Source organism: Solenopsis invicta, unplaced genomic scaffold, assembly GCF_016802725.1.
Source record: "Solenopsis invicta isolate M01_SB unplaced genomic scaffold, UNIL_Sinv_3.0 scaffold_88, whole genome shotgun sequence".
NCBI classification, from domain to species: domain Eukaryota; kingdom Metazoa; phylum Arthropoda; class Insecta; order Hymenoptera; family Formicidae; genus Solenopsis; species Solenopsis invicta.
Window position 1 is genome coordinate 88,983 of NW_024105386.1, and position 144,179 is coordinate 233,161.

The 144,179-nt window shown below is 30.4% G+C and overlaps 6 protein-coding genes and 1 long non-coding RNA gene across 10 annotated transcripts in view; 4 read left to right on the forward strand and 3 right to left on the reverse strand.

Moving 5' to 3' along the window:
- Positions 1-374: 374 nt before the first annotated feature.
- Positions 375-70,808, reverse strand: LOC120360039 (transcription factor IIIB 90 kDa subunit-like; the record flags this gene model as incomplete). The annotated part of the gene is given in 6 exon segments (XM_039459590.1): positions 375-524; positions 64,399-64,503; positions 65,118-65,254; positions 68,623-68,707; positions 68,785-68,998; positions 70,560-70,808. Coding segments are annotated over 5 exon segments (691 nt in total), but the record flags the coding sequence as incomplete, so codon positions are not given.
- Positions 25,247-46,208, forward strand: LOC105199859 (BTB/POZ domain-containing protein 6). Of its 2 annotated transcripts, none has more exons than XM_039459589.1 (7): positions 25,247-25,682; positions 36,168-36,452; positions 36,516-36,681; positions 39,760-39,976; positions 42,902-43,088; positions 43,178-43,356; positions 44,031-46,208. In XM_039459589.1, exons 1-7 carry the CDS (start codon positions 25,586-25,588, stop codon positions 44,493-44,495), a joined length of 1,596 nt encoding a protein of 531 aa, XP_039315523.1. In that variant the 5' UTR covers positions 25,247-25,585; the 3' UTR covers positions 44,496-46,208. The 2 variants fall into 2 exon arrangements, with proteins under 2 accessions (XP_039315523.1, XP_011165433.1); XM_011167131.3 differs by having other exon boundaries at positions 25,267-25,682; positions 36,534-36,681; positions 44,031-44,495.
- Positions 70,809-82,077: 11,269 nt separating the features above from the next.
- Positions 82,078-84,510, forward strand: LOC105203160. Its single transcript, XM_011171925.3, has 2 exons — positions 82,078-82,257; positions 82,864-84,510. The coding sequence occupies exons 1-2, from the start codon at positions 82,231-82,233 to the stop codon at positions 84,361-84,363; spliced, it is 1,527 nt and encodes a 508-aa protein (XP_011170227.3). The 5' UTR covers positions 82,078-82,230; the 3' UTR covers positions 84,364-84,510.
- An 8-nt stretch (positions 84,511-84,518) lies between these two features.
- On the reverse strand, positions 84,519-87,944 carry LOC120360042. Of its 2 annotated transcripts, XM_039459596.1 has the most exons (3): positions 87,690-87,944; positions 86,646-87,145; positions 84,519-86,550 (listed from the first exon to the last, which is right to left on the reverse strand). In XM_039459596.1, the coding sequence occupies exon 3, from the start codon at positions 86,072-86,074 to the stop codon at positions 84,971-84,973; it is 1,104 nt and encodes a 367-aa protein (XP_039315530.1). In that variant the 5' UTR covers positions 86,075-86,550; positions 86,646-87,145; positions 87,690-87,944; the 3' UTR covers positions 84,519-84,970. The 2 variants fall into 2 exon arrangements, with proteins under 2 accessions (XP_039315530.1, XP_039315529.1); XM_039459595.1 differs by having other exon boundaries at positions 84,519-87,145.
- Positions 87,945-88,083: 139 nt separating this feature from the next.
- On the forward strand, positions 88,084-136,713 carry LOC105194419 (tubulin gamma-2 chain). 2 transcript variants are annotated; one of them, XM_039459593.1, is made up of 8 exons: positions 88,084-88,314; positions 90,574-90,776; positions 105,465-105,611; positions 105,940-106,076; positions 122,712-123,018; positions 132,400-132,531; positions 135,535-135,717; positions 135,976-136,713. In XM_039459593.1, the coding sequence occupies exons 1-8, from the start codon at positions 88,266-88,268 to the stop codon at positions 136,177-136,179; spliced, it is 1,362 nt and encodes a 453-aa protein (XP_039315527.1). In that variant the 5' UTR covers positions 88,084-88,265; the 3' UTR covers positions 136,180-136,713. The 2 variants fall into 2 exon arrangements, with proteins under 2 accessions (XP_039315527.1, XP_039315528.1); XM_039459594.1 differs by lacking the exon at positions 88,084-88,314 and adding an exon at positions 90,327-90,425.
- LOC120360043 lies at positions 124,715-125,642 on the forward strand. The gene is made up of 2 exons (XR_005576695.1): positions 124,715-124,934; positions 125,081-125,642. It is a non-coding gene; the product is annotated as an uncharacterized LOC120360043 (long non-coding RNA).
- The window catches only part of LOC105200082 (tRNA (adenine(58)-N(1))-methyltransferase catalytic subunit TRMT61A), a 23,530-nt gene continuing 15,706 nt past the window's right edge, over positions 136,356-144,179 (reverse strand). Inside the window, exons 3-4 of the mRNA XM_026141163.2 lie at positions 142,171-142,340; positions 136,356-136,672 (exon numbers count right to left, since the gene is read on the reverse strand). Coding sequence (XP_025996948.1) covers positions 136,493-136,672; positions 142,171-142,340 — 350 coding nt within the window. The 3' untranslated portion in view covers positions 136,356-136,492. The remainder of the gene's footprint in view (positions 136,673-142,170; positions 142,341-144,179) is intronic.

Consider the following 144,179-nt stretch of genomic DNA (forward strand, 5'->3'; position numbering starts at 1 on the left):
GCTTCATGACTATGTTTCAAATCCGACGAATATGAAGCACACAGTTTGAATAAGTTGAAGATTATAAAAATTAAAAAGAATTATTCGGCATTAGAAACCGCTGTGACTGGCATAGACTTTCTAATCTTATGTATTAATTTCATGTAAAGAAAAAAATGTAGAAACTAAGACAGATTCGAAGCTGTAACTTCCTTTTTTAAAAAAAATTTCTTCAAAAATAAAATTTTAAATCTTTGAAAAACTTCTGTACGGTTTTATTTCATCGTTTTTTCAATTCGACTTTTCATGAAATGCGAGAAAAGCGTGAGGAAACTTAAATGGTCGTATACATATGCATATATAATAAAAATAGTATCAAAATAATTAATGTTTACCTGCACCACACAGACCGGATGGCCTACGACCGCTGTGAATACTATCCCTTTTCATTCGTTGAACCACTCTTAAAGCTGTCATAGATACAGCATGAGTTTTATCACCAAACTCAAGCTTATGCGCAAATCTCAAGATGTATAAGCAAGGATCTGAAAAAGACACATAAAGATAAATTAATTTATGTTATAGAGAATACAAATTCAGATAATTTATTTTATTTTAATAGTTTTTATTGAGCCGCTTCCAATTTGACTCATGTAAAGTTTTTTATTTAGTATTTATAATATAGAATGTAAGAATGAAATTATGTGCTGAATAAATTCAAAGTTATAGTGAATCGTTATATTTTAGTGAAAATCTGTAAATCCTTATCTAATAAAAAATCATAAATTGAGTAAACATCACCAAATTTGGTCTTTTTTCATCCTTCTTATCGTAATCTTAGAAAAAAATTGTATTTCTTATTAAAAATATAAAATATTCCATAGAAATTTTATACCAAATAATATAATCAATAATGCATGGACATACTGCGTGCTATAACACCATTTCTTAGATTTATTATGGCATTCTCTATAAGATAGCACAATATGGTTGTGTTAATAATTTTAATAAGAATCGAGACAAAAATAAACATGAAAATGATGACTTTGTAGTTTCCCAGTTTAACGATTCAAATAAATTTTGCTTCAATGCTTATTATCAATTGTAAATAACCATTGTGCACTTTGCACTTAAAAACTATGTTTTACATATAAGATGTGCGTAGTGTAACAAATATTTTTGTTTTAATCAATTTTATTTATTAAACATTTTTATATTTTTATTTTAATCATTTTTTCTTTGAAGAAAAAAATGGTTTTCACTTCTGAGAACAATATATTGATTAAATAGCCAAAAAATCAATTATATAAAATTTTTTCACCTAAAAAACAAAACTATTAGGTTTATAACTTGAAACCGACCCTCTAACGATAAATAGCTGTAGATTTCGTCAAGTTTAATGGTTGAACAAGGCATCATTTTTTAGGTTAGACATCTGTCAATATTATTCAGTATATAAAAGTTTATGACAATAATATAGTTTTTTACACAGAAAAAAATGTCTAAATTTCAACCAGATAAGCATCATTTGCTCAAAGCCTTGCTTTTCTCTTTCAATTTAAAAAAAGAACTGCTGCCGAATGCTTTTGATAGCTATGGGAAACTTGCTTTATCGGAAACAATTTGCAAGGAATGGTTTCGATAATTTAAACTTGGTGATTTGGGACATAAATAATAAAGAACTAGGTCAGCATAAAAAATTAGAAGATACAGAACTGCAAGCATTGGTGGCTGAAGATCCATGTCAAACACAAAATCAATTTACAGAAACGTTGAATGTTACTCAAGTAACCATTTCCAAGAGTTTAAAAGTTATGGGAAAGGTATACAAGAAAGATGGGTGGCATATGAACTGAAAGAAAGAGACATCGAAAAGCGAAAAACCATCTCCGAAATGTTGCTTGCCAGACAAAAAAGAAAGGAATTTTTGCATCGTATTGTGATTGACAATAAAAAGTGGGTTTATTTCAATAACCTCAAACGTCGAAAAATCATTTGCGACCCAGGCCAACCATCGACATCGACGCCAAGACGCAATATTCATGGGAAGCCATGCTCTGTATTTGGTGGAACCAGAAGGGTGTGGTATATTACGAGGTACTGAAACCTGGTCAAACAGTCAGGGGATCTGTACCAACAAATAATGCGTTTGAGCCGAGTATTGCGCGAAAAACGACTAGAATATAAAATAAGACAGCATAAAGTGATCTTGCTTTATGACAACGCTCAACCTCACGTCACTAAGGTTCGACCTCACGTCAAGAAAACATTAGAAGCACTTCGCTGGGATGTGTTACCCCATGCGGCTTATTCACCAGATTGTGCCCAGTCCAACTACCACTTGTTTCGGTCAATGACACACGCACTTGCTGAGGAACACTTCAACTGTTATAAAAGTGTCAAAAAATGGGTCTCTGACTGGATAACTTTGAAAATAAATCGTTCTTTCGCCGTGAAATCCACTTATTGCCAGAAAAATGGTAAAAAGTTATATTTAATGAAACTAATATAATATTTTGATTAATCAATTTTTTTTTAAATAAAGGCTAATTTTTGCAAAAAAGGCGGGTTTCAAGTTATAAACTTAATATATTAAATTACTAATAAATAATACTTATATAATTGATACACTACATGGGCTGAAAAGTCCCGGGATTTTTCAGTAGGTGGCGCCACTAGAAAAGAAACATGATTTATTTCGAGAGGTTGATTTATCATTAATTTATGTGTGAAATTTCATAACATTTCGTTCATTCGTTTACAAGCTACAATCGTTTAAGTGTCGCTACCTTCGCCTTCGTAAAAAAAATAGAAAAACAGGAAAAACATCGATCACACATTGTTTTTTTAATGGGTTTTTTTGATGTACTTTTTTGATAAGGAGGTTGGACATAAAAGTTCTAATAATGTTCTTCTTTTGCAGTTTTTACAATAATTAGACTTTCCTCAATCATATTGCATTTCTCATATTCCCTCAAAATTCATTTGTGGAAAGCAAAAAATTAAAATTTAGTTTAAAAATAAAACTTGTTGGAAAAAATAATAAAATATTATCAAGAGACGCAGTCACGTTTCGCATCAAGTGAACGCACCTCTTTTTACACAAGTCTGCGATTTCCACACACACGAAATTATCAGATTTCAGTAAATCTCAGTAATGGCTGAACCGATCAAGTTCTAGTAGTCTCAAACGATAAATTGGATAAAATGACATAATAAGTGTTTTTATTTTATTCTCTCCGTGCCCTACAAACGGAAATATCGCAACACAGAGTCCATCTCTCAGAAATTTTATGTAAAATACATCATCATCGTTAAACAAATCTTATCAAGTACATGTTTTCAACACAGAGTAGCGCTCGCATAGCCATATTCGCCGTACTCATGCAACCATGTGATGCATCATCGCAGTACCATGTTATAATTCTCGCCGATACAACAGGCTTCCTAACTTGAATAGTTGCCAATTAAAATTTCGATTCGCTGAGCAGAACGACATTTTTTTCTATCAAATTCGTTCGTTTTGTGCAAAAACACATTAACTGAGCCTAATAAATATATCGTAATGGTATTTGTGCCACAAAACCGTATACGTGTAGTTAACAATATACGAGGGCAGTCCAATAAGTACTTAGCCTACAAAAGAAAAACGAAAATTTTGGAAAAGTGGCGATTTATTTCTCAACACAGTCTCCTTTTAGCTCGATACACTTGACCCAGCAATGCTTCAACTTCTTTAACCCATCTGAAAAATACGTTTTCTCGAGGTCTGTAAAGTAGGCCTCTGTGGCGGCAATGACTTCCTCATTCGACTCAAATTTCTGACCGGCGAGTGACTTTTTCAAGTTTGGAAACAAAAAAAAGTTGCACGGGCCAAATCTGGAGAATACGGTGGATGGGGCAGCAGTTCGTAGTGCAATTCGACCAATTTGGCCGTGGCGACGGCGGAGGTGTGAGCCGGTGCGTTGCCATGGTAGAAGAGCACTTTTTTCTTCGCCAAATGGGGCCGTTTTTTCTGCAATTCGGCGTCGAATCGGCCCAATAATTCGGCATAGTAGAGCCCTGTGACCGTTTTGCCCTTCTCCAAGTAGTCGATGTAGATCACACCTTGTGAATCCCAGAAAACGGTGGCCATCACCTTTCCGGCCGATAGGACAGTCTTCGCCTTCTTCGGAGCACGTTCGCCGGATAAAGTCCACTGTTTCGACTGTTCCTTGGTCTCTGGTATGTACCAGTAGATCCATGTTTCGTCGACGGTCACGAAACGACGCAGAAACTCCTTCGGATTGCGCTTAAACAGCGTCAAACACTGCTCTGAAATGGTCTCACGGTTGCGCTTGTTGTCCGGAATGAGCAAACGCGGCACCTATCGCGTTGACAGCTTTCTCATGCCCAAAATTTAATACAGGATATGACCCACGCGGTCTTTCGAGATGCCTACTGTTTCAGTTATCTCGCGCACCTTCAATCGGCGGTCTGCCAATACGAGATCGTGGATTTTTGTCACGTTATCCTCCGTGGTAGCCATTTTCGGGGCACCTGGGCGTGGTTCATCAATAACCGACGTGCCACCACGTTGAAACTCGTTAAACCAAATTGTGACGGTCGCCATCCAAGGAGAAGAGTCACCGTACACAGCATCCAAGCGCTCTTTGATTTCGCTGCGCGATTTTACTTCCAAAAACAAGAATCGAATCACCGACCGATATTGCTCTTTTTCCATTTTTCTAAAATCCGCGGACACGCCCGCTTCCACACGCGGTCAAAACAAAACTACGAGTCCGATTCGGCTAAAATTTTGACAGTAGCCGTCTACGAGAATGTACTACACGATAGTAAATCTGTCTTGCGATACTGGCACCATCGGGCGGTGAGGCTAAGTACTTATCGGGCCGCCCTCGTACACCGTACTAACGCAAAAGTCAAAAGTCAAAGTTTAATAATTATATATTAGTTGTTTCAATAAATCTGTATGTATTTTAAATTCTGAAAATAAGATATCGTATATTACACTCTTATGAGTGCTATGCATCAAATTTTCTAAATGTCATAACATATAATTGACAAAATGCACATAAAAATGGTAACAAAACAAAGAGAATTAAACCGAATGCGCGTTATTAAATCTGTTTTTGTCTTCCTACCTTTCTCCAATGCATATCTTACTTTTCTCGGGGAAAATGTGCTTTGCTTTCTCTGCCCCCCCCCCCCCCATAATTGTCTTGACTTTAGCGTTAATGCAATGTATATTTCAAATAAATTGACATTTGAAACAAATATCAAATGATTGAACGAAAATATAAAAATGATTCCAATACCTGTAATACGTTTAATTTTACAAGTCCAATCTTCGAGGCCTTAACGCTGCGTGTACTCACTGATTTCAAAAACTTGTAACTGAATTAATTAATAAACAAGGTAAAAAAACATTTTAAATCCTGTTTATTATAATAAATTTAAGTGTAACTTTTGTAATGTGTAGTGTTCGCTGAATTAGTTAAAATAACACATAATGATATTAAATATGTTCGCTGTGTTAAAAAATGAATTATCTCTAATAAGAGAGAACATCTTTTATAATAGACTCAAAAACATTATTAAATATCAGGTAACACAGCAAGATTAACACACATTTTATTAAATTACAATTAACATTCATTGTGTAACACAGCGAGTATATTTAATATCATTATGCATCATTTTACTCGTGTAACTTACATTTTATATAAAATTACATTTGATTTGAAAAAATGAGAAAAAGTAAGAAAAAATTTGAAACATTTTACTCGTCGAGACTCAAATTATCGATAAATGTACTCTATTGTCGAACACACTGGTTTTTTGTCTTCGATGAAATGCTCCGCAAAATTCGTTCATATTGTGAGATTATTTTTAATTTCAAATTTCGCGAAAATACTTGATAGATTCGCTTTTTCCTTTTGCTTAATAATGGTTCATATTAAAGATTGTTTGCACAAATATTATCAAAATCTGTTACCACTATATCAGAAGATTCCTTAGTAAGATTTAATGTGATGAGATAAAAAAGAAAAATTTTTAATAATGAATATACAAATTTAATTTGTTAAAAAAATAATTCTAATTACATAAAGATTTTTAATTTTATGAAGATTAAAATTGTAATTACTTTTATATTGTCAAAAAAATTAAATAACATGAATAAAACATGTTAAAAACAATGTCAATATCTAACTCCAATCTAGCAAAAGCAATAATATAATAAGAAAAGGTAAATTAGCAAACAAACAAATGATGTTATTTATATATGATTAATAATTTAATGATTTACACTAGGATGTTTCTGTTATACTTACAAGGAGGTGCTTTCAATTGCAAAACACGAAATCAGATAAGCTTTAGTTCATTCGAAGAGGGGGGGGGGAGGATCGATGGTATGAAAAGTGTCAGAGCGGTTAAGTGCATGGGCCTTCGTTTCAGAGAAATTTGCATGTGAAGTTTGGCATTATCCGCGCGGTACGTTAAGTACTATTGCGTTCTAAGTGTGAAACGCGGTGGCTGAGGAGACTAAGGTACACCTAAGGACTTTGATTCTGTCCATGGGGAAATTTTCCAAACTGAGAAGTCACCACTTTCTACATACTCGCGTTTCATGATTAATGAAACAACTAGAGCTTATTGGTTGTTACGTTAATCATGAACTGTAAGTATGTAGAAAGATAGCGACTTTTCAGTTTGAAAAATTTCCCCATGGACAGAATCAAAGTCCTTGGTTGTACATGCCTTCTATTTTGCCCTCGGCGGCCGCGTGTGTTCAAAACCTCGCAGTGCCAATTTTTTTTTCAATAATAGCTACATTTATTAATTGTAATTAATTTATTATTTTTAGCAAGATATTAATAGTTATATATTATTTTTTATATGTAACAAAATGTAATAATCAAAAAGTTTGCATATTTATTCAAGTTTATTTATTTACAATATTTTTATTTATTATACAATTCTGACATTGCTGTACAATGTTGTAGGTGAAAATTTACGTAAAAGAATTGAAAACCCAAAGTGACTGTACACCATGAACATTGTATAAAAGAATAACATATTTTATCAGAACATATAACATTATGTAAGTTTACAGAAAAACATAATTAATTCACATTACTAAAAATTTCGCGTTTACGTGCTAATTTTGACACATACCAAGCAAATTGTAGCATATTTTTAAATTTCGGCGCAGATAATAGATAGTGTGTTAACGATTGAATTTTGATTGCATCATATCCGCGTATTCAATTCTGTTCTTTCTCCACCAACAATAATATCATGACAATGTACAGCAATGTCAGAATTGCAACAAATAAAAATAAATAAATAAACTTGAATAAATATGCAAATTTTCTGATTACTACATTTTGTTACATATAACAAATAATATATAACTATTAATATCTTGCTAAGAATAATAAAAATTAACACAGCATGTCAAATAAGAATTAGTAATATCACTATTTTTTTTAATTAATTAATTAAATATAATAATTGATGCTGATTTGCATCTATATACCCATTCCACCCTGAAAAAACTGTAAAAAATTTATTGCGAAAAATAACACCCCACCCAATATTCGTATATGCTCGTTCTATTAAGTGTTAAACTTAATTCCTGCCGTTTTTTCGTCTATAAAATCGAGTTGTTTCGAAGAGAATAAATGAATACCTTAATCAAAGTAATTTCCTTCATTTTCTACTACTTTTTCTCATCTTTCCGGCAACACGGCAATCCCACGATGGTAAAACGCGGTGTCTTTCGAGGCAAACTATTCATCCACCCATTTTTGGACTTCGTTGTAATTGGAGAAGTGTATGTCCGTAAGTGCGTGTTGCATCGATCGGAAGAGATGGTAATCCAAAGGTGCCAAATCTGGATAGTACGCTGAGTGCGACAGAACTTCCCATTCAAACTCGCAAAGTATCTGCTTCACGCTTTTCGCGACATGCAGTCGAGCATTATCATGCAACAAAATGAGTTTGCATCGATTGTTGACTACGGATAATCTTTTTTATATCAATACGGTTACTCAATCGGTATAATTGTTGTTGGTAGCAATCAGCTGTAACGGTTTCATTTGGACGCAAGAGTTCGTAATACAGCAAACCTTTCTGGTCCCACCAAAGCAAGGTTTTATGCCCGTGAATATTCCTCTTCGGCGTTGAAGCGGATGATTGGCCGGGGTCCACCCATAATTTTTACTTGGGATTATCAAAATAAATCCATTTTTCATCACCAGTCACAATGCGCCACAGAAAACTCTTCTTTCTTTGCCTGGCTAGCAAAGAAGTCGCAATAGTCAAACGATTCAAAATGGCATTTTCTGACAACTCATGTGGTAGTCATTTCCCTTCCTTATGAATCTTTCCCATGACAGGCAAGCGTTTTGAGACGGCCATTGGAGTAACATTTAACTGTTCCAACAACTTTAAAAGCGTTTGGGCTGGATTCTCATCGAGCAATTCTTGCAGCTCGACATTTTCAAATTTTTTCGACTATCCTGGACGTTCTTTGTCTCGCACATCAAAATCACCGTTTCGGAAGCGTTCAAACCAAACTCTACATGTTCTTTCTGATGGGGTTTTATCGCCATACACTTCGGATAATAAACAATGCGCTTCAGCTGCGGTTTTTTTCAGGTCAAAGTAGTAAAGAAGCACACGTCAAAAAAACAGCTTATCGCGATTCATTTTCAGTCAATTGAAAAATGTCTTTGGCGTCGAGAAATCTAATCTATGAGGATTAAATCACTTTCAGCGATGTATAAACTACAAAAGACATATGACTTCATCGTCGAAACTCGCCAGAGTTGGAGCCAGCACCCTCTAGTAGCAAGCGGCAAGGAATTAAGTTTAACACCTAATATTTTACAGAATAGAATGCAATTTAATGGTTATTATGGGTGTTCTTGATGCTATGACAAAAGAAAACATGAAGGAGGATGTATGCGATTCTTAATGAAGAAGAATGATAGAACTCGCGACAGGCATATGCAAGATATGAGAGAAACCATTAAAAAAACACAAAACGTGTACGGGAAAAAGAAAAAGTGTAAATATTAATACAGTCAAGAATCAGTTTGCCGTCTTAACAGAATTACGTACAATCGACATGATATGATCATTTGTTAGAGATTACATGCACGCCGATCTATTAGGCATCATGTCGCATTTATGGTCGATACGGAATGATCCGCGTAGTCCTATTCGCTTGACTAAAATTCATAAAAAAAAAATAAATAATAGATTGCTGAAAATGACTCCTCCATAAGAGATACATAAACTAATAAGACCTATCAAAAGCGAAAAATGCAAATAGAAAGCACCTAAGTGGCAATCTTTACTGTTGTTTTGTGCCATTTTTTGTTTCAAAGAAATATTACAAAATGACGCGCTTTTACATTTAGCGTTATTAACAAATAGTGTATACAGGGTGTCCCAGAAAGCTCGCATCCCATTTTAAGAGCGGATTCTTTGGAAAATTCTAAAAAAAAATCCTAATACAAAAATATCGAGGGTATAATAGTTTTCAAATTATTCGCGATTAAAATTTACGAATCACTGAGCTGACATTTCGCGCGCTCAGGCATGGTGACATGACAAAGGTACCACAAGGGTACCTCTTGATATTGAGATTGTCATATAAATACGCAGTGACATTTATATTAAGAAATTACTACTATAGGAAACATATTTGTACATTACATATGCACAATTAATGTTTTCAACAAAATATCAATTTAATAATAAGATGTTACGATAACCGTTGGGTCAGCTGTCAAAATAAATTTATTACCATGTTCATATGATAAGAACTTTTATGGTAACATATTGATAATATCGATAATTTATGCGATGATATGAAAAAGATTGAATATGTTGATAAAGTAGAATTCAGACATATCAAATTATGTCTATTTGACATTATCGCGTTTATATCAATTAAATTACCGATTTACATTTTTAATAGTTAAAAATGTAAATAAATTATTGATATTATCGATATGTTACCATAAAAGTTCTTATCATATAAACATGGCAATGAATTTATTTTGACAGCTAACCCAACGGCTATCGTAACATCTTGTTATTGAATTGATATGTTATTGAATTGAAAACATTAATTGTGCATATGTAATGTACAAATATGTTTCCTATAGTAGTAATTTCTTAATATAAATGTCACTGCGTATTTATATGACAATCTCAATATCAAGAGGTACCTTTGTGGTACCTTTGTCATGTGACCATGCCTGAGCGCGCGAAATGTCAGCTCAGTGATTCGTAAATTTTAATTGCGAATAATTTGAAAACCATTATACCCTCAACATTTTTGTATTAGGATTTTTTTCTTAGAATTTTCCAAAGAATCCGCTCTTAAAATAGAATGCAAGCTTTCTGGGACACCCTGTATATAGTACTTTACTTAAAACACGTATATACAGTAAAAAATTTTGTGTATTTGTGTTAAAATGAATCCTAGTTAAAACTTTTGTGTTAAATTTGTAACATATCCAAGTGTTCTTTTAACATAATATGATTGTTATTTGAAAATTTTGTGTTAAATTAATGTTCAACATTTCTTGGTGTTTAAATAACACAATTTATAGGTAAATGAATAAATAACATAAAAATAATGTAGTTTTAAAACAAATTCTTTTTAAATAAGTAAAGAACATGTACGTGTTATTTTAAGATATTATAAATGTTAATTTTACTGAAGAAATGTTCTGTGCCATTAGTTACACATTTTATATGTTAAACTATACAAATAGTTTGTGTTTTTTTTTCTGCAACAGTTGCCATCTGTTAAATAGACATACACTGTAAAAACAAACGTGTTATTAGGTGTATTATATTAAATCGAACGCATATAGTATGTGTATAATTAATGCAAAAATCGTAGAATAACACATTTAAAAAAAAAACAACACATCATTAAGATTACACATGAAGCTTCGCAACATTGAAAAAAATGAATAAGTAGTTGTTAATGGTAAAAGTATATTTTTATATTTATTCTCCTAGAAATTTCTTGTTCTTCCAATCGATTGGCGCAATCAGTTTTTCTCTACAGTCAATTTTTAACAATTTGTTTATAATAATTGCAAAATCGATTTTTGCAAAATGCTTTCTACGTCAATAATGTTTTTTATGCTCCGGTACTATTTCCAATTGTTATTCTTTGATTATCTTTATTGGTCTGGTCATGGGCAGCAACAGGTTTTAATTATTTATATAATTGATATTAAAAATATCTAACAAATAATCAAAAGGCTAGTAAGAATGTTCGCGCGGTATTCAAAACGCAAGTTTTTTCCTATTCAAATCAACTTTGCTTCAAATATAACTTTTTATTAACAGTATCACAAGCGTATGATTAGCTCGGTATTAGCGTATTAGGTAATTGTTCCAAAGATCTTAGGTTCAAATCCCGCCGTGCCGATGCGTTTTTAAAAATTGTAAAATAATGCGTAATTGTAATAAATAAAATAAAAGAATCTTATATGTGAAATAGTGAATACAGATATAAGCTATAAGAATAATGAGATCTGTAAAAAAAATTTTTTTATATTATTTTTGATGTACCTATACGTTTCTTGAAAATCTACACATTTTATGTGTGAAAATGTGCATTTACGCGCATGTGTAAAAAGTGACTACAAGGATTACACACGTAAAATGTGTTAAAGTAACACATTTTATTTTTACTGTGTATTTCATATGTTAAATCACTGACAATGAGATCTACAACATAATGTTTCAGTTAAATTTAACATTATAAATGTGTCTATGTGACATTAAATATATTTACAAAATTATGTGATAGTGTTACATTTTTGTGTTAATTTATTACATAATATTTACGCAAGTGATTAACATATTTGTCTTGTGTAAAATTAACTTAAAAATTTGGGTAAACCGTTTGAGACATGCAAAATGTGTTAAATTTAACACAAATTTTTTTACTGTGTAAGCGCAGAAGAGAAATAAATGCAAGATAGATCTCACTAACTTTGTAGATTGTTTCAAAATTTCATATGGATTAAAATATGTTACATTTAACGTTCACTCTTTAAGACATGTTGTAAAGTGTGTTAAATATCGCAGACCTTTATGGTGTACATCAATGTTTCCTTTCGAAAACGCAATTTTGTACCTGAAACAATGCGTCTATGGACCAAAAGCAGTTTACAAACAGATGGCAAAAAATATTTTATAAATCCAAAGTTATAAGACTATTGTAGAAGAAGTTTTAAAAACATATATCTATTCGTCATATTGCGATTTGTTATTTCAGTCAGATGAGGTAATATCGTTTAATCGAACCCCTGCGGGTGATGTCGTGTTTTTAGGAAAAGAGAAACGTAGTTTCAACAATAAAATAAATTCACAATTTCATAGTCAGGTTGTGATATATGAAAGATGTATATACAAAAAAATGATAATAAATTCTATATTGTATAAACGCGCTGCAAAATCTAACAATACAGTGTTTCTGTTAAACGATGGAGTTTTTGTAATGATATTGAATTTATTGTATTGCGATGGCACTGGTTATGCAGAAATTGTTAGAAATATTCCAAAGCTTAATTAAAAGGAAGCGGATCAAAGCCTTTGATAATTATCGTCACAAACACTCCGTTGTTGACTATCCTTACATTTATTAAGGAATACGGTAATGTCTTGCACCAAGTTTTATTATTACCTGTAATCGTCAGAAAAACAGCACACAAAGTGTATTTTCATATTGCCAAATAATAGCACTTTTTATTTTCAAAACTACAACTTATCTGATATATCAAAGGCTTCGATCCGTTTTTTTTTTCAATTAAGCTTTTGAATATTTCTGAGATTTCACCGATCAAAACTGAGGTTACATCGGCCAGCTGTCAAAACATAATTTACTAACACTACGATACACTCATGATTGCTGACGCAGCATCCGCTTATAATAGTCATGAACGTAAAAACAACTAAGAACAAAACGTGGACCCTGTAGAATCGGACCCCAGACATACCTGGCACGAACTGTACATCCACGGTAATTGATTCTGTGCCTTAGAAAAATTTCCAAACTGAGAAATTACCATCTTTCTACATACTCGCAGTTTATTATTAATGTAACGACTAGAGCTTCTTGGTCGTTACGTTCATCATGAACTGTATGTAGAAAGATAGTGACTTCTTGGAAACTTTTCCGAGGGACAATTGGTGTATAGTCGTGAGCTAAAAGGTAGCAACACATTTTTTTTTATGGTAGATGGTTTGATGCTTAATTGGTTGGATCCACAGGTAAGAACCAATGACGTTCGCCGTTTAATGAGCAAGTCTACATTTCAAAAACAATCGAAGAAAATGTGTTGCAACCTTTTAGCTCACGACTATACATACATATCATGTATAAATATAAGACGTAAAATAATTTATAAAACGTTAAAATATGGCACCTCGTAAACGAAGATGAGGAATAAATACATTTTTATTCAGAATAATTCTCTGACGTGGTGTTTAAATGCTTTAGAAAAGAGGGCATGACGGCTACTGTAGATATTATGGCTATCTCCAATATTTCCGTTATTAGGTAATAAATTCTAACTATTGTTTATGGAATTATTCAATTTTTAGTCCGTTGTTTTTTAGCTGCGCTAATGCACAATAGCTAACAATTGTTATAAGGCATTTTTACTTTTAAGCACTTCTAAACTTTTTCAAAGTATACTTTAGCATTTAATTCACATACTTCCTCATTGTTTTTAATCTTAAATTATCACACGAATGTATCACTCAAATGTTTCTTTATTATTTAACTTTTTATTTGGTTGTACACACTTCGAGTTGTGCAAACTCAAACAATAACTTAAACAATAACATAAGATTTTGTTAATATGTTCTTTAAACAATGGACAAATTCATATGGAAATATTTCTTCGATAAATCGATTGTTATTCTAAAGGGCATAAGTATTTAAAAACATCAGAGATGTTATTTTATGTTAGCAGTATTTAATGTTATTTAATGTTCAACAGGGATATTATTAGAAAATAATATTTCTAAAATCTTTAAACGTAGAAAACTTTGAAATCTGAAATAAATTCTGAACGATGGGAAATTAACAATATATACTTTTTCAACAAAATATTGTGTTTCTTAAAACTAAACCAATTTTTTTAAAATTATTTTTAAGCCAGCCATTTTTTTAAACCACCACTTATTTTTAACAATTATGCAATACATCACATTTCTATAAATCACGTCCTAAATAATAAATATTTCAATACTTTGAGTTTAAAATCTGTTACACAACATAACAAATAGAATCGTTCCAGTTTCAGTATAAAATATTTATTACAAACAAAGTTATTCATACAAGAAACATCATACAAGAAAAAGTGGAGGAGAGAAGAAATCCTGGTAGAAGAAGACGTACGTATATCCTGGTTGGCCAATCTGAGGAAATGGTTTGGGATGAGCTCAACGGAACTCTTCAGAACGGCGGTTAATAAAATCAGAATAGCTGTGATGATAGCCAACATCCGGAACGGATAGGCACGTAAAAAAAAAATTATTCAAGAAAATAAAACTGGGTGCATATTATCATCTTCTCTTCTATTACTTTTTAAAACTTAATAATTAAAAATAAATTCTATCCAACAACCTTTTTATGAATTTAAACGGATAAGTTTTTGTTTTAATCGGCCGTATAGAAATGGAAAAAAACAAGACACGAAATTTCAGATACGAGTACGGAATCATTCGAATTGGATCTTAATACAATGTTTAAATTAAAACGTACAAGGTTTGATTTTTCAATTAAATCGAATAAGTTTTTGTTCCGATCTGCCGTATAAAAATGTAAAAAAACAACACACAAAATTTCGGATACAAACGCAAAATCATTCGGATTAGATCTCAATACGGTGTTGGGATTAAAACATACAAGGTTTGATTTTTGGACTGAATCGGATAAGTTTTTGTTTCAGTCTGCCCCATAAAAATGAAAAAAAACGAGACACGAAATTTTGGATATGAGCTCAGAATCATTCGGATTGAATCTTAATACGGTGTTTGGATTAAAACGTACAAGGTTTGATTTTCGAATTGAATCGAATTGAATCGAATAAGTTTTTGTTCCGACCTGCTGTATAGAAAACGAAAAAAACGAGACACGAAATTTCGGATACAAGCGTGGAATCATTCAGATTAGACCTCAATACGATGTTCGAATTAAAATGTACAAGGTTCAATTTGCGGATTGAATCGGATAAGTTTTTGTTCCAATCTGCCTCATAGAAAGCGAAAGAAACAAGACACGAAATTTCGGATGCGAGCTTAGAATCCTTCGGGTTAAATCTGAAAATGTTTGGATTAAAACGTACCAGATTTGATTTTCAAATTGAATCTGATAAATTTTCGTTTCCATCTGCTGTATAGAAATGGAAAGAAACAAGACACGAAATTGCGAATACGAGCGCGGAATTAGATCTCATTCGTCAATATGGTGTTCAGCTTAAAATGTACAAGGTTCGATTTGCGAATTGAATCAGATAAGTTTTTATTCCGATCTACTGTATAAAAATGGAAAGTAACGAAACAGGAAATTTTGGATAAAAACGCAGAATCGTTCAAATAGGATCTTAATAAGATGTACGAAAACGTATAAAATTCGATTTTCGATGTAATTGGATAGGATTTGAATACATTTTTTTTTTTATGAAATCGTATAGAATTCAAATGTATTAATTACCTTAATACCTTAAATACGAATTTCGAACTAAATAATCGGATAAATTTAAAGAGAATTTTTCCTTCCAGTAGAAAGAAACAAATGTAATCCAATAAAAAATGTCTATATTTGAATACAAATTGTATCCATTTTCATCCGTTTTAATGCAAATTTATTTTTCTATTCACTTTCTTTTACATCCTTTATTAACTCCTTCCTTTCTTTCTTCTTTTGCTTTTTATTCCTTCCATTTATTTTTACTGTATTTTACATAAATCGTTTTATGGTATTTTAGTGTATTTGATTGTATTTTACATAAAATACACTCAACACCAAAATTAAAACATCACCTATTCTAAGCTTCAAAAATAAGCAAACTGTTTAAAGCCTATTCATTAAAATTTGTCTTTTAAATTTCCAGCAAAATTGTTTTTTTTTTCCACAAAGTTACGACAGTTGAAAAATCGACATTTGTCAGCAAAAACTTTATCAAGAGGTGCGGTCGCGTCTCGTGCTAAAGTGAACACGAAGCGAGAGAAACCGACGCTCTTTTACGCAAATCAGCGAGTTCCAAGTACACGAGATTATCAGATCTCAGTAACGGCTGAACCAATCAAGTTCTGAGTAGTCTCAAACGATAGCTTGAGAAAAATTGCATAATAAAAGTTTTTATTTTTTCTTTCCGTGCCCTACGAGCGGAGATATCGGAATGCAAAGTCTAAGTTTCAACTTTTTCATATTAAGAAACGTCGTCATCACCCTTTACAGGGATGTCCATTTCATATTTTTGACACAATGGCGCTGGCAATGCTGACATACATTAATGAACCGTATTGCAAGACGCGAGACCATGTGATTACATTCGTGTCATGTCATGGCCATAACCTATGACATTTGTGTTGTTGCATCTTGCCAATGTGAGAGGTTTCCGAAAAGTTGTCGATTTAACAATTAATATTTTAGTTCGTGGAATACTGGTAATATAAGTTCGCCTAATCCGTCGATACAGTTCACGCCGATACATTGTTATATAATAAAATTAAGGTGAGAGTGTGTGTCATCGTTGAGTTAAAAATGGATTCGTTTAATAGTTACGGCAGAAACGATCTGTCAGCGGTGAGTTTAACAAGAATATCCCAAAGTATTATCTAGCGTTGTATAGTTTTCCAAGCAAATCTTGACACGAACCATTCACATGGTCGCCGTTACTTCTTGTTGTTTTTCTCAAGTTCTTTTATCATTCATTTCCCTTTATCATTCAGTAATTTCATATTTTGTCCAATATTTATCTCGAATTTGAGAGGGTCATCTACAAGACAAGGCGTAAGATGACTTAATGATGCAGGAACAGGCGCAAAAGAATTGTTCCCGGTCGTAGTGGCGTAGCGCAGCGGCGCAAGAGAAATTAATTTTATTTCTAATGTCTGCGCCCACGTTACGCCGGCTATTTTTACTAATTTTCAAAAGTTTTCAAGAGTTTTAAAAAAAGTATAAACATTCATTGATTAATGTAAAATAAGATACGTAATTTTTTAATATTTATTTATTACAAAAAGCGTTTATAAACTTTTGAAAACTTGAAAATCTGTGAAAATAGTTGGCGTAACATAAGTGCAGACATAAGAAATAAAATTAGTTTATTTCCCTTGCGCCGCTGTGACACGCCACTACGACCGGGAACAGTTCTTTTGCGCCTGGTCCTGCGCCATTAAACCGTCTTACGTTTTGTCATGTAGATGAGCCTTAGGCGCACCGTAACTTATTGTTTCGCTTGACAAAACAATAGACAGAAAGAACCATTCAAGCAATATCAAGCAATTATAAGAAATTATAATTGCTTGATATTGCTTGAATAGTGATCACAATTTTAGCGTACCGCAATTAACTTTCTTGCTCAATCAAATTGCGGTATATACATAACTAAAAGTTCTTATATAATCTTTGTGCGTTTTTTCAAGATATTTTTAGCTAAAACTTGGAAAATTTTTCGAAAATAATAAAATAGATTTTTAGTATAATAAATTATTGTAACGTATAAATTATACTATAAATATTTAAATAATACAGCATTCGAATACTTAAAAAATTCTGATGTTCAAATACCCAAATAATTCGAAACTTAAGGTTGGAGTTAAATTCAAATACCTGTAGGATTAAGAATAATGATGTCACAAAGTTTGTTGTGTGAGAGTCCAATATTTATTGGATGAAACAAATGAGACAAGCTTCAGAGAACGATATCACGAGTAAATTGGATACAGCACATTAGGATGCTTCTAACACGCACGACGCCATGATGTCTTCTCCTTCTGAGTCCTTCTCCTCTCGCTAGACGACGGTCCCGCCGATATCGATCTCAACACGATCGATACGTCGAAGTCGCGCGCGTAGCGCTGGCTCAAAACCATACCTTATTTCTAAGATCACATCCTAAATACCTGAACTATGAAAACTTGAACAAAGAAACCAATTGAAATTATAAATAACTTTCATTATTTAAAGTTATAAAACAAGAGTTACAAAATTTTTTTATTAAAAATGTAACAATGCACCTTCGCATTTCTCCCTATAAGACCGATAAACCGCCCTCTATCCGGCTGAATATCTGGCGGACAGGCGGACAGACGAACAGACGCGCCAATAAACATATTTCACAGAGCGCATTCAAACGCAAGAACGCGCTGGTATCGCGTCAACTCCGCGCGCACGCGTCGTAAACTACGCTCGCCCAGCGTTGGAACGACCGAGAGCAAACGTGCGAGTGAGAACACGATACCGGCTACCGACTCGATCTCGGAAGCGGAAATGCTGTGGTCCGAGGAGATACGAACTCCACCCGAACATCCCCGACTCTCCGCGGCAAGATCGGGGTATATAAGGGGGCGATCTCGCAGAAAGATCGACTCTCTTCCCGATTCAGTTACTGAAACAAACCGAGAAAAAGCAGTGGAGTGAGCTCTGTCACTGCCAAGCTACATTTATTTCTCCACGTGTCAAATTAATTCTTGTATCCCTTTCATTAAAGAAACGATTTCTTTGATTCAAACACAACTTTTTTATAGGTGTAATATGTAATTTCTTATACAGATATTAGTACCGATATATTGTTGAAAATAATAATATAATATTACTAGAATAAAGTAAAAATTTGTAAATAAAGTATGAAAGAAAAGAATTAAAATGTAATTAAACATTGGTTTATTTTTAATAAACTTATCTTTTTTTTTATAAAGTTTTGAGTAAACTGTGTATGAAATTGTGTAATCTAATAAAAATGATATGCGTTTGTTAAAAAAAAAATCGAAGTGTACTATCTTTGCATTTCCATTAAAAAATCTTTCAGTTTTAATCCAAGTGATTGTATGTAATTTCAATAATTTCCCTTGAAAAAAAAGTTGATAAACTTGTTTCAATAAACTGATGACTGATCTAAAAAAAACAAATATATATATATAAAAATTGATATATATATATATATATATATATATATATATATCAATTTATATATATATATATATATATATATATATATAAAAAATTGATATATATATGTGATATAAATATTGATATATATATTGATATATATATGATATATATACATATATATATAAAAAATTGATATATATATATATTAATTTTTTGAAATAAGTATACTTTTTTATAAATAATGTATTATTAAATAAGGGCCACTTACATTTATTATTATAGCTATTGCCATTTGTTTATTATGTATGTGGCTTGCAACAGAGAATAATCAGTAACTGATGATGTTTTATCAGTTAACTGACAAAATATAATCAGTTACTGATCAGTAATCAGTTTATTGAAACAAGTTTATCAACTTTTTTTTCAAGGGTTTCAATGGAATATATAACATTTAATTTAAAAGAATTAAAGAAGAAAGAGTACTAAATGAGAAAACTTTATTAAAATAAAAAATTTTCAATGTACAAAAACATGGCGCTGCTAGATAGGAAAAATAATGAGAAAAATTAAATAATTTCTAAAGTACTTGAGCCGAATAAGGGCCAGTACTAAATAAGGCTCATTTTTAAATTTACCATTTAAAAATGCGCTTTATGTTTAAAATATATGCTTAAAAGATGTGTCATAGAAAGTAGGTAAAGAGGGACTAGAGAATTAATACCGGTAGCAACACGTTTATGTGCAACAAAAGCTTGTAACAAAGTAGGGAAATCCGCCGTTTTTATAAAAATTTGTTGTAAATTTAATAAGTATACATTATTTTATGATTTATAACAACACATTATAATATTATCTAACTTTTTAACTGTAAAAAAAAACAAATATATATATATATATATATATATATATATATATATATATATATATACATATGTATATGTGTATATGTGTGTGTGTGTGCGTGTGCGTGTGTATATATATCAATTTTTTGAAATAAGTATACTTTTTTATAATGTATTATTAAATAAGGCCCACTTATACATTTATTGTTATAGCCATTGCCATTTGTTTATTATGTATGTGGCTTGCAACAGGGAATAATGATTTTCAATGACGCTAACTTTCCATAAGCTAAAATTATACTAAAATAGCCAGAATTTCTTAAAGTTAAAATATTAATTATAGACAAAATTAAAAATAATTGTGATGTTTTACATTAAAATAAATCTTAAAGGATTTCGTATTTGTGATTAATAATCATTTTAACAGTGAGTTGGAAAATATGTTTAATTTCTTTGTTATTTTCAATTTATTTTTAATTCAGGCCTTATTAAAAACACAAGAATTTAATAAGGCCCAATATCAGAGTTAAAAAAAAATTCTTTTTTGTTTATTTAAAAATGTTTTATATAGATGATAATTTTATTTTGGCAACTGGTTGAAATAAACATTTTATTCTAATATAGTTCATTTCAATATCTTTATAAGAAATAAAATAAGTTAGGTGGACCTTATTCGGTTTGGGTACCTTATAAAACCTAATTGCTACTATCTCTCTATTGTCATTGAAAATCTTCCAACTCAAGTGGTATTTAATTGAAAATAAATAATATATTAAAATTTTGTAATCTAATTCAACCTAAATAATTTTAACAGAAATCAGAAAATTTTATTAAAATAAATAATTTTTAATAATCTTTATTTTTTTAATAAAATCCAAGTGGTGGTATCATAAGTTTAACTTACGATGTTACTTAAATGTTAAAGAAACTAAAGCTTATTTCGCAAAATTGCTTTTATAATGCATACTTTACAAGTATTATATTTACTGCATTTTTTTTATGTGTTTTCTGCTTTTCCTATCTAGCAGCGCCATCTTTTTGTACATTAAAAATTTTTTATTTCAATAAAGTTTACTCATTTTGTAATGTTTCCTCTTTAATTATTTTAAATTAAATGTTATATATTCCATTGAAACTTATTAAAATTAAATACAACCACTTGAGTTAAAACGGAAAGATTTTTCAATAGAAATACAAAGACAATATACTTTGATTTTTTTTAACAAACGCATTTCATTTTTATTAGATTACACAATTTCAAGATATTTATTTTAAGTAAATATCACTTAAATTGAAATAAGAGATTTTATAGAACATAAATACTATCACTTGGGTTTTGTAGACAAAGTATATTCTCTTTATAATAGGCGCACTTTAAAGATTTCACATTTTGTTTTTAACAAACGCATATCATTTTTATTAGATTACACAATTTCAAAATATTTTAAATAAATTTATTTTGAGTAAATTCCACTTAAATTTGAATAAGAGATTTTGTGAAAAATATTAATACATATCACTTTAATTAAAAAAATAAAGATTTTTAGGCGCGCGCACATACATAGGCGCTTTTTATTTTGTATACACTTGACTCAAACACATCGTACATATAAAAAGATTGTTTTGTGTATCTTATAATCGAGGTTTAAAAATTTTTTATTTCAATAAAATTTTATATTTGTTTCCTCTTTAATTCTTTGAGATTAAATGTTATATATGCCATTGAACCTTTTTAACTACATCCACTTGGGTGAAATCAGATTTTTCATTAGAAATACATAGATAGTACCACTTGAATTTTATTCAAAAAGAAATTAAAGATACCACTACTTGGATTTTATTAAAAATGTAAAAATACTATCACTTCCATATTATTTGTCAAAAATAGTACAGCAGTTATTTCAAAGAGCAATATATTTTCCTTATAATTGGTGCAATTTAAAGATTTCATACATTTTTTGCAAAAATACATTTAGATTGGATTAAATTGAAGATATTTATTTTTAAGCAAATACCATTTAGGTTACGGAACCCATACAGCACAAAGCTTGCAGCAACATTGCAGCAATGTTGCAGAAACATTGCAAAAATATTTTTTTTGCAATATTGCTCCAGCAATATTGCAGCATTATTTTAAAAATATTATGAAAAATATAATGATCTATTTTATTTATGAATGCATGGTCATTTAATAAAAATTACTTTTATAATTTTTAACCTTTAAGAATTCTTAAATGAAATACGTTATATTATTATACATACAAATTGGCATATTAGTCTTAATATATCAGTAATAACTAAAACTTCCTATAATAGATCGATGCGTTTTTTTAGAACAATTTTAATTACTTTGTGTGTTAAGAATATTAGATCAAGTTATATGTAAGCCATGAGTAAGATCTTACGTACAATGGAGGAATAGAAATGATTATTAAATATTAGAAACAAAAAAATTAGAATTACAAATTAACGAGAGAAAATCAGGAAAAAGTAGAAAAAAGTTAATTTTTATAAATCTTTTTGCGGCATAAGAATTTCAATGAACTGTCCATAACTTTTCTCACATATTTCTTATAATTCGTAGATGTAGAATTATAAGAAATATGTGAAAAAAGTTATAGATAGTTTATTAAAAATCTTGTGATGTAAAAAAATTTGTGAAAATCAGCTTTTTTCCGCCGATTACATGACCTTCCCCTCTTAAATGTAAAACGCACACTGAATATAATATTTTATGCCTTATTTGTATCTATTGTGCATTTCGTTTAATATTTATTTCTAATTTTTTGTATATCTGACTTTTAATCCATGTAATACATAAGTTTACAGCAATTAATATTCCAATGTTACAGCAATGTTGCTGCAATATTGCTGCAAGTACTCCTCCATTGTACGCAAAGCATAATATTGCATAAACGTTATATTACAATGTTGCTGCAACATTACGTGCAAGGTTTCAGCAATATTATTAAAGCGGACATTTTATCGTTGCTGCAATATTGCTGAAACATTGCAGCAATATTTCGCAACATTTATGTAATATTACAATCTTGCGATGAAATATTTCTGCAATGTTGCTGCAATATTTTTGTGCTGTACAGGAATAGGAAGATTTTTCAATGATAATACAAAGATAGTATCATTTAGGTTTTGTATAGAAATTATAGAGAGTACCACATGGGTTAGAATAGGAAAATTTTTCAATGAGGACACAAAGATAGTACCACTTGGGTTTTATAAAAAAAAATAAAGATTTGACGGGTACACGCACGCACGCACACGCGCGCGCACGCACACACGCACACACACTTGACGCCTTTTTTTACCTTTTTTTGAAAATGTAATTTTGTACTGATAGTTCTTTAACTTTACTGCTGAGTACTCAACAACAAAATTAACGGATTATCTATTCTGTTCTACAAAGGAGTGTAAAAATAACAAAAAATGAAATCACAATGAAATCAAAATTTATTTTAGAACTTAAAGTCTCTGCTTTTTGAATCAATACTTTAGAAAATAACTTACTAGTTTTTTTTAACGGAGTTACACAGATGGAAATAAAGATGCGGCAAATTGCAAAATTTTTTGCAAATTTTACAAAGTTTAATTATTCGAATTAAAAATCACACACAAATGTGCTTTAAAATGAGATTTTAAAAACATAAATCTTTACTTTTAATTTAAATAACATTAATGAGAAGATAAAAACGTCGAAATAAAATTGACTTAAATTTATTTTTGCAATTAACGTATTTTTATTTAAATCAAAAAATTATTATAAATATTATTGGACCGATAGTGTAACAACACAATGATAGTAAGAAAGCCTTCTTCAATCGTAGCTAGGTCTTAGTGCTTATATTTATTTATGTGATTTTATATACTTCTCCGAATTCAACCAGAATATGCGCCGAATTAATTTTCGGTCATAACACAGCATGTCGAATAAGAATTAGTAATATCACTATTTATATTAAATTAATTAATTTAATATAATACTTGATGCTGATTTGCATCTATATACCCATTCCCCCCTGAAAAAACTGTAAAAAATTTATTGCGAAAAATTATTAGCTTTATTATTATCACTTATCAGGCTTACATTAATATCATTTATTATAATAAAATTTGTTGTAGTATGATTTAGGAAACTTGAGAGATCTTACAAAGATTAATTTCCTAGATAGCACACAATATTTATGATAAATATTAATAAATATTTATCATAAATATTTTTTATAATTATTATAGAAATATTTTATACATATTTTATGTATATGACGGAAAGATTATAAAAATCTTTATCAAAAATATTGTTAAAATATTTTCTAAAATATTGGTCGCGACTTGGATGGGTGACCGCTTCGGAATTTCCGAAAAAAATTCCTAAGAATTGAAATTTTTACAAAAATTGTTTTTTAAAATATAGAAATATTGTTTTACTCATTGAGATTATGTGGTGTAACATAATATTTATGCGGATATTTCAAACATTTTCAAAATAATTATCATAAATCATAAATATTTTTGAAACATTTATGATAAATATTTATGATCAGTCCAATCTACGGCCATAAAAACATTTAATAAATGTTTTTATGGCCGTAGATTGGTTTTGATAAATATTTATAAAATATTAAAATAAATATTATAAATATTTAGTAAATATTTTATAAATATTTTGTGCTATCTGGGTTATTCTTCAATAACAAAATATGTATATATAATAAATAAAATATTCTACAATAAGCATTTATGAAAATATTGCGCGATTATATCATTATTGCACGATTACATTATCAGCTATATGTATAAACTAATCAAAAATTAAAATTAACGTAATCAATTATACTTGATCTTTCTAAATGTTATTAGCACGCACAAAACAAGATATAATCTATTAAATTTTTGACTATATTACCCATCTCATTTATTTCATATTTTTATCATTGAATTTTGTTTGCATTAAATGAAAATATAGGCTTATATTTACAATAAAACGTGCTTATAAAGATGCAATTCGTATTTTCATCATTCTATCTTTACTATTAGATTTAAAACAAGAAGAGTATGACAAAAAAAAGCGCGCAAAAAAGCATCTCGTTCGTAATATAAACTATAAAATACGAGATAAAATACTGTTGAGGTACAATTTAGGTGATTAATATACAATTCTGTACATGCATATTTTTATTAAAAACACGATATTTTTATTTTGCATTTGTATTAGTAGAGCAAACTAGGAATCGAAAATAAATATTATGAATAAGAATTTATTTGATTACATGTGATGTCAATTATAATATAGATATGATTCAATTATATTCTTCTTTTTATTCCACATTCAATAGTAACCTTCTTGCGCGTGTGTACCCCTTCCACCTTGTCATCATTTGATGTCTATCGACCGACATAGTTGCAATAGGGTGGCGGCACTGTTCGACCAGCGCCCGTACGTATGGAAAATGGCGGCTGCCTAGCTGACAACGCACGCATCTCGTGGAGGTAGTTCTGTAAATCGCGCGTGCAGAAACAGATTGCGACAGAAAGAAAGACTAACGGCACCATTTGCATTACGGCAACGATGGCAATGTCGAATCTCTATTCGAAGATTTCTACGAAGCCAATGAAGCGTTTGCAAGACAACGTCGCGGTGAAACAGACCAATGCTTGGATGAACGGTGAGAGAAACAAAGATTGTGTAGAGAGAGAGAGAGAGAGAGAGAGAGAGAGAGACAAAAAAGAAGGGAAGGGAAAATGAGGGAGACAGGAAGAGGGGAACTGGCTTTCATGCGAAGGAGAGTATACCGTTTATACTTCGTGTCTGATTTCGCGAGAATGAAAAACGTTATCAATTATATCCGCGCGAAATATGATGGAAATTCATATTCAAAGGGATCAATCCCAACAATGAATATAACAACTTGCATATTTTTATTAGTGCTAAGGAAAATAGTTAATTGAAATAAAAAATAATAGAAATATTTATTTAAAGAATACGTTTATAAAAAATATTTGAAATAAGTATTTTATGTAGGAAAAATAAAAAGCAAATAATATTCAACACTTGTATTTACATTTACTTGAAATAAAATATTTATTTTACATTTTGATATATCCATAAAAGTTTTTTTAGTCTTATTATTTTTTATTCTGTATATATGAAAAATAAACAATAGGAAATTATTTATACATACATTATTTATATATACATTATTTATACATACGATATTTGAAACGCAAAACAAATCTTATTTCAAATCAATATAAATATCAAATACTATTTGCTTTTTTCATATTTTTGACACAAAATATTTATTTCGTGTAGTATTTTTTACACATTGTTTAAATGAATACTTTATTGAACCTATTTCAAATTTTTCCAGCACTGATATCTATTATTTGAGTATATATTCAAAAATGTTTGTCAATTTAACTTTAAGAGGGAGGAGAATATACCTCTGTGCAATAAATGAAAATTAAATTGACATAAAAATTTAAGTGGACATCTGATACAATATTTGTTAAATTTAATACAAATTTTACAATTGTGTAAGAAATATTGAATATCAATTTAACACAAGATATTTAATAATATAATTACATTATGTTAAATTGACACTCAAGTATATTAAAAATTCAACTTGAAACTTTAACAAGGACCATTTTTTACATAAACACACATGTTTTCCACTGTGCTCCTTATTTCAGTAAATATCGATACACATACAAATAAATATGTACTGTTGTATCTCTTAGTTTGTATAGTTAATCAAAATCAAAGGTTCAATAACAAATTGTTTAATTTTTACAATAATGTATAATAATCACAATCGCGCAAAGAAATTTACAAATTGACAACAAGATGTTTATTAAAAAACTGGGAAAACTTTGAATTTTCAAAAAATTAATTTTTATCCTAAAAAATCATGAATTTTTATAAGATTTTATAACATTTATTACACAAGAAAATTTTTGGAGTTTTACTTTTAAATTTAAATTTTACCCCTTTTTCTAACAAAATTGTTTTTTAAATTTTTTTTCCAATGCAAATTCGATTAGTAATAAATATGGCATATACGTCATGCATATTCTAATGTGGCTCGTGAGTTTTTATTTAAAAAATAGCAAGAATAGAAGATAATATATCGTTTTAAATTGGTGCTGTATGTTTAAATATCCTTCTGTACTTCTGGTGAGCTAGATGTGTACTGTTAACAGATCGTTATATACTATACTTATTTCATATTATTCTTTTTATAATTTTCAAAAATTTTATATTCAAAATTAACGTAATTTTTTTTTTGTAATAAAGAAACATTGAAAAATATAATAAAATAAATTTAAAACTGTATGATAACATTCTGCAATCTTACCCAGAATTTTGAATAATATTCTTTGAAAATCCGTGAATTTTTATAAAATTTTTTTACAAAAGTTCAGTAAATATTTTAATTAGACATGTTTAAACTGTATAACACCAGCTAAAAGTTGTCAACATTTAAAAATTCAAACTTTTTACATTTATTCATTTTTTTCCTAATAAATGACAAAAAATTTTGGTCGTACATGTTGGATTTTTGGAGTTGAAATGTTAAGACAAATAAAACAACAAACTTAACATATAATGGCCTCCGCAGCGTAAAAGGTCATATTTTATGGCAATTTTAATTGAACAACTTAAATGATAAGTGGATCCAAATAAATTTTTACACAAATACTTATTAGAATTTTATTAACATAAGAAATAAAAACTTTTGACATTCAAAATCAATCAAAAAAATAAATAAGAAGTACAGATACTGGTACGCAAATTATATTTCATATATCTTTCAAGTTAATACATCTTATGAATCCATAATGCATCTATATGTATGTTTCAGCTTCCTTTTGAGCCATTTTCAGTGCTTTATAAATAATTAAACATCTGAAAAAGTAATAAAACTACAAAATTAATATATATGTAAATTTTTTTCATAAATAACACATTTGTTACAAATCTTTTTTGTAACTCAGCACATCTGCCGAACGAAAGACCAGAGCTGATGTCAGTCAAAAAAAATAATTAAAAAAAATGTTTTAAAAAATTATAACAAATTAAATCACGGGAGAAATAAGTCTTGTTTTCCAATTTGTTGTTCTAAAATCGAAATATATGTCCAAAAACTCAGTATCAATCTGTAAATTAATATTATTGCTCTGTAGTTTTATTGTAGCATTTCTGATATTAACTTGAATCTAGATCACGATACACTCTTTAGCAAAAAAGAGATATTATAATGAGCTTAATTAAAGCATATCTGCTTTCATATCCGTAATTTCCGTTAGAAAAATCTAAAATTTATTATTAGCACACTTTTGAACAATGATTACTTTATTGAATTTTATTTTTAATTTGATTGATATTCGACTAAAAAGCTCTTTTCGAAATAGACGTTTAAACAAGAATAGTGACAATTTGTATGTTGACTTTAATCTGATTCAATAGTTTATGATATCTTGTATTCCAAAAATATCTGATAGATTGAAATACATCGTCCAAAATTTTGATGTGAAATTAGCACATTATAGCGTAAATAAGTTCAACAGGTTAATCAGGATTCATAAGAATGTTCTCCTAATTTATGAGAAGAAAAATATGTATACTACAAGTACTACAAGTACTACTAGTACAATAGAATGTAAAAACTGTCATACGTTCTAAATAGGTTAGATAGGGAAAAAACTAAAAAGCAGAATGGCAGAACACATAAATCACATTAAAAGTTCCCTATTCTCTTATTTGGCCAATATTCACCACAGGTTGCATCACAGTCATGAATTTGACAGGAAAAATATTAAAGTTTTAGACAATAAATATTTTTTGAGTGATTTACATTTTATGTATTCACACACATTTAAATAACATACTACTAGTTTATTTCACCTCAAAAACCGTCTTACCTGATCACGTTAATTCCGCTGCGATTTAATATCGGAAATGCTACATATAAAGCTATACACAAAGCTATAGAACAATAGTATTAATTTAACAGATTGGGGTCCTTTATTCTTGAAAACATGCGAATAACCTTCGTATACGAAAGACAGAATAGCCAATAGAATTATTTGATAGTATTCTCCCATTGACTATTTTACCATTTTCGTATACGTAAGTTATTCGCATGTTTTCAAGAATCTCTGATATTGAGATTTTGAACGAAGAACACATTCCAATTTTAGACAAACTAAAAAACAAGGCTTCTATTTCTCCCGTGACTTAATCTCATTATTGTTATTCATCTTCTATTTATTTACATTTTATGTATTCACACACATTTAAATAATATACTACTAGTTTATTTCACCTCGAAAACCGTCTTGCCTGATCACGTTAATTCCGCTTCATAAGCTGTTCATTTGTCACAATTTTTCGGAGAATTTTATTTTTTGATCGAAGTAATTTTTTTCGCAATAATTTCTTTATAAATTCAACAATTGAAAAGAAGAGCTAATGAGCCGCGACAGGTGTTGTTGTCGAAAATAATATGTCAGATAAATTTCTATATTTTGAATATATTAGAGCATAATAAACGTTTTGACATCGTATAGACGGTCGTCTTCAGTGTATAAGTCTTGTAACAGTTCTACGCGTGTGGAATTACATATTTTGTATCCAAGTAGTGTTCACAAACATGCCTCTTGTTAATTGTTATTCATTAAAATGACTATGGTGTTTAGAACATCTCAGTTGACCGGGCTGCTATTCTGTTGTGTAAATCAAATCACAAATTAATATGCAGACTATAATTGAAAATCAATAAATTAAAAAATTAAAAATTAAAATATCAAGTTAAAATTTAAAATATTAGGTATTAAAAATGGCACTAATAGTAAATATGTGACCAACATGACAATCAGAGAATAAAATAAATTTACAAATAAGGATAAAAATGAAAGCGAGTACCCGAAATACATGTGATGTCTGATTATTCGATAAAATTGAAAGAATTAAAAATATTAAAGTATTAAGTATTAAAAATAAGATTTACCTGCAACCCGTTCTGCCTAAGTATCTTATAATCTACCGATCTGAGGAAGGTACATTGTCTCTGAACAACTGATCTGTTATTACGGTTATTGTTGTGAATATGCGAGCCAAAAGGAATAATAATTTCTTTATGGTTTTTCGCAGTTGGAGAGGGGAGATAGTAAAGATGCGCGCAAGCATCAAATAAATAATTAAATTGATTAGCAATTTAATTTTATGATATCACATTTGGATTCTTTTTTAAAACTGTGTTTTTAAATCCGGCAAATATGTAGCGCGCAGTTCGGGGGAATCTTATAAATGTTTATAAATTCACCAAAATTCACCTAGAAAAAATTATTGAGTACTAAGAACTGCTTTCGACCAGTAATGCCGTATTTGTTATTTTAATTTATTTTTCTTATTATTGTTGACTGAGGCTATTTCTCTTCTTCCGTTCGGCAGATGTGGTGAGTCACAAAAAAAAATTTGTGACAAATATGTCATTTGTGAAAGAAAAATTTGCATATTTGATATATTAATTTTGTAATTACATGCTACCTTTGTCATTTAGTTTTGATAGCTAATTTTGAAATTAGCTACCAAACTCTTAACAGCTTTGGACTCACGAGTTGGCCGAATGAGAAGCGGCTTTTCTTTACTAAGTTCTTATATTATGAAAAGTCTAGATTTTCCATTATTTATAAAACACTAAAGATGGCTCAAAAGGGAACCAAAACGTACATACATAGATGCATTATGAACTCACAAGATGTATTATTTCGTAGGTTTTATGAAATATAATTTGTGCACCTACGATTGAGTCTTATTTGATTTTAAAAGTTTATTAATGTATGTAAAGAAATAGATTTAACTTGGAGTGTTATTTTCTCAATAAATTTGAAAATAAATACTGCAAATAAATACTACAAAACGCAATTTTACATAAGAATCAAGAACAAATAAAATCAAATAATTTTCAAATTTTTTAATTTTTAAATCAATAAAAGAATTGTACTGATTCAAATTTCACCTAGAATTTTACAGATACTCAAACGTTATAATACAACAATCTATTAAATTTTTGTATTTTTAGTAATGCTTTAAGATGTGATACACATCTTTAAGAAAGTAGTTATAAAATCATAACGCAAAACAATCTACTTTTAGTTTCTCTTTCTTATTGGATTAATATATGAACTTTATCTTTTTTATTCTGTTTATCTAATGTAATTGATTCAATTTAATTGTAGTTAATTACGGACAATGAGTTTTAGTCCGTTTTTGAAATTCTGCCTAACCTATTAGGTTAGTTTTTTATATAAGGAATAATTGTCATTATATCTTTTTCATGTATATATTGTAAATTTTAAATACTACATATATTGAAAACAACACGAAAAAAAATATTGAAGACAATTTCTGTTTTCGATAAATGTTGTTTCGTATCGGAACATAAAATTCTGATTTTAGAGAATAGATTTAACTTGTATTCTTAATTGTTGTAGCCAATATCAAAGTAACCTTCAGGTTCCAAATAAAATCACATTTTCCTTACATTAATTCATTAATAGATTGCCATATTAGGTATTAAATAATCAATTTAGTAATATTAATACTATAGGAGAATTGTTTTCTATAATAAGATTTAATTGTTAAATCTAAGCTAAAGATATTTGTATTTATAACGATTGAAATAATTTTCACTCATATTGCTTTAACTCGAAAGATCAATTTTATATAAATTATTTTTATAATTTGCAAATTAATCTTTTAAAAAAGGCAAAAAATGTTTAATATTTTGAAAACCGTGCAGCATTTGTAAAAACTAAGAAGTGAGAGAAATGGGATATGAGAGGAGCAAAAAAGTTAAATGTTCAACGTATACTTTCCCCTACTTAGCGCCGTCAATTTTTGTGAAAAAGCCATAATGATCGCATGCAAAGTTGAGTAAAAATATGTACGATAACTGAAGATTAATACAAGATAAATATGTTAGTAACACAAATATGATGTACAAAATTAACACAAAAATGTAACACTGATATAATTTGAAAACAATAAAATCATATTTCTTCAACCAAATTAACATTTATAATACTAAGGTAAGTAAAAATTATCCGCACTTTTGCTAGAACACGTCTTTAAGTTTGTCACATTACGTTCCGGGCAGGCAGACTTTAAGTTAGCACTACTAGGGTCCTATAATCAAAGCTGGACCTTGATCGCGTCAATTTGTTTACCGCTATGAGCGTGTAAATATGACCGCTCCGCTAGAAGTTTGCACCAAGGAAGAACAGAAAGCTGTAATACGATTTCTTTAGTTGGAAGAAGTAAAATGTGCTGAAATTCATTAGAGGTTTTCAACACAATGCGGGGACAGTGCTTTACCACGCAGAAGTGTATATAAATGGATCAAACAGCTCTCTGTTCCTCCTTGGTGCAAATTTCAAGCGGAACGGTCATATTTACACACTTGTAGCGGTAACAAACTGGCGCAATCAAGGTCCAGCTTTGATTATAGGACCTCAGTAGTGCCAACTTAAAGCCTGCCTGCCCAGAACGCAGTATGACAAACTTAAAAAAGTGTTCTAACAAAAGTACAATTTTTGACCTACCCTCGTATATTGTTACATTTCAGTTATTTATCTTAGAATTAACGTTTAAAACTATATTTATTCATTAACCCATACATTGTATTATTTTGATACTATAAAATGTTGAACATCAATTTAAAAAAAAGTAATCACATTATGTTGAATTAAAACTTAGGTATGTTAAAATTTCAACATAAAATTTTTAACAAGAATAATTTTTAATATAAATACAGTATGCTTCTGTATAATGTCAAAATAATACAATTTATAGTTAAATAAATAGAAAAATAAAAATAGTAATTTTAACTCTAAGATAAATGAATAAAATGTGCGTATCAAAATATTATCAATGTTAATTTTATTAAAGAAATATGCTTTTATTGTTTCTAAATTATATCAATTACATTTACATTTTTATATTAATTCTGTAAGATTTATCTTACTTTTTAACATATTCATTTTATGTTAAATTAACATAAAACTTTAGTATACTTTATACAACGCGCACGCGTGTGTTACATTTAACTTAAACTTTATAATAGTATATGAAATATCTCGTAAAGCATTAATGTTTGATGTTTTAATAACTCTATTATATACAGAGTAACAAAGAGAATTATGTGTTACCTAAGAAAATCAATAAAATATTATTCTTTAACAATGATGACCTTTGTGTGACCTTAAAGAGATGCTAAAGTCATGCAAATTATCAACATTTAAATCATCTGAAAATTTTCGAATTAGCTTTATAAAATTACAAAAGCTCTTTCTAGAATTAAAATATGAAAAAACATCGACAATTACTATATCTACACGTCACCTTTTAAGGTTAACTTTACCTTAATACAAAAGTTATAGGTGATGACTTCTGACAATTACTTATGGAATTATTCATTCAATAGCCCGCCATTTTTTAGTAGCGCTTAATAAGACAATACATTAAAGACTGTCTAATAAGAGTCGCGACACAAGAAGACCACTTTTGATTGGCCCGACATATTTGAACGAGAGATGTGAATATAAACAGAGATGTATATATTAAACAAAGATACAATATATTTCCCTCTCTGTCATAGATTTTTGAACAAAGTACTACCCTGCCTATAAAAGTTGGCTCGCGATTCTTATTAGAGGATCTCTACAATACACAATAGTTATTATAAGGCATTTTTACTTTTGAGCACTTCAAAATAAAGTTCCGAAAGTTAAACAATAACATGAGATTTTGTTAACATGGCTTTTTATGCGAAATTTTTATATTGAAATATTTTTTCGACAAATCGATTGTCATTCTAGAGGACTGTGTTCAGAAGCAACTTAGCATTAGAGATATCATTTTATTCTCGTTTTATTAACGTTAAATAACGATAAAATGATATCTTTAATGTTTTTGAACGTAGAAAAATTCTAAATCGGGAAAATTCATTAGCAATAAAAAATTAAAATATAAATTTGAAGCAAAAATACATAATTTTAAATATAAAAATATATAATTATAAATATATAATTTTGTAACAAAATTCTGTTTTTTAAGCTAAATCAATTTCTTAAATTTATTTTTGAGTTAGCCATATTACCAGTTATCATCACTCTTCTTCCATCGATATGCAGTGCATCACATTATTATAACTCATGTTGTAAATCAAAGTAATAAATATTTCATTACTTTAAATCCAGAATCTGTTAAACAATACTTTAACGAATATAATCATTCAAATTTGAATAAAATATTGATGATTAATAAAGTTATTCATTTGCAATAAAATAAAAACGGGTGCCATATTACTTCTTTCTCCTCTAGTGATCACTATTTATTATAAGCTATATTAACAATACATCAAGAGTAATTATAATAACTTTTTCAGTGTGAGCTATATTTATTTTCACCTTGGAGGTGATAAATGTTGTAATCTGAGATAAAACAAATTAATATAAAAGCAGAACAGTATAATAAGTAAAAATATTTTATTAGTTTATTTACTAGACATGAAAAAAAACTTAGGTATCAAAATGATATATCTAGACTAATAATGAATCATTATAAAATAGATCAATTTTTTTTCATCTAATGATTATTTTTGTCATTCTTAATAATTATACAATACAAAAAAAACTGTTTTTCAAAAATGTAGGAACCAAAAAATGCCCTCAATGACATTCCTCCCTAGTTATATTTCATTAATAAAATTATTTTCTACGTTTAAAAAATAAACATTATTTTAATGAGAATTTAATAAAAATGTAATAAAATTTTTAAAAAATTAATATTTAATTTAAAAATGAGGGAATTATATTAGAATTGTAATAAATTTTTAATAAAATTGTAACGAAAATCTCAAATACTCTGTAACATTATACTGAAACTAATAAATTTTTGAAATAAAATTTTGATGAAATCACTAGTCAAATGTTCTAAAATAAATAAAATTGAATGAAGTAAAATTCAACAAAATATCGAAATTTTATCAAAATTTCTTCATACCAGGAAAAATAAAAAAATAACATTTACAAATAAAAGTATTTAAATAAATAGATAACTAAATTTAGTAACAAAAAATTATAAAAATTCTGCAAATATCTATATTTTTATTGATAAAAGATATATATTTGATACAGGATGTGGTACGCAATGGTGTAAACTTTGACTGCAAGTTAGCAAAGGAAAATATGATAATATTAGAAATCACGGAAATTTTAAAGTATTTGTTACCCATTTTGATATAAATTAGATATTAGAAATAGACACATTCAATAAATTTTACTCGATTTTTGCCGATAATCTGTTGTTAGGTTATATCAATAGCCTCCGTTAATAAAACAAGTATGACACAACATAGTGCCAATTTCCTAACATTTCCAATAGAATTCATTGCCAATTTGCTTATTGGGAATCTAACTTTGTTTATTTTTGGAAAAATTTAAATAAAATTCATATTTCTTATCAGTCATTATTTAACATTTATCTATTAATTGAAGATCTGAATACATGAAGTGAAACCGCTGTTTCCTTCAAATTAATTAGTCCTCCTATTTTGATCATATTTGACATAATTAATTCGCACCTAGGGAAGGTTAAATCATTTCTGAATGTTTCAAACTGTTGTATTATCTTCAGCTTGAGAAAATAAATTCAATTACTTTTAAAATAATTTATACATTTCAACCATTTAAAATCAAATTTTTAGTATTTGGAACACACAGTCAGTAATTGAATCCTAATTATACTCTTTAACAAAAAATGTTACAAGTTTCTATTTCTTTTCCACCTTGTTTTCTAATGTAGAAGCATCTCCAAGGAAAATAAACTTAAAAAATGAAAGTAGAGATTTTGCCCTTCAAAATAATCGCTGAAAGATGGTTATATGATTTTCTTTCGTGAAATTATAACAGTTCAAAGACTAACAGTTCTAAATCTGGCCAAAAAACTTTTTGTTAGAATATATCATAAATATTACACTTCTAGTTGTATTATATCTGACTTATTAATGAAATGTACAAGTAATATCAAAGTTTTCTTAATGACGTTTCTAAATTTTAATAAAGTTTTTATTTAATTTTAGCGGAATCTCCGAGTAATACATCAGATTCACCACCGTCAGTGAGTCCTCTTTCCTCGTCTATCGTATTACAACGTGAAGGAACCACAGTGAGTCAACCATTAAGTGCTCCCGCATCACCCTTGTCTTCCCTATCGTCACCTGTGGCCCAGATAAATTTATCATCACCCGGAGATTGTACCCAAGATCCCAACTGGCAAGCAACAAAACCTACAGTTCGAGAACGAAATGCGGCCATGTTTAATAATCATCTAATGGCCGATATTATATTTATCGTTGGTAGTCCAGGTACTTATTTAAATTGTCTTATTCTTTTTTTAACTAGTACTTTCTTATTCAAAGAGACATTAGTTTATATTAATATCACAGGTCATACTCAAACAATACCAGCGCATAAATATGTTCTCGCTACTGGCAGTTCTGTATTTTACGCTATGTTCTACGGAGGGTTACCAGAAAATAAAAGAGACATAGAAGTGCCCGACGTTGAACCAGCAGCCTTTCTCACATTGTTAAGGTAAGCGCAAACAGCCAACAATTTTAAGATACTTTTTCTTCTAACAGTAAATTTTTCGGACTGCAGTAATAAAAAAATACAGATATTTCAGATATTTCACACAAAATGTTATATTTTACCTTTCAAGGTAATCTTGTGACATCAAAAAATATACTTCACACATTTTTTATGTAAAATTACATTACTACTTTTGAAGCTGCAAAAAGTGGAGGTGATTTTTTACATTCATACGTTTTAACATTATCTTTTAACAAAGAAACTTTTGCCATTGCTATTTTCAAAATAACAATGAAGAAAATTTAAGCAATAAAAACGACAATTTGTAAAATATATTTTTTATAATACTGATATAGAAAAAATTTGATATGGAATATTGATATGGATAAATTATTTATAATGATTTGAATGTAATAACAAACAATATTGCTATATTTTCATTAGTGTGACAATACTTTTAAAAAGAATTATATAATACAAAAATATTTTATACTCTTAAATGAAAATAATGCGATAAAACTTTATTTTCTGTTTTTATGTATATATGATTCTATAAATCGATTATAATCATTACAAATATTAAGTCTTCTACTGAGCCACCGGTGTTATTAGTGCGTAATTTACAATGAAATTTATTGTTCCAAATAATTCAGAAACGCATACGTTTCAATCCTCTTATTGGATCTTCTTCAGTAAACCATAGAAATTGAAGATTACATCCGCAAAAGTAAATAAAATTTATTCCTTCTCCCGATAATGGAAGCTCAAGAATGTTGAATAAATGAAATTGCTTATAGTCAATAATAGTCTAAAAATGGAACGTCAAAGTATTATAATCAACAATTAAAAAATTCAATATAAGATATTTACAAACATAAAAGAAATTTATAACAAATGGAAAGAAGGCCGATCGAATAAAGAGACAAAGGATTATAGCAATGTAACAAGTGATGTGAAAGGAGATAATCTATCAAGTTTAGTACTCTCCTCTCCCCACAATTCGTTATCTCCAACCAATAAGGAACTACATTATCTATGTTAGATCATTTTCGAGATGAAACGTATTTAGTATAATTTAATTTTTCGTCAAGTATTAAAACAGTCCCAGTCAAAATCGCGAGTAAATTTTATGCAATTCTCAGTAATCACAGACATTTGAGTCGTGTCTCTTTGAATGTGATTTCTGTGTTCACCAATTTGTTTTTTGTTTCAATTTATTTTTTAGTTCCTAAATAATTTTTTGAACTCTATTCTTATATAGTTTTTCAAAATTCTTATATTTTGTTTGCAATAAAATTATTTAAAACTCTCCTTTCCATACGATTCAATATTATTTTAGAAAATTGATTAAAGAAAACTACATGATCAAAAAATTTGAAAAAATTCAGAAACATTTATATGGTATATTAATTGTAAACTCATTCTCAAATTTGTTCGAGTTCTTATATCATCTTAATTAAAAAGAAAGCTTTGCTTTATAAAGTCTTGATATAAAATCTGAACTAAACTCAACAATCCCCTCTTTGAGTCAAAAAAATCATCGTTAAATCCCCTTGAATTAAAATAAATTTGGTAAACTCTCAAGATGTTAAGGATATTCAGAGAAATATTATGAGTTCTCTAAACAATAACTACTCAACTACAGATTTTAAAAAAGTTTTGAAGCTTTATATCAAAGATGAGTATTTACGAGAAACTACTTTTGAAGATAAAAATAAATCATTTGATAAAATGGGATTATTTGAAAAACAACATAAGTCAATTTTTACCAAAATTGAATTATCAGGGAATTCAGAAGAAGATTAATTAAACTAGATGATTTTTATTAATTCACCAAAAATTTTTTGATTTGTATTGCCTTCTCAGATGATCAATTCAAATATAATATTTTGATATCACAGACATGTGCGATTTTTTATTGCTAATAGTAGTTTTATTATCTGAGAATTTTATTGTCAAACTACATTCAATATTATTGATACATACCCAATATTACCAATAATAAAAGTCATAGAAATCTGTAACATCCTTAAATCTTAGAAATAACTTTTCTGTTACATTAACCATTTTGCAGTGTGGCGAAAATAAGATTTTCATGCCACCACTGTGTGAAAAAAAATTTCTTAGATATCCTTCTACAATTTTAGTATCAAGGTCATTTTTTAACTCAAATATGATATCAGAATTTCAAACTTCAAATTTAAATTTAGAAAAAAGCTATATTCGCCAAAAACAGATCTTACAAGGAGATGCTTTCAATTGCAAAATACAAAATGAGATGCACCTTAGTTTATTCAAAAAGGAGGGGGGTCGAGAGTATAAAAAGTGTCAGAACGTTTGCGTGCATGGGCCTTCGTTTCAGAGAAATTTGCATGTAAAGTTTGGCATTCGCCGCACGATACGTTAAGTACGATTGCGCGGTAGGTTAAAGCATGAAGCGCGGTGGCTGAGGAGACTAAGGCGCACCTCCTATTTTGCCTTCGGTGGCCGCATGAAGGTGTTCGAATCCTCGCAGTGCCAATTTTTTTTTTTCAATAATAGCTACATTTATCAATTGTAAATAACTTTTATTATTCTTAGCAAGATATTAATCATTATATATTATTCGTTACATGAAACAAAATGTAATAATTAGAAAGTTTGCATATTTATTCAAGTTTATTTATTCAAGTTTATTTATTTATTTTTATTTATTATACAATTCTTACATTGCTGTATAATGTTGTGGGTGAAAATTGACGTAAAAACATTGGAAACACAAATTGACTGTACACAATGAATATTGTATAAAAGAATAATGTGTTTTACAAGAACATTTAATATTATGTATGTTTACATGTTCTGATTGCATCATATCGCATATTCAATTCTGTTCTTTTTCCGTCAACAATAATATCAGGACAATGTACAACAATGTCAGAATTGTATAATAAATAAAAAAGGGTTAATTAAATCAAAGAAAGTAAATTTTTATTATTAAAAAAGAAAACATAATAATAATAAAAATTATAGTGTAATAGTATTTATTATTTAGTCAGAAGGATAATTACAGTTTTAATATAATGATAAAATATTTTTTAGGTATATGTATTGTGACGAAGTGCAGCTAGAAGCAGATACAGTTCTAGCGACGTTATACGTCGCGAAGAAATACATAGTTCCACACTTGGCACGGGCGTGCGTAAATTATCTGGAGACGAGTCTTACAGCGAAAAACGCATGTTTACTCCTAAGTCAATCACGTCTATTTGAAGAACCCAATCTTATGCAACGTTGCTGGGAGGTGATTGATGCACAAGTAAGTCAAATGCAACGGACGCTAAGAACTATCACTTTGAGTGACAAGAACTTGGACGAAACGCTCGAAGATGATTCAATTCCCTCCAGTGACTCGGTCAATCATGTCTCGAGCTTACATTCCTGTGTTTATAATGATAAATTCGACAATTTACGATATCAACGTGCGTGTAAAAGCAACTGCGGATTGAATGATGACAATTGCGAAAGTTTCCAAGGCAGATTAGCGATAGTACCGCACTGCTTGAGCCTCTCAGAAAACGACTGCTGTGCAAATGCGGATGAGCACTCGTCCCTCTCACTTTTTCGAACGCGAAGTGAACCTTATTTTCCGGACAATAAGTTAGATCAGATCGAAGTCACGCAAAATATCATGTATCAGGATAATTTAATAGATGAATACGAGCGGAGTAAAATCAGCCATAATGAGGTCTCTACAACAGTAATTAAGCAAGTATCGGCTAAATAAAAATCGAATAAAAATCAATAGATTTTTATATAAAATTGTATTAAATCTTAAACTTATGAAAAAAACATTTATTTTTATTCCTTTTACAGTCAGATTTATATTATAATGTTATTTGCCATAAATGATCTTTGTGTTCAAAAAATATCTATGTTAATGTTAACTATCTGCGATACATTTATATATAAGATGATCCGAAAATAATGCAGTGCCTCTTATAATGATAAACTTTTATTATTTATTTTAATCTTTATATTTAACTGAATATTTTAAAGTACACAACTTATAAAACAACCTCTGTATGTTTTAAACTTTTTCGAATAAAAATAGATGGTAGAATTTACAAAAAGTTAGTATATTTACAGATGTACAAGCATTTAAAATGTTACATTATTATTCAACAATCGATTGTTGACTATGAGAATAGATTTTAACCGAATTTTTTTTTATTTATGATGTTTTACAATATAAATACCATAAACCTACATAATACTCCTATATAATTGTATACAACATATTTCAACATTAATTAATGTTTACTTGATTTAGGAAAAAATCTGCAAATATCTTTAAATATGTGTTATTTATTAATACTTTCTTATCAAGAATAATTTCATACAAAACTTTGTATTAAGTGTAATAATTAAATAAGGTGAAACAATTTCAATAAAATTGGTCGTTTTTCAATGAAAAATGGATATATATTTTATGACCGATTTTGCAGCAACACAATTCCCTTCATACAATATGTATATGTATGTGATGTGTGCGTGCGTGTGTACGTGCGTGTGTATACTGATGCTATAAAATATAAATTTTATCGATTCTTTATTTTAATGTAATTAATTTTTGTAATAATTTCCACAACAAAATTGGTGTAGTTATTTTCATAAAGATTTCATGCAATTTTAATAACTTCATAATTTTTCTTAGCTATCAATTAGTACTGATATAAAAGGTTTGTTCGCGTCGCATGTTCCAAGAGCACTTGGATCACCAATCATAACATTAAAACTAATGCTCTGATTGGTGATAAAAGTGATCCAAGTGCTCTTGGAGCATGCGACGCGAACAAATCTAAAGTATAAATAGTTAGTCTTATAAGTATTAATATAAACAAATTAGAATAAAAATGCGTTTTTCGTTTTTTCCGATATTAGTCAAGAAAAAAAAATTTTAGTGGTTAAATTTAATTTCTATTCAAATTTTGTATAAAAATATTAAATAACTTAATCTATTTGTGTTTAATATACACACATACATACAAAATTTTTAAATATATTATTTAAAAATTAAAAATATATTATTTAAATTAACGTTTTTGAAATATACATTTTATATACATAAATATACACATTATATATTTAATCTATATATTTAAAAAATGTGTAACATTCCACATGATAAAATTCTATAAATAGTATACAATTGTATACTCTGTATAATTTTATGTCTTTAACATTTATAATATTGTTTTTAATTATACACGCGCGTGCATGCGTGCGTGCATGCGTGCGTGCGTGCATGCGTGCATGCGTGTGTGTCTTCCTAGAAAAAACTTTAAATGTATAGAGGAGAAAAGAGTAACATCCATTTTTGTTTTATTGAACAATTTTGTTTATAATCAATATTTTATATTCAAATTTGGACGATTATATTCGTCAAGTGTTGTTTAGCAGACTCTAGATTCAAAGTAATGAAATATTTATTATTTACGATGTAATTCATAAAAATGTAAGGCACTGCATAATCGGTGAAAATGTAATGGTAATATGGCTAGCCCAAAAATAATTATAAAAAACTTAGTTTAAGAAATACACAGTATTTTGTTACAAAATTATATTTTCTAATTTTTTATTGTTTAGAACTTTTCTGCGTTCAAAAACTTTAGAGATATCATTAGAAATATTTTATCCTTGTTTAACAGTAAATAACAAGCACAAAATAATATCTTTAATGTTTCTGAACATCACTCACTAAAGAAATAATCGATTTATTGAAAAAATATTTCAATATAAAAATTTCGCTTAAAAAAATCATATTAACAAAATCCTATGTTATTGTTTAACTTTGCGTAACTCAAAATGTATATCGAATAAAAAGTTAAAAAACAAAAAATTACTTGATTGTACATATATTCGTATGATAATACGCTCAAGTTTAAAAACAATAAGGAAGTAACTATGTGCTAAAATGTAACTTAAAAAAGAAATGCTCAAAAATAAAAATGCATTATAATAATTGTCAGCTATTGTGTATTGACATATTAGTATCACTAAAAAAAGGCTACTAAACAAATAATTCCATAAGTAATCATTAGAATTCGTCATTTAATATTGGAGATAATACGGGTAGCCATATTATCCATAATAGACATATCCTCTTCTCTATCGAAACAATTTAGTAACAGTGATGTATAAGATTAAACTTCAATATTAAGTAAAATCTATTGTATAACAGGCAGAAATGGCACTGAGATCTGACGGTTTTGTGGACATTGATATTCACACACTCGAATCTGTCTTATCTCGAGAAACGTTAAACTGCAAAGAGATCCACATATGGGATGCTGCATTACGATGGGCCTCCGCAGAATGCCTTCGGCAAGATCTTGAACCTATTCCCGCCAATCAAAGGCAATTGTTAGGTAAAATAAGTGTTAATATATATTTTTATTAATACATGCTAATTCACTCTACATCTGTCTATATGCGTATATATTTTTTTAATTTTTAGGATCCGCCTTGTATTTAATTAGACTTCCGGCTATGAATCTCGAAGAGTTCGCAAACAGTGCAGCACAGACGGGCATCCTAACACATCAGGAAACAATTGATTTGTTTCTGCACTTTACAGCCAGTAACAAACCGCAACTTTGTTTCCCTACTAAGCCACGACAAGGTTTAAAAACTCAAGTAAGTGAAAATCATGTTAAATATGAAATATTTATATGAATAACCTCACCTCTTTGACTTTTAAATTGTCATTTTATTAAGAGCATTGTGGAGAAATTTCAAATAAATGTCTGTAGTATTTATTTCCAATGGATAACTATAATATCAAAGGCTGATGCACAGGTGTTTTTTTTTTTTTTTTTTTTTAGAAAAAAGTTTGCTAAATTTTTTAATTTGATTAAATATCTTTAGTTTAAGAATGTATGTACTTAAATTAAATAATAAAAAATACTTAAATTAAAGTTCAAATATTTTTAAGTTAAATATACAAGTAGTTAAACTAAAGTTCAAAAATTTTAGATATTCAAACTATATTTTAATACTTGAACTGGAAAAAGAAGTTAGTAACGCATTTTCACGATTTAAACGCAATTTTCTTTGTATTCCCTTCATGTGACATAACTTTAACGAACACCGGATTCCTCGCTTCAAGAATTATAAAAAATAATGTTCGTTTTACTTTTTCCGAGCACAGCAAAAACAAGCTTTTTTGTAACACACTACTTTAATCAAATTGAAAAATTTATCGGATTAACTTTATTCTCGGTGTAATATGCTAATATTACTAGCAGTAAACATAATATTAATTATAATAAACTATACTTTTAGATAATAAAAAAAATTGTTATTTGCAGGTTTGCCATAGATTTCAATCATGTGCGTACAGATCAAATCAATGGCGATACAGAGGCCGTTGCGACTCGATTCAATTCAGTGTTGATAAAAGAATATTTGTAGTGGGTTTTGGACTGTATGGAAGCTCGTCTGGTGCTGCGGACTATAATGTCAAAATAGAACTTAAGAGGCTCGGAAATGTGCTAGCGGAGAACAACACGAAATTCTTCTCCGATGGTTCGAGTAACACGTTTCACGTATACTTTGAGAATCCGATACAAATCGAGCCAGAATGTTCGTATACAGCAAGTGCAATATTGGACGGTGGGGAATTGAGCTTTTTCGGTCAGGAAGGCATGTCGGAGGCGACAGTCGGCAGTGTAAACTTTCAGTTTCAGTGTAGTTCGGAGAGCACTAACGGTACTGGTGTCCAAGGAGGACAGATCCCTGAATTAATCTTTTATGGGCCACCGTCCGATGATTGACGGAAAATTGCAACGGAATTTATGGTTTAAAGAAGTTTATGGTTCGGAGAAAAAATTGTTTAGATAATATTCGTTGAAAATTAAATTCGTAGCTAAACTTCTGAAAACGTGAGAAAAAAAATGTGTAAATTTCAAATTAAAATAGTTCTCAAATACTTAATATTCGGGAATACATTAAAATTCCAAATAAAAATACTTTTTAAAAAGTTCAAAAAAATAATACTTAGAAGCAAATAGAATGATGTTATATGACTACCATTTCCAAAATATGTAACTATTATCAATTCTACTTACAAAAAGCTATTTTTTCTATTGTAAATAGAATTAATTTATAACATAAATGGTTCTGCGAAATTATTATTTCTAAGAAAAAAGCATTCATCGAACTTTTTCGACGTCTCTGTTAACTATTTAAGATATAATTATTTTCATTAAAATTTATATATTTATTTAAATTTATAAAATACACGCTAAATATTACTACATATATTTTATTGCAGTATTGGGCAAATTTTGATTAATTTATTAATAATTATCTAAAATTTTAGTTCTTGTTTATAATATAACTATTCAAATTTTTTAGATTCCTAAAATAAATCATAATAAACATTAATTAAATTTTTAATCAAAAAATGAATAAAAATTAATCGCTATATGTAACTGTGATTAATTCAATCGAATGATTGAAAATAATTACTGATTAAAAAATCAATTGTTAATTATTAATTGTTAGTTTAGTTACTGATTTATAGAATTGATTGGTATAATCAATAATTATTAATAAATTAATCAAAATTAATAAAAAATAATTTGAATTCGGAGTATAGAAAATCACACAAATAAATATAAGCACTAAGACCTAGCTGCGACCGAAGAAGACTTTCTTACTATCATTGTGTTGTTACACTATCGGTCCAATAACATATGTGTAATTTAAAAAATAATTTATCGACTCATACCGATTTGAATGTCTTTGACATGACAGACACATTCTTTAAATTTGGAATAGCTCATAAAAATTATAAATATAATTTTTGTAATAATTAAAAGTTAATGATTGATTATTATTTTCTTAATTAACAATGTTTAATTTCTTTCAATAAACAATTCAATCAATTGCGATTAAGTTCATATATTATTATTTTTATTCGATTACTTTAATTAAGCGAAATTATTTTAATTCATCAATTTATTTTACAAAATTGTTTAACAATTAGATTATTCATGATTAATGATTATGTACATTTTAAACTTTTAGTCAATTATTTTAATTAATAAATGAATTAATCAATTCATGCCCAACATAGCCAACTATTATTGTCAATTATTTTTCTCAAAAAAATTTGAAAGATAATATAAAAAATTTAATTTAAAATACAAAAGATATCAAATTTTAATGCTTCTGACTAGTCGCTGCAGTCATATTGAAATCGTGACGCTATTAGCGAGAAATCACCCATAAATTTCTTACATGTCATTTGTAAATAAAAAGAATGTGGATAAAACAAAATGATAAGATTGCTTTAAAACACTTATAAAAATGGGCCTCAACTATTTTTTTCAACCTTGACAGTCAATAAATCTTCGTAAAAAGCACAAAAAGCGAAGCCTGATCAGACAGGAAAACATACAGTTAGGCTGAAATTTCTTGTGCGTCATTGTGTGTAAATAAAGAGAATTTGAATAAAACAAAATAATGAGATCACTTTAAAACACTTGTAAAAATAATCCTTAACGCTCCTTTCTCCATCTAACAGTAAAAGAAAATAAAGTAAAACCTATTCAGGTAGAAAAACATACGATTGGAAAGAGTTAACTGTTAAAAAGAATTGATAAATCTACTTTTACATATAAAATTTAAAAATAATTTTACCTGCGGCTTATTTTTACATATTTGGTAAATACGAGACAAATCAGATTTTCACAATAAAACATATAATAACAAAATGACATGCAAAACAAAATTTAATCATCAATGTTTCATGTCCTATTTTAATTTTTTCTGCGCTACATCGCTGTCAACGCGGAGCATTCTCGACCGATTAATCAGAAGTCCTAATATGCCCGCGCAATACTGGTATGATTTGTTCAAAAATCATATTGTCATCAAAAAAATTAAATTAAAAATAGCATGTACTGTATATTATGCAATTGGAAAGTAATAATTAAAATACATTAAATTCCTGTTATTTAGACATTTTATGCAAATTTTTCATATTTTATTATTTCAGTATCATCGTTATTACCTGTGTAAATAATTATTTAGGTGTAACATTTCCAAGAATTTCTAAAGTATCTTACTACATTATTATTATTTTCTTCGTCAGAATATGTGCATAGTTTTGAAAGAGAACATATCTATTTTTCTATGCATACTTATCTAACAAATGCATTTCGCTCGATTGCATAATAAACTTAATTTCTTTGCCTTGCATTGAATAAAAGTAAATGAATATTCAAAAATTGTAAATATCTAGGACAGGAATTTCCAAAGTAAAAGTTGCGATCCATTAGAATACCACAATAGTGTAAATGTTCAATTTTTGATGGACTACGAAAAATTTTCCAGCGGTAGTAGAAATTGAAATATCAATAAGAATGGAAAGTATATTCTTCACACCTTCATAACTTTGAGAAATAGATTTATAAAATTATAATCAATAACAAATTTAAAAAATAAGATAAATAAAGTAGTGGTCAGTAAAGTACTAATTGATTTACTTCATCTCTGTTCTGTTCCATAAAATTAAATTAATCGTATACAGTTTTAGAAAAATGGGTCGCAATCTACAAGTTTAGGAAATTCTGATCTAGAATAGAATAAGAATATGAATAAAATATGAAGAAAAAGTCTGCCAGCGTAATATTGCAAAATACTTCGGCTAAATACTTAAAATCAATACTGCTAATGTAAAAGCTAAAATAACGAAACTAATTTATGTGTGAAAAGTATAAATACTTTGATATTGCGTATGTATTTAATTACGAAATTATAAATATTATTAAACAATGTTATAAAAACATACTCAGATTAATGTATTTAATCAATATATTTAATTTAATATCTTGCAGCTTATCAATTTTTTAAATAACAACAAGTGGGTATATATATTGTATGTATATACACACACACACACACACACACACACACACACACACACACACACACACACAGGGTGTTCGTTAATGGTTGTCTCCATGTTTTACCATAGGAGCACGCATTTATAATTTCTAATATAATATTAGATGTACAATTTAGTTCGGTCCGTTTTCAAAAGATGTCTCTAGGTACTATAAATGGTTGACGGCGAGAGCTGATTTTTGCTGTATCGTGAAGTGTCAACATCTGTCAAGCAAATATTACAAGCCTTTGAATTTTGCACAAGTTTATTTTTTACTGCGTTGAAAATGTCGAGTTTCGTTTCAAATAAGCACCATTTGTGGAAAGTTTTAATTTTCTGTTTCAATTGGAAGAAAAGTGCAGCTGAAGCGCATCGAATGCTTGTGGAAGTGTATGGTGAATCTGCACCATCGGATAAATCTTACAGAGAATGGTTGTGACGATTTGAAAGTGGTGATTTTAATGTTGTAGACAAAGAACATTTGGGTCAACCAAAAAAGTTTGAAGATAAAGAATTAAAAACATTACTCGATCAAGATTCGTGTCAAACGCAAGAAGAACTCGCAAAAACATTGCAAGTTACTCAACAAGCTATTTCAAAACGACTCAAAGTCGCGAAATTTCAAAAGCAAGGAAATTGGGTCCCATACGAATTGAAACCGAGAGATACCGGACGACGATTTTGCATGTCCGAAATGTTGCTTGAACAAAAAGAAGTTTTTCTTTGTATATCTTTGTATATAAAAAAAAAATATTATTTCTTTCTTTTTGAAGATGTAAAGAATATATCAAATAGATCAAAGTTATTATTGTCACTTTTTCGCAATACAAGATTGGTATTCTCGTTGCGCTAACTTCGTGAGCGGCTATCATCGCGGAGATTATATATTTTGACTATTGTGTATTGAGGGGTTAACAGAGTAAAACTTTGTTATTTGTATAAAATTATGTAATATCAAAAACTCTGTAGCGCGCGCCAGTTTTATCTAGTATTTTTTAAAAACTTCTTAAGGCAATACTAGTTATCCTGTTTTACTGACTGTTTCGTATTTATCATAAATTAAAAACTCTTTATATCGACATAGTAATGTAGTGACAAGTTCATGTTTATATGGAGATCGTTTCGATTATCTTGTTTTATTTCTTAAATAATCATATATACGTTAAGTACGAATTACTTCAAATCGATCGGTAACTTTCATAAATTCGGAAATCTTTGCGGTTCCTCTCCTGACGTAGGAGATCACTCGTGTTCACAGAGATATTCACTACTCTCTAAAGTCCTCATCTTGATTACATGTAAGGAATAGACATTACTTGCTTTTCAGCTGAGAGACAAATTAAAAATAAACATGTAAATTTTCGAAAAGAAACAGTCAACACTTTTTGTATCACGCCTATCCTCCAAAGAAAAATACCAAGAATTAAGACGACATTTGGAAATAATTATTTTCGTTATTGCATGACCCGTAGAACAATAACCGGAACTGGAGGTCAATCATGAAACTTTCTTCCTAAGTGGAAATCTACCACTGAAGTTAATAAAGGTTTCACTTTTTACGTTTTCGTCCTAGGGAAAACATTTCATCATTAGTCTTGTACGCGCAGAGTACAAATTTCTTCATTAACATTGAACAAATGTAATTTTTTTCAATACGCTATTTTTCTAATTGCATTTATAAATTTAAGGCTGAGTTCTATTTCTTTTAATAAAAAAACCCGATTTTTTTTTACATTTTTTACATCTTTTAGGTGTGTACAAGCATTATACATGTAAAACGATTTTGTGATATTCAAGTTATTTAAGAAGTAGCCTGTTGAATGAAACAATGCACTGACTGGAAAAATGCTGAAAATACACTGACGCAGTTATATAAAGTTAGCCAATTTAAATACTTGTGGCGAAAACTTTCGCTTTTCTTCATATAGAGAACTCTACACATTTTTGTTCGGTATATAACTTTAAACGCGCTTTTCTCGGAAATATTTTTGATATTTCGGACAAAATATCTCACAAACTAATCAAACAATTAAATCCAGCCAAATTGTACAATTAATTACTTTTTATTGAAGGACCTCAATAGAGAATAAAATATCAAAAATTAATATTTTTGGCAAAGTACAAAATTTGAAAAAGTAAAACGGTCAAAAAATGAATAAAGTTTGATAAACCATTTCGAAATTTTTTATTTTATTTTACCTTGTTGTTCATCTTCTAATAAATTTAATACTTTTTTAGTAAATTTTCCTACAACTTTGTGTCACACAATTTTCACAATCCTTGAGCCGCATAAATAAAAACAGCTGCTCGGACCGATACAAACAGCGGCATTTAAAATTTTGTTGTTTACAAAAAATATTTTATACATTTTAAAGTGTACAATTAACATGCAAAAAGTCCCGAATTTCTACCTCCTTTCTGTAGATATAAAAAAATCCTAAAAATGATATAATTTTCGATCAAAAAAAGTAGAACTTTGTCTTAAAAATTCTTTTTCACAATTAAAATATAAAGGTACAAATGTAACTCAAACTGATCAACTTTATAAAAAAATAAAAAAATTTAAGAAAATAAGATTTTTTTTCTTTCTTTATATACTCCAATGGTGTCTATACGAGGTGTGTTCAAAAAGTATCGCGAATTTTGAATTTTCGCGGGTTACGTATATTCGAATTTCGATCTTTTTGTGGCGTTATGTTGGTACTCATGTCTCTCACTTATGCCGACAAGCTCGGCCATTTTGAATGTTCACTTAATTGTTGACAGCTGCTTTGCTTGCACGTGTTTTGGATCGTCTTCGATTTTTACCTATTCAAAAAAATGGATCAAAGATCCTGTATCAAATTTTGTGTGAAAAACGAAATTAAGTGCGCGGATGCATTCCGAATATTGACTGTGGCATACGGAGAAGCTACCTTGGACCGAAGCAACGTTTATCGGTGGTACAAAATGTTCTCAGAAGGCCGAGAAGATGTGAACGACGAAGAGCGTGCCGGACGCCCGAGCACTTCAACAACAGACGAAAAAATTAATGAAGTGGAGAAAATGGTATTGGCCAATCGTCGAATCACCGTTAGAGAAGTTGCTGAGGACCTAAACATATCGATTGGCTCGTGCCATTCGATTTTTATCAATGATTTGGGCATGAGACGGGTCGCCGCGAAATTCGTACCAAAATTGCTCAATTGCGACCAAAAACAGCATCGCATGAACATTGCTAATGAGATGTTGGACTCTGTCCGCGACGACCCAAATTTGCTCCAGAGGGTCATAACTGGTGACGAATCGTGGGTTTATGGTTATGACGTGGAAACCAAAGCTCAATCATCTCAATGGAAGCTGCCGCACGAACCAAGACCGAAAAAAGCGCGCCAAGTTCGGTCGAATGTGAAAGTTTTGCTGACAGTTTTCTTCGATTGCAGGGGCGTGGTGCATCATGAGTTCTTGCCACAGGGTAGAACGGTCAATAAGGAATATTACCTGCAAGTTATGCGCAATTTGCGCGAAGCAATCCGCCAGAAACGCCCGGATTTGTGGAAGAACAAAAATTGGCTTTTGCACCACGATAACGCCCCTGCTCACACATCGTTGCTTGTGCGCGACTTTTTGGCCAAAGACAACACACTAATGATGCCGCAGCCACCGTATTCCCCAGATCTGGCCCCCTGTGACTTTTTCTTGTTCCCTAAACTGAAGAGGCCCATGAAAGGACGACGTTACGCTACGCTTGACGAGATAAAGACGGCATCGAAGGAGGAGCTGAACAAGATAAAAAAAAATGATTTTTTGAAGTGCTTCGAAGATTGGAAAAACCGTTGGCACAAGTGTATAATATCTCATGGGGATTACTTTGAAGGGGACAAAATAGATATTCATGAATAAATAAATAATTTTTGAAAAAACACAAAATTCGCGATACTTTTTGAACACACCTCGTATATGCCAATATTTGTTTCATACAAAAATTTTGCAATCCGTCTCGCTTTTGAATTTCAAAATTATTATTTTGACAATAATTAACAGTTTGAATAACTTAAGAGAAAAAAAATATATTCAAAAATAACAAAAAAACTTGCGAATTTTTATTAACGTATACTAAAACTATAGTTTAATATAAATTGCTGTTTGTATAATTTTTCTTTTTTTTAATATTTTTCAAAGCAATTGTTTAGTTTTAATCAGATTAAAACAAAATTTCTAGAAGATATTTTAAATTATTTTTCTCTCATCATCAATCTACAATCAAATAAATACGCAAATAATATTTTCGTCTTTTCTGATTTAAAACACTCTTAGAAAATAACAAATTTGTTTTCAAAGTCTTTGAAAATTTTTTAACTTAATTGTAGATCGGACAAAACATTTATATAAATTAAGAATTTCTTCTAATTTTTGTTTCAAATAATTCATATCATGGCAACAATAACCCAATATTTATTTGACAATAGATTTGAAACAAAACTGCCAAAAATAACTTCCCAGTGTGTACAAAATGGTTCCGAAAGCAAAAATATCCCTTTTAATCATGAAAAAAAAAGAATATTAAAAAAGACAGTTTTGACTCAATGGTGTAAGTAAAAGGAATAACGTTTCTAATATAATTTAACCATTTAAATACAATAAAGCTATCAAAAAGTTCATGTAGAAACAAATGATGTATTTATGGAAATTCGATAATGTATAAAGTATAGGTACCACAAAACGCATCGTGAATTTACAGGGGAAGGAGAGCAAGGAAGAACTGTGCGCGTGCACGTGTGTGTATAAGAGGAGATAATCAGCAATTCGATTCTTAAGTCCATTTTTAGTAACATTGTCAATCGATAGAATACATTTAAATTTGTGAGTTTTTTATTTTGCAATATACTCTATATTTATAAAGTTATAGCAATTCTAAAACACAGTCGGGCTTCTGATCGTTTGAACGTTCCGGAATGGCCCGAAAATATCCGAACTCAAAGATGACGTCACGATGTTGTTGCCGAAAGCGCATAGTATGGTTATACACAGTACTCAGTACAACTGTATGCTCGATTTTTATTTAATTTGAGCTGTGCGTGTTATAATAAATAAACATGACTAATTATCGATGGTGTTTTGTGCCCTTGTGCAAAAATGTTACAAAAAGTGCATCTGCTAAAATATTTGTGACAGTACTATACGAAGAAGTAACAAGATAGTTGTGGTTTCGATTAGCTCGTCCGGATGAATCAACAAAATCGAATTATTTTTGTTGTGAGGATTATTTTGTTGTAAATATTCAATATAAAACTATTCCATTAGCATCTATATTTCTAAAGTTTTGAGGCTAGGTTATGAGAATAGTAGAGAAGAGAGTATTATGTTTACTGTTGACAATTTGGTTACCCCTATTATTTCCGTTATTATGTAACATATTCTAACAATTACTTATGGAGTTATTCGTTTAGTAGCCCGCCGTTTTTTAGTGATACTAATATGCCAATACATAATGGCTAACAATTGTTATAAGGCATTTTTACTTTTGAGCACTTCTAAACTTTCTTAAGGTACACTTTTAAACCTTTAATTATATATACTTCCTCATTATTCTTAAACTTGAGTGTATCATCACACGAAGGTACATACACTCGAGTGTTTTTTTGTTATTTAACTTTTTATTCGGCCGTATACATTTCGAGATATACAAAGTTAAAACAATAACAATAGAATTTGGTTAATATGATTTTTTAAGCAAAATTTTTATTTCAAAATATTTCTTCGATAAATCGATTCTAAAGAGCAGTGTTTAGAAACATTAGAGACATCATTTTATGCTTGTTGTTTAATGTTAAACAGGGATAAAATGATATTTTTTAATGAAATTTCTAATAGTATTTCTGAGCTTCTGAACGCAGGAAAATTCTTAATCAGGAAAATTTTAAACAATGGACAATTAAAAATGTATAATTTCGTAACAAAGTACTGTGTTTCTTTTAAGCTAAACTAATTTTTTTAATTACTTTTATAGTTAGTCATATTACAACCACTTTTTTTCTTCCGATTATGCACTGCATTAAATTTTTATAAATCACGTCCTAAATAATAAATATTTTATTACTTTGAATCTAGAATTTGTCAAACAACACTCTGACGAATGTAATCGTTCAAGTTTTAATAGAAAATATTAATTATAAACAAAGTTATTCAATAAAATGAAAATAGGTGCCATATTACCTTCTTCTGCTTTATCTAAGAATGACATGTATAAATAATTCTTTTGTTAATATTTTCTAGCTAAAAAATGACATGGAAAATTATGTTCGTTTCTCTTCAATGAGTGGACCTATAAAAATAAAATCAGGAATTATACCACATACTTTTTCCTGTTAACCCGATAAAAAACAAATTGCAAATCATTCTCTTCATCTTACTGAGAAACAAAGAGGTAAAGCAGAGGTTACTGATATTTTAACTGCAGAATGCTCTTCGTCTGATGTTAGAAATAAATGAACTTACATTGCAGCTTTTGCATTCCTAATTTCAGCAGTATTGAATTTATCACTTTCCTTAATAAACTCACAAACCATAAATGCGTCTATTTTAGACAAATTTGTTGAGTCGTCTTTAATAAAACCTAACTCTAAAATATTTGCCTTATTTGAAGCTACTTTTTGTTTATAATTTGATGAAAATAATTGTGCGACACTGCACAAAGTCACTACAAAGACGCGGAATTGGAAACATTATTAGATGAAGATTCGTGCCAAACGCAAGAAGCACTTGCACTTACATTAGGAGTGACTCAACCAGCAATTTCACTTCGCTTAAAATCATTGGGAATGATTCAAAAACAAGGAAACTGGGTTCCATATGAACTGAAGCCGAGAAACGTTGAACGCCGATTTTTCACATGTGAAATGCTGCTTGCCAGACATAAACGAAAGGGTTTTTTGCATCGTATAGTCACTGGTAATGAAAAATGGATCCACTACGATAACCCAAAGAAGAAGAAATCATGGGGACCACCTGGCCATGCTTCAACATCGACAGCCAAGCCAAACATTCATGGAAAAAAGCTCATGTTGTGTATTTGGTGAGATCAGCTTGGTGTCGTGTATTATGAGTTGCTCAAACCGAATGAAACCATTACTGGGGCTCTCTACCGAACACAATTGATGAGATTGAGCCGAGTACTCAAGGAAAAACGTGCCCACTACTACTCCAGACACGAAAAAGTTATTCTTCTGCATAATAATGCTCGTCCACATGTTGCGGCGCCGGTCAAAACCTACCTGGAAACACTCAATTGGGAAGTTTTACCCCACCCGCTGTATTCACCAGACATTGCTCCTTCTGATTACTACTTGTTTCGATCGATGGCGCATGGCCTGTCTGAGCAACACTTCACATCATATGAAGATACAAAAAATTAGGTCGATTTGTGGATAGCTTCAAAAGATGAAGCATTCTTCCGACGCGGTATCCGTATGCTGCCAGAAAGATGGGAAAAAGTAGTGATGGACAATACTTCGAATAAAACATTAGGTACCGTTCTTTCACAATAAATGCCCAATTTTTGAAAAACGGCGAAAACTTATTTATACTCCTAATATAAAATCACACAAATAAAGGCCCCGCACAACAATTATGAAAATTAGATTTCGGTGGAATTGACTGAAAATTTAATATATTGTACATCCGGTCATCCTGATAAAAAGTCTCCTCACAACCTCCAATAATTGACCGTTTAATCTCTACAATGCGCTACTTATCAAAAGCATCTAATGTCGCATATTCTTATTTTCAACGAGTAAGATGCATGATTACATCATTATTTACATATATTTTTAATTATTTCTGTGTATAATTTTAAATAAAAAACTGCAAATATAATATTGACTTAAAGTTGTAAAAAAGCGCCTTTTTGTCACCTCCTCGGACTGAAAGAATTCTCACATTCAAACGCAAGACAGCATCATTTGATTTTCAATTTAAACGTGATATTAAAAGAGAGTGGGAAAGGCTAAATCGGAACATGTTCCAAATAAGATCTTTTCAATTTAAATAAATACGGTTAAACAGATTTTTGTGCAGTTTATAATGTAAAATCCTTACAAGACATCAAACATGTGACAGCAGTTTGATAGTTCTGCCATAACATTTATAAAATAGACGCAAATATGCATTTTCAGCCATTGTGCAAAAATTAAAAACAAATTCTTGTAAATCATTATTTAGAAAGTATTAAAACTTTGAAAGGCAATTGATTTAAGAGAATTAAAAAGTATAGAATTAAAAAATATTAAGCGTTTTGTGATCACTTTTGCGCTTTATTGTAAAATTTGTTCCAAAGTTCGAAAGGAGTCGTGTTCAAACTGGACTTTTACATCGGAATTATAACCTGATCGTAACACAGGTGATCAGCCAAATCTAGTCCTAGAAATGTTAAAGTATTAAAATAATATTCATCAAATTCGGAATAATTAAATTTTACTGATTTCAATCCCAATTATATAATAACAATATCATAGCATAATCAGGAAATGTCTAATTACATATATAAACTGTCACTAATTTTTTTCTTTTTAATAAAATTTTTATTTTTGACTATCAAATTGCTTATTTTTACTCAATAAGAAAAATGCATTATAATCTTTCAAAATTCTATCTAAAATTCGGTAAAAATAGAAAAGTCCGATTTGGACCAGGAGATAGTCCGATTTGGACACTGGTTCCAAATCGGACTGAAAAAAATGTTTTCATTTTCTATTACAGTTCAACACAAGTAAGAAAAACATCAAAATGGTCTAATGCAAAGATGAACGGAATTAAATTATCTTTCCACGGCACTTTCAGTTTTACGATCGTACTTTATTTACGCCTTACAGAAAGCAAAAATTGCAAATAAGTCCGACTTATCCCACTCCTTCCTACTGATTCTTATTCAACTTAGAACTGTGTTATATACAAAAATTTATTTGCCACAGTTTAGTAGATTTAAAAAGATTTATAAAATCACACGAATAAATTTCTGCACTAATAATAAAATCTAGCTATTAAAGGCATTTCGTTTATATTGTATTAAATCAACTTAGCCTGTTATGCAGTATATAATAAAGTTAACAATAAGAGGGGGTAGAAAGTAATAAGTTACAATAAGTAACGCCATTACCCGTTATTCGTAATCGTTCTTCATAATATTTTTCATGATTTGGTAATGTTACAATTTTCAATAATAGTAACGATAAAACCAAGATTGGAAAAGTTACGCTTGACAATTAATTCGTTACCATCAGGGATGAGCATAATTGACATTTAATGATTAACGATTGATGAATAAAAATTTATTCGTTATTCAGTCTCTTGTAAATAATGAATAAAAATTTATTCGTTATTCAGCTACTTGTGAATGATAAATAAAAATTTATTCGTTATTCAGCTACTTGTGAATGATGAATAAAAATTTAATCATAATTCAGCTACTTGAAAATAACAAATAAAAATTTAAACGTCATTTAGTCATTCTTAAATAATGAATAAGCACTTATCCTTTATTCAATACATCTTAAATAAGAAACAAAAATTTATTTTCTTATTCAATTCTCTTTAAATAACAAAATAAACGACTAAAATTATTATTATCCCATAATAGTTACCAGGGATCTTTTGGACCCCACACTAACTTTAAGAGTGAATAAGATTATTCAAAACCAAATAACTTTCTATAAAACTAATTTTTATCTGAAAGTATATTACCTTGAGAATACACCCATAAATTTTTGTTGAATTATTTCAAAAATTAAAAATTATATGAATATTTTTGTAAAAAAAGTAAAATTTTGCATTTTTAATTTGAATTTTTTCATTAAGTTAAATTTATCTGAAAGTATACTATCTTAAAAATACACTCCTAAATTTTTGTTAAATTATCTCAAAAATTAAAAACTTTATGAATATTTTTGTAAAAAAAGTTAAATTTTGCAGTTCTTTTATATGCATTTTTTCATTATGTTAAATTCTAATTTAAAAAAAATTATTGGATGATAAAAAACAGACCTCCAGGAAAATTTTTGTGACAAAATGTCAAAAAACTAGCAAATGGCGACTGATTTTGTGCAAGAAGGATTTTGTCCAGTGGAGCCTAACCGTTGTTATTATTTAAAAATGTGACCATTACGGATTATTTTTATTCTATAAATTCTGTAATATATGTAATAAATATATATTAAAAATTTTCAAAATGTTAACTGATAACATTTTTTTCAAATGCTCCTTTACATTCTTTAATTATCAATAAAATAATTTTAAATTATTAAAATATGTATGGTCAGTTAATGCTTAGGTAGTTAAGTGTTACGAACAAAATTATAAATTAATCTTTATTTCGTTATTCAGAATCAGGGATGGGCATGATTGACATTTAATGATTGACGATTAATGAATAAAAATTTATTCGTTATTCGGCCTCCTATAAATGATGAATAAAAATTTATTCGTTGTTCGGCCTCTTGTAAATAATGAATAAAAATTTATTCGTTATTCAGCTTCTTATAAATAATAAATAAAAATTTATTTGTTATTCAGCCACTTGTTTATAATGAATAAAAATTTATTCATTATTTAGCTACTTAAAAATAAAAAATTAATATTTAAACATTATTTAATTATTCTTGAATAATGAATAAGCACTAATCCTTTATTCAATACATCTTGAATAAGAAACAAAAATTTATTTTCTTATTCAATCCTCTTTGAATAACAAAATAAACGATTGAAATTATTATTATTCCATAATGATCACCAGGGGTCTTTTGGACCCCACGCTAACTTTAAGAGTGCACAAACCATTCAAAATCAATACTTCTATGAACCTAATTTTTATCTGAAAGTATACTATCTTGAGAATACACCCATAAATTTTTGAATTATCTCAAAAATTAAAAATTTTATGATTATTTTTGTAAAAGTTTCAAATTTTGCACTTTTGTAAAAGTGCAAATTTTGCACTTTTTTTATTTAAATTTTTTCATAATGTTAATCCTTAAACACATATTGAAAATTACGCTAGATTTTCGATCGCTTACTGTGTAAAGACGGAATGAAAAAAAAATTCGGGATAGGTGGAAAAAAAGTTTGAAGTCTCCTTTATCAATTGCTGTGATTGACCAACTTTATTGCTTAACTAAAATAAAATAGCACTAAAGTAAAGTTTTTTTTGTGAAGGTCTCCTAGACCCACTTATGTGTTTAAGGGTTAAATTTATCTAAAAGTATACTATCTTAAAAATACACTCCTAAATTTTTGTTGAATTATCTCAAAAATAAAAAATTTTATGTATATTTTTATAAAAAAAAAGGCAAATTTACAGTTTTTTATTTAAATTTTTTCATTTATGTTAAATTCTAATTAACAAAAATTATTGGATGATAAAAAACAGACCTTAAGGTATGTCCAATAAAATTTTTGCAACGAAATTTCAAAAATCTGGCAAATGGCGACTAATTTTGTACAGAGAAATCCAGTGAACTGCATGTAACCGTTATGTTATTATTTGGAAGTTTTACCATTATGGGATATTTTTATTCTATAAATTCTGTACTAATTGTTATAAATATATTATATTAAAAATTTAAAAACTATGTTAATCGATAACATTTTTTTCAAATGCTCCTTTACATTTTTTAATTATCAGTATCAAAATCATTTTAAATTATTAAAATATATATATAGTCAGTTAACGCTAAGGTAGTTATTTGTTACAAGCAAAATTATAAATTAATCTTTATTCGTTATTCAAAATTTATAGAATAAAAATGATAATAATTTCAGTCGTTTACTTTGTTATTAAAAGAAAATTGAACAAGAAAATAAATTTTTGTTTCTTATTCAAGATGTATTGAATAAAGGTTGTATTAAATAAGTGCTTATTCATTATTCAAGAATAACGTTTAAATTTTTACTTGTCATTTTCAAGCAGCTAAATAATGATTAAATTTTTATTCATCATTCACAAGTAACTGAATAACGAAAAAATTTTTATTTATTATTTACGAGATGCTGAATAACGAATAAATTTTTATTCATTATTTACGAGAAACTGAATAATAAATAAATTTTTATTCATCATTTATAAGAGGCCAAATAACGAATAAATTTTTATTCGTCATTCACAAGTGGCTGAATAACAAATTTTTATTCATCATTCAGAAGAGGTCAAATAACGAATAAATTTTTATTCATCATTTACAAGAAGCCGAATAACGAATAAATTTTTATTCATCAATTTTTTATTATTTACATAAAAAATTATTCAATAATGCCCATCCCTGTTCAGAATTTATAGATTAAAAATAATAATTTCAGTCGTTTATTTCGTTATTTATAAAGAATTAAACAAGAAAATAAATTTTTGTTCCTTATTCAAAATATATTGAATAAAGGATAAGTGCTTATTCATTATTCAAGAATGACTAAATAATGTTTAAATTTTTATTCGTTATTCTCAAGTAGCTGAATAATGATTAAATTTTTATTCATCATTCACAAGTGGCTGAATAACGAATAAATTTTTATTCATTATTTACAAAAGGCTGAATAAAGAATAAATTTTTATTCATCATTTATAAGAGGCCGAATAACACATAAATTTTTATTCATCATTCACAAGTGGCTGAGTAACAAATAAATTTTTATTCATTATTTACAAGAGACTAAATAATAAATAAATTTTTATTCATCATTTATAAGAAACTAAATAACAAAAAATTTTTTATCAATTTTTTATTACTTAAATAAAAAATTATTCAATAAGCCCATCCCTAGTATGTAACCTAATATTTTTCAAAATAGCATTAACACGTTTTTAACTGTCATTTTAATTTTATAAGTCCCATTTGTATTATTACAAAATTTATTTATTTATTTACAAAATAACTAAACATTCACAATAAAACTTTGTATAAATCATCTTGAATATTTAAAGTACTTGCATTAAAAAATTAAGATTTTTCTTAAATGTTGTAAAAAATAATTTAATTTTTAATAACACATAAAATATAAATATACTAAAAATATATTATTAAATAAAAATAAAATCTTTTTCATAACTTTCATATATACATATATAGTTTATTTAAGGGAGTATTAGGAAGGTCAAAAAAATCGATTTTTTGATTATTACATATTTATAATGTTTAATAATTCGAGAACGTCTGGTAAAAATTTCAAGTCAAAATTTCGAAAAATGACGAAGTTATAACTCTGATGGCACATTGGCGCATCGCACCGCGCCGCTAAGATATTGTGAGTGGACCACAATCCGTCCCTTCGGTGTCTAAGACCTCAGTAAAGTATTATTGGAGCACTGCGTCGATAGCTATACTCAGAACAGCAACGAAAGTTTTAACAATATAATTTGAAAAATAGCCTCACAAACAATGCACAGCGGTGCTTTTATAGTAGAAATTGCTGCATACATAGCTGCTTGCATATTCAACAATGGTATAACTTCAATATTACGAATAATGAGCATTATGAGCATTTTTCTCGAACTGAATGCACACCAATATGCTGCGCGCGAAGATGATCGTCGCATAGCGCAAACCGAGGAACGCGTGCAGGAACAGACGAAAGAAGCGTGAATACGTCACCGACAACAAAATTTAGACGATATGTGTATCGCATCTACTGCAGAGGATTTGTATTATGGGTCTGGAATTGACGACTCTGTGTAAGTTAACAAAATTTCATGTTTTATTAACAAAAACAAATGTTGAATATCCAAACGCGTTTTTCTCGAAACAACATTTTTCAAACTGGTACCAGAAATATCTCGACAAGCACTGAACAATTTACTTGAAATTTAAGTGGCTATTCTAGACATAATTATCTATCGCGTATCGTAGGGGTTTTTTTAGAACTCATAGTTTTTGAGGGAAGCGAGAAAATGAATAGATTTTGTCTTAAAAATCGCAACTTCAAGTTTAAACGCTCACCATTTTGTCAAAAATTGATATTTTTAAAATCGGCTGAGATACGCCAAAGATATTAATACATATTTTAACATTCCATAAACATTTTTTGTTTCAGTTGATTTTTGGCGAAGGTACACCTGGTGTCGTTTTGGGAGATTTTTTCAAAGCTGCCTCTTCACGACACCATATCTCCGACATTTTGCGCAATTCTTTAATAAAAAAAAAAAATAATAAAGTTTCTTCAAAATGTATATTTTCAACTAAAAAAAACACAGTTCGGTAACTTCAACAGTTTTCAAAAAAAAATCCCAGGAAATTGCCATTTTTTGACTTCCTGGGTGTATATGCCCCTTTAAAGCACTAATATTAAATACATTAGAAAATTTTATTTACTTTATAGGGACTATCCGATATATTCATAATTTATATTTTTATATCGATTTGTTTGTTTCAAATTTATAGTTTTACCTATTATTAAAATATTATAATTGTTATTATATAGTTTTAACTATTATTGAAATACACAGGTATAAGAGTATATTTTATTTCTAGCATTTTAATAGAAAAATAAAGAGTATTACATTTTAGTAGAATTACATAAAAATAATACAGGATTCATTAAGCTTCTAAAATATCTCTTGTTTTTAACACAAAAAATTGCTTAGTCCAAAAAAACACATTGTGATAAATAAAAATTTTTCTCAAAATTATATTTTTTGAGATTTCAAGATAAACGCAATAATAAATCAATAAATATAAAAAAATACACTTGCTTTTCAAAAAAAATTATAAACATATATTGTAAATTACATAAATTTTTAGAAAAACAATTATGTATTTTCTTTACAACAATTAACTTACTTTTGTGCATAAAAGTATTAAGATATAATTATATAATTAAGATATAATTATAAAAAATTAAGGATTTACAAAAAATATACATCTAAAAATTTCATTAAAAAATATAAAAATATCTAATTATAAAATATAAAAAATGTTAAAAAAATATCTCGTGAATTACTAATATTTATTTTTATATTTTATTAAATAAAGAGATTACATTATGTAAAAAAAATCATAATTTAATTTAAAAAATAGCTATGATATATTCATGTAAATTTAAATAATCAATTTTTTTATTGATTTTATAATTATTTTTCTCTCTTTAGCCCATATTACTTTTATTTGAAACATTCTTTGTTAATTACTTTGTTTTCAAAATGTTTCACTGTTTCTATTAAAATAAGACTGTATAATGTTATTAATAAATAACTATACAGAGCAATCTCATACTCGTTCCTCGCGCGTACTATTATGTTCTTTGAAACTATGTATCTCGCTAGTTTCTTTATTTTCGCTCATTCGCTCATTGGCTCATTCTTTTGCTTATCACTCTCTACTCTCGACACGGTTAGTGACACGACAGTAAAGCAAGCACTTTTAGCGTTAAAAATATGAAAAAAAAACGCTGTTTGAGAGATAATCATACCAACGTATCTTAATAGGAAAAATTTACATTTAAAACTTTGTATTGCAATTTCTCTACTTGTAAAACACAAAAAAAAAATAAAAAAAAACTTTTATTATTCAATTCAAACTCAAGTTACCGACTGAACCTACTCAGAACGTGATCGGTTCAGCAGTTATTCAAGAGAGGATGTGTAAAAGTAGCCAATTTTGACTCCCAACCGGAAAGCAAAATTTGTATGTTTTTTTTATAGTTTTTAAGCTGTAGATTCACGTGATGCAATTAATTTTCTATTAACATAATGGGAACATATGTAAAAATACGAAAGAACTGAGTAAATAAGCATAAAATAAGTCATAAAAATCCGATATATCTTTATAATGAAGCTTTACCTCTTAAAAACCATTAAATAGATAACATTTTGTTGTAATAAGAGTTAAAATAGAGTGTAATGCGTAATGGGTTGTCAACCGTATTTAAGATTATTATTGTATCTTCGAGTATAGGGGCTCATCTCGATAATGCACCGACACTGCGGTCGCTATGCGAGTACAATTGTTTAAGTTGTTGTTGTTGTTGTTGGGCGTAGCTCGCAGGGGCAGTTGCAAATCGGAGCAGAACCAAGCAAGACGTATCTCCAATAAACTCCCTTTCCTTTTACCTGTGTTTTCCCGCTTGTGTTCCCATCCTGACAACGATAATTATATATATATATATATATATATATATATATATATGTACACACACACACACACACACACACACACACACACACACACACACACACACACACACACACACACACACACACACACACACACACACACATACACGCGCGCGCGCACGCACGCACGCACGCACGCACGCACATATATAAATTATCTCTCCCTTACAAAAGAAGGAAATAAATTTTTAAACTCATTTTTTATTACTACTTAAACGCGCGCGCATATAGTAATAAGAAGTGAGTTTAAAAGTTTGTTTCTTGCTCTATTTCAACTCTATTACAACAAAATGTCATCTGTTTAATGGTTTTCAAGAAGTAAAACTTCATTATAGATATATCTAATTTTTATGACTTATTTTATACTTATTTACTCAATTCTTTCGTATTTTTACATACGTTTCCATCATATTTATGGAATACTAACAATAAGTGCACCACATGAATCTGCAACTTAAAAACTATAAAGTCATACAAATTTTACTTTTCGGTTGGGGCCCAAAATTTGCTACTTTTACTCATCCTCCTTTGATAATCTCGGATGCTCGTAAATCACCGGTTCACAGGAAAAAATACAAGCGGTCTCTCGCTACATATTTGTTTAATGAAACATTACCGTATTTCTTGATACAATTTTAACATGAAAATTACTTACCCACTGCTGGAATGTTGATGCATAAAGCTTGAGTAAATCGTAGATATGTCCGTCCAAGTTCGTGAACGCATATATGAAGAACGTCACTGATATCGATGAGCATATCTATATATACAACTTGTTAAGAATTCATACTATCTTTATATTTTTTATGTGTTGATCTATACAAGCTCTATAAATTTAATCCAAATAATAATAAACAATCTAACCATAAATTAAAGAAAACAGTTTATATAATTGCTTAATAATTACTTATTAAAAAAAATCCCAAATTTAAAAAAATGGTATAGTCATATGACTTCATATCAATATATATACATACATACAAGAATAGCACGTAATGAGTGTGTGTATACATAGATTTATATATATATATATATACATATATATATGTATATATACGCGCGCGCGCACGCACTCACACTCATACATATATACGTATGTGTGCGTGCGTGCGTGCGTTTTGTGTGTGTGTGTGTGTGTGTGTGTAGTTATTTTTTTGCAATACATGAATAAGGACAATTCAGAATAACCAATTGTCCTTTAAGGGACATATTCTTAGTCGAATTCTAAGATGATTTTTTCTTTGGCAAAAATTTGGCAGAGACTTAGATTTCGAGATATAAGCCAATTAAATTAGCGTATCATTAGTTCATTAGTTTTTCATATTATTGGAAACATTATGTATTTTGCTCTTTCCTGTTCTTTCAAAAGGATACGTTCAGTTCTTTCAATACGACAAGTAATGTATACACAGGCAGCCTGGTTGTGAGCTTGTTTTCTTCCACGCGTCAGATGTTGACTCAGAGCCATTTTATAGAAATTCACAGATGTATCAATGCAATTTTGATTCAAACTGAAATAAAATTTCAGATTTGTGAAAAATCATTGTTTAATAAAAAAACTTTTTTAATTATAAACATTAAAATTGGGTGATATTTATTTCAAATTAAATTAAGTTTATAGTTACGTTAAAACTTGTAGTTGAACAAAAAATTAACTCCATTAAAAATTGCGTTAAATTTACTTAAAAAATCAATAAATTTGGAACTCTTAAAGTTAAAAAAATAAATAAAGTAATAAAATTCATGACAGATAAGAACCAAGCGTTGATTACAGTCTACGAATACATTTACAAATTAATAATACATTCTAATTTGGTACGTTTTGACTCACGCTTTGAGTCATCTTCATTGCAATAACTAAACTCGAAACGTCGATAAAACTGAAAAAAAAGTTCCAAAAAATGCAATGCTCAAGAATCACAATAATGCAGCAATGATGAGAATCACAATAACCTTTCGTTATTGTAATTCTCGTCTCTCACACCACCGATAGGTATCAATTGAAATCTACCATTGTAATCATTTTGAAATAAAAACGCGAGAATAGAAAGCCTCTGTCAGTCACAGTGGTTCTTGATACCGATTAATAACTTTTAATTTTTACAATTTCCAACTCCAACTGCGTGCCACATATTCGTCGGACTTGAAACACAGTCATGAAGTATGAACATAGTCAAAATAGTAAAATTAATGCTTTTAGAATACCCGCGTAGAATTCGGGAGATCCACATTCAAATCTTGGCTGAGGTGTTATTCTTTTACAATAAAATAATTTAGTTTTACCAAAAAGGAAGAACATTATATGTATACGCTTCTAGAAGCACTATTATTATTATTCTAGCTTCATGACTGTGTCCGACAAATATGCGGCGTGCAGTTTAAGTTTAAACTTGTAAAAATCAAAAATTATTAATCGGCACCAAGAACCACTGTGACTGACATAGGCCTTCTATTCTCGCGTTTTAATTTCGTCAGTCCTGTATAACGTATTTTATTTGTATAACCAACCAATTGTTTGGTAGTAAAGAAACTACGAATATAATGTGGCTTATAATTCCATCTGATGTCCAAGAAATGATTTAGTCTAAATATTTTCTTTCTGATTTACCTCTTCCATCAGTAGAACATAATGTGAAATTAGCTATTATCATGAACAATAAAATAATATATTTCTTCATAATCAACATATTAAAAAAAAAGAAATAAATGTTAGAACAGAAACTTAACGACGTCGATCATATAACGGATCAGCGTGGAATTATAATCGGAAACACGTCAAAACATCAGAAGTGAAATAAGTTGATGGAATTTGTTTGAAAAATGAACAAAAATTGTTTGAAAAAATAAATAAGAGACATATCGATTTCAAGTAAACTTCAATAATATTGATTGTTATTAAAGTCTATCCAAATCGACATGTACCTTTCGTCCAAACATTTTGTATCCGTTTATAAGTTAATGCTGCTGGCTTACTATTTAATGTGCAACATTTCTGAAATTAAGCATTTTCTTAAAAAGTGTTATATAATTTTAATATTATCCAAATTAAATTTATGACTGTAATGCAACTTTATCAGTAATCACTGAATGTTGAAAGTGAAAATTGAGTGAATGTAAAGAATTACAAAATCCCGCTATTACACCAAAATTCTGTAACTTAATGACAGTATTGGTATTGTTTATACTGATTGCGCTAATCATTGTGCAGATATTGTACATGGTAAAAAAGCTGCACAAAGATAATGTAACGATACCGATATCATCATTAAGTGTTACAGAATCCTGCTACTGCAGATCTATTCTGTAACTCTTAACGACAGCTTCGTTGTCGTTATAACATCCGTGTGATCGAAATCGTTATGTTTCTCTTTGTTGTTATAATGTTTATTCTTTTTATATTAATCTTTTTTTCTTGACTATAAAAAAATGTATTATTTTACTGTTCATGACGACGGCTAATTTCTCGTTTTTATATTCTACTGATGGGAGAGATGAGGCAAAAAGATAATATTTACATTAAATCATTTTTTTGACATTAGATGGTATTTATAAGCCATATCATATTCATAACTCGTTTGTTACCTTACCAAACAGGGTTGTTGGTTTCTAAATGATTACAATGGTGGATTTCAACTGATCAGTGGAGCTAAAGATGAGAATCACAACAACAACGCAACTTTTTTACTATATACAATACTTGCGCAACAACACTTCCTATTGCAGCGTGGAATAATAATCGGGAACACATCAAGACATTAAAAGTGAAATAAGCTGGTAAAATCTATTTAAAAAAATAAATAATTATGTATTGCTGCATTTTTTAGACCTTCACTTTTAGTTTCACTGACATTTCGAGTTTAGTTATTGTGCTGAAGATGACTCAAAGTGTGAGCCAAAACAACAAAAATAGAAAGTATTAATTTATAAATATATTTGCACATCATAATTATAAATATATTAGCACTTAGCTCTTATCTGCCATAAATTTTATAAATTTACTTAAATTTAAATTTAAATTTGAAAAATATATATATTAGGGTTCCTGATTAGTCAGCCAAGAAGTCCGCGTTGACAGTAATATCGCAGGAAAAATTAGAACTAATAGGTGTAAAACGTGACATATTAATAATTAAATTTTGTCTTGCATGTCATTTCATTATTATACAATACATTTCATTGCGAAAATGTGACTTGTCTCGCATTTACTAAATTCATAAAAATGGACCACAAGTAATCTCTAAATTTTATATGTAACAGCAGATTTTTCACTCCTTTCCACAGTTGTCCATATGTTTTCATGCCTAAATAAGCCCTACTTTATATGTTCTTTTACAACTATTGACTGTCAGGCAGAAAAAGAAGAAATGAAGCCAATTTTTACAAATGTTGTAAAGTGATCTCATTATTTTATCCCAATTCTTTTTATTTGCGAATGACACGCAAGAAACTTTTACATGTGCTTTCTTGCTTACGATGTCACAATTTCAATATTGCTGCGACAACTAGTCAGGAGCCTTAAATTAAAATGTCGTGATTTTTTAAATTAGATCGCTCTAAATAATTATAACATAAACTATTAATGAATATTTTATTTATAAATTAAGTTTACATAAAATAACAAAAATATAGAAATGTATTTTTTCTTTTACAACTTTTACATAAACAAAAAAAGTTCTAAATTGTGTATTATGCAAATAGCTAGTTTAAGTTATAAATTAACTCATTTGAAATTAACTAAATCTAAAGTTGTTAACATTCTAATTTTATTTAACTTTTAACTAGTTACTACACTTAAACTTAATATATTGAAGATATATTATTGAAAGTTAATATTATGTTGTCTAAATAATAAAAATAAATGTTATGAAAATTTATTTACCCTAATTGTAGGCAGAGATGCGTTATACCTTTCCGTGCATTCTGTATAGTAATTCCTCTAGATTCTTTTCCATTAACGTAATACGCTACAAGTAAAGATTTTATGCATTTTATTTTATTATGTCTCAAAAAAGGAAATTCTAAAGTGATTTAAATGACTCACATGCACCAAAATTTGTAGCGCCACCAGTACTATCATTAGCAACAAAGTGTCCAAGTACCATCACTTTACCAGAGGACGATTCCTCAAAAGTTGTTTGGCTAATAATAACAGAATCCTCCAGTACTAAACCACATTCTATACAGATTGCGTCTCCACGTCCTGGATCAGTCTCAATATTAGTAGATCCACAATTACGACACTTATTTCCAGACATCTAAGTAAAAATAAATAAATGTAATATTTGTTTAACAAATTACTTATTACTCATTTGTATCATGTTGTAAAAAAAATTATTTAAAAAAATGCTAATACAAAGATTGATGCAAAATAGATGTCTATCTCTTCATATATTTTAAATTTATTAAGCATTACTATACTCTAAAAAGAAAAAGTTGAAAAATTCAAATGTTACTTGTAACATTTTCTTTAATACATATATTCATTATAATTAAATTTAATTGTAATTTGACATTTTATATAAAATATATTTCATTTTTCTTATTAAATAGCAAATATGATAAGAATAAAATATTATTTTGTCATATTTAAATAAGAGTGAACATATATCTTACAAACATAAATTCTTAAGAATGAGATAACCAAATCAGTCTACAAAGAATCTTTATGTCCAATAATAATTTTTGTATTTGCAAAGAGTATCACTATATAGTGATCTATTACAAATTTATTGCAAAAAATAACACTTTTACTAGAATTCAAACCTGAATCTCCCTATATTTTATGTCTTTCTAATTTGTCTCAAAGCATAATATTATGTTTTGATAGAAATTAGTAAGATATAGAATATAGCGAGAATCCTAGTTCAGGTTTAAATCCTAGTTAAAGTGTTATTTTTTGCAATATATTCTTTACAATTCTTGAAAAGAAAAATCTTATAGATGCTTATTAGCATCAATATTATTAAATTATCAATTTAATCAGTGATATTACATACTTCAACCTCACGTAATGACTGTTACAACAAATATATAGCACAGAGTTTGCATTTGCTGGAGATTGTAAAAATTCAAACAAAAATTATTATTAAACACCAAGATCTACTGTAGATTGTTATCGATTACTTATCTTTATGTTTAACATTTTCATTGGTCCTAATTTCACTTATTGTTAATAACTTTTAATTCTATTTTTCTCAGTATATTATTATCAAGCAGTAGGTAAAAGCACTAATGGATTAATGTCCATTTCCATCAACGTAAATTAACTTTAATCTCAAAATTCAACTTCTTTTTATCTTCTAGTTTTAATTAAAAAAGTATAAATAAATCAAAATTAAAGTTAATCTACATTGATAGAAATGTACATACAAAACAGTTATGGTTCACTAAATTGTTGGTTTAGCCCATATTTACTTAATAACTGTGGTAATTGTTATTATTAAACTTAGATAACTGTAATAGTTATTATTGAATAAATAACACATCATCAGTACCAATCATATAATTTTTTTCTTAAAGCAGAAATATGAAAAACAAACTTTTTTACCATTAAAATTATATCAAAAAGATCATTATTGCCAAATTAAAAAATTTTTCATTCTTCACATTTTCAGTCTAAGAAAAAAAGTTACACAATTGTTGTCTAGAAAACATATATTGTAAATTAAATAAATTATCAAATCTTATTAATTCTTCATCAACACATATGTCTTAGAATTTCGTCGCGATAATATATAAAGTTAAACGGTATAGCTGCGCGAAACCAAAACAACGTTTATTACATATAGGTTAAATAAGCAAATATGTTTCACAAACCTTTAATGATTGTTTTTACATAAGACAAAATGGTGCTTAAGTTCGTCAAAATTTACAAAAATATCGAATAATTCAAGTATTGAACAGATCACGTGTAAATTGCAAATTGCTATACATTGAATATCTTTTGATACTTGTATAAAGTCAGAAATGTTGCGTTCAGTTGCGTTCAGCAAGCGCAACAGTTTTACAACAGGGGTATGTACGTATGTGTATATGTATGTCCCATGCATACAGTCAGAGGCTGTGTTCCGTTTTTACTAGCAGTACTGAAAATTTATAGTTCACGTCACATATACTATACATTTTCAGTAGTGGCAGTTAATATCGGAACATAGCCAGAGTATAAGAAAGAACAGTAAGTCGACTCGAGGCTTGTTTTCTATTCCTGCACTAGACTGCACTGGAACGTTCCTTCTTGCTTTCACTAACTTTCAAATATATATCTATTTCATTTTAAGTGTACACTAATTCAGGGAGTTCAGGAACAGAAAACAAACGGTCGGTGTCGGTAAAGTCCTATATAAAGAGAGAAGCGACATGGGCTGCGTTCAGCAGACTCAACAGTTTAGTGAGCGCTTGCTGTTATTGGTGTATTCTTCTAAATCTAAAAGTCTGATTGGATGATCTAGAAGAATATCTCAACATGTTGAGATATTCTTCTAGATCATCCAATTAGACTTTTAGATTTAGAAGAATACACCAATAACAGCGCTCACTAAACTGTTGAGTCTGCTGAACGCAGCCATTGATGTCCGAAGCTCTGATTGGTAATCTGATTGATACTTGATTGGCTAAGCGAGAAGCCATATTGTGAACACAGCTGTTGCAGAATGATACGAATGGTGTTTGATGACATTGAGCGGTCCCAAAATGGCGGTGAAGGACTCAATTGGATACTGAAGGTTGTGGTGGGGGTTCGATGTCTCTTTTTGGCTGTGTTCCGATATTAACTGCCAGTACTGAAAATGTATAGTATATGTGACGTGAACTATAAATTTTCAGTACTGCCAGTAAAAACGGAACACAGCCTTTATAGGCCTGTTCGTGTTACTGCCCTTTTTGAGTTAATTTTTTTGTCGTCTCTCTCTTTCTTACGATCGAATATATATTTATCTCATTTTAAGTGCAAAAATTTTTGGGGATTTCAAGCAACTCGAACAAACCTCATGTCTATCCGTTTGTTTTCTGTTCCTGAACTCCCTGAATTAGTGTGCATTTAAAGTGAAATAGATATATATTTGAAAGTTAGTGAAAACAAGAAGGAACATTCCAGTGCAGTCTAGTGCAGGAATAGAAAACAAGCCTTATATGTTCCGAGGTTATAGCACAGTATAATAGTGTTTTTCATTTGGAAAACTAGTGCGCACTGAGTGTGCACTCGCCGCTGGCAATTGGACGTTTCGGTTCGCGCGATGACGGTGCCAACGGAAACGCCCAATTACCTGCAGCAAGTTGCAACCGAGGGTCACAGTGGCGCTGGAGAGACCTGGACGTGCAGCAACACCGGAACCACCGTTGATCGAGCAACAAAAGTTGGACAACGCCGACTCAAAGAAGGAAGGCGGGCTCCCGAGCGGACAGTTGATTCAAATGATCTCCAATTGAGGAAACATCCCGGGGAGTGGCAGCAACATCGAGGAGCCTGTGAGGATGCCAGCAAGGTCACCGCAGAGCGAGAATACCAATTAAGATTAGAATAAACCAAGTATTATAGAATTATAACCATAAGGCAAATTTTATCTTATATTAATTTATCAATATTTTCATTTAGTTCACTACTAGAGTAACATTACTTTGGCAAATTTTATATCAATATTCTATTTATTTCATTGCTAGGGTAACATTGCCAACGCATATCAACTTTTGTTCGAAAAATTTAACGTTATTTCGCGCTAAAAGATGACGTAGGTACACCCAAGGACTTTGATTCTGTCCATGGGAAAATTTTCCAAACTAAGAAGTCGCTATTTTTCTACATATTTACAGTTTATGATTAACGTAACAACCAATAAGCTCTAGTTGTTTCATTAATCATGAACTGCGAGTATGTAGAAAGTGGTGACTTCTCAGTTAAGAAAATTTCTCCATGGACAGAATCAAAGTTCTTGGGTGTACAAAGGTGAAAAGGAGGCATTAGGCGCATGCGTAGAAAACGAAGAAGTAGAAAGAGACAATGTAACAGTCAGTCAGGAAAGAACCGAGGCAATGAGAGGTCAATGTCTCCGGGCATTAAAAAAGGGTGATGCAATAGTTGCATCAGCGTGCGTAATCAAACAACATCAATGTAATTTTTTTTTGTATATTGTGCTAAGAAAGTCCCGTTAGAGATTTAATGTAATCAAAAAGGGAAAGTTAGTTAATTTTTATCATTAATATTTGTGATTTGTGTAATAAACGAAAACTTTTTAAACAAACTGTGAAAAGTGACTTGCGCACCAACCCAAAAACGCGTCCTCTTAACGCGGAACAGACAGTGAAATGATCAATTAACGGTCAATCAATTGAGTGACGGCTGACGCGGGACGCAGTTGCGACGGCAAACAAGAGCGAGTCAACCAGCATCCAGGAGATGGAAAAAATCAAGAATTATCCTTGGTAATTAGCAGGTAAAATTACATGGCGACCGTGAAGGAATAAATAAATATAAATTTATTGTTGACCAGACTTTGATCCGGTTACAAAGTGCACATTCAGTGCGCACTAGTTTTCTCAATAAAAAACGCTATAAGAAAGAACAGTAGTTCGACTCGGTGTCGGCACCTTTGATATGATGACTACAAAATTGCCATGTTGCTGGTTGTGCGTAGAACCAATAGCGTTTGCGAGCGCAGTGGTTTAACCATTGAACTATACTCTAACTGGAATGGGCACTGCCATATAACGTCTGTAAGCGGAAAACGTGATAGAAATAGCAAGATGCGAGGGGCTACCTCTCTTTTTCTAAGCGTTCTTTGCGCATGCGTCAGCATTCACCTTACATTCCTACTCAAAAATTAAATTTTTTCTTTGTTTTCATGTTGATACAGCATGTAATGGAATTCGTGGAAACGAGGAAGAAATTAACTTTTACTTAAAAAGTTACTTAAATACTTAAAAAAATATAATACAATTTTGCTTTTGTTTTATTTATGTATGTCACTCAAGTCGCTCGTTTATCTATCCTCATGTGCCGGTACTGCAAAACTTTTTAACGTGACTGTACTGACAAAGAGAGGTGGCCATTCGAAATGGCTCTCTCTCGTCACGTTTTCTGGCGGCTAGAGTCCTATATAAAGAGAGAAGCGACATCAAACCCCCACCACAACCTTCAGTATCCAATTGAGTCCTCCACCGCCATTTTGGGACCGCTTTAACGTCATCAAACACCATTCGTATCATTCTGCAAACAGCTGTGGTCACAATATAGCTGCTCGCTTAGCCAATCAAGTATCAATCAGATTACCAATCAGAGCTTCGGACATCAATGTCGCTTCTCTCTTTATACTCTACTGGCGGCTAGTCCCCATTTCAGTTAGAGTATAGTCACAGTATATCCAGTAGCGCAACTCCCTGTCGGCACCTTTGATCTTAGCGTGTACGAAATTGAACTGCACATGCGCGAGCTAAGTAGGTAACCAATCATAGATCTGCTCTTTGGTGCTGCACTAAAATGTTGTATCTCGCTTTCACTAAACTTGAAATGTATATGTATTTCATTTCAAGTACAACGGCTGTTCACTTGTCATCCTTTTATCATTTCCCTCTCTTTTTCAAACGTATTATTTGCAAGTTGGTTGTTATATTTAAGATATAAATTAAATAAAAACGATATAAATAAGTAGTTAATCACGCAATATACTATTCAAACAATAAAAAATATGTAAATAAAGAAAATATATATAACAAAGGAAAACTATATATACAATTCAACAAATATTGATAAAAAAGAAAGTGTGTGTGTGTGTGTGTATATATATATATAGTTTCTGTAAAAAAATGCGTAAAATTTAAAAAAAAACGTTGAGTGTAAATAAAGAGAAAACACTACCTTTAAAACTCAACTTGTGTAAAAACAAATATTACAAGCACTAGAACAACTTATAATTCTTTATTTTATCATTATAAACTAAGCCTAAATGTTTAATCACCAGGAATATTCATTATAATAAAGATAAAGCAATAACTTATGATTTAAATTCAGTTTTGCGAAAGCGAAATACCTCTAAGACTCAATTTGTGTAATTAAAAATATTTCAAATATTAGAACAACTTATATTTATTCATTTTATCATTAAAAACTAGGTCTAAATATTTAATTACTGGAAATATTTATTATAATAAAGATGAAGCAATAACAGTAATGATTTTGATTCAGTTTTATGAAAGCAAAACATCTTGGTGATTCTAAACTTTTAATCTAAATCATAACTGTTTTTGCTTTATCTTTATTTTCATAAATATTTCTGGTGATTAAACATTTAGACTTAGTTTATAATCATAACATAAAGAAATTTAAGTTGTTATATTGCTTGTAATATTTTTAAGTACACAAGTTGAGTCTTAGAGGTAATTCGCTTTCGCAAAACTGAATCTAAATCATAACTGTTATTGCTTTATCTTTATTACAATGAATTTTTCTGATGATTAAACATTTAGATCTAGTTTATAATGATAAAATAAAGAAATTTAAGTTGTTCTAATACTTGTAATATTTTTAATTACATAAGTTGAGTCTTAGAGCTTTAAATCAGAGAGCACATTCTTACAGTGAAAGGTGAAATTTACATGGGACAAATTAGAAAGGTAAAAATAAGTTTGTTTATACACATTTGGCTTAAATAACTTTACTTTGTAATCATATACATAATTTATAGATTTTTAACTGATTATAAAAATTTGATACAAAGTGTATTTAAGAGTGATGCGTAAAATCTTTCTATAAATGTTTAGATCATACGGGGAATAATAGAAACTGTCTCCTCGACAGTTAATATTAATTTCCACTCAGTCACTGAACACCACTGAACACTGAACACTTCTCACTATCTATTTTTTTTGACACAGCTTTTCACTTCGATTCTATACAGCTGATGTACACCCAAGGACTTTGATTCTGTCCATGGGGAAATTTTTCAAACTGAAAAGTCGCTATCTTTCTACATACTTACAGTTTATGATTACCGTAACAGCCAATAAGCTCTAGTTGTTTCATTAATCATGAACTGCGAGTATGTAGAAAATGGTGACTTCTCAGTTTGGAAAATTTCCCCATGGACAGAATCAAAGTCCTTGGGTGTACAGCTAAACGTCTGCTCCCGCCAATTCTAACCGAATTCTACATGGCATTTAAATGTGTGACAGAAAGAGCTATAGAAAAACAGTAAGAGAAAATGCGACAGAAAATCTGTTATGTGATTGGTTACCTACTTAGCTCGCGCATGTGCATTTCAATTTCTTACACGCTGAAATCGGGAGAGTTGCGCTACTGTATATACTGTGGTATAGTTCAATGGGTTTAACTTAACCTGAGTCTAGAGACCCTATATCAGATTCAGGGGGTCGATCATGAAACTTTTTCCCTAGGGTGGAAAGGTGAAAAGTGAAAATCTTTACCATTGAAGTTAATGGAGAAATTTTTCACTTTTCACGTTTCCGCCTCAGGGTGCAGTCCCATGAGGCGTATCAGGCGTATCGCGGATTGCGCGTATCGAAAATCTGACCAATCGCGAACGTTCCGCTGTTTCCGCTGTTCTTGGTTCGCTGCCGTTCCGCCGAAGTTATTCTTTAGCGTATTCAATCGAGCGGATCAGAGCGGATTGAGGTTAACATAAAGAAAAATAGCAGTTTCTTGTAATTGATACAATTAAAACAATTATGAACAAAGGAAATATAAGTCCTGTGAGTAGCATATAGCATTTTAAAATATTATTTTTGTAATACTTATTAATTATAATATTTTAAGGTTAGTTTAGAATTTGACGAAGCATATTTTTGATTAGTCTACACTGATTATTTCAGTTTAATATAAATACGGATATAAATATTGTATTATGAATTGCAAATTACAAATTGCAAATTACAAATATTGGTCTGACCCAATATTTCCGTTTTCCTTTATTCGCAATTTTTCTCTCGTTTTTTAATGCTAAATAATAAAGCGCATAAAGATTAATAATTTTACGATGTATTTCATGCCTGGTAAAAACATCGTAATTTATTCGTTTTAAACGTTTTATTAATAAAGCAATTGAAAGCAATATTGTTTTCGATTTCATTCTGCACCTGTTAAAAGTCAAATGTTTTATTTACTTATACTAAATAAATTAATAAATTAAATAAAATTCACTTTATATATACTGTGAATATTCTACTATTCTTCCGTCTGCTTTTGTTCCTACGGTCCCATGAAGCGGAATTCGCGTAAGCGGATCAGCAGTTCACCAATCACAAGACTGTTTGGATGAGAGAAATAACAAAATTCGTTTCGTGATTGAGCATCCGCTTAATACGCTTACGCAAATTCCGCTTCATGAGACCGTAGGAACAAAACGTTCACGTACTGAAAGCAGCGGAACGTTCGTGATTGGTCAGATTTTCGATACGCGCAATCCGCGATACGCCTGATACGCTCCATGGGACTGCACCCTCAGGGAAAAAGTTTCATGATCGACCTCCTGGACAGGCGACAATCACTTTTGATTGGTTCTTCAGTATTGGTCAACTCCCGCCTGTATTTGAATTCCAATATTCGTATTATGTTTAGATGTTATAGAAAAATCGAGTATAGGAAATAAATAAATAACAATTTTTTTATAATGTTATACAATATATTTTATTTTAATATAGTATGCATTGCCATTGACTTACTGTCATATTTTTTACATTTTATTGCATTTTTTAATTAAAAATTTGTAATTTAAAAATTACAAACCTCTTATATATTTATATATAAGTTGTAATATGGTAAAATATGGTTAGCTGTAACTTTACTATTAGGAGTACAAATTGAAAACCGCCGTTTTTTGTCAAAATTTGAGGATTGATTGTTGAAAAATGGTTACATACTTATTCTTGAAAGTATTGTCCATCGCTGGCCACTACTTTCTCCCACTTTTCGGGCAGCATACGAATCCCGCGTCGAAAAAACTGCTCGTCTTTTGCGGCGATCCACGAATCGACCCAGTTTTTGGCCTCTTCGTAATAATGGAAGTGCTACTCAGCCCGGCCATGCGCCATTGATCGGAACAAGTGGTAATCTGAAGGGGCGATGTCAGGAGAATACGGCGGATGAGGTAAGACGTCCCATTTCAATGTTTCCAGATAGGTTTTAACGACCTGAGCAACATGTGGCCGAGCGTTGTCGTGCAGCAACATCACTTTTTCGTGTCTTTGCTCGTATTGTGGCCGTTTTTCCTGCAATGCTCGGCTCAAACGCATTAGTTGTGTTCGGTAGCGAGCTCCTGTGATGGTTTCACCCGATTGCAACAGCTCATAATAAATCACGCCGAGCTGGTCCCACCAAATACACAGCATGAGCTTCGAGCCATGGATGTTTGGCTTGGCCGTCGATGTTGATGCATGGCCGCGGTAGCCCCACGATTTTTTTCGCTTTGGATTATCATAATGGATCCACTTTTCATCGCCGATTACAATACGATGCAGAAAACCCTTCCGTTTTTGCCGTTGGAGCAGCTGTTCGCACGCGAAAAAACGCCGTTCGACGTCTCTCGGCTTTAATTCGTATGGCACCCAGTGTCCATGCTTTTGGATCATTCCCATAGTTTTCAAACGATGTGAAATAGCTTGTTGAGTCACGCCCAATGAATCTGCAAGCTCCTGTTGCGTTTGAGATGAATCTTCATTCAGTAATGTTTCCAATTGTGCGTCTTCAAACTTTTTCACCTGTCCGGGACGCTCCTTGTCTTCTACGCCGAAATCACCACTTTTGAAGCGTTGGAACCATTCTCGACACGTTCTTTCACTAATGGAAGCCTCACCATAAGTTTTTACAATCATTCGACGCGCCTTAGCCGCAGATTTTTTCGAATTGAAGGCAAAAAGCAAAACTTCCCGCAAATGACGCTTATTGGGCACAAATTTCGACATTTTTGATCACAAAAAAATATATAACGCCGATAAAAATTCACAACTGCAATGAAAAGGAATTGTTGCCAGATGCCCAACCTTACATTAAAAATTTTTGATCTAACGTTTGGCACCAGCATTTACCGCTGGCGCCATCTACTGGAAAACGGCGGTTTTCAATTTGTACTCCTAATACATTCTTTAATTAAAAAATTTTTTAAACTTATATCTGTAATGTTATTAAAATATTTAGAATAATGTCGAAACATTTGTTCAAACCTAAAAAAGATTAAAAAAGTTTCAACATTAACAAAAAATAAACAATTATTTGTGTAACATTTTAATTGTACGAATTTGGTAAATGAATGTAATATTGGAGTTTTTGAGCTAACTGATTTTAAACATTTATTACACAGTCTGCATTGTTTTGTAATAGATTGTATCCTTTAGCTCTAGAATTATTACAAAATAAGGTTACATAGCTACCCATTTTTAATAGGTTTTAAAATAAACTTGCACAAAGAACACACAACAATAGTTTTACGTGTCACGTGATTTCGCGGTTAAGTTGAGGTTAGGCACGTCAAGAATAAGTTTGAGAGAAAGGTGTATCTCTTTCTCTCTCGTGCGATTTTGCCCAAATCGCGTCCAGAGTCCAGACTCTGATATAGTGTCTCTACCCCTGGGGGTCGATTGTGTATCTTTGTCGACTTTTCTCACTTCTCGTATTTTCATCTCACATGAAAAAATACGCGCGATTGGCTATGAGCATAGTGAAAATGCGATATCCTTATGCTCACGTGAGTGAAAATCACAAATGCGAGTGCGAGCAATGGTAGAATACTTCACATAACCTTTAAAAAACGGTGCATCGCCTCCGAGTTAAATAATCTCCAATAATCTCAAAGTCCCTCCTGTTGACGATTGACGACGCGTGTCTCGAAAAAGATACCAATTTAAAAAAAACGGTGCGTAAATATTGCATAATTTATTTATAATATATACTTATATTATTTATATCTTATTATTTATTTATTGTTATTTATTATTTATATACTTATATAATTATTAATTTATTTATATACTTTATACAATTTTACAATGTATTATCTAGAATATCGAAAGGATCCTGAGTATTTCTCAATCTCCTTCTTAATAAATTTAAATTTCTTTTTCTAATTCTTTTTCTAATTTGCATTTTCCTCTTGCTCGATAAAAAATAAAAGATACTCCATTCTGAAACGATACAAGACTCCGCAAACTCGACCAAATTCGACACAGTTTGATTGAACTCGACATCAAAATACTTGCCAAGCAATGTCACTTGAGAAATGTCGCATTTCCACTATGGTGAAAAGTAGCCAATCGAGTGAGAGCTCACTTTTACTATTTTCACTAGGTTTTGGAATACGCAATCGACCCCCTGGGCTGCGTTCAGATTCTCCACCCGGTGAGTGATCTCTGGGTGACTGGGTAAATGGGCGGAGCTAATGAAAAGCTCCCTAGTGGTTTATGGAATTTGGGCACGTATTATGCATTTGTTCGGAATTGATTCCGATCGGAATTATTCCGTTTCTCACTAAATTTCTATTGTGTTTTCTAGGGAAAACGGAATAATTCCGATCGGAATTGATTCCGAACAAATGCATAATACGTGCCCTGAACGCATTCTCAAACATTGGGTGTGTTTAGCAAATAACGCTGAGAAATAGTAACATAAATATTCAGATTCAGAATAAATTACATAATAAATTAAGATAAACGATAAAGATAATACATAAATATTTTACTATGAATATTTTTATCAATATAACTAAAGTAGATGAAAATTAAATGTTAGTAGAATAGGACGAATCAATTTAAACAATGAAAATAAATTTTTATTTTAACAAATTAGATGAAGATATATATTGCGCATATCATCTATTATATATATAGGCTTGTTTTCTATTCCTGCACTAGACTGCACTGGAACGTTCCTTCTTGTTTTTACTAACTTTCAAATATATATCTATTTTACTTTAAGTGCACACTAATTCAGGGAGTTCAGGAACAGAAAACAAACAGTATATTTTATTAGTATCAGAAAATATTTAATAATACTAAAAATCTTTAACATACTAATCTCAAATATAAATATTTATATAATGGTTTTGTGAGACTGTAGACCAAGAAACCTTACATTAATAGAATAAAAGATTAACATTTATTAATCTGTAATTACATAAACAGAATAATAAACAAAACGTTTAAACTTTACTTGGTTATTAACGTTTTTCTTTATTATATTTATACATTTTAATTTTTATTTACTATAATATTTTAAATTAAATTTATTTTTTTATTTTAAATTTGTTTTAAATATACGAGCTTTATCACAAATATATAGAAATTTTTATAGCGATACATTTTGGAACGGGGGGTGCTGTCACATGGGGCGTAACTTGCGTAAGCGTAACTTGCGTAAGCGTAACTTGTGCCGACCAATGATATTGTTTTACTGTAACATTATCTTCCGCCTAGTTACTTTACGCTTTTTACATTATTATCGTTACGTCGAATCCAATTTTCTGCGTAAGAAACGCTGTGTATACATGTATTGGTAACACATGTATTACTTAAATAAGCAGAACAAAATTGAAAGATAGATAATGATATCAGGGTAAATTAAGAAACAGTTTTATGTGAAATTTATTATTTATAATAGCTATTCTGTAATAACATTCTGTCATATCCAATCTTCTTGCGATATGTTGATACAAAATTTTAAGGTTATAGTTGTACATTAATAAATATATCCGTGTTGCTTGAATTTCTTGCATGTAAAATGCTTTCTTTTTTTTAAATGCCTAACATATATTTATTTTGTTTTAAATATATAAATTTTTGAAAATTACAAGGAACAGGAATATATGCCCGCACAGGTTAGATTTGCACATAGATGATTCACACATACTAGTGTGCAGAGTATCAGTTCCACATGAGACGTATTTTCCGAGACGCGTAAATTACAAAAACCAATTCTAAATTTGTTTAGCATTTCTGTTAGAGAGTACAAGAGAAACCCTAATCAGTAATTGGTTGCATTAGATACGCATTTCTTAAAAATCCGCGAAATACGCTTCATGTGAAAGAAGACTTTTAAATGGCGTAACATATTTTAGTAAGTTACTAGAATACACAAATTACGCTACGCAAGTTACGCTCCATGCAGGGTTGGGTAATTTGGTGATTTCTGGGGTTTTATACGTTACACGTATAATACATGTATAATACGTATAAAACGTATAAAACTCCATAATCTCATTTAAAACCATAAAGGTTAGTTTATGCAGGCCGTAACCGCTAACTTATGCCGGAATCTGTAAGAAATTAACCAATCTTAATCGACTTATAGAAGAATTATCAATTATGATTGGTCAATTTCTTATAGATTCCGGCATAAGTTAACGGTTACGGTCTGCATAAACCAACCTTAACAACGCTACGTTTCGTTGGTATGACAGGTTTTCTAACCCGAATAAACGTCAACTTTAACGATTAATACCAAACTGAAGAATTACCAAAAAGTATACTCGCAATTTGAAGCACGATAAATGAAACAATGAGTTTCACAGGTAGAACAAGTCAAGTGAGTAATCGAAAAACTTCATCACATTCCAGATAGCACAAAATATTTATAAAATATGTATAAAATATTTATTAAATATTTATAATATTTATTTTAATATTTTATAAACATTTATCAAAGCATTTAATAAATGTTTTTATGGCAGTAGATTGGACTGAACATAAATATTTATCATGAATGTTTCAAAAATATTTATGATTTATGATAATTATTTGAAAATGTTCGAAATATCCACATAAATATTATATTACACCTCATAATCTCAATGAGTAAAACAATATTTCTATATTTTAAAAAACAATTTTTGCAAAAAAATTTTATTCTTAGGAATTTTTTTTGGAAATTCCGAAGCGGTCACCCATTCAAGTCGCAATCAATATTTTAGAAAATATTTTAACAATATTTTTGATAAAGATTTTTATAATTTTTTCCGTCATATATATAAAATATGTATAAAATATTTCTATAATACTTATAAAAAATATTTATGATAAATATTTATTAATATTTATCATAAATATTTTGTGCTATCTGGGATATATTTCTACCAATTTTATTCGTTCGAAAAAAGATCATTCGAAAAATCGATCATTCATTTATTTACAGTCGCAATCCCCAAAACATATTCCAAAAAAACCGAAGTTAGAATTGGGAACATCGTCATCGTCTAAGATGCCACGCAAAGCACCGACGAGGGATGACATTGACATAGCTTTGGGTCAATTTTTCTTTGGATGTAACATCTCATTCAATATCGTGGAATCGCAACATTTCAAAAACTTTGTGGATCTCTTACAAAGACTGCGTTCGCCAACGCCATACCAACCTCCAACGAGGAAGACACTTTCGACCAAGCTCCTGGACAAGGTCCACCAAAAGCAGTTAGATGAAAGAGTCTCAGTCTCAGATGATGGAACAGACGGAGTTCTTTTAATTGATGGGTGGAAGAATTCATCCGCCAATACCAAGAATGTTGTTTGCACCCTTCACTCAGTTAACTCTAAAAGTACATTCCTAAAATCCTGGGATATAACGGGACTCAGAGAAACCGGCGAACAACTTAAAGAAATTGTCAACGAAGGAATAAAGTTAGCCAAAGAAAAGTTCAACGTTACCACCTACGCCGTAGTTTCCGACAATGCGTCGCCGATGATATCGATGGGCAAAAAAATAGAGATTTGGCATACTACGTGTCACAGCTACAGTGGCAATCTGTTGGCCAAGGCTTTTGTTTCAGATGATTTTGCGAAGACTGTAAATGAATTTTTGCGTAAATTTAAGTCACCGAGTGCAGAGCATGAAATAAAGCAGCGAGGAGGATCCAGAATTATACTAGCTTGTGACACAAGGTGGTGTAGTTACAGAGATGCGTTCCGATGTCTGCTAAAAAATTTGCATCTTATGCAAGCTCTTAGTGATGAAAAGAAGATTCAACTTGATCCCAAATACGAAAGCTTGCTCAGAGACCCATCATTTGCGATACAGTTACAAGATTTTATCTTGATCTTCGATCCAATATGCCAATTGATAAACGTCTGTCAAGAATCGAATTGTAGCATAGCTAAAGCTTGTGAAGAATGGCTCAAATTAGTGATACCGACAGCCAATGATGAGATGCAAAAAAAATTGGACGATCGACTCGAAAAAGTGTTGACACCAATTGTACTCACAGCCAATTTCCTACATCCTCAGTATCGGGGCAAACGTTTTGAACACGATCATCGGAAAATGAAAATGGTTTTCGATTTTTTGACACAAGAATTGGAGTTGGCAGATATCACTGATGAAACGGGACTAGATGCTTATCAGAAGGATCGTGGTATTTTTGGAAAATTGAGGGAACGAAATCATACAGCACCAGAAGCATTTTGGATCTTAGCTCGTCCATTTCACCCAAAACTGTCGTTACTGGCTAAAAAATTGTTAAATATTCCTGCTGCTTCAGCGCAATTGGAAAGACTCTTTTCTTCGTGGGCTTTTGTTCACTCTGATTTACGCAACCGTCTCACTGTGGATCGATCGATGAAACTTGTTGATATCTACTATTCTCTGAAAATGAATGAGTTTTTTGATGATCATTACGACGAATTGATAGAATCTAACTGAATCAATGCTTATTTGTAATTAACATAAAATAATAAGGAAGAACCCGTATAAAAATGAGAATGAATTCATTTTTATTTTTTGTACAAAATGTATGAATTTATTTTTTATAAAAAAAATACATGAAAGTTACTTTTTTAAGTATGTAAACTGTCACTTTTGTAACATCTTTTTCTTAATAATATTTCACATTTTAAATCACAAAATCCATAACTGGTAAGTTGGATATAAACTCTTGTCAAATGGGCGGATCCCGATAGCGCACGGGATCGATAGCCCACCACCACTCACAACAACCAATACCTAGAGATTTTCCGTTGTTTGGGTTAGATAAGTTAAGATGATTGGTTGGTGGGCTATCGCACCGTGCGCTATCGGATCCCGTCCTTGTCAAATGCTTTTTCGTATCTCATTTCACAAAATGAACAAAGTTCGCGGAAACGCGAAGAAACTTTGAGTTCCTTCATATATAGTTTAAATACATTAACAGTAGAATATTTCTCTTTTAACTACTATTTAACAATTTATATTGTCATATTACCAACAAGAAAACAAATTCGGAATAGATTCAAACGTATAAGTTAAAAAATAAATCTGTGAGCTTTTCAAATCATTTAGGCGTTAAGTCGTTAACATTAGCCGGATGTGATATCGATTTGTGCACAGCAACAGGGAGTCGTAGGATTTTCATAGCAAAGGATGATAACTTTGGGTGTACTGAAGAAACTACCCGCCAGAATGACAGTGCATCGTATTCTTTTAAACGACGAGAACTGAATAATTTTGTCGAATCTCTATAATTCCCAAACTCGTTCATTTGATCTGGATCAAGTTCCTCAAGCATGAAATCCGTAGTCTTTGTAATACGTATCACATCTTCTGCGAACCGTTTACCTCGGTAGATGGGATGAAGAAGATTTGCTGTTAAGGCAATTGGAGTCAGGACTTCTTCGATTCGACATTGAATTGATTTATAGTTCTCATTATCGACCACCATCAACCATTGTTCGACAATATCAGCAATCGTGGTGTTTTGCTGCTCGCAATTTTGTGCAATTGAGTGAATAGGCTCCAACAAATCCAAAGCATGTTTCAACTTTTCCTCGAAGGAGTCCTCAATTAATATGCTTACAACGTTTTTTTTTAATCTGCACTCCCTGTCGCCCACTAGCTGTCTCATAGCTCCATAATTTTTCATACAAGATGAAAATAAATTCCAGTAATGAGAATGTGAACAGTTTCGTAATTTGATGTCTGTTCCTCCATGTACTATTAAATTCTCTTGCAATTCTCTACTTGAGAATTCGTCAAGTAAGTAACGTACATTTTCTGCAAGCTCAAAGTCGACCAGATCGACTTCGACAGATGCAGCGAAGGACTTATGGCATTGCAATGACCACGGTGTTCTGCATCCATTTAAATCTATCGATCCCAAATTTTTGTCAGAAATGGCGGCGTAGATCGTGATGTTAAATTTTGTTCTCGATAAATCGATTGCATCATGAATTATATCTGTGAAATTGTCATCATTTTTCTGCGCATACCATGTCTTCAAATATATATATTTTTTGTCTTGGGACTGCACGAAAGCAACTACGTGCGACTCCTGTTCCGTTTTTGTCCTAAAGAGGATCAATACTCCTTCGGAATTAGACAAAGTCGAACGGATTTTTTCGAGTTGGGCATGAGAATCGTGGAGAAACTGATTTGCCATCGCTGCCGCAGACAGTGGCTTGTACCCAGGTCGTATAGCACCTCATGCAATCCAAAAACACCTTGGATTCGACTTTGTCGAAAGGGATGTTGCATCCATAGAAAAATTTCGCTACAAACTCGTCAAAACGGATTTTATCTTTTTCTGAAACATAATCAAAATATGAATTCAATCCTCGTTGAGGTTTCGATGTTTTACGTTTTTTCGCACATGGAAGAATGGACGTAGACGAAATATCTGCACTCAGTCCCTGAGATAGTATAGTTGATATTTCGTGATCAGGAATAATAACGGGAATATGTTCAGCATTTTCGACTCCTATTGCGATGATCTTTGAAGATCTTGGATCCGATTCATCCAATGACGAATCCGTTATCGTGTCAATACTGTTAATTTGGATTGCATTGAGCATATTTTCGTTGATATCATTTGACTTCGAAGCTGTCAATCTATGCTTATCTCTATTGCAGGTTGTTCTGTAAATATAAAATTTTCACAAACATTCAATATAGTTTACTCTTTCATCTCTGATGAGTGATGAGTCATTTTCTCCATATTTTATTTTGTTAACCTGTGGGTTTGTAACCTAGATTTCGAGGAGTTTGTTAAAGTTTTTTCACAAACCATGCAGTAGGCTACCATTTTTCCACCTACAGAACGTCGCTCAAAGTCACCATTTTCCCAAAAATTATGGGTTGGCCTGCCACCCCGACTTTTTCTTTTATTGTCACAAAGACAGGGGACCGGGGACAATAATCAAAGGTTATGATTCAATCACAAGCTCTACAACATATAACATAACCAGACAAATGTAACGTCGGTAACGTTATTTACCGACGTTACGTTATAAGCATACGCTTCCGTCAAAGGCCTGAAGAGGCGCGATCAGCGTATTATACATACGTATAAAACCATGTATAATACGTATGTATTATACATGGTTTTATAAACGTATAAAGCATTAAGTATTATACATACCCAACCTTGGCTCCATGTGACGGCACCCTCAGTCGGGTTAATGACGCCATATGCTGGACTCGTCCAATCAGGGGGTCGATTACGTATTCCAACCTAGTAAAAATGGTAAAAGTGAGCTCTCACTCGATTGGCTACTTTTCACCATAGGAAATGCGACATTTCTCACGTGACATTGCTTGGCAAGTATTTTGGGCTGTGTTCCGTTTTTACTGGCAGTACTGAAAATTTATAGTTCACGTCACATATACTATACATTTTCAGTACTGGCAGTTAATATCGGAACACAGCCTTGATGTCGAGTTCAATCAAACTGTGTCGAATTTGGTCGAGTTTGCGGAGTCTTGTATCGTTTCAGAATAGAGTACCTTTTACTTTTTATCGAGCAAAAGGAAAATGCGAATTAGGAAAAGAATTAGAAAAAGAAATTTATATTTATTAAGAAGGAGACTGAGAGATACTCAGGATCCATTCGATATTCTAGATAATATATTCTAGATAATACATTGTAAAATTGTATAAAGTATATAAATAAATTAATAATTATATAAGTATATAAATAATAAATAACAGTAAATAAATAATAAGATGTAAATAATATAAGTATATATTGTAAATAAATTATGCAATATTTACGCACTGTTTTTTTTAAATTGGTATCTTATTCGGGACACGCGTCGTCAATCGTCAACAGGAGGGATTTTGAGATTATTGGAGATTATTTAACTCAGAGGCGATGCACCGTTTTTTAAAGGTTATGTGAAGTATTCTACCATTGCTTGCACTCGCGTTTGTGATTTTTACTCACGTGAGCATAGGGATATCGCATTTTCACTATGCTCATAGCCAATCGCGCGTATTTTTTCATGTGAGATGAAAATACGAGAAGTGAGAAAAGTCGACAAAGATACACAATCGACCTCCAGAACTTAACCGCCATATTGGTGGTGGTGCGATTCGGTCATGCGCGAAGGACAACTTTCGCCGTGCTTTATAACGGAGTCGACCTACTGTTCTTTCTTATACTGTGGTTATAGCCTTTAACGTTTACGAACGCAGCCGTAGTAAAGAGAAGCCTATTGTTTACAACTATCTGTACAAATACCAGTACCAGTTTATGTAGTCAATTGTTAAAGGCAAACATAAAATTAAATAATTACAACTGTAAATTTTGCTTTTTTTTTTATTTATAACGAGAAGAAATTTAAACGTAAAAATGCCGTGCGAAATGATAACTTTGCAACTTGGCCAATGCGGCAATCAAAGTAAGTCATTTTATTTTGCCATAGGTTAGGTTGATGTCCCTCTGATATAAGCACTATAAATTTTAGAATAATATAAATTCAATTAGCTGCAATGACGAAAGTAATATAAATTAAAGAACTATATTATTTACTTTTTTTTCTTTGATAGAACTACACTGACCAAATAACTACTCTTACAAAATAGTTTTGTGCCCCAAATTTTGATGAAAGTTAAATTAAAATAAAATTTAATAAGTTGATTCTTTTTTGGTATAATAATTAAACATTCTAAAGTTGAAAGATAATCATTTATTACAAATGTAACAAAATATTTGTTTTTTGATGTACCAAAAATACTTTTAAAAATTTTTTGTAATATTAATTTTAGAATATTTTTTTAAATAACAGTACTCAAACAAATTCCATTAAGAAAGAAATATTTGTGTACTTGTATACAATGGGATAAATTTGTATTTTCCCAGTGTATTTAAGAGTTAATTTAAACTCAAAACATTTGTATAGTTTTACATGCAAATTTCTTTACATATAATATTTAAATAACAAGACTACACACACACACACACACACACACACACACACACACACACACACACACACACACACACACACACACACACACACACACACACACACACACACACACACAGGGTGTATCATAAAAAGCACCCACTAATTATATAGTATTATTCCTTGCTAAAAACTGATCGTAAAGAACTTTTTATCTATAATGCTTAATAAAGCAGTAATTAATAAGTAAAGCTAATCCAATCAACTCTGTCTTTTAAAAAGACATACATCGGTGAACCGCGCGCCTGGTAGTGTACTTGAGCGCTCGTCGCTATATTGTTAGTTGCCTTTGCAACTGCACCATATGTCTGTTTAAAGGACGACGCTGATTGGATTAGTTTTACTCAGTAATTACTGCTTTATTAATCCTTAAACATGTAAGTGGGTCTGAGAAACCCCATATGAAGCTTTGAACGCTTGCTGTGTGAAAACGGATTGAGATAGGAGGTTTAGACTAAGACGTAAAGAAAGTTTGAAATCCTCTGTTTTGATTAATATGGTTGATCAACTTTTTTGGTCAACTAGAATTTGAACGGCACAACAGTAAAGTTTTATTAGGGTCAATGCGACCTATATAGTGTATAAGTGAAACTTTATGAGTATTTTACATAAAAAAGCTGGACAAAACACGCTAGAACAAGTTGGTTTGCGGCTGTTACTCGCATATACTCTGTCTAAAGTTGGAATACTCTAAAATGCTGTAGAAAAGGGAGTTTTTCCATAATATATCATGAATCACATCAATTTTCAATTTTAGATGTGATTTAATAAAAAATACCTCATATTTACCTAGTTACATAAGTACATTTTTAATAGAAATGATAATACCATAATTTTTTTTTTTGATAGTATGAATCTTTAGCTTTAAAACGTTATATTGTAAAGTTCTAAAAAGTTTTTTGTTGCAAAGATATTTTTTTTTAAGTGGATTTTTAGATGCCCAAAAGTACCTCATATTCTCCATGTTGCATAATTATACTTTTTAAAAGGAATGACTTTGCCAAATTTTATTTTGAAAGTGTGACTCTTTACCTTTAAAACACTGTATTTGAAAATTCTTAAAAGTTTTTTGTTGTGAAGATATGATTTTTTGAAGGAAAAGTGGATTTTTGACCAATTTCTTATTTGTGCTTAATGGTTCTTTTATGACTTAACAATAAATTATTTTTTGGCAACGTCGATTGTGCAGTCACACTCCTGAGATTCTGAACTTAAAAAAAAAAATGTTGAAAAATATTGATTGTAATCAAACGGTGGGTCCCGATAGCACACAAACTACTGACAATGGCAGATGCCTAGAGATTTTCCATAGGTTGGGTTAGATAAGTCAAGATGATTGGTTGGTGGACTATCGGGATGTGCGCTATCGGAACTCTCCCGTAATTAAAGTTATAGCTTCTCAAAGTTGAAAAATTCTCTCAGACCTGAAAATATGTTTCTGTATTTTACAGGATGGGTGTGTTTAAGGGTTAAGCATTGTAGTAAAAAAAATGATTCAGAACTTTTTGACTCAGTTTTTAGCAAGGAATAACGCTATATAATTAGTGAGCGCTTTTTAAGATACTTCCTATATGTGTACACATATATATATATATATATATATATATATATATATATATGTGTATATATATGTGTATATATATGTATATATATGTGTATATATATATATATATATATAATTTATTTTTACAGTTGGATTTGAATTTTGGAAAAGATTATGTGCAGAGCATGGAATTAGTCCAGAGGGAATTTTAGAGGATTATGCAACAGAAGGAATGGATAGAAAGGATGTTTTTTTCTATCAATCAGATGATGAACATTATATACCACGTGCTGTATTGTTAGATTTGGAGCCAAGGGTAATTCACACTATCATGAATTCTTCATATTCTAAGGTAATACATATTACCCAAGCTGTACTTTTATTAGCCTTATTTTTTATTGTTCGTTGTTTAATACATAAATTTACATTAGGATTGTACTGTACATTTCAAAAAGTCTATATAACTTTTTTGTTTATTGTTTATATTAATCTTTTATAAGAATTTTTTTATACAGACAACAGGCAATATAAATTATTATAAATCCAATAACGCAATACAGAAGTAACTACGTTTTAACACTAGAAGAACCAGATTTAAAGTTTTCTTAGAAGGACTGTAACAGCCAATTTCTTGAAGTATTTTTGCATAATAAATGCACTCGACAGCAAAATTAAGGGATCACCTATTCTGACTCCGAAAAATAGGCACAATTCAAGAGAGTTTAACTTTCTCAAAAATGATCGTAAAAAAATTTTAAAAAAAGCATTTTAAAGCTTGAAATCTCTAGTTTTGAGATTGATAAGTCATGAAGCTTTATTGATTTAAATGGGGATGCGTCAAATCTCAAAATTTTTTACAAACTTTGCAAAGCTCCACGACGCGAAATAAAAATTGCACACAAATGTGTGCAATTGGTTTACAGCATTTGAATGGGTGGATCTTTAGCTTTAATTTGCGTTTTTGTTGATCTTTGTACGATTTTTTTTCACTGAGTTAGGCAACACTGAAGCAAAAATGGCCTCTTTTGCTTCAATGTTGAATAATTCAGTGAATAAAAATTGTACAAAGCTCAACAAAAACGCAAATAAAGCTAAAGATCCACTCTTTTGAATGCTGTAAATTGCATTTGCTTGCAATTTTTATTTCGCGTCGTAGAGCTTTGCAAAGTTCGTAAAAAAATCCGACAAATGTCAAAATCTTATAAAAATTTTATTAAATTGTACAGCGTGAAATAAAAATCGCACACAAATGCAGTTTACAGCATTTGAAAGCGTGGATCTTTAGCTTTAATTTTCGTTTTTGTTGAGCTTGTACAATTTTTTTTTTACTGAGTTAGGCAACACTGAAGCAAAAATGGTTCCTTTTTTTAATGTTGAATAAATCGGTGAATAAACGTCATACAACGCTTAACAAGTACGCAAATTAAAGATAAAGATTCACGCTTTCGAACGCTGCAAATTGCATTTGTGTGCAATTTTTAATTTACGTCAAATAAACTCGTAAAATTCGTAATAAATTTTGCCGTATTTTTATTTTTATCCGTATAGTTCCCTAAAAAATCATATATGTTTCCAAAGTCGATATTAAAAGTGTACATAGAAATATTAAGCTGTAAAATGTGTTTTGAAATATTTAATTTATCATTTTTGTTGACTTATCATGTTACACTGTCTTTTGGAGAGTAACTTTTGGTGATCCTTTAATTTTGCTGTTGAACGTTCACTTAATCTTTGCTAAAGTCGATATTTGAACTTGTGAAAAAAAAAATTATAAAATGATTTTCCAGGGCTCATGTTAACGGGCAAAACCTTTAAAATGATTTAAAGGTTTTGATTATTTAAGTTGATTTTTCTCGAAGATTCTTTTACACTAGGAAATAAAGGAAGAAATTCAAGAAAATTTTTAAAAATCAAAAATTTGCAAAATAAAAAATTTTTTATAATGCAATAAAACATTAAAAATATTATGGATTATTTTTTAACTACTAAATCTCTTTAAAGGGTTCTTCCACTTTCGATTTCACGTTAATTTAAATGGCAAAAACTTCCTAAATTTGTTTAAATTTGGAAAATTTTTGATTTTTAAAAATTTTTTTTGAATTTTTTACTTTATTTCTTAGTGTAAAAAATTCTTCAAGAAAAATCAACTAAAATCAACTAATAAAAAGTTTTACCCTTTAAAATAAGCCCTAGCAAATTATTTTATAGTCTTTTTGTTCACGAAGTTCAAATATCGACTTCAGCAAAGATTAAGTGAGCGTTCAACAGCAAAATTAAAGGATCACCAAAAGTTACTCTATAAAAGAGAGTGTAACATGATAAATCAACAAAAATGATAAATCAAATGTTTTAAAACACATTTTACAGCTTAATATTTCTATGTATGTACTTTTAATATCGACTTTGAAAACATATACTGATTTTTTACGGAGCTATACAGATAAGAATAAAAATGCGGCACAATTTATTACAAATTTTGCAAGTTTATTTGACGTAAATTAAAAATTGTACACAAATGCAGTTTGCAGCGTTCGAAAACGTGAATCTGTATCTTTAATTTGCGTACTTATTGAGCGTTGTATGATGTTTATTCACCGATTTATTCAACATTAAAAAAAGGAACCATTTTTGCTTCAATATTGCCTAACTCAGTAAAAAAAAATCGTACAAAGCTTAACAAAAACGCAAATTAAAGCTAAAGATCCACGTTTTCGAATGCTGTAAACCGCATTTGCGTGCAATTTTTATTTTGCGCCGTGAAGCTTTGCAAAGTTTGTAAAAAATTTTGAGATTTGATGCATCTTCATTTAAATCCGCGTAACTTTGTAAACTATCTGTAAATCGTTTAATGACTTACCAATTTCAAAACTAGAAATTTCAATCTTTAAAATGCTTTTTTAAAAATTTTTTTATGATTATTTTTGACAAAGTTACACTCTCTTGAATTACGCGTATTTTTCGGAGTCAGAAAAGGTGATCCCTTAATTTTGCTGTCGAATGTATATATCATTTTAGCTTCCTAAAAATTTTCTCAAAATTTTTATTTTTTTTAATAAGCAAAATAAAGCTTGTTTTATTATGAATTCAACGGTATATGATAAAGTTAGATTGCGACATTTCCATTTTCCAAAAGAAATAATTAGAAACCTCTCCATAAACATATGGTACTTGTACTCGATACTTCACGCATTATGTTTTTCTATCATTTTTTCATAATAGGAGATGATAAAAACAGGAGTGTCGCAGTTGCGCACAGACCCGATTGTACACCATCAAACATAGCGGCCGATGCCTAGAGTATTTCTGTTGGTTGGGTTAGATTAGATTACGTGATCTGATCGGGTCTGTATGCAACTGGGCCTCACCCAATCTATACGCATTAAGATTAATTCTGCCGAGACGTAAAAATTCAATTTCAAGATAAGGAATGATCCAAAATGCTCGCGCCAAGTGGCGTCGTTATGCATATTTCTACATTAACCGAATTTTGAATAATACACTGCCCACCGAAAAAGCGGTACACTAAAAATTTAGGAAAAATTTAGCAAACTTTAAACGCTTGTAAAACAAGAAATATTTATAATACAGGATTGTTTCAAAAAAGAAATTAAAGTTTGAAACCAGTACTTTGAGAAACTTTTAATGCCGATTAAGTAGCATGATTAATTTCCTAATAGCCGATGATAGAACGAAAACTTGCAAAATCGATAAATAAAACGTGCAGTTTTTAGAGTTGTGTGGAGTGAAGCAGTTGACGTAACTCAATGAGATAAAAAGCGCGTGAAAGTTCGAATTTTTCCCTTTAAAATGCGGTTTTGCGGAACTCGATACGATAATTTTTCGCTAAGTTATGCCAATTTGAAGAAAAGTTGTTTTTTACAAGATAATAATGAATTATGAATTGCAATGTCGCCATTATCAATGCAAATCACTACAATTCTGTCCAAGACATGTTGGTTTAAAAACATGTGCGTGTGTGCGTGCGTGTGTGTTTGCATACCACAAGGATAAGGACCCTGTGGTTCGTTAACTCCTCTGTCGGCGGTGTCCCGAATTTGTATTACACTTTGTTCAGTTACTGTCTCAAGCGGTTGTTTGGGACACCGCCGACAGAGGGCCGAGCAAAAAAGCTCTCTTGTAAGAAAAATTTGCATACAATGCTATAAATGTAATTAATGCATCCGCGGAAAGTCTAGCAGATTTTTGACGGTGCCAAAATCTTTAAAGGAAATCTTTATAAACTTGTGTTGTCTCGGGAAATTTTTTCCTTGACACGTTTTGTGCGACTTTAATTTAAATTATAATTAATTTTTTTGCCTTCAAATTACTGATTAATTATGACGACGATAAATCCTGAAAAAGCTGCTCAAGTTGTTGCTTTAATTGAAGATGGCAGAAGTCGAAGGTATGTTACTGAAGCACTTGATTTGTCAGTGTCAACTGTGCAACGTGCTTACGCTAGGTACTTAGACACCAATTCTTTCCAGAGAAGGTCTGATTCGGGACCTCGATGTACCACAGACAATAATGATCGATTTAGTTTGTTTTAAATTTATTAAGAGATAGACATTGAACAGCTGTCCAAATTTGAAATAATTTAAGGGATGTCTGCAACACGAATGTATTTGTTAACACTGTTCGGAGAAGATTAGCGGAACAAAATCTGTTTTCGCAACTGTTTAGTAAGCCAGCGACTGTACCTTTGCTTACACGTCGTCATCGTGTAGCTTGACTCAATTTTGCACACGAGCATAGAGACTGGACTTGCGCAGACTGGAGCAAAGTACTCTTTAGCGATGAAAGTCATTTTGGTCTTTATTCTCCAGATAGACGAGAACGAATTTATCGTCGTAGTGGAGAACGTATTACAGATTGCACTGTAAGTCAGAGGAGTAGCTACAATAGAGGCGGTGTAATGATTTGGGCAGGAATTTCAGCGAATGCTCATACAGATCTGCATTTCTTTGACAGGAACATGAACGCAGATGTATACGTGGAAGAAGTACTTATTCCATACGTACGTTGTTCCGTACGCACCCTTTATTGGAGATAATTTCTTGTTTATGCAAGACAGTGCTCGACCACACATTGCGAGAAGAGTGCTTGATTTTTTGGATGAAGTTGGCATAAACCGACTCGATTGACCAGCAAATAATCCAGATTTAAATCTCATAGAACACTTATGGGACAACCTTGATAGGAAAGTACGAAATCATGTACCTGCTCCTTAAACACTGCGAGAACTTCAAAGAGTTCTTGAAAAGGGGTGGAATACGATAACGCAGGATGAAATTAAAGGACTAATAAGAAGTATGCCTCATCGTATGAATGAAGTAATATGCGCACGAGGAGGTCATACTCATTATTAGTGCACATGTGCGCGCACGCACACACACATACCACAAAGAGGGTTTGGAGTCTTTAAATACTGTGGAATTGACGAACCACGGGGTTCTTATCCTTGTGTTATGCAAATACACACACATACACGCACACACACGCACACACGCACACACACACACACACACACACACACACACACACATACACGGATATGTTTTTAAACCAACAACATGTCTTGGACAGAATTGTAGTGATTTGCATTGATAACGGCGACATTGCAATTCATAATTCATTATTATCTTGTAAAAAACAACTTTTCTTTAAATTGGCATAACTTAGCGAAAAATTATCGTATCGAGTTCCAAAATGCAATTTTGAAGGGAAAAATTTGAACTTTCACGCGTTTTTTACCTTATTAAGTTACGTTAACTGCTTCATTTTATACAACTCTAGAAACTGCACGTTCTATTTATCGATTTTGCAAGTTTTTGTTCTATCATCGACTATTAGCAAATTAATCATGTCACTTAATCGGAATTAAAAGTTTCTCAAAGTACTAGTTTCAAGCTTTAATTCTTTTTTTAAAACACCCCTGTATCATAAATATTTCTTGTTTTACAAGCGTTTAAAATTTGGTAAATTTTTCCTAAATTTTTAGTGTACCGCTTTTTTTGGTGAGCAGTGTATAATAAACACATAAATTGAATTGTATAAATGCAGTATAAAACCTGAAATTTCTAACCAATTTTTATATTAGTTTTATGTTAGTTTTCTTGTTGCTAGTTGATGAGCTGGCGTTAGATAAGGTATGGAATGTGTGAGTAATTTCTTTTTGTAATCGAAGTCTCTTTAATTGTAAAATGCTAAAGAGAACAAATATTCTAGTCGAATCATATGGACCAGTAAATAAACGTTTAACTTGTATTAATTACATATTATTTTGTACACAAAAAATTAATGTCTTACAATGTAATTGTTGTTATTCTTTAGTGTGGTGTCATTTTATTTTGAAGTAACCAAGAGACATTTGCAATTAAAAACAAGTTATGAGTTTAATAATAATTTCTTTATTCATAATTCGTACATACTGTGACATATTATTAAAAAAGTTTAACTAATTTTAGCAGTTTAAAAAAAGTTATTATTATTATTATTGTTATTATTATTATAAAACTGTTATTTCAACATTTATTGTATTATATTGATTTGTCTTTAATGCTCTTTTGCGTAGTTAACGCCATATAAGACAAATCCGTTTTATTGTGAAATAATATCGAACCCATGGATGGGTATACGTACCATGCGTTATGGAATGGTTTTTAATTATTTTTGGAAAATGGATAGGTCGCATTATAACTTTGTCATATACCATTGACTTTATAATAAAATAAGCTTTATTTTGCTTATAAAAAAAATGAAAATTTTGAAAAAAATTGGTAGGTGGAGGGGAAAAGTATACAAAAAATTAAAAAAAATTTTTTATCACTATTATAAAGTATTCTTGCAGTCATTAAACTTTTATTTTGAACATTTTTCTCTATCTCTTATAGTTTCGACGATACATGTTTAAAAAGAAAAAAACTGATTCTCTTCAAAGAGGTGTTTTACCCCCTAAAAGTGCATTAGGACACATATAAAAAAATACGAATCCCTTATTTTGATGTGTGCTACAACGTATTAAACGCTTGTCAAAATTGACAGTGGACACTTTCATAATATATGGACGAGTGTGCGTACCATGCGTTATGGGGTAGTTTTTATTTTTGAAAATAGAAAGGTCGCATTATAACTTTGTCATATACCATTGAATTTGTAATAAAATAATTATTGTTTTGCTTATAAAAAGAAATAAAAATTTTGAAAAAATAGGTAGGTGATAGGGAAAAGTATTAAAAATATTCTTTTGAATTTTTTTATTATTGTTATAAAGTACTCTTGCAGCTATTCAACTTTTATTCAAAATATTTTTTTTAATCTCTTGTAACGATACGACTTTTTTTGCGGTCACGGATTAGCTTGCCGGTTCCAGGGTCGAGAAAAGAAGGAACTCCGACTTATGAAGAAATTAAACAAAATATTTATTTTAATAGAGTTCCTTCACACTCCGTGTTACAGAAATATAAAATAAAAATTTATTTTAAAGAAGGAAGTCGACACCTTTAGGATTCGTGTCCCACGCTACGTCTTTACTCGCGGGAACTTAAAACTAAATAATATTGCACGCGGTATCGTTGAGTTCTAGCTGACTAATATGCTTGTACACAAATGATAAAGCGGTTTTTAGAAATTAATGCTCGGATATGAGTTGAGAAATATTTTCTAACGCAATTTTTAAAGCTAATGCAGTACTTTTAACTAGGCTTGAACACGGCGAATGATTAGAGTAGCGCGGACTTAATATTAACGCGACTTACAAGCAAACACAGGGAAGTGTCCGCCTCAGATTAAAACAAGTTTTTTAATATGTTGTAGTACAGATAAAAATAAGGGACACGTATTTTTTTATACGTGCCCATACGCACTTTAAGGGGGTGAAACACCCCTTTGAAGAAAATCGGTTTTTTTCTTTCGAAGCGTATGTCGTCGAAACTATAAGAGATAGAAAAAAATGTTTTAAATAAAAGTTGAATGGCTTGAAGAGTAATTTATAACAGCGAAAAAAAAATTAAAAAAAAAATTTTTTTAATACTTTTTCCCACCACTTACCTATTTTTTTCAAAATTTTTATTTTTTTTATAAGCAAAATAAAGTTTATTTTATTACGAATTTAACGGTATATGATAAAGTTACGATACAACATTCCCATTTTCCAAAAATAATTAAAAACCTCTCTATACGCACGGTACGCGCACCCGTCCGCGCGTTCGTGCGCTACGGAAGTGACTCCCTCCGATTTCGACGTGCCTTTAATATGTTGTACAGATTAAAATAAGGGACACGTATTTTTTACACGTGTCCTAATACACTTTTAAGGGTGAAACACCCCTTTGAAGAAAATCGGGTTGTTTCTTTCGAAGCGTGTATCGTCGAAACTATAAGAGATAAAGAAAAATGTTTTCAATGAAAGTTGAATGCATGTTTTTCTCGCATAAGATGACAAAGACATTTCGAGGACAATCTGTGTCTAATATGAAAACGCAGACATTGAGAAAAACATTTACTACAAAATAAAACGACCCTACACTAAAGAATAACAACAATTACGGTGTTGTAAGACATTAATTTCTTGTTTAGAAAATAATATGTAATTAATATAAGTTAAACATTTATTTACTGGTGTACATGATTTGACTAGAATATTTGTTCTCTTCAACATTTTATAAATAAGGAGACTTGGATTACAAAAAATTATTTGACCTGATACAATTTTACCTGCGTAACGATGCTATTGTTACACTCTTATAGTTTCGACGATACACGATCTGAAACAAAAAACCGATTTTCTTCAAAGGGATGTTTCACCTTTAAAAGTGCATTAGGGCACGTATAAAAAAATACGTATCCCTTATTTTGATATGTGCAACATATTAAAGGCACGTCGACTTCGGAGGGAGTTACTTTCGTAGCGCACGAACGCGCGAACGGGTGCGCGTACCATGCGTATAAAGAGATTTTTAATTATTTTTGGAGAATGGTAATATCGTATCGTAACTTTATCATATACCGTTAAATAATAAAATAAGCTTTATTTTGCTTATAAAGAAAAATAAAAATTTTGAAGAACATAGGTAAGTAGCGGGAGAAAGTATAAAAAACAATATTTTTTTAATTTTTTGTTTTTGTTGTTATAAAGTACTTTTTGAGCCATTTAACTTTTATTTAAAACATTTTTCTCTATCTCTTATAGTTTTGACGATATACGCTTTGGAAAAAAAACCGATTTTCTTCAAAGAGGTGTTTCACTCCTTAAAAGTGCAAAGGGGCACGTATAAAAAAATACGTGTCCCTTATTTTTATCTGTACTGCAATATATTAAAAGCTCGTTTAAATTTGATGCGGACACTTCTATGACTTTCCTTGTTAGATGTGGCTTATTACGCTTATTTTTAATTTATGTTTAATTTATGTTATTTTATTTATATTTGTTTAATTATATCAAGTTGAAAGTTTAAAATTTAGCTGAAGATGCTTAACAAGGAGATGCTTTCAATTGCGAAATACGTAATCAGGTGTGCCTTAGGTCATTTGAAAGGTGGGGTCGGGGGTATAAAAAGTATCAGAGCGTTTGAATGTATGGGCCTTTGTTTCAGAGAAATTTGCATGTGAAGTTTGGCATTCGCCGCGCGATTAAGTACTATTGCGCACTAGGTTAAAGTGAATTGTGGTGGCTGAGGAGACTAAGGTGTACGCCTTCTATTTTGTCCTCGGCGGCCGCGTGTGTTCGAAACCTCACAGTGCCATTTTTTTTTCAATAATAGATACATTTATCAATTGTAATTAATTTTTATTATTTTTAGCAAGATATTAATTGTTATTATTTGTTATATGTAACATAATAATCAGAAAGTTTGCATATTTATTCAAGTTTATGCGCGCGGATAATACCAAACTTCACAAATTTCTCTGCAAATTTCTCTGAAACGAAGGCCCATGCACTCAAACGCTCTGACACTTTTCATACCACCGACCCCCTCTTTCGAATAAACTAAAGCTCATCTGATTTTGTATTTCACAATTAAAAGCACCTCCTTGTAAGTATAACAGAAACATTCTAGTGTAAATCATTAAATTATTAATCATATTAGGAGTACAAATTGAAAACCGCCGTTTTCCAGTAGATGGCGCCAGCGGTAAATGCTGGCGCCAAACGTTAGATCAAAAATTTTAAATGTAAGGTTGGGCATCTGGCAACAATTCCTTAGCATTGCAGTTGTGAATTTTTATCGGCGTTATATATTTTTTTGTGATCGAAAATGTCGAAATTTGTGCCCAATAAGCGTCATTTGCGGGAAGTTTTGCTTTTTGCCTTCAATTCGAAAAAATCTGCGGCTGAGGCGCGTCGAATGATTGTAAAAACTTATGGTGAGGCTTCCATTAGTGAAAGAACGTGTCGAGAATGGTTCCAACGCTTCAAAAGTGGTGATTTCGGTGTAGAAGACAAGGAGCGTCCCGGACAGGTGAAAAAGTTTGAAGACGCACAATTGGAAACATTACTGAATGAAGATTCATCTCAAACGCAACAGGAGCTTGCAGATTCATTGGGCGTGACTCAACAAGCTATTTCACATCGTTTGAAAACTATGGGAATGATCCAAAAGCATGGACACTGGGTGCCATACGAATTAAAGCCGAGAGACATCGAACGGCGTTTTTTCGCGTGCGAACAGCTGCTCCAACGGCAAAAACGGAAGGGTTTTCTGCATCGTATTGTAACCGGTGATGAAAAGTGGATCCATTATGATAATCCAAAGCGAAAAAAATCGTGGGGCTACCGCGGCCATGCATCAACATCGACGGCCAAGCCAAACATCCATGGCTCGAAGCTCATGCTGTGTATTTGGTGGGACCAGCTCGGCGTGATTTATTATGAGCTGTTGCAACCGGGTGAAACCATCACAGGAGCTCGCTATCGAACCCAACTAATGCGTTTGAGCCGAGCATTGCAGGAAAAACGGCCACAATACGAGCAAAGACATGAAAAAGTGATGTTGCTGCACGACAACGCTCGGCCACATGTTGCTCATGTCGTTAAAACCTATCTGGAAACATTGAAATGGGACGTCTTACCTCATCCGCCGTATTCTCCTGACATCGCCCCTTCAGATTACCACTTGTTCCGATCAATGGCGCATGGCCTGGCTGAGCAGCACTTCCATTATTACGAAGAGGCCAAAAACTGGGTCGATTCGTGGATCGCCGCAAAAGACGAGCAGTTTTTTCGACGCGGGATTCGTATGCTGCCCGAAAGGTGGGAGAAAGTAGTGGCCAGCGATGGACAATACTTTCAAGAATAAGTATGTAACCATTTTTCAACAATCAATCCTCAAATTTTGTCAAAAAACGGCTGTTTTCAATTTGTACTCCTAATATCTAAATAACATCATTTGTTTGCTCGATAATTTACCTTTTCTTATTATGTTATTGCTTTCGCTAGATTAGAGTTAGATATTGATATTGTTTTTAACATGTTTTATTCATGTTATTCAATTTTTTTGACAATGTAAAAGTAATTACAATTTTAATCTTTATAAAATTAAAAATCTTTATGTAATTAGAATTATTTTTTTAACAAATGAAAGTATATCCTTTATTAAAAAAATTTTTTTTTATTTCAACACATTAAATCTTACTAAGGAATCTTCTAATATAGTGGTAATAGATTTTAATAATATTTGTACAAACAATCTTTAATATAAACCATTATTAAGCAAAAGGAAAAAGCGTATCTATCAAGTATTTTCGCGAAATTTGAAATTAAAAATAATCTCACAATATGAATGAATTTTACGGGATATTTCATCGAAGATAAAACCAGTATGTTCGACAATAGGGTACATTCATCGATAATTTGAGTCTTGATGAGTAAAATGTTTCAAATTTTTTCTCATTTTTTCAAATCAAATGTAATTTTATATAAAATGTAAGTTACACGAGTTTATACATTTTGTCTATTTTGTATAAAAAAAATGTGCATTTTTTCTCACCGATTATCTAGAAAATTTGTTTTTGAAATTACTGTTTATTAAAAATAAAATTTTTTAACGAATTTTACATTTGGAAAAGTAAGAATATTACATAATTTGATTTTTTAAGTAATTAATCCAAAAAATGAATAATGCATCTTAAAAATATAAATTTTTTGGTTATTTTCAAAATTAGAAACATTATACAATACATCTTTTAAAAATTTCTGAAAATCATTAAATTAACAAGAATTAAGTTTTAGAAAATTAAATATATAATGGTTAAAAAAGTGTAAATTTAGAAGTCAATACCAGTTATTTGTATCTAATAAGGTGACAAGAATTGCGAAAAGCCAAATGATATGAGGCATGAACTTATTCGAAAGAAGAGATTAAGTGTACTAAACGTAAAAGAGTTAGCATGAATAGGTTTGTGTTTCTGAAAAAATCGCAATTAAAGTTTGGCATCAGGGCAGCTGTATGTACATTAAGTACTAGAATCTTGAGTCAGTAATCAAGAAGTTGTCGTGGCTGAGAAAGCTAATAATAAGTTCATATTATATAGTTAAAATTACAGCATATTATAGCTTTGATCATCTTCAATACAATATAATGTAAAATAAATTTAAATTAATTAAGATTCAAAATTAGAAAACGCAATATCATAAAGGCAAATAAGAGTTAGCGCGGTTACGGATGCGGGAAGATTAATTATTTTTTTATTAAAATTTCTTTAAAGTGTATACAAACGTTTCGACTCTTTTTAAAGTCATATTCAGCATTACAATCTTGTTACATAGGGCATTCCTAGTCTAATAAAGTTTTAAAGAAAAACTTTCGAAAATAATAGTAATGAAAATAATACTAATCATTTTTTTGCAATAGCAAAACAGCAACATGAGCGCATGGTGGAAGTAATAAGGTGTGCTTATGCGCATGTTTCTTGCAATATCCAATCACAGAACGTGACAGAAGTCCGGTTTTGCACTTTTGACTGTGTACTAACTCACGGAAACACACCGACACAAGAATCTGTTTGTATGAGTTCAAAATGGACGATTTTTGTCACGATGCGCAGAACAGACGAAAATGTGTCCGCAATACGAGCACACCTTATTACTTCCACCATGCATGAGCGTTGTCATGGTGAAAGATTATGGACTCGTGTCTAGTCGCATATTCTGGACGTTTTTCGGTTATAGCTCGCTTTAAACGGATGAATTGTTACCTGTACAAATCTCCTGTGATGGTTTGACCAGGTTTTAACAGCTCATAGTGGATCACACCCTTCTAATCCCACCGAATACAGAGCATTACCTTGACACCATGGATATTCAGCTTCGACGATGATGTTCCCGGTTGGCCGGGCTTTACATACGATTTTTTTGTGTTTTGGGTTGTCGTAGTGAATCCATTTTTTGTCCGTGATAATGATTTGTTGCAGAAAAGACCTCTTTTTGTACCGTTCAAGCAACATTTCACATGCAAAATCGTCGTCCGATATCTTTCTGTTTCAATTCGTATGGGACCCAATTTCCTTGCTTTTGGATGTATCCCGCAGCTTTGAGTCGTTTCGAAATAGCTTGTTGAGTAACTTCCAATGTTTTTGCTAGCTCTTCTTGCGTTTGACACGAATCTTGATCGAGTAATGTGTCTAATTCTTTATCTTCGAACTTTTTCGGTTGACCCGAACGCTCTTTGTCTTCAATACTAAAATCGCCACTTTTAAATTGTCGAAACTATTCCCTGCAAGATTTATCTGATGATAAAGCTTCACCATACACTTTCACAAGCATTCGATGCGCTTCAGCTGCACTTTTCTTCCAATTGAAACAGAAAATCAAAACTTTCCGCAAATGGTGCTTATTTGGAACAAAACTCGACATTTTCAACGCAGTAAAAATTAAACTTGTTGTGCAAACCTCAAAGGCTTGTAAACAATATTTGGTTTACAGACGTTGACACTTCACAACAAAAATCAGCGGTCACCATTTATAGCACCTAGAGCTATCTTTTGAAAACGGATCGAATTATGTTGTACACCCAATATTTCGGCTTTATGACTGTGTTTATAGTCCAATGCACATGCGGCGCGCATGTTGAGTTGAAAGTTGTAAATATTAAAAATTAAAAAATTATTATTTGGCACCAAGAACCACTATGATTGATACTTCTAATCTTGTGTTTTAATTTTATCAGTCTGACATAACGGGTTATTGTGAAGTAAATGAACCGATGGAAATGGCAGTGGTAAATTTTTTACTTCACATGTTAATCTGTATATCATTAATTCTTTCTAACAAGGAAAGGGACGGAAGTGTCCGTTTCAAATTTAGACGAACCTTTAATATGTTGTAGTACAGATAAAAATAAGAGACGTATTTTTTTATACGTGCCAATACAATGATAAAGTTATGTTGCGACATTTCCATTTTCCAAAAATAATTAAAAACCACTCCATAACGCGTGATACGCATCCCGTCCGTCTAATATGGAAGTGTCCCCCTTTGATTTTGACAAACCTTTAATATGTTGTAGTACAAATCAAAATAAGAGACACGTATTTTTTAATACGTACCTGTTTTTACTTTTAGGGGATGAATACCCCTTTGAAGAAAATCGGTTTTTTTCTTTCGAAGCGTATATCATTAAAACTATAAGAGATAGAGAACAATGTTTTAATTGAAAATTAAATGGTAAAAGAGTATGGTTGAAGAGTACTTTATAATAGTGATAAAAAAACTTAAAACAAAGTTTTTTTGTGTTTTCCCCCACCGCTTTTTTTTAATTTTTATTTTTTTTATAAATAAAATAAAGCTTATTTTAGTACAAATTCAATGGTATATAGATAAAGTTATGTTACATTTCCATTTTCCAACATTTTCCATGTATTTATTTTGTGCATTACGAACCGCGCTAGACTCTCATTAATCTTCTTAGTCATTTCTAATTTTGTTATTGTGTATACGTAATACATATTGTTTATATTTTACATGTAAATATCCAGTCTTGATTTATGCCGCACATACATATTTGATATGCAAATTAATAATTTTCTTTCACTTTGTTACAAGCTGTATAATCCTGAAAATATCTATTTATCAAAACATGGCGGTGGTGCTGGAAATAACTGGGCGTCGGGATACCATCAAGGTGAAAAATTGCAGGAAGAAATATTTGATATTTTAGATAGAGAAGCTGACGGTAGTGACAGCTTAGAAGTAACTACATTTTTACATTTTGTTTTTAATAAAATCGCTCATTTGTTACAACAATAACTCAAATTTTACTTTTATGTTGACAAAAGCTTTGATGATAATTCAATATATTGAGGCTAAACTTTTTTTCTATAATTAGTAGACTAACTTGTTATACCAAAATTATTTTCAAAAATAATATTACACAATTTTAATGATTCAAATTGAAAAACTTTAGTTTTTGAATGGTGTTGTAGCAAATAAGCAATATGTGATTCTAATTTGATGCCTATAATAAAAATATTCATTTTTTTAAATATATCTATTTTTATGAATTATGGCATTTGTGCAGGGTTTTGTTTTGTGCCATTCCATAGCAGGAGGGACAGGTTCTGGCATGGGATCTTTCATGTTAGAATCGCTTGCCGATAGATTTCCTAAGAAGTTAATTGAGACATATAGCGTTTTTCCAAATCAAGATGAAATAAGGTAAATATTTGTATGTTTAGAATTTCTTTATAGAAACTGGTTGTCATTTTAATGACAATCAAATTCGTGAAAAAAAAAAACAATTTTAGAAAAAAATGTCTAAACAAAAGTTATATACTAAATTTTTTGATGTGGCTCAACGATGATTTTGGTCGTATTATTTTTATAAGCTCATGATGCAAAGAATTAACACCCAAATTAGGATCCAACTTTCTACGAACATAGTTTCAGCGGAACAGTGCAAGATTGCATTTTGGTAAAAACGTTTGTAATTATTTAAGCACAGTATTTTCTTATTAATGGATATACAGAAGAGGAATGATCAAGTGTTTACCTTGATCATCTTTTGATTATCTTTTGATTATTTTTGTGAGGTATCTAAAAAAAGTGTATAAAATAAATAATAATGAATGTAGCTCGTGTTTACTAAATATTAGGTGTACAACTTTGCTTCCGCCGTTTTCCAATAGATGGCTTTAGCGATATGTGCTGGTGGAAATAAACAAATGTAGACGTCATACAATAAGCTTGGGCATTTGTCAACATAATCCCATCGAAACAGTAGTCGATTTGTGTCCACATCGTAAAATTATTCTCGATTGAAAATGTCAGTTTATGACCCAAATTATTGTCATTTGCGGGAGGTTTTAATTTTCTGCTTCAATATGAAGAAATCTGCGGCTGAGGCTCATTGAATGCTCTCAAATACTTATGGCGAGACCGCTAGATTAGTGAAAGAACGTGTCGTGAGTGGCTTCAAAAACGTTGATATTGACATCGAAGACCGGTATGGTGGTGAAAGAGAGAAAGTTTTTAAAGATGCAGAATTGAAGGCATTATTTTATGAAGACCCGTGTTAAATGGAAGAATTGGCAGTATTATTGGAAGTGACTCAAGCCATTTCAAAACGCCTGAAAACCATGGGAATGATTCAGAAACAAGGAAATTGGGTGCCGTACGACTTGAAGCAGAGAGATGTTGAACGTCGTTTGTTTGCTTATGAACAGCTGTTTGAAAGACAAAGACGGAAGAGATTTCTGCATCGCATTGTGACTGGGGACGAAAAATGAGTCATTACGATAACCTCAAGCGCAGAAAATTATAAGGATTCCTTGGCCATGCTTCCACGTCGACGGCCAAACCGAATATTCACAGTTTAAAGGTCATGGTCTATATTTGGTGGGATCAGCTCGGTATAGTGCATTATGACCTGCTAAAATCGTCTGAAACAATTACAGGCGAACTGTATCGAAAGCACTTAATGCGCTTAAGTCGAGCATTGAAAGACAAACGACCGCAATACAACGAGAGACACGATAGTGATTTTGCAGCATGGCTCGATCACAAGTTGCGAAGTCGATTAAAACATACTTGGGAACGTTAAAATGGGAAGTTCTACCCCACCCGTTATATTCTCCAGACATTGCTCCCTCTGACTATCACTTGTTTCGATCAATGGCACACGGCCTGGTTGACCAGTATTTTTGTTCTTATAAAAAAAGTCAAAAATTGGATTTACACGTGGATTGTCTTAAAAGACGAGCAGTTTTTTTGATGCGGGATTCGTACACTGCTCAAAAGGTTGGAGAAAGTAGTGGCCAATGATGGACAATATTTTGAATCGTAAATGTATAGTCAATTCTTTACAATGAAGCCTCGAATGTCGAAGAAAAAACGGCGGAAGCAAAGTTGTACACCTAATAATAAAAACATCGGACCCAGACTAAGATTAACGTGCCTCTTATACCAAATACCAATTTAATAATAATTTATTTAACACTTATCAAGACGAGGTTTTGATCTACTTGATTCTCTTTAGCCGTAAATCTCTAATACTCAATTTAATTACATGACATTAGCACAAGTGATTGTCATTTGAAACAAAATTGAGACATTTTTACAAAATGTTTTATCTATTTAAATTATATGTTTTATAAGGTAAATGTTTAAGTAACCGATATTTAACGATGCAAAGCCAATATTATAAAAGTTTTATAAAGATTTACAATATAAAATGATATATTTACATAATGAGTTGAAATATGGAACATAAAACGTTATTGTAAATATACGAAAAATATAAAAAATTCTTAAATTATTCATAAAATAATAAAAATTTTAAAGTATGTTCCAATATCTGAACAACTTAAAAGGTTTATCCCAATTATTAACCTTTTCCGATCGATAACAGGACATGTTTGTCATACATTAATAAAAATAATTTCTAATGGTTTTACTGTAATAATTATAATCATTTATTTTTAAACTGCACACTTTATATAACAACTATAGTTTTCAAACTAGAAACACAACATTTTATTAAATTTAAAATATACAGCGAAATGTGTGATACATACAAAAAAAACGAAAAATTAAATGAAAACGAAAAATTAAATAAATTTTTTTCTTATATTTAACAGATATTTTCTATTTAGTAACACATCGATATATTTTATCGTTCTATCTCTCTAAGTATTGACTAAACAGAATGATATTAGTATCGATTTGAGTCATTAAATGGAAAACACATTATGAGTATTATGACTACATTAAAAATATAGAAATCTCAAATATTTTGTTTTTTTTCTTTTTAATTATTTTGTTAAGTGCTTTTATTTTAGCAATCATGCTTTGTGGACTGATGATGACTAAACATTTTTCAAGATTCTATTATCAATACGCTGAGGATGATTTCAAAGTGAGTCAAAACGTTCGCTTTTGTGATTAAAGATGAATAAATATTTATAATAATATTTATATATATAATTGTAATTGATCTATATAACCGTGCTGACTCTCAGTAGTCTTATTTTTAATTTGTTATTATTTTTAGACTATCATTAATTGTTTAAAATTTTTTATACTTAAATGACGAGAATATATTTGTAAAATATTTTATTTTTCAAACAAATACACTACTAAAAAAAAAATAGGGAACACATTCCAGACACCAAAAATTAGGCTATTTTCAAATGACTTTAACTCGGTGAAAAATCATCGTAGGTAAAAAATAAAAAAAGCATTTTAAAGCTTGAAGATCGAGCTTTAATGTTCTACCAGCAGATTTTCAAAATTCTTTTAACTTCCTTGTCTTATGCAGTAAAAAAGCACACCTTGTTTTGTTCGTTAAAATTTGGTATTTTTGACACTTTACAGATCAACCAACAAATTTTTTTCGAATAATTTAAGTAAAATTTCATAAACTACAACATTTTACCTACAAAATGCTTTTTTAAAAATTTCTCTACGATTTTTTTTGACCGAGTTACGCAACTTTGAAGCTAAACCTGCATTTTTTACAAATGATATCCGTACTCCGTGAAAAATCATCGTAGACAAAAAATCAAAAAACCATTTTAAAGCTCGAAGTTTCAGTTTTAGCATGCTATTAATGGTTTTCAAAAATTTTCTCAATTTCTTAGTACTATACCCCAAAAAAGATACACAGTTTTTTTCTTAAAATAACGTATTTTTAACAGCCTGTAGCTCAATAAAAAATTTTTCTCGACAAATCCAATGCAAGTGCCATAAAATATGACATTTTCTCTACAAAATGGTTTTTTTTTTAATTTTTTCTACGATTTTTTTTGACCGAGTTACAAGACTTCGAAGATATACATTTTTTATAGTACATTTTTCCGGAAAACGACGTCTACCGCCGACATTAGCATTATCCAATGTGCATCACGTAGAGGTTGCCGGTCGGATTTTTGCACATCGTGTGTGTGCGTGCGTGCGTGCGTGCGTGCGTGCGTGCGTGCGTGCGTGCGTGCGTGCGTGCGTGCGTGCGTGCGTGCGTGCGTGCGTGCGTGCGTGCGTGCGTGCGTGCGTGCGTGCGTGCGTGCGTGCGTGCGTGCGTGCGTGCGTGCGTGCGTGCGTGCGTGCGTGCGTGCGTGCGTGCGTGCGTGCGTGCGTGCGTGCGTGCGTGCGTGCGTGCGTGCGTGCGTGCGTGCGTGCGTGCGTGCGTGCGTGCGTGCGTGCGTGCGTGCGTGCGTGCGTGCGTGCGTGCGTGCGTGCGTGCGTGCGTGCGTGCGTGCGTGCGTGCGTGCGTGCGTGCGTGCGTGCGTGCGTGCGTGCGTGCGTGCGTGCGTGCGTGCGTGCGTGCGTGCGTGCGTGCGTGCGTGCGTGCGTGCGTGCGTGCGTGCGTGCGTGCGTGCGTGCGTGCGTGCGTGCGTGCGTGCGTGCGTGCGTGCGTGCGTGCGTGCGTGCGTGCGTGCGTGCGTGCGTGCGTGCGTGCGTGCGTGCGTGCGTGCGTGCGTGCGTGCGTGCGTGCGTGCGTGCGTGCGTGCGTGCGTGCGTGCGTGCGTGCGTGCGTGCGTGCGTGCGTCACAACAGAGATAAGGAGCCCACAGTTCGTCACTTCTGCACTATTTAACGACTCCAAACCCTCTTTACTGTGTATATGTGTGTGTGTGTGTGTGTGTGTATCACAGCAGAGATAAGGACCCCGCAGTTTGTCACTTTCGCAGTATTTAATGACTCCAAACCCTCTCTGCTGTGTGTGTGTGTGTATGCGCGCGCGCGCATGAGTGTTCAATGGTGTGTATTTCGTGTGTTTTCGTTATATCATCGATATTCTATGACCACACGTTTTGCTATTAAATCAAACCTGAACTTTATTTTCATGCAGGACAACGCTTGACCTCATACGGCGAATATAACGCGACATTTTTTTTAACGACACGTAATTAGACTGTTAAATCCCACCAATAGCCCGGACTTAAATCCAATCGAGCACATTTGGGATGAAATGGAACGACGATTAAGGCGTCGCAAGGAACTGCCGCGAAATTTAGAAAAATTGGGAGAAATTTTAACGGAAATTTGGCACAACATTCCGCAAGATTGTATTGCAAGATGTATAAATATGCGAGAACGCTTGCAAGCAGTAATTGATCAGAGAGGAGGAAATACACACTATTGAACTCTTATGCGCGCGAGCGCATACACACACAGCAGAGAGGGTTTGGAGTCATTAAATACTGCAGAAGTGACAAACTGCGGGGTTCTTATCTCTGCTGTGATACACACACACACACACACACACACACACACACACACACACACACACACACACACATACACAGTAAAGAGGGTTTGGAGTCGTTAAATACTGCAGAAGTGACGAATTGTGCGCTCCTTATCTCTGCTGTGACACACACACACACACACACACACACACACACACACACACACACAGTAAAGAGGGTTTGGAGTCGTTAAATACTGCAGAAGTGACGAATTGTGGGCTCCTTATCTCTGCTGTGATACACACACACACACACACACACACACACACACATACACACATACACAGTAAAGAAGGTTTGGAGTTGTTAAATACTGCAGAAGTGACGAACTGTGGGCTCCTTATCTCTGCTGTGACACACACACACACACGATGTGCAAAAATTCGACCGGCAACCTCCATGTGGTGCACATTGGATAATGCTAATGTCGGCGGTAGACGTTTTTCGGAAAAATGTATTGTAAAAAATGTATATCTTCGAAGTCTTGTAACTCGGTCAAAAAAAATCGTAGAAAAAATTAAAAAAAAAACCATTTTGTAGAGAAAATGTCATACTTTATGGCACTTGCATTGGATTTGTCGAGAAAAATTTTTTTATTGAGCTACAGGCTGTTAAAAATACGTTATTTTAAGAAAAAAGCTGTGTATCTTTTTTGGGGCACAGTACTAAGAAATTGAGAAAATTTTTGAAAACCATTAATAGCATGTTAAAGCTGAAACTTCAAGCTTTAAAATGGTTTTTTGATTTTTTGTCTACGATGATTTTTCACGGAGTACGGATATCATTTGTGAAAAATACAGGTTTAGTTTCAAAGTTGCGTAACTCGGTCAAAAAAAATCGTAGAGAAATTTTTAAAAAAGCATTTTGTAGGTAAAATGTTGTAGTTCATGAAATTTTACTTGAATTATTTGAAAAAAATTTGTTGGTCGATCTACAAAGTGTCAAAAATACAAAATTTTAACGAACAAAACAAGGTGTGCTTTTTTATTGCATAAGACAAGGAAGTTAAAAGAATTTTGAAAATCTGCTGTTAGAACGTTAAAATTCGATCTTCAAGCTTCAAAATGCTTTTTTTATTTTTTATCTACGATGATTTTTCACCGAATTACAGTCATTTGAAAATAGCCTAATTTTGGGTGTCTGGAAAGTGTTCCCTATTTTTTTTTAGTAGTGTATAAGTTTGACTATTACAAAAAAAATTATGATTTTGAAATTTTCAAACATGGCAAAGTCTCAACAATGTTATAATGAAGAACTACTAACCGAAATCACGACGTACTACTTTTATAATTTAACCATATGTTTGCCTTAATCAAATTAATAGAATATATAAAAAATACAACTGAATTAAATAAAACATTTTAAAAATGTCAATTTTGTTTCGAATTACAATTACTTATGCTAATTTCATGTGATTAAATTGGAAAATATTATTACAATAACATTAATGGCTGAAGAGGCCAAGTAGATCGAAACGTGTCATATACGAGGTGTGATCAAAAAGTAAGGTGACTTTTTGAATTTCGCGCGCTCTGTACACTCTAATTTCAAAATTTTTTTTTTTGTGTTGATACACTCGTCACGATCATATGTTCACAGTTTTGACTATATAGCATGTGTTGTTTTTATGTGAGAGGCATAAAGGTTAGACTCGTGTTTGCGTGCTCGGCGATTTTTTGCTGTTGAAAATAATGGAGCAGAGAGTTTGTATTAATTTTTGTGTAAAAAATGGTATTAAGTGTTCAAAAACTCTTGAAATGTTGACAGTGGCGTACGGTGAGTCAACTTTGAGCAAAAAAATGTTTATAAACGGTATAAGTTACTCCAAGAGGACCGAGAAAATGTTAACAATGAACCTCGCTCTGGACGCTCCAGCACGTCAAAAACCGACGAAAATGTTCAGGAAGTGAAAGAAATTGTGTTGAAAAATCGTCGAATCACGATTAGAGAAATAGCTGATGATCTTAACATATCGTTTGGCTCATGCCAATCAATTTTAACGGATGTTTTGGGTATGATACGTGTGTCAGCGAAATTCGTTCCAAAACTGCTTAATTTTGATCAGAAGCAGCGTCGCATGAACATCGCCCAAGACATATTGAACGACGTCAATGATGATCCTGATCTGCTCAAAAGGGTTATAACTGGTGACGAAACATGGGTATATGATTATGACATCGAAACCAAAGCCCAATCATCCCAGTGGAAGAGCCCAGGAGAGCCAAGATCGAAAAAGACACGCCAAGTTCGTTCGAATGTGAAGGTTTTGCTCACAGTTTTCTTTGATTACCATGGCGTTGTGCATCAAGAATTCCTACCACAAGGTCATATGGTAAACAAGGAGTATTACCTTGAGGTTATGCGGCGTTTGCGTGAATCAATAAGAAAAAAACGTCCGGAAGTGTGGAAAGAAAATTGATGGATTCTGCACCATGATAATGCACCTGCGCACACGTCGTTACTAGTGAGTACTTTTTTGGCCAAAAACAATACTATCATCATGCCTCAGCCACCGTATTCACCAGACTTGGCCCCCTGCGACTTTTTCCTCTTTCCAAATTGAAAAGGCCTATGAAAGAACGAAGATTTGCGACGATTGAGGAGATTAAAGCTGCATCGCTGGAGGAGCTCAAGGCAATACCCAAAAGTGCATTTCAGAAATGTTTTGACGACTGGAAAAAGCGCTGGCACAAATGTATTGTATCAGAGGGGGATTATTTTGAAGGGGATAACATAATTTTGGATGAATAAATGAATATTTTTTTATAAAAATGAAAAGTCACCTTACTTTTTGATCACACCTCGTAGATACAATTTATGTAAATCAATTATTAAATTGACATCTAATATAAGAAACTCGTTAATTTTATCTGGATCCGATGTTTTTATTACTTGTATAAAACAAAATCATACAATCTGATTGACCTCTGTTGTCAAATCCAAGAAGCTGCATGTGTAATTACATCAGATATTTTGTATAATTTTTAAAAAATTAAATATTATATTTAATGTGAATGATAGGTAATTTGAACAATTACTGTAATAGGCCAATTATAACATCCTGATTAAAAATTAGTTTTTTTTTAATTATTATTTTGACGTCCATTTAATCATTGCGATCTTGTCTCTATTGACTAAATTACTCGCCCATTTTGCCTTTGTTTGCTGTATCGGTTGGTTTTATCTTTGTTGGTTAAATCATTCACCGATCTTGCCTTTATTGCCTTAAACATTTTATCATATAAACTTCATTATTATTTTAAAACAACTAACCTAAAGTGAATAAAATTTATAGTATTTTGAAAAGACTTTAAGAAAAGCTATTATAAGAATATGCAATAAAAAGTAAAAAGTTTTATTCAAAAAGTTCAAAATGTCTTTACTTTGACCTTGGCAACGCCACTCAATAACAAACTAATAAGATTAATTAATAGATTTTTTAACTCCTACAATTTTTATCTGAAGAATTTTTTTTATAAAAATTGTATTTTTTGGAATCCCTTTTATATATAGTATTTCTTAAAAAGCTCTCACTGAGATATAGCGTTTCTTATAAAAAAAATAAAAAAAAACTGAGTTGAAAAGGCCTAATTATTTTTTTTTCTATAATGATTAATAAAATATTATTAACTCAATAAAATTAATTTAAATTGTGCCGCTTTTTAGACAGTAAATCATGCATCTGATTATGTGCATGAGCACTCATCGCTGTGCTTTCGCACAGCACTGCCGCTAGTAATTGATGTGTGCAATGTTTTTATGCGTCGTAATAATGCGAAAAACCTGATTAACTTTGAATTGAAAATTATATATTTCTTCTGTCAGAAGCATTTTTTTGGAGAAAATTTTGACAAGTGATAAAACTCATTAAAACGTATATGTGATTATACATAGTATTTACTAAAAAGACCTACAATCTTTTTGCTTACAAATTGTTTAAAAAAAATTGTTCTTAGTAAATTTGAAACTATACATTCTTTTATGCATAGAATAAACATATTATCTTTTTCTTGTTGATACTTTTTAATTCAAATTGAATTAAACTTTAAATTATCTTTTTTTCTAATAATTCTTCATAAAATCTTTATAATTATATTACACGTGACACTTTATTATTTGAAAAGTCCATTTCTTAAATAGTTTCAGAAAATGTAGAAATATTAAGAAAACATTTAATAAAAAGAAATAAGAGAAACTTCTCCATTTTTTCAACATTTATATAAGATTCTGTTTAATGTTAAATTATTTTTTAAACAATCCATTTTTTCAGAAATTTTAGCCTTGACACTTTAATCTGAAAACGAATCATTTAATAAATAATCTTGCGATTGGTTTCGTCCAATTTGAAATATTTCTTTTTTTTTCATTTTTATAACAACTACATAATTAAGTTCATTCTCAAAATAAAAGAAAAATACGTAAAATGATAAAAAATAGAGGAAAATTTCTTTATATAAAAACAATTATGTTTTTTTCATAATATTGTAATAAACCGTTCGTCTACGCGCGGATTAGCTCGCCGGAACGGTGCAAAAGAAAAGGTTCAATCGGGAGAGAGGAAAGAATTTCGGTGCGTTTAATAACTACGCGGCGGTTATACTATGTACAAGAAAACAGTTACTTTATTGCGATAGAGAAGAGAATCTATAGAAAACATATGGAAAGTATATACGCGCGGACGGACAAGTGGAACGAAATGAGAAAGATACTTTACAAATTATAATGCGCGGACGGACAAGTGAACGTTGACGGAAAGATATTTTTACAAGAAATAACGCGCGGACGGACAGATCTGAAACGCGGGTATGTACAACGGGTTTGTCTATTTGCATGTGACCGCGGGATGTCGCCAGTTATTAACGCGCGTACGGGCGATGTCTTACGTGAGCGCGGTCTTGAGACTTGGTGGGCGGAACCTACGGCACGGTCTTTGCGGTGTACGAATCGGCCTAACGGTTGATCGACCGCGTGCGTGAGATGAGCAATGGCGGTTGGATGCCGTGGAAACGCGTCGAGTACCTCGACTAGAAATCCCGAACTCGGCGGTCTCGTTTTTCGACGTTCTCCGGAGGAGAGAAAATTCACGCTGTTCGAGAGTAGTACGAGGACTTTCCGCGCGCCAAGAACCTTGGCTGAGAGTTCGGTGCTCGCGCTCTCGAGGATGCGGGAAGGCAGGAAAGCTGTCGGAAAGGCGGAGTACCTCTGCCGTGATCAAGTACTTTCGACCACTGGTTTTTCGGAATATCAGCGCAGCGGATGCTGGCTGACGGAAAAAGGCGATCTGTTCGTAGTACGCGACCCTATTTATACCCGGCGACTCCGTTTGCCTCCGCTATTTTCTTGGCGCTTGACGGCAGAGTCGCCGGAGTGGGAAGACCGCGCGCTTTCTTTGAGTGCGCGTGCGCGTCGACTTGGCGCGTGCGATGGTTCGGCATGATTTCTCTAGTGGTGTTTACCGCCAGACAGAGAATATGATATTGTTTAAAAATGGCGAGGCGCCCCCGGTTATAGCCTGGCGGCTTCTCTCGCGACTGATAGTGGTCGGGAACGATGCATGTTTGGGGGTGCATCGTCACAATATTAAACAGAATTTCATAACAATTTTATTTTTTAATAGCATAAAAGGTTCTTTTTCTAATGTAAAACTCTTAAAAAATGATTGTCTAACATGAATTACTATTCTTGTTAATGAATTAAAGTTATGTCGAGTCATATTAAAAATTCGAAATTATTGTGTTGCAACATAATTTTAACTTTGTAGGACATAAATTGTTTTTATAAAAAAAGGAATCTTTCTTTAGTTTTTAATAATTTTACATGTTTTTCATTTCGAACTTGAACTTAATTGGATATATAATTATTATAAAAAATTCCTTGAAAAAACATTATTTCGGAGCAACTGGATGAAATCAGTTGCAAGAATATTTATTAAACAATTTATTTTTAAATTTGAATGTTAATGCTAATATTTCTGAATAAAAGATAATGTGTTCATTTTATATAGGGTGCACAAAGTTTTAAATTTACGAAGAACAATTTTAAAACAATTTGTTAACGAAAAAGTTGTAAATTTTTTATGTAAGTCTATGTATAATTTGATGCGTTTTGATGAAAGTTCTATTCCTTGTTGAAATTTTCTCTTAGAAGATATTTCTGACGAAAGAAATATAATTTTAAATGCGAAATAAAATTTCCTGCATTATTACGATGCATAGAAACTGTACGCTAACGGCAGTGCAAAATTAAGGAGATATAGTGACGATCGCTCATGCACACCATGCGCGCAGTTCATTGACATATTTAATAATTATTGCGTTATTAATAATTATAGAAAAAAAAATGGTTCAGGAATTATCGATTCAGTTTTTCTATAAGAAATAATGCTATATATTTAATAGGCACTTTTTAAGAAAGTGCCTATTTTTAAGAAACATTCTGTATATCGATATAAACCCCAATTATAAAATAGCAATAATAGTTTTGTAGATTTACATATATTATAGAATTATGCACACAATAAAAGTAATAATTAAATTTTAATAAACATTGGGAGCATTGCACCCATTACAATCATTAAGCTTTTTCAAACTAATTATTTAATATTCAATATTTCATAAAAAAATATTAGCATTTTGAAATGGAAAAGATATTTCACTGAAGAAAAAAGTTCATAAATTAAATTTTGTTTTAAAAATAATTTTATATGTTTTAAAACTAGTTGAAGTTATGAAAGGGGGGGGGGAGAAAGAGAGAGAGAGAGAGAGAGAGAGAGAAAGAAAGAAAGAGAACGCTAATTCATTTAAAATTAATTAAATTATTAACTTTTTAATTAGTAGCTGATCTTGATATAGGGAAATGTGGAACAAGACGGGATTAAGTTTTGATGATAAATAAAAGCTAGGTTTTCATAATCAACAAATTATTTTTACTTCTTAAATATTTTTTGAATCAATCTTTCAATATGATTATTGTTAAATAAAATCTTCAGAGAATTATAAATTTTGTTTAAGAAAAATTAACAAAAACCGTTTCTCTTTATCTTATCCTCTGGATGAGATAAGATATTGTATTAAGTTTAAAGTGACCAACGATTGGAAATGTTTTGTAACGACTCTAACTTTTTGATGGTCGAGATTCGAATAAATTGCACGACTCGTATGACGAGATGCGAATGGTCGCCGTACTTCTGGACTTGTTCTGTTTCGCGGATTGAAAAACGACGAAGCAGTTAACGAAATTGGACTATGGACTTTAGCTGCTGTATCATATTCGAATTTTAGGCCGCGTTGAAAAAAGTTGTTAGCATTGTAATGTAAAAGTTATATACACACTGAAGAAGACTTCGTAGAGTCAAAACGTCTGTGACAAAAAGTTATTAAATACAAACAACACACATTATACGAACATCATGAATTTTTTGCTCATTCATTGGCCTCTATCATTATTGTTAATTTGTATACGAGCTAATCAGATTATTGATTATTTAATTTCAACTATTAGGCTACGTTCTATTTGAACGCTTACATGCTTCATTTTATCTGCCTTTTATATGTAATGAGCGATAAAAATATGTGGTAAAAGTGATATGTTCTTAAATAAGAAATATATATTATATATATAAATAGGGTAAAGTTGCCTATTATGGGATAGGTTCCTAGTATGATGTAGCGAGGTTTTTGCTACATTAATAAACGAATGTGATTACCATCGTAAACTTACTATTCTTGGAGTGAAATCTATTTACTAGAAAATTCATGATTAGATTAGGGGTGCAGTCGTTAAACAAAAATTTTTTTTTAAATTGGATACTGTCAAGATTTATTGAGATAAGTTTTTAAACTTTGTTTATTACAAAATAAATATTTGATAATAAATTCTGCATCCAATGACAGAGTAAAGTCGTATTAATAGAAAAATACGGGATGTGATGATTTGCTTAATTATAAATATTAGATTTGTTGATCGTGAAATCGCAAAGCGTAGAACTCATAATAGGAGACATTCAAAAATCCTCATTTATTATTGGATATTCTGACTTTGAGAGCTTTCCAAAATGCTATAATAAAATTTTTCATTGAAGACTTTCAAATTATGAGGCTTGAAAGTTATGGCTTTCAGCATGAGCACTGAAACTAAAATATATCGAAGAGAATAGATTTTGGAGAAAATGATATGTACAAAAATTTTTGAATATCAAAAGAGCTATTTGATTGGTCAACTAGATTTTGAGTCTGGAGCCTAATTTGAACCTAGTAAGATCCGAGTCTATAAGACCCATCTCATAAAAAAAACCTTTGTGTGTCATATTACGAATCTTTTTTTTGAATTAGCAAAATTAGCAATTTTGATAAAAAATTTCATATACAACAAAGTTAACAACTATTATTGGTTGCTAACTTTTGATGATGGAACTTAAATGTATTTACTATAATTTCGATATAAAAAGAATTTATTTAATGTATACATTAAATAAATTATTTAATATATACATTAAGTAAATTATAAGTCTTTAAAAAAATATCTCATAATAGGCGACTTTACCCTATATACATATATACATAAATAGTTTATTTCTTGCGCATGCACCTATACATATACTCTTTCTAAGATTTTTATATTTTTCATGAAAGTTTTGGTTTCGATTTCGGATTTGGCCGAAACTAAAGATCGACCGAATATTCGGTTTTGGTTTCGCCGAAAATAAAAAACGTGATTTTGGTCGAACTTTACTTAGAACATGCATTCATATTATAGAGGAACAGCCATAATACTTATGTCACAAGCAAATAAGATAAAATTATAAAGAAATCATAAGAATATATAAATTATGGTTTAATTCAATAACGCAGCTGCCTCGTGAGTAACTTTCACCGAGGAATTATATTTAACACGTATTGATTGTGATTCTTGCATTTAAATCGATACAGAAGATATTTCGTCTTACTTCACCATTCTGTCTTATCCCACCTTCTCCTACAGGATGATCCATAACTGATGATACAACTGACAACGGGATGATTTTACATGAAAAAATAAATTGAAAACATAGAATAAAATCTTTTTGTTTGATGCGTTATTTTCGATATAATCCAATTTTAAAATTCCTATATTTCAACATAAAATTTAAAATATCTCATAAACTATTCATTTTATGATAATCATACCTTAATACTTTCATTCACAGATTATAACAAAATACATAATTATTTTAATTGTATAATAAATATACAATTATTAAAAAAAATGTATGTAATTGTATATTGCATATTGCACCATGTTATTTTATTCTCAATCACACAAATCTGATTTACAAATCGCTATATAGTTTTGTACGTTAAATATTGATAAGCGTTTTAACTGAAATAAAATTTATAAAATTGATGTTTGTGTAATGAACATTTTTTAAGAAGTGACAAATAATCATTTATTACAAATATAACAAAAAATAAAGTTTATAGGACTTTAAATAAAAAAAATAAAAAAATTTTTTCTCATTTTTGACAACGTTAATTTTAGGATATTTTTTTCTAAATAATCAAATAATAAATATATATATCTCGAAAAACATTTATGTAATTATGTGTAGTGGAATACATTTGTATCCCCTCCTCCCTCAGTTCAGTTAAGGATTAAAAACAACTAAATGTATTTATTATATTAATTCATCTCATTCTGAGTGTAAAAATATTTAAATATGGTTAAACATTAAACAGTTTATGAAATATTTCATATCCAAATATGCCAGTTTTCAAATTCAATTATCTTGGAAATGACGTAAACGAAAAAGTTTTATTTTCCGTTTTTAACTTAATTTTTCATAGAACTTCTTCATTTTTTCATTAACCCTTTTCATTAACCTAACCTAACCTAACCTAACTGGTTGCATCACCAGTTACAGAACCATGGAGTAGGAGAATAGGAAGCTAAACTCGGCACTCCAATTACGTTCTCGTTTCGTGTTCCCTATTGGGAGGATGGTCGCTGAAAAGAATAACTTCTTACGGATGAGCGCCATTTGTAATAGTTACCCTAACTTGACTTTTTATGTATTTTCATAGAGTTCAGTGTTTTTACCCGAATATTGAAATATTTATTTATTTGTAAACCAAACATAGAAATGGCGTGTTGGATTTGAGGATGTACTACGAAAGGTGGAAAAAGTGATACTTCGGCAAAAAAAGTCTTTTTACAGCTTTTACTGTAAGTAACATGGAATAATAATTTGTGAAAATGTTCTATGTTTTTTAAGTTTATGTTGTTACTCAAGTTTATGTTATTATATAAGTTTATGTTAATTTATGCATCTGTTAATGTATATGATGGTGATAAATAAAAAGGAAATGAACATAGAAACGAATATTTAATGAACCACTAAGTTTATATTCTCTTATAATGAAAATGTACAATTATTTAAAAAAAGTTGAATAGATATATCAAATAAACTTTTATCGTACAGCATTAAGTAATTATAAAGACTTAAAGTTACTTCGATACATTGAAATATAAATCTCAGACCTTATATTAAACTATTTGATATCAGAGTAAATAAACAAATAGTCTTCAAAAATCGAAATTAATTATTGGTTTTCTTTAATGATTCGGTTGATTCCATTTCACTTGTCAAATTTAATTATTGTAAAATCCTTAATTTTCTTAATTTCCTTGGATGCACACTTATTTCATCCTTAAAATATATATACAATTACAAGGAGTATAAATATATATACCATAAATGTATATACAATTAAAAAGAGTATAAATTAAACAGTATCTAATGTTTTCAAAATTTCATTTAAATTATTAATACTTGATACTTTAATATATCTTGAAAAGGGCATAATCTCATCATCGATATAAATATTAATATGTACATTTGGAAAGACAGCAATTCTTTTTCTTATGCTAAAATCACTTTCAACTTTCGTAAAATCAAAGAATTTGTCGTTTCCAGTCAAAAATCCCCAATCCGAAGAAGGCAGCTCCACTAAATTCAAGTTCTGTTGCAAATATTTAAATTTAATTTCATCTGATGCATGATATATTTCCGTGAAATTTCTTTCCATTATATCCCTAAAATGTAAGTTTTCGTATTAATTACTAATCAAATGTACTATTTCATAATTATTATGTACTTTTTTATAATATTATACCTACCTCTCTGTCGCTTGTTTGACGCAACTTCTATTTTCCATTTCCGATTATTAGACTCAGTTTGTAACACGACGTACACAATTTACAATTAGTTCTCAATTAATATTACTTTGTTGTTAAAAATGTTGCAATACAAATGATATTTTCCAACATTTTCTTTCAAAATTGGATTAACAACTGGCATCTCGTGTATGCGATGTATGCGTGATCGTGAGTCATCACATTTTACATGTGTGAGAGGCTTTTAAAGATGGCGACCATCAGTAAGAAGTTATTCCGTTTAGCGTACTTCCTCACAATAAGGTACATAAATCAGGAACACTTTTGCTTCGCGCGCGCTATCGAGTTCGGTCTCCTATTCTCCTACTCCATGTATAGAACATCCTGTATTTAATATTTTTATTGCAGCTGAAATATATATATATATATATATATATTATATTTTTTATTACAGCGATGTTGTAGTACAGCCCTATAATTCATTATTAACTTTGAAAAGGTTAACTCAATGTGCAGACTGTGTAGTAGTATTAGACAATACTGCTTTAAATAGAATTGCTTCAGACAGATTGCACATTCAGAATCCTAGCTTCACACAAATTAATAAACTCGTTTCAACAATAATGTCTGTCAGTACAACTACTTTGAGGTATCCTTCGTACATGAACAATGATTTGGTTGGTTTGATCGCACCACTTATACCAACTCCTCGCCTACATTTTTTAATGACTGGATACACTCCACTTACAACGGATCAAGAGGTAGTATCTAATGATTTAGAAAAATAAAATTTAAGGGGAGATAATAGTTTAAAGGGACTAAAAATAGTTTTTCAAACATTAAAACAAAAGTAATGAACCAAATAGAAGGATATTTACTTAAATATAATATGTAATACTTTTATTTCTATTTAAAAATTATTTTATTTTGATTTATTAACTGAGTATTTATAACTGAGCTGCAACAGTTATCAGCACAAATCATGCTATTAAAACATAATTTGTGGTGGTTCTTTTTATTGTAATTTTTACAAAATGTTCTTCTGAAAGTATTAATGCTTTGAAAATCTTAAAGGAAAAACTTAAATTTTGTCCTCCGTGTAGAATTTATTCATTTTCAAGAAAATGGTGATTATTTGAAGCAAATGGTGCTTAAAATTTGTGATTATTTTTGTTAATAAAAAAATTAAATATTTTTTTTAAATCTACGTGAAAGACAAGATTAAGTAAAGATTGAAGAAAATGTTTCAAAAATTGTAATCAAATTATCGATTTTTAATAGTATTTAATATTTTTACCTACAGAATAATGAAAGATGTGAATGTTAAAAAAATTAACTCGGCGAGTTCATGGCGAGGTATGACATACCCCACCTTTTCATTGGTATATATATTTTTTTTTATTACGACATTTTAGCAACTTTGATTAGCTGGAGCTAAGGAAGTGTGGGAGGAGAAAGTGGCGGTATCGCAGTGTTGCGTCAGCCGGCGTTCACAATACACACGTGTAAACGTCTACGGGGTTTCTTGCAAAGACTGTACTAATTTTGATTTTAGTTCCTAAGATATTTCTCAATGATATAATAAGATTTTACATGTTTAGTTTGTTCAAAATCTCATGTTGTTTATGTTTTTAGAGTTTTTTTTAGTTCAAGTAAAAGCTTATTAATCTTAGTAGGTTTTTATAACTAAAAACCAGTGCCATTGCTCTCAAGTAATTGTATTAAAATACAAATAATATTATTTGCTTTTTATTGAAATTGTTTCTTATATTATTCCCTTTTACAATATATTGCAGTTATTTGACGTGATTCTGTCGTGAACAAAATTTTACAGACACTATTGTATTATGTTGAGGTATGTCACACCCCGCCACTCAAAGTAATCTTTCTTCACCACATACTCGCCGGGTTAATTTAAAAAAAAAGTATATACATTTCAAATATATTTATAAACGAAGATTTATACTGCACAAAAAATTAGATATATTTTTTATTTTTTCATCTTTATAAAAAACGACAGGTGAAATGAGTTGATTTTTGCCCCCGGAATGATAAAACAATGTATTTTTTGTAGTTTTTCAAGTGCTTAATATATTTCTGATCTCTAAAAAATTTTAATTTGTCGGAAAAGTATTAAACAAAATGTATTAAATATATAAAAAATTATGAGTATATTAATGAAAGTATAAAACAATATAGTAAAATAAACAATATTAAGTAAAAATTGATCAATATATGAAATACACAAATCAATAAGGTGAATCTTGATATTGACAGTATTTTTATATGAATTTTACAATTTCTAGCAAAAAATTAATAGAATACAGAAAACAATAATAAAACTATAATAGAAAAAAACTATAATGAAAATTATAGAAACTGTAACTAAAAATAAATATAAAAATAAAAACAATATTAAAATTATAATACAATTAATGATTGGAAAATAGGCTAATGAGAGTTAGCGCGGGTCAAAGAGCGCAATCACAAGTATCGATATTGAATCATTTATTCAATTCTAAATTACAAAACGAACGTTTTGACTCGCTTTGGAGTCATTTTCAGCAACAAAAAATAGTACAGACAGTAAAAATAGAAGCCGTCATCAGTCATCGAAAACGGGAAGCATCCAAGCCAACGGTTTGACAAATCCATAGTGGCATTTTTAATCGTGAAGGTATTGCAAGAGATAACACTTAACTGTATAACTGTCGTATAATTATCTTGAATCTCGAAAAATTATTCTAATTGAAGATATATTTTCTTGTCGCCGTGTCGCAAGAAAAGACACTTCACTATATAATGGTCAAATAATTATTTTAGATGTCGAAAAATTATTTTAGTTGCGACTGTATGGATCCCCATTCAAGCTGATGACGATTAATGAAGCTTGAGATAAATTTTGTCTGTAGAAATTAATTTCTCTTGACGAAGTAAGCACTCAAACGTTACTCGTTTACTCGTAATACTTTATTTAAAAATCTTAACATTCTTAAACACGTTCAATTACTTTCTTCTTTCAATTTTATTTCCATTCTAAACTCCTTTGATCCTTCCTCCTTTCTTTCTTTTCATATTCTATTCAAAAATCTTTACCTTCTACAACACTTTGAATTCTTTCCTCTATTCAATTTTATTTCCATTTTACACTTCTTCGATCCTTCCTTTTTATATTATTTTATTCCTCTCCTTTTCTATGTCTTCGTTTCGCATTTTTAAAAAACTTTACTAAAATACATGATTTTTTATTAGGGAGATTTTTACTTTTATGACACAAAATATCAAAATGTCATGTAATGTTAGCACATTATTAGAAAAAAACTTCAAATTGGTGTTCAATTGATATCTTGACTTAATTATTCTTTATTTAAAAACCTTTACCTTCTCCAATACCTTCAATTCCTTTCTCCATTCAATTTTATTTCCATTTTAAACTCCTTCAATCTTTCCTTTTCATATTATTCTATTCAAAAACCTTTACCTTTTTCAACACTTTCAATTCCTTTCTCCATTTAATTTTATTTCCATTCTCCATTTAATTTTATTTCCATTCTAAACACCTTTGATTCTTCCTCCTTCCTTTCTTTTCATATTATTTTATTCAAAAATCTTTACCTTCTTCAATAACTTTAATTCCTTTCTCCATTCAATTTTATTTCCATTCTACACTCCTTTGATCCTTTCGCCTTCCTATCTTTCATTTTTACATTATTCTATTCCTCTTCTTTTCTTTATCGTCATTTCACATTTTTAAAGAGCTTTACTAAAAAATATAAAATTCAATTTGAGAAATTTATATTTTTATGACACAAAACATCAAAATATTATGTAATATTAGCACATTATTAAAAAAACCAGTGTTCAATTGATGTGTTAATTTTATTCATCCTTTATTTAAAAATTTTAAGCATCTCCATCACCTTCAATTTCTTTCTCCTTCCAATTTTATACTCCTTCGATTTTTCCGTCTTCCTACCTTCTTTTTTTTATTATTCTATTCCTCTTTTTTTCTTTATCGTCATTTTATCTATTTTTTATATCTTATCATTTCACATTTTTAAAAAGCTTTACTGAGAAAGATAAAATTCAATTTGAGAAATTTATATTTTTATGACACAAAACATCAAAATATTATGTAATATTAGCACATTAATAAAAAAAAAACCTTCAAACTGATGTTCAATTGATGTATTAGTGTTATTCATCCTTTATTTAAAAATCTTTACCTTCTTCAACACCTTCAATTCCTTTCTCTTTTCAATTTTATTTCCGTTCTAAAATCCTTCGATCCTTCCTCCTCCCTTCCTTAATTTTCATATTATTCTATTCAGAAATCTTTACCTTCGACAACACCTTTAATTCCTATCTCCATTCAATTATATTTCCGTTCTACACTCCTTTGATCCTTTTTTTTTATATTATTCTATTTCTCTTCTTTTCTATATCTTCATTTCACATTTTTAAAAAAACTTTACTAAAATATATAATATTTTATTACAGGCATTTTTATTTTTATGACACATAATATCAAAATATCATGTAATATTACATTATTAAAAAAAACTTTAAACTGGTTTTTAATTGATATTTTGACTTATTCATTCTTTATTTAAAAAAACTGAACCTTCAACTCCTTTCTCCATTGAATTTTATTTCCATTCTACATTTTTTCAATCCTACCTCCTTCCTACTTTCCATTTTATGTTATTCTATTTCTCTTTTCTTTATCTTCATTTCACATTTTGAAAGGTTTACTAAATTAAAATTCTATTTCAGAAATTTTTATTCTTATGACAAAACATCAAAATATCATGTAATATTCGCCTATTATTAAAAAGAACTATTAAACTGGTATTTAACTGCTGTCTTAGATTTATTTATTCTTTATTTAAAAATCTTTACTTCTCTAACACCTTCAATTCCTTTTTCTTTTCAATTTTATTTCCATTCTCCTTTAATCCTTCCTCTTGCCTCCCTTTTATTTTATATTATGCTATTCTTTTTATTTGTTTATCATTTCACATTTTTAAAAAACTTTACTAAAATACATAATATTTTATTTAAAAAATTTTTATTTTTATGACGAAATATTATAACATCATGTAATATTCGCCTATGTTTAAGAAAAAAAAACCTTTAATTTGGTGTTCAATTGATGTCTTAACTCTATTTACCCTTTATTTAAAAATCTTTACTTTCTCCAACTCCTTCAGTTTTTTTGTTCATCAATTTTATTTCCATTCTACACTCCTTCAATTCTTCCTTTTTATATTATTCTATTCTTCTATTCTATATCTATCTTTACTTCACATTTTTAAAAAACTTTATTAACAGAAAATATTCTGTTGAAGTTTTCATTTTTATGACACAAAATGTCAAAATATCACTCAAGATATTCAGGATTTAAAAGTATTAAAAAGTACGTTTTCCACTTTCTTTAATTCTTTTCGCCTTTCTATTTTATTCCCATTTTACATTTCTTCAATTCTTTCCCCTCTCTTCCTTCTTTCTTAAATTAATTACTCTTCTTTTTTTACTTTATTGCACATTTTTGAAAATCCTTACCAAAAGAGATAATGTTCAAAGGAAAGATATTTTCATTCTTGGAACACAAAATGTCAAAATATCATGTGATATTTACCTATTATTTAAAAAAATCTTTAAACCCATGTTTATTTACACGCTTAATTTCTTTCATCTTTTATTCTAAATTTCTAAACTCTTTACTAAAAAAATAATGTTTTATTAAAGAAATTTTCATTCCTAAAACACAAAATGTAAAAAAAATGTGACATTTATCCATTATTTAAAAAAATCTGCAAACCCGTGTTCATTTGCACGCTTAATTTCTTTCATCCTTTCTACTCTAAATTTCTAACTTCGCGTTCTTTAATTCGTATGTACTTTCTATTTATTTCCTATTTTACACTCCTTCAATTCTTCTTCCTTCCTTTCTTCTTTCTTACATTAATTCATTCCTTTTTTCTTTATCTTTGTCACACATTTTTTAAACTCTTTACTAAAAGAAATAATGTTCTATTAAGTACTGGCGATAACGTCTAACATTGACAATGCCTTGAAAATTTTATAAATCGTTTCTATTTATTATCTGAACACATGTTTAAAATTTGAAATCGATCCTCTAACTGGTTCACGAGTTATTCAACTTTAAATTTTGCATGTACTTTTGTGGTGTAGCAGTACATTTCCACTTATATCAACGAAATTATAAAGGAGCAACATGTTCTAAAACTTTGTTTATGAGTAAATAAAATATTGAGCAATATTCCCAAAAAAAGTTTATATCGATTTACTAACTTGTTGTTAAAATATCAATGATAAAACGATGCGAAATTTCAGTAAATGACAAATTTCTGAATGGGCTACATAACCACATTCTACTTTGACTTGTATAAAGTGCTAGAAGGGCAAATTATGTTAATGGTATTTATTTAAATATCTTATGGATTTTTAAGATCCATTTGATATCTGATATACTTAAATTGCATTAATATGCGTCTAGTTCTTTCATTTCTTACCGTTGATTTCTAGTAAAATTCACGTCCAAAAGTTTTTTTTCGACGATCCCAAAAATTGCAATATATACAAATATATTTATTTGTAGTGCCAAACATTATGTTAATTGACATTATTTAAGTCCTATATATGATACAAGTACATATGGTGTACATCTTAAGTTATAAAAACGTAGAATTTCATCAATTTTAAATTTAAACAACTTTTATTTGGGATTGTATAGCCAAAACATCCTTAAAGAAAATTTTATTTTAATAATAGAAATTATAAATATCAGATGATATTTAGCCGTTATTAAAAAAAAACTTTTAAACACATGTTCAATTACATTCTTAATTTCTTAAACCTTTACCTTCTTCGCTTTAATTCCTTTCTTCTTTCTATTTTATTACCATTTTACGCTCCTTCGATTCAACCTCCTTCCTTCCTTCCTTTTTACATTATTTCATTACTCTTCTTTTAATAGCATTTTAATAGCAATATTTTAATAATGTTAAACAAAAGTATTCATTCTTTACTTTATTTTCGTCGCACATTTTCTAAATTCTTTACTAAAAAAGATAATGTTCAACTAACCCTTTCAAGACGGTTTTTACAACTAATGGTACACATGTCCTATAGACATACCTAGAGTCTAGAAAGGATTAATGAAAATTTAATTTTAATAACAGAAAATCGCAAAACATAATATTCACCCATTATTTAAAAAAAAAACTTTCAAAGCGTATTCAATTACATTCTTAATTTCTTAAATCTTTACCTTTTCCACTTTCTATAATTCCTTTCTCCTTTCTATTTTATTACTATTTTACATGTCTTCGATTTAACCTGCTTCCTCCCTTCCTTTTTACATTATGTCATTACTCTTCTTTTAATAGCATTTTAATAGCAATATTATAATAATATTAAACAAAAGTATTCATTTCTTCTTTTCTTCACCTTCGTCGCACATTTTTTAAACTCTTTACTAAAAGAGATAATGTTCTATTTTAAAAAATTTCATTTTAATAACAGAAAATCGCAAAATATCATAATATTCATCCGTTATTTAAAAAAACCTTAAAACACGTGCTCAATTACATTCTTAATTTTTTAAATCTTTATCTTCTCCGCCTTTTTTAATTCCTTTGTCCTTTCTATTTTATTACTATTTTACACTCCTTCGATTCAACCTCCTTCCTTCCTTCCTTTTTAGATTATTTCCTTATTCTTATTTTAATAGCATTTTAATAGCAATATTACAATAATATTAAACAAAATTGCTGAAAATGAAGTATAACACAAAGTATCAATTCTTTATAATGATATTATAATTATAAATAAAAATGTTTAATAAGTTTTATCTAAAATCGTGAAGTCCAAACGGAAAAGAAAAATCTTCATCAACGCAGGAAACAGACCCAACACAATATTATTATTACTCCATTAGCCTCGTGATGCATGTAACAGTTATGTCTATTACCTGTCAAAACGCAATCTTTATCTTCGTCGCACATTTTTTAAACTCTTTACTAAAAGAGATAATGTTCTATTAAAGAAAATTTTATTTTAATAACAGAAAATCGCAAAATATCATAATATTCACTTCTTATTAAAAAAAAACCTTAAAATGCGTGTTGAATTCTTAATTTCTTAAATCTTTACCTTCTCCGCCTTCTTTAATTCCTTTGTCCTTTCTATTTTATTACACTCCTTTCTATTTTACACTTCTTCGATTCAACCTTCTTCCTTCCTTCCTTTTTATATTATTTCATTACTCTTCTTTTAATAACATTTTAATAGTAATATTATAATAATATTAAACAAAATTACTGAAATTGAAATATAACACAAAGTATCAAGTCTTTATAATGATATTATAACCATAAACATAAACGTTTAATAAGACTTATTTAAAATAATCGTGAAGTCGTCCAAACGCAAAAGAAAAGTCTTCATCGACGCAGGAAACAGAATCAACACATTATTACACCATTAACCTCGTGATGCATGTAACAGTTATGTCTATTAACTGTCAAAACGTAATCTCCGCGATGACAGCAGCTCGCGAAGTAAGCACATCGAAAGAACCAATCAGCATTACGGAAAAGCTAAAATTCAACAATAAATGCGACTATCGATTTAACATGGATTTTCTAAGATAGGAACATGAATTTTTTCAGATAGGATATTTTTTGGTACTTATGCATTTGAATTTGGCGTTGTTTATTTTCAACCCCCTGACTTTTTGTGTAACGTTCAGGTAAGATGTAATATTCTGGACAGTTAATACGCATTCGGACTCGAAACCGTGAGTACGTGTTGGTGTGAAACGAGTAATGTTTGAGTGCTTACTTTGTCAAGAGAAATTAATTTCTATAGACAAAACTTATCTCAAGCTTCATTAGTTGTTATCAGCTTGAATGGGGATCCACGAGTACATACAGTCGCAACTAAAATAATTTTTCGACATTTAAAACAATCATTTGACAATTATATAGTGAAGTGTCATTTCTTACGACACGGCGACAAGAAAATATAGCCTCAATTAATAAGAATAATTTTTCAAGATTCAAGATAATTATACGACAGTTATACAGTTAAGTGTCATCTCTTGCGATACCTTCACGGTTAAAAATGCCATCACGGATTTGGTAAACCGTTGACGACTTGGACGCTTCCCGTTTTCGATGACAGATGACTGCTTTTATTTCTATTGCCTGTACTATTTTTTGTTGCGCTGAAGATGATTCCAAAGCGAGTCGAAACGTTCGTTGTACTTTAGAATTGAATAAATGATTTAATATCGATACTTGTGACTGCGTTCTTTGACCCGCGCTGCCTCTCATTAGCCTATTTTCTAATCATTAATTGTATTTAAATATCGAGAGTCCGGAACTAATTAATTGTTTAAAATTATAATAATAAAAATCTACAATAGAATACAAAATACTACAAAAAAATAGTCCTTGAAAAATATTATGAGTAACAATGCTTTCAATTCTCGTAGTTAATGTTTAAAATACTTTTCCATGGATAATACCTTTATTTTTATAGATATTAATAAGTTTTTGTTATGAAAACATAAACTATTAGGAATGAAAGCATTATCATGTTAAATTTTACAAACAGGTAAAACCGAATTAATTCGTAATGTTTAACAATAACTTACAGAACTAGGATTTAATAGCTCCATATATTGATTTTAATACTTTTCTAATCAATTAAAAAAATTTTTTGAAGTTACACCTAGATCCAATAGCTCAAAAACTACAAAAAAAAACATTTTTACTTATCACACTCTGAGGGCAAAAATCTGGTCAATTTATTGTTATTTCATTTTTCTTTAATTATGCGTCCATTATATTATTAAAATACTTGTAGTATGTATTTAAAATATAATTTTGTATAATGTACAATAAGGTGTTAATTAATGAGGTCCTTTTTTGGTGTAAAAACTTCAATAATTTAACCAATCATGTGTTGCCATTGGCTTAGTGATTGACTTCGTCTGATTCGTCTGACTAAGATTGCTGTGATTTTTGCACTAGCTACACTGAAAAAGGACCTCATTAATGCACCTTATTGTACATACATCTATATTTATAAAAATTATTGGGAAATAGGGTGCATCCGTGAGAAAAACATCTGTCTTGGATGTAATGCGACGATTACTGCAACCAAAAAATATGATGGTTTCTACAGCATTGGACAGAAACGCATCTCATTGTTACATATCTATTTTAAATATAATTCAGGTAAAATTTTTATTAAAGGAGCTTTCTATTAACTCAAGCTATGTAGGGGAAAATATATTAATAAAGTCATCGATTGCATTAAATTTTTAACATGTCATTGTACTTTTTCCATTTATTCACGGTAATATACAAATATTGACAAGTTTCTCCGAATTGTGCAACGCATGTATGAACTTGTAAATGTTTGTGAATTTAATTGTGAACTTATTAGTGAGTACTAAAATCTGTTTTTGATCGGTATGACTATTTTTAATTTGCCAATTTGCATTACATTCGTATACAATATTACAAAAGACTTCTATAAATAAACTTTTTTGTTGTAAAAATTTTTTGAATTTTAACATCCGCCAAATTGAATCTATATTTAAATTTGTAAATTTTAATTCGGATTCGTGTTAAATGACTTACAAAATGCTTAAGGTTCATCTACAATGGAGATAGTACGAACGTGAATTTTATAACGGCAAAAATATATTTATCTCCTTATCTTATACACAACTTTGATTGGCTGGCAGTAAAGCGTTAATTAAGAAGTAGGAAATGGAAATAAATTATATCACTTATTCCTAGTGTTATACCTAACTCTATCGATAAAACTCTCTTCACACTCATACAATCTTATTATCTCCATTGTAGATGGATCTTTAAATTTAAAGAAATATAGTTGAAAGCTATTTGTTAAATAATCTGTGATCTAAGTTTTCCGAAATTCCATAAATAATATGGGGTATCTTAATAATCATAACCAATACAAAAAATTTCTTTTGAGGGTTGAAAGTCCTAACATACTTAATTTTGATTACAATAAACTTTTCCAGTATAGTCACATAGTTATATGACAATGCGTGAAAATAACTTTTTTTGCAACTAATTTCTCTAAAGTAACAAGTTGGAGCAATGTGGAAATCGGATTCATATTCAGTGTTCAAAAAATTATAAAAAATGATCGTTTTAGTGTTACTTTTCTTAACTGCAACAGTATACAGGGTGATTCAGAATAATCCGTTGTCTTTCAAGGGACGTATTCCTGGTCGAATTCTAAGACAATTTTTTCTTTGCCAAAAATTTGTCAGCTTAGATTTTGAAATATCAGCCGATTAAGTTGGCGTATCACGAGTCGAATACAGATGGTACGCAAGGGCGGCGCACTCACCGTTACGCGCGGGTGTGTCGTGAGGTGCCTGCTGCGCTCAGCTGATACAACACACAAGTCTCTTTCCCCTCTCACTCTCTCTCTCTCTCTGTCACATTGCAATGCTAGCTTTAACTTAAAAATGTAATTAATTTTCTTTTTAATTTTAATGATTTTAATAAGTTCCAGGAAATTTTTTGTACAGTCGAAGAATCGAACAAAGAATTGCACGAAATTTACAAAAGTATTTACATCTCAAGTTTTTAGAAACAGTAGTCCTTTTTTTTGTTGCAGAGAGAGGGGGAGGAGGGAGGGAGGGGGAGAGAGAGAGAGAGAGCGCGCGAGCGAGCGCGTACGCGCGCGCGCGTGCTTGCATGAACAAGTTTGGACATGCATTTACTTACGTATTATTCTGTACAGCGATCAATTACTTGTCTCCACGAGACAGACCAAAGTTTCCTTGATTTTCTCGTAAATTATCACTTTAGTATCATAATACACAATTCATTCACTTGATCGATAAAACTTGAGTAACTAATTAACGATCACTTCGAGTAACGATCACTGCAAACAATTATTAGTCATTTGGCGTGCGAAAATATGTAGCTCGATAAAACTTGTGTTTACGTGCGACGAACAGAACAACACGTGTTTACTCGACAACAGGAAAGAGCCGACTGATTTTATGGGTTACGTTATGATCGAATAAATGCGTGATTGGTCGAACAGAAATTAGAACGCGGCAATTTAAAAGTAAAGTAGTGATTATAAATATTGTTTTTAATAATAAAATTTATTAAAAAATATTTTTCTATTTATTTTATTAAAATTATTTTTTTATATCAAGAGTTTCTACACTGAGGAAAAGTTGAATTTTAATAAATATTTGTTTGAATACTTGCAATGACATAATTTATTAAATATAATTGAATATTTCTTTAATACAAGAATCACTAATGAAATTTAACTAGCATTCTTTTACTGAATAAATATTTATTTACATTTAATAAATTGTGTTATTGCAAGTATTCAAATAAATTTTTTTCTCATTGTCAGTGTAATAATTTGTTAAAACCAAAAGATTGTTGCTTGAAATAAATTATTTGGTTGCCCTAAAAAGGGCAGATTAATTCTCTTCGAAGAATTTTCTTCATAACAAGTGCTCAAAGTGACCACCATCTATCGTGATGCAGGCTCTCTCTCTCTCTCTCCCTCCCCCCCTATCTCTCTCTGTGACAAAAAAAGTACTACTGTTTCTAAAAACTGGAGATGTAAATACTTTTGTAGATTTCGTGCAATTCTTTGTTCGATTCTTCGACTGTACAAAGAATTTCCTGGCATTTCTCTTATTAAACTCATTAAAATTAAGAAGAAAATTAATTACATTTTTAAGTTAAAGCTGGCATTGTGATGTAACAGAGAGAGAGAGAGAGAGAGAGAGAGAGAGAGAGAGAGAGAGAGGGAAGAAAAACTTGTGTGTTGTATCAGCTGAGCGCAGCAGGCACCTCACGACACACCCGCGCGTAACGGTGAGTGCGCCGTCCCTGCGTATCATCTGTATTCGACCGGTGATACGTTAACTTAATCGGCTGATATTTCAAAATCTGAGCGTTTGACAAATTTTTGGCAAAGAAAAAATCGTCTTAGAATTTGACCAGGAATACGTCCCTTAAAAGACAACGGGTTATTCTGAATCACCCTGTATATGTATATCTATATTTAATTACTTATTACAGCTTCTAAGACCCATTCGAAGAAATAGCTTTATAAGTATTCACTTGATAGGCTCCTCACATTTTTTTTTCAAAATCATAAAAAGTTGAGTTTAATCCTTGTAAGTTGAAAATATTAAACAAAGAATTTTTTAATAGGGTGAAGTAGATCCAACACAAGTGCATAAATCTTTACAAAGAATCCGGGAGCGAAAACTCACACAGTTCATTCCGTGGGGTCCTGCTAGTATACAAGTAGCTCTCTCAAGAAAATCTCCTTATATACAAAGCACACATCGCGTTTCCGGTTTGATGTTAGCTAATCATACTAATATATCATCGGTAGGTATTGATTATTATCAAAATTTATTTATTATTCCCATATATTATAACACAATGTACAGTCGTGGTCATTAGAGTTGCGACACTTTTTCTTCAATACTTTTTAGAATGTAGACTTGCTCATCGAACAGCGAACGTAATTGGTTCGTACCCGTAGATCCAACCAAGTGTCGCGAAGAAAAAGTGTCACAACTTTAATGACCACGACTGTACACACTTTGCAATGTTTACATTTAAATATTGGTAAATGTATTTCAGCTGTTTGATAGAGCCTTACAACAATATGATAAGTTACGTAAACGTGAAGCTTTTTTGGAACAATTCCGCAAAGAGAAAATGTTCGAGGATAATCTCGATGAACTGGACAACTCACGGGAGGTTGTTGAATATTTGGTGAAAGAGTATCAAGCTGCGACTCGAGTTGATTATCTCAGTTGGAATCCAAATAAGGCAGACACGTAAAATCATTAACAAATGTGCAAATCATTGAATCTTTTTTGTAGTATCTCAATCTTCATTCTTTCATATTTTAACGCTTTTATATTTATTTATGAAACAAAATATTTTGTAATGTGCCATATCACAATATTTAATTTTGCAGAAAGTATTTGTTGACATAAGCAAAAATAGAATAGAAATTTATAAATTTATAAAATTATGAAATTTTATTTAAAATGGTTTGAAATCAGTTTATAACATTTATTTAAGTGATACTTGATGTGTACTTGACATTACATGTTAGTTTAGCCTAGTTTTGTATTCTTCAATCGTTTCTTTATTTGGCCTGAATATCTAGACTGTAATAAGAATCTTTTTTGCGCGCAAAATTAGGAGGAAGAACTGCAATCGTAATAAAACCTGTATGTCCAGGTAATGAATGCGCATGAGTAACTGTAAGAAGTTTTTCTTCTCGTTTTCCTTTCCCATTTTCAAATACAGTATCTTCATTTGCGTGCTGTAATAGAACAGAATTAAATTTCTTATTTTTACATGTTATTCAAGCTGTTTTTTTTTAATTTATTCAATATTTTTTACGCTTTAAAATCTTATCTATTAAAAGTCTTACAAGAAAATACAGAATGTTCTACAACAAATAAGAGAAAATTTAATAGATATAATTCTATATGATAGAATAAGAATAAAGTTAAAAATAAATTAAAATTGCGATTAAGATTTTGTTTTTTTAATTATAAATGTTTAAATATGAATATGTTTTAAGCTCTTTCTCCATGAATTTAAATATCTTATTCCAAAATCAATTACAAAATTAAGAATAATAAAATTTCCATGGAATTTTATTTTTCAAATTTTATTTTTAATAAGAATTTTAATAAGAAAAACACATGAATATTTAAACATTGTTACATTTATTATCAATCATTTTTTACGTGAATATTTAAACATTGATAATTAAGAAACAAAGCCTTAATTGTAATTTTATTATTCTTGATTTTTGTCTTATTTTATCTTTTAAAATCACTAAAATTTTCTTCCACTTGCTGCCAAACATTATATACTAAAAACAAAATAATAAGTTTGCTTTAAAACACTTATAAAAAATAGCCGTAACTATTCTTTTCTACCTTGATATTTGTAAAAGACACGTGAAGTGAAGTCTATTTTCTGTAAGTGCTACAATATTAAATAATATTCCTGAAATATTATTTAATATTAATAAAATGTTTTATATGTCACACTCCTGATAATGTTATATGAATGGTATATAAATATTATGTGAATATGAGAAGTAATATTATTTACTTTAATATTTTAAATTATCAGGAATATTATAACTTTGAAATGTAATAATTTATGAATATTTTATGCATAATAAATTCACATTATTTTTTTAACGAAAATATGCATAGAACATTTTCATAATATTTCACGCATATTAAAATAATACCACGAATATTATATAAAACGAACCTATAATATTTTTATAATATTAAAGAATATATTGTCAGAATAATATTCTCAGAATATTGTAACTTGGAATTATTTTAATATTGATTTAATTTTTAATATTTGTATAATTTTAATATTCTAGGAATATTGTAACGCTTATAGAATTCAAACAGGAAAAAAATACACGGTTGAATTGAAGTTCCTTACATGTTGCAGTAGAATCTCGGTTATCCGAGGTAATGTGGGGAAAGCGTACATCGGATAATCGAAATCTCGGATAATACGGAACACAGATATAATTAAAAGGCTTTTTATTTTTATATATGTATGAATTTGAAAAAATGTAATATGATCAGATACATGTATAAAAATATAAGAGTTATAACGAATGCACATTATTCTTATGCGTCATTGGTTTAACAAAGTCAGTAATACGAGACTGTTTTAATTTGCTCATGCGTTTTTTAGCTGCAATATCTCTCCATCTTTTTATTAGTTCTGAGCCATCACGACTCTAGGATCGGAACTGCTGCATTTGGTTTATAACACACAAGCTTGTGCAAGTTTATGCATGTTGAAACAAAATAGCAACAACGATCGCGCGCCCACATCGCTTCGCTCCGTATTATCCGAGCTACTGCCTCAGACAATACGGAGTGCTCGGATTACGCGGAATGTCGGTTAATCGAAGCTCGGATAAACGAGGTTCTACTGTATTTGTAAATAAAAAGAATTTGGATAAAACAGAATAATGAACTTGAGGAAAATATATAAAATCACACAGATAATACAAGCACGAAGACCCAACTTGGGTAGACCTAGCTTGCGACCGTAGAAGGCATTCTTGTTCAATTTGTATAAAATAATGAGATTGCTTTCCTCGTTTACAAGATGAAATGAGGTACATACTGGTACTGTTTCATATAGATTTCAGATTTTTTATGTAAAACAATTTCTGATTTAAAATTTGCTGTTAGATTATATTTTTTGGGAGCTTAGGATGCAAAAAGAGGTTGAGCTCCACATACATTACATACACATGTATAACATAGGAAATTATCAATAATTACTTCCTTTAATATTGACACCAACTGATAGATTTTTCAAATTTTTTGTTATTGTTTATTGTTTTCTAACAAATAATAATCGCCAACTAAAATCTTTTGAAGTACTCAAGTTTACACATATATCAAGGTCATATTCGCCATGTCCCCCAAACAAAATAATTATCCTTATTTTTTATAAAAATGTTTTAAATTTTGAAATTAAAGGTTTACAGTAAAAGAAAAATAGTAAAAATGTTTTAATGTGCTTGATGTGTATAAATTTTTTCAAAAAAATTTTTTTAAAAACTTATACTTTCTACAAAATATGAGAAAATCCTAACACGTTAAATGCCACGCCGATTTTACCTGATTTTTCGTTCGCGCTACTCGACACTGTAGTATCGATAGTATCAATAGTATAATATTAATTATTATAAATAGATTTGTTTACTCAAATGATTCTATTTCATTGTTATTAATTGTTTCGCGCGCGCGTAGCGCGCACTTGTTATTTGATAAAACATACCACGTTATTTGATAAAACGGGTATTTGATAAAACAAAAGTCCGGCGCGATGTAAACGGAAAGTCTAGTGCCAGTCCTTAGAAATCGGCGTGGCACTACATGTTAAGCGTGCTAAAATTTCTGAGTTTCGAAGTATTATCTAATCCAGTTTTAACGTTTTTTCTAAATTTTGATTTTTATTTTATCGGTTAAATAAACTTATAGTTTTTCTAAAAATTAATAATTTTTGAGTTTTATATTATTTAAACATAAAATATATTTCATCATAAGAAGAGAAAATTTGAATTCCTAACACCAATTTGATGAGTTTGTATTAGCCATGACATCATATTTCATATGAAAACAGAACGAAGCATCATAAATACTGATTTTTCTCACACATTGTATATATTATTATCCAAAGTATATAGGCAGAGAGGAACCTTTTTGGTACGGAATGAAACTAATAGCACTTTCGAGTGCAATGGGTTCTAATCCGGTTCGTGGCGGATTAATGACGTCACATGCTCTATTTTAAGTTCTCATTGTATGATTTCAACATATGGTGTCATTAATCTGACTCGGACTGGGTTAAAATCTGCACTCAAAAGCGCTATAAAATGTTCTTTCACAATACTCGGGTTATGTTCGAGCAGCACATACATTCAATGTCTCCGTTTAGTAGAGAAAACAGCTTTGCAACTGTTGTAAAATTCTTTAAGGCTCCTGACTCCTTAGCCGAGAACTCCGCAACATTCCGTCGCGGACAAAATTAGAACTAATACACGTGACAAATTGACGATGAGATGTTGTCATGCATGTCATTTTGTTATTATGTGTTTCATTGTGAAAATATGACTTGTCTCGTATTTATCAAATTCATAAAAATGGACTGCGAGTAAAATTTCTTTGAATTTTATATATAAAAGTACATTTTTCAATCCTTTCAATAGCTATCCGTGTGTTTTCCTGTCTGAATAAGCGTCACTTTACGTGCTTTTTATGACTATTTACTGACTGCTAGGCAAAAAAGGATAGTCGTGACCAATATTTAAAAGTGTTAAAGCCATCTGATTAGTCTATTTTATCCAAATTGGCTTTATTTACAAATGGCATGTTTGACAAAATTACGTGACCGTGTGTTTTCCTGTTTCAATAGCTTCATTTTATATGCTTTTTACGACTATTTACTGACTATTAGGCGGAAAAAGGATAGTCGTGACGGATATTTAGAAGTGTTTTAAAGCCATCTGCTTAGTCTATTTTATCCAAATTGGCTTCATTTACAAATGGCAAAATTACGTGTTATTTCATGCAATTTCTTGCTTTTGATGTTACGACTTCAATATGGCCGCGGCGAGTACTCAGGAGTCTTAATATGATTGGTTTGTGCATTTAGATCCGACAAGAACTAAGGGCAAGAACCAATTGTATCCAAGAATTTTACAACAGTTGCAAAGCTACTTCTTCTGCTGAATGTAGTCAATGAAGGGTATATTAACCCTTAAACACATCGATCTCGTAAAATACGTAAACATATTTTCGGGTCTGGAAGACTTTCAACTTTAAGAAGTTATAACTTTAGTTCTAATCAACATTTTTCAACAATCTTTTTTTTCATATAAAAGTTCAGAATCTCAGAAATGTGAGTGCATAATCGATATTGCCGAAAAATGACTTATTGTTAAGTTATAAAAGAAACACCATTAAGCAAAAATTAGAAATTGTTCAAAAATCCACTTTTTCTTTAAAAAATCATCTCTGCAATAAAAAACTTTTAAGGACTTTTAAACACGGCATTTTAAAGCTAAAGAGTCATACTTTCGAAAAAAAAGGTATTGTCATTCCTTTTAAAAAGTATAATTATATAACTAGGAGAATATGAGGTATTTTTGTGTGTCTAAAAATCCACTTTTTTAAAAAAATCATGTTTGCAACAAAAAACTTTTAAAAACTTTACAATACGGCGTTTTAAAGCTAAAGAATCATATTTAAAAAAATAATTATGTCACTGCCATTTCTATTAAAAAATATACTTATGTAACAAGGCAAATATGAGGTATTTTTTATAAACTCAAGGTGTCTAAAATTGAAAATTGATGTTTCATAATATATTTCGGACCCTACGCAAAAATCCTCTTTTTCACGGCACTATAGTATTTTAACTTTAGACAGAATAACATACGCAAATGGACCTGTTTGAACGTGTTTTGTCCAGTTTTTTAACATAAGATTACTCACAAAAAAGTTTCATTCACACACTATATGGGTCGCATTGACCCTAACAAAACTTTGTTGCCGTGCCGTTCGTATTCTAGTTGACCAAAAAAGTTGATCAACCATATCAATCGAAAGAGGAGATTTCAAACTTTTTTTTACGTCCTGGTCCAAACCTCCTATCTCATTCCGTCTTGACAGCAAGCGTTCGAAACTTCATACGGCGGGGTCTCTCAGACCCACTTATGTGTTTAAGGATTAATGTGATTTTTCTACAGTGTAGCTAGTGTAGAAGTCACAGCAACCTCAGCCAATCAAACGAAAGCATATAAATATGCTGTCGTTAAGCATAAAAATAAGCATAAAAATATGATGTCGAAATGTTTACGCGCCTATTTAAATAATAATTATTTAAATATTTCTCATTAAATATTGATTTTGCACCGATACAAAAAATTACTTTAAAAATCATATATAAACTATTAAATAATCTTGTTTAAAAATTCATGTTAAAACCGGATTTTTAACATATTAGGTGCGCAACTTAATTCTCAGTCCCTATTGTTGAGTTTATCAACTCAAAACAACCATTTTATTAAAACTGGAATTCAATAGCTCCCCGAAAAATGGCGTAAATGTGTAGAAAGAAAGAGATTATTTTGAAGATTAGATAACTATTCAATTTTTTATAAATTATATTAAAGTTCAGTGAAAAAGGCCAAGAATTAAATTGCGCACTTAATATAATACTAATTTTTAAAGTATAAAATATTCAAACCTTGTACTTTAAACATTCCAAATCTAATAGTGGCAAAAATCTGTACTGAACATTCATTTCTCTTTGCAAGCATTCGTATGTATGCAATTCTATAAATCCTTTACTAATCAGTTTTGCGCAAGTACGTTGAACTTGTTCGATGCAGGGAGAAAAAGAGCAGAGTTTTCCACCTGTTGAATAAAAATTATATATCAAGTACTGTATTATAATAATAAATAAATGTGACTTGCGCAATTCTATGTCATTGTATATCGCACATTCGCAAGAAAGATGATACAAGATAAAATTTTGTTTTATGTGTAGACTGTGTTTCAAATAAATTTTCTTCAATCAGAAAAAAGTAATGCGAGTTGAATTCAAATGAAAAAGTGAAAAAATGAAAAGCTTAAATTATTTCCCATATAACATAAAACATTGAAAGAACATTACTGATTGCGAGATAGCAACGTAACAATGTTGAATGTTAAAATATAACTTTTTTAACATTAAATCTGTATTGATTTGTTTATTAATTGCCAATGTTGCTGCAATGTTGAAACAATATTAAAAAAATTATCTTTTAAAAATTAAAAAAATATGTAATAGAGAGAAATATTTTGATCGTTGCTGTATCAATACAAATTGAACAAGAATGTCTTCTACGGTCGCAGCTAGGTCTTTGTGCTTGTATTGTCTGTGTGATTTTATATACTTTCCTCAAGTTCAATGAACTGCACGTCGAATTAATTTTCAGTCATAACATAATTCTACATTGAACAAGATTAAGTATTGTAATATTAGGTATTAGTAAATATTAACGCTTTTTCCCCATGTAAAAACTGTACTGAACTTGAGGAAAGTATATAAAATCACAGACAATACAAACATAAAGACCTAGCTGCGACCGTAGAAGGCATTCTTATAATTTGTATTGATACAACAGCGGTCAAAATATCTCTCTCTATTACTTTAAAGTCACGCTGCCTTGGAAAACGTTCTAACTCATAGTCGATTATTGCGAGAAATATCACAGTGGTCGAGTTGGCTAGACACTTGTACCGGAGATTCGGGAGGTCCCAGGTTCGAACCCTGGCTGAGGTGATATTTTTTGCTATAATTTTTTTACAGATTTTTCAGGAGGGAAAACGGTTAATATTTAATAGAGTCCTATATAAAGAGAGAAGCGACATTGATGTCCGTAGCTCTGATTGGTAATCTGATTGATACTTGATTGGCTAAGCGAGCAACCATATTGTGATCACAGCTAGTTGCAGAATGATACAAATGGTGTTTGATGACGTTAGAGCGGTCCCAAAATGGCGGTGGAGGACTCAATTGGATACTGAAGGTTGTGGTGGGGGTTCGATGTCGCTTCTCTCTTTATATAGGACTCTAATATTTAATAATACGTGATATTACTTAATCTTTTTCATTTTAGAATTGTGTTATGACTGAAAATTAATTCGGCCCAGTTCATTGAACTTGAGGAAAGTATATAAAATCAGACAGACAATACAAGCACGAAGACCTAGCTGCGACCGTAGAAGGCATTTTTGTTCAAAAAAATATGTATTTTTTTATTAACAATGTATCACACATACATCCCTAAAAAGTAACTTGAAATGTATTAATATCTATACTCTGAATAGGTTACATATATATGCATGAAAGTTGTGTGAATGATACTATATTTTTATTTACAATAATAAGTTATATCAGACAGATAAAATTAAAACATGAGAATAGGAGGCCTACGTCAATCACAATGGTTTTTGGTGCCAAATAATTTTTAATTTTTTGATTAGATGTACAACTTTGCTTCCGCCGTTTTCTTTTGACATTCGAGGCTTTATTGTAAAAAACTGGTTATACATTTACGATTCAAAATATTGTCCATCGCTGGCCACTATTTCCACTATTTCCACCTTTCGGACAGCGTACGAATTCCGTGTCGAAAAAATTGCTCATCTTTCACGTATTGATCCAATTTTTGATTTCTTCATAAGAACGAAAGTGGTGGTCAGCCAGGC

Bases quoted from the DNA above. Each gene is read 5' to 3' on its own strand.
- LOC105199859 (XM_039459589.1), top strand. From the start codon at position 25,586: ATGGCAATGTCGAATCTCTATTCGAAGATTTCTACGAAGCCAATGAAG. The intron at 25,683-36,167 runs GTGAGAGAAACA...ATTTAATTTTAG, and splicing joins GACCAATGCTTGGATGAACG to CGGAATCTCCGAGTAATACA. The intron at 43,357-44,030 runs GTAAGTGAAAAT...TGTTATTTGCAG, and splicing joins GACAAGGTTTAAAAACTCAA to GTTTGCCATAGATTTCAATC.
- LOC105194419 (XM_039459593.1), top strand. From the start codon at position 88,266: ATGCCGTGCGAAATGATAACTTTGCAACTTGGCCAATGCGGCAATCAA. The intron at 88,315-90,573 runs GTAAGTCATTTT...TTATTTTTACAG, and splicing joins TGGCCAATGCGGCAATCAAA to TTGGATTTGAATTTTGGAAA. The intron at 135,718-135,975 runs GTAGGTATTGAT...AATGTATTTCAG, and splicing joins ATCATACTAATATATCATCG to CTGTTTGATAGAGCCTTACA.
- LOC105203160 (XM_011171925.3), top strand. From the start codon at position 82,231: ATGAGTTTCACAGGTAGAACAAGTCAA. The intron at 82,258-82,863 runs GTGAGTAATCGA...ATTTATTTACAG, and splicing joins TCACAGGTAGAACAAGTCAA to TCGCAATCCCCAAAACATAT.
- LOC120360042 (XM_039459596.1), bottom strand. From the start codon at position 86,074: ATGGCAAATCAGTTTCTCCACGATTCTCATGCCCAACTCGAAAAAATC.